This window comes from Chenopodium quinoa, unplaced genomic scaffold (assembly GCF_001683475.1).
Source record: "Chenopodium quinoa cultivar QQ74 unplaced genomic scaffold, ASM168347v1, whole genome shotgun sequence".
In the NCBI taxonomy this organism is placed as follows: Eukaryota; Viridiplantae; Streptophyta; class Magnoliopsida; order Caryophyllales; family Amaranthaceae; genus Chenopodium; species Chenopodium quinoa.
The window spans coordinates 2,461,480-2,599,996 of record NW_018743555.1 but is presented as its reverse complement, the minus strand read 5'-3'; the positions used below and the strand labels follow the sequence as shown (position 1 = coordinate 2,599,996).

Sequence of the window (138,517 nt, the reverse complement as noted above, 5' to 3'; positions counted from 1 at the left end):
CGCCTACAATTTGGTGACTCCATTGGGGAGGATTCTTGATTATTTATCGATTTGAGTGATCGGTATTTAATTAAGATGAGCGGATGAGACTTGAAAGATTCTTGAAAAAATATTCCTATGATTAATTTGGCATTTTTGCATCTGCATAGACGTTTTAACGTCGCATTCAGGTTTGTCCCGTAGGAAAAATTGGATAACTTGGTTGCGCGCGAAGGAAAACAGGGCACCCGTCACATCTTCTGACTGCGTGCCACGACAAAATCAGACGGTGCACTGTACCGTGACACGGGAATTTTTGTCGTGTCACGACAGTCCTAAAATCAGTCCAGTGGCTTATTTTCTCTTCGCACAGTCGACTTCCTTCGATTTTTCTGAAAAAACGTATGTGTTCTACATGCGTCTTAGCCCCGGGGAATTTAAGCTCTATCGACCCAAAAACGCTCATGGCAATAAGGGTTCATCCGAATTATTAAATATCCAAACCATGGAGTCGAGTTCGATTTCATCACGAACTTGCGGAGCCGCCCGTTGGCATACACCCTTAAGGGAGGCTGCCTTGCTAACGCGTCCAAACTCTTAACCATGGTACCCTTTTGACACCCAAAGCTTGACCAATAGTTGAACATAGATCTTGACTCTATGTTACGAACTTTTTTTACATCATCGTGCCTAAATGCTATGTGGTTGTTTGGTGCTAACCTTTCATGTGTTTACTCTTTTGTTTAACCCATGACCGAGGGTTTTTATTCTCACATAGTAGTTAGTACAGACCTAAAATCAGTTAAAATCTGGAAAAACCACAAAACTGACCTGGAACAGCGCACCGTGTCACGGCATGTTCTGCCGCGCCACGGTGAACAATGCCGTGACACGGGGCTCACTACCGTCTGACGGTAGACTGCACCGTGTCAGGACAGTCTGTACCGTGACACGGTGCCCAGGAAAAGTGTCATGTCAGTCTTTTTTTGATTCTTGTGCGTACGTATGTGGATGCTGTATCCGGTTTGGTGTCATGTCTAGCTGTACGGTCAAAACACGCGTCCATAACCTCACCTAATCACTCACATATCGTGTTCACACACTTTTTTCTTTAGTCGTGCACTACTTTTTTACCGTATTTTAGGGTAGTCTTGTTTTTTGTGTCGTTTTTTTTCGGAGTAAGTCGGATGGTATCCTCCCTTTAAAAATAAACAAATAGAATTTCAAAATCATAGATTTTTTTTTAAAAAAAAAAAAATTCCCCGTGCCACGTCAGCATCCACCGTGGCACGGTGGAGTTTCCCGTGGCACGGTAAACATTCCCGTGCCACGGCACAGTCCACTGTGGCGCGGTGGACCTGCAGAAAAAAAAAAAAGTCTGCCGCGCCACGGGAAACTCTACCGTGTCACGGCAACTTTCCACCGTGACACGGTGAATTTCTAATAAAAAAAAGGGGGAAGGGTTGCCGCGACACGGGACTGTCCACCGTGTCACGACACAGTCCACCGTGGCACGGGAATGTTTACCGTGGCACAGGAAAGTTCACCGTGTCACGGCAATTTCCACCGTGACACGGTAGATTTTTCAAAAAAAAAAAAAAAAAAAAAACCCGCGTCAGTCAAGTCTTCCGTGTTAATTTGGTTCTCGCGTCAGTCATTTTGGTTATTGTTCACATGTCTAGCCATGCGATCATACCACGAGTCTTATAACATCACTTAGTCACTCACGAGTCAAGTATAGTCCACACACTTTCTTTATGTTTCGACTCGAGTCGTGCACCAGGTCGTTTATGATCGTATATTAGGTTCATACACCCTTTTTTCGTCATAATAAAAAAATGAGTGGAGTTTTCTCACCTGTTTTCAAATGTCTATTTTTTTCCTTCCTTTCCTATCTTGAGCAATGAGTCAAACAATTAAGTGAATTATTTTATTTCACAGTACTTGGTCAAGGAACAGGGATAGATTAATACGGTTCAAGTCATTACCGCAACAATCTCTCAGATCTAACAGACGTTCAAAGAGAACTTTTCCATCTCCATTACTCATCACCTTACAATGGCCACTATAGAAGATATTGAGAACATCGACAAATCCATCGAGGCACTGTCTTCCATGATGCAAACCTTTACCACTAGGGTCACTACCATGGAACAAAACAAGGTCACTGTTTCCACCATTGACAAACTGAAGGAACAAATGAGTAAGATTTCTGAGGATTTCACTTATGTGGAACGGCCTCCCACTCCTTTGGATGTGAAAGACAGACTCCCTGAAAAGTTCTCCACTGCTGATATTCCAAAGTTCAAGCCTACTGACAATCCAATATTCCATTTGAAGGCGTTCTCTGCAACCATGGATCTTAAGGGATTGGACGTAACACTCTTCCCTACGGTGTTCCCTCTCTCCTTAGAACATGCTTGCCAACAATGGTTCTATTCCCTAGATTCCATACGTACTGCGACGTGACAAGATGTCACCGAAAGTTTCATGAATCGTTACAAGTGTAACATTCAAACTAAAACTTCTGAACGTGAACTCTCCATTCTCAAACAGAAAGAGAATGAAGGCTTCACCGCTTATCTGAACAGGTGGAGGGAAACAAATTCACTCTTGGTAGATCCCCCCAAAGAAAGAGAGATGGTTCGCCTCTTTATTCAAAATCTGACTCATAAATATAGGGAACATCTCAAATTTCTTCCACTGAACACTTTCGAAGCTGTATACGACATCGGCATCAATATCGAGGATGAGCTAATAAAGACTGCTGGTAGTAACAATAATAACACTTGGAAAAACAAGAAGAACGACCATCCTTCTTTTTCGTCTTCTAAGCACGAAAATACTACCAACAATATAAGCCAAGTTGATATCAATGAAGTGTTAGCTCTTGATACTCCATTGCCCAAGAATAAAAGAACTTACACTCCTTTAGGAATGACTTATGATGCGGCCTTTGATCGCCTTTACAGTCAAGGCTTGATCACACCTATTGGGCCATTTCCAGAGCCAAAACCTGAAGAAAGGAGCGCCAAATGGAATCCCAATGCCCATTGGAAGTACCATCAAGGAAGAGGCCACACTACGGAGCAATGTTGGAATTTGAAGGACGTCATTCAAGACTTGGTGGATGCAAACAAACTTCCTGTCCCTCCAGGCGACAAGAAGTAATGAACACAAGGTGCACAACAGATCCTTCGTGCAAGATTTCATGATTTCTTTCTTTATCATTCATCTCCATTCCCCATTCATGTCTAGCATAGGTTTTCCATTTTGAATTTTTATATGTTTCATGTGTTTCGTTCACCTTTTCCATTAATAAAATGAGCAATTTTCCTTTACATCTCGATCACAGAATTTTTCATTCATTCATTCATTCTCAATAAAAAAAAATCAATTACCGAACTAAACCCAAGGTACACCAATGACTTGAGGCACCTTTGCAACCATGTCATTCCTTGTTAACCGTTCAATCACATTCCATTTTTTCATCAACCATTTTGAGCCTCGTCTAATGTTTGGCCTTCATTTCTTCAACCCACATTCACTTAACCCTAGGATTGGAAGATGTGTAATTGTATAACATTCAAAAAGCAAGTAAAAAAAAGCAGCAAAGCAACAATAAAACAATGTCTAAAGGCAAGTGTTCCAATGTCTTTGATATGAACACGTCTCAAATTGCGTCTCTCATCGAGTGCTTGGTACCGTGCCTAAGAAACATGAATGCTAAGTGAGTGATGGACCGCATGATCTGAGATTGTCTACATTGATTCAAAAGAATAAAAAAAAAAGAAAAAAAGAAATTCAAAACAAAAAAAAAGAAGTTGAAAATAAACTTGCAAAATTCAAAATTTTCAAATTCAAAATTACACATCTTGGGGGCTTCTCTCGGGTCTTGAGCCTTTTACCCCTTTCTTCCTTAAACCTTAATCTTAACCACATTACAACCCTTAAAAGACCTCTTTGAGGTGTACACACACTTGTGCAAAGTTCGGTTAGAGCTACGTTCGGCCTGATTCCTAAAGGATACGTAGGCAACCTCACATCGAGGTGCGGCCACATTCATAAGCATGATCGAGTCAAAGAATATCCAATGCTTATCCCTATGACCTTATTCATATAGAGCTAGACTTGGGGGCTTGAACCTACACCATTTAGCCTACTTAGCCTAAAGAGTCATCATCTTTGACTCTTCTCACATCTCTTTCCATCGCCATAACCCTTGCAGCCAGCCTTAGTATCACATTCACACACTTCACTCACACATTCATATCCATATCATCCTTCCCTTTAGGAACCCTTTATCATGATATCTTATTTTCTTACTGCGCATGCTTAATAATCTTTCAAGATAACATTCATTAGAAGAAACGTTGTATACTTGCTTAGCTTCCTGACCTAAGCAATATTCATTGTTTCATGCATCGCATAATGTGCTGAGAAACATTTATATATCAATGATTTTTAATCATACAAAGCATATCGTGCTTAGCTCCTTGACCTAAGCAACGTTCATTATGCAATAATCACTTCATCTGTATACGTTCTTAGCTTCCAGACCTAAGTGACGTTCAAGATCGTTTCTTTACACCATAAATGATGCTTAGCTCCAAGACCTAAGTTAATTCATCTATCGTGTCACATGATGTAATTTTCCTTAGCCTCCTGGCCTAAGGAAATGCATCATGCATACATTACTTTCAAGAAAAGCAATTCAATCCATACGATTCATTTTGTCTTGCTCAACGAGGAAGCTCAAAACTTCTTTCCTTTTTTCGCGTCTTTTCTTTTGGAAGGAAGTTCGAAAATAAAAGTTCAGTTTTCACATCTTTCTTTTTCGGGAGAAAGTCGATACCCTCCACTCATGACAAAAATTGACGGAAAATTTTTGCTTTTGCATCTTCGTTTGCTTGTGTCTACACACACACATATACACACACACACACACACTCACAAGTCATACACATGTCATGTCACATCAAGTCAAACTTGGTCAAGTTAGTGGTCAAGTCAATCACAGTATATACGAGTCTATTGGCAAATTTATTTTTGCAGGTCTTATCTACAGCCCACGTCCGGGGACAAACGGACCATTTACAGCCCACGTCCGGGGACAAGCGGACCATCTACAGCCCACGTCCGGGGAAAAGCGGACCATCTACAGCCCACGTCCGGGGACAAGCGGACCACCATCATTTTATGACGCAAGGTTCTCGATACACAGAGACTTGCAATCTCATCATCTTTCGACTTTCCTCAAGCATGGAAAGTATTATCCGGTGGATTTTTCTTCAAGTATAGAAAACCGCCAAATTAGCTTTCCTCAAGCATGGAAGGCATTATCGGTGGAATTCTTCAAGAATAGAATGACACCATATTCATCAGTCGGCTTTCCTCAGGCTTGGAAAGCGTTATCGGTGGATTTTTCTTCAAGTTTAGAAAACCGCCAAGTCGGCTTTCCTCAAGCTTGGAAAGCGTTATCGGTGGATTTTTCTTCAAGTATAGAAAACCGCCAAGTCGACTTTCCTCAAGCATGGAAAGCATCATCGGTGGATTTCTTCAAGCATAGAATGACACCAAGTTCATACGTCGACTTTCCTCAAGCATGGAAAGTATTATCCGGTAGGTTTCTTCAAGCTTAAAAAACTACCAAACTCCTCAGTCGGCTTTCCTCGGGCATGGAAAGCGTTTCAAAAGACGTCATCCGGTGGATTCCTTCAAGCATAGGAAGCTACCAAGCTCATTTGCCACCAATACACTGGTGTTAGATAAGCATTCTATCCCTTTACTCTTTTATCTGTAGACTAACATTTTTCTGCAGGTATCGGCGTATACAGAATGATTTAGGATTGCAGAACGTCTTTAATCATTCTCTGTCCCTATCGGCTACTTTGACTATCGTTTTCGAAACTGACGTTTCTACAAACTCAGTCAAAGTGGGGGCTTCTGTAGACACCTAAAAATGTCTCCTCAAAACCAAACCCGTTGATGAACAACTTTCACCGCCATTATTGGTCGAGTTGAGTATTTAATCTTTGGAGTGCTTTAATCCATGTTCTATCCAATATATTTCATGAACCAATCCAATTTCTAGCTCATTTCCCCAAACCATAACCTATTTTCCACTTTTCGTGTCCACTGAGAGATACTGATTTTGTGGATATAAAATTTTAATCAAATTATTATTTTTTGGATAGGCCTTTAAATAATATTTCCAATCATATATCATAAGCCCAATTCCGAGCTATAACGAAAAAGATATGATCAAAACACTAAACTCGGCCTAAAACCAAGACCCTTCAACTAAAACGACCATATCTTAAAAAATACATAATATTTTGACTTGATTCTAATTGGGTTAGAAAGTACACTTGATAATATTTCCAATGATATATTATATGCCTAATTCCGAGTTACGGATCAAAAGTTATGATTATTTTAAAAACGGGTAAAAAACTGAAATTACCGCGCAGCAGCAAAAATGTCGCGGACGCGGCAAAAGATGACGTGTCACGGGACTTATTCCCGTGACACGGTGCCCATTTTTGTAATTTTGCTCAATTTTCCCCCGTATCACGGTGTAATTTCCCGTGTCACGATGCCCATTCCGTGACACGAGAATATTCCGTGTAATTTCCGCGTACTTTTTACACCGTGACACGGCATACTGCACTGTGCCACGGTGGACAATGCCATATCACGGTGCACATCCCGTTCCACGGGATTGCTCCGTGTTTTCTTTGCGTAATCCCTAAACGCGTTTTCACTTCCCGTAACCTAAATATTTCCCGTGTCACGCAAATTTGTACCGTGTCACGGGAAAGTTTCCCGCCTGACGGTGGGATTTCTCGTGTCACGGTACACTTTGCCGTGTCGCGGGATACTTTTTTAGGGTTTTTATCATTTTAGGGTTTCGTGTGCTCCCTCAGCACATTTTCTCTATAAATATCCCCTCATTTCTGATGTACGGGGCACCAATAATGATTCTCTCTCACCTTACACCAAAAATCATTCTCTTCTCCCTCTTTAACCTAATTTCTAGCCTCCTTATTCTTTCATAACAATTCCCCTAAGCACTCCAAGGAGTCTTTACTTAACCCGAGGTTCCGTCCTAAAACCAAGGCGTGAAAGGTACAAATAACTCAGGGTTTGGACCAAATCAAATCTAATATTTATTTAATTTAATTTCCATTTACTTTATATTTTTTATTGAAGTTACTAACAGTTTATTCATGATGTAGCAATTTAAAGGAACGCGCGGAATGTGAGTAATTAATTAATTTAATTACTCTTATTTTATTTTCTTATTGCTAGTATCATGATTAGGTTATTTCATATTTAATTTGACTAACGCTATTATTGTTGAATTGCTTCCAATATTAATGTTTATTCTATTATTTATTATTATGATCACCATATTGCATGTTAAAGGGAATATGTAATTGAAAATCACGCCTAATAAGATAATTTGGATAACCGGTTTAGGTTCCTTTTTAATCTTGTTATTAATTGAAGTGATCACAATATTTTAGAATAATGTGTGCATTAATATTAAACCAATTTAGCATAATAATAGTTTGGAGCAAATTGAATATTTTGTTTGTATGCCTTTGAGATCGCAGGAATCATTTTTCACTATAAGAATCGAGTAGAGGCCAATACGGGCGAATGTGACTCCATGACTCACTTCGTACCATCATCCCCGATCCTCCTTTCGTGGTTCCGAACCATATGGAGTTAGTAATCTCATGGATTATGAATGGGGTGTAACCTTCACGGGTCAATCGTTGTTGCCTATCGTTTTCCCTTATTCGTGGTTGCCTTTTATGATCCATGAACGGTTTACAAGTTCCTTAAAAACCTGTTGGCGGCTCCCTACTTTATTTGTCCCTAATCGTTTTCCCTAATCGTAATGTTAATTCCTACTTCCTATGAGTGTCAAGCATATTCACAACATGCTTTTAACGTAGGCGCACTTCAAACGACGCCTACACCCATTATAACCCATAGTGGCGCAAACATCAAAGAACGGATCCTTATTAAGGGTAACACTAGAACCCTTGCATGGCGCAAGCTTGACCCTTTGCTAAGTGGAGTGATCATACACAACACACACATAATTCTTGGATAATTGCATCTCATAAATTCGAGGGGCATTTCAAACCATTAATAATGTTGGATTAATCTGGTTACCAGAAGTGGAGATGGTGTTTATAGAGACAGGAGGCTTATGATTGGGAAGAGGATTATTAGTGATGCTTGGTTGTGCATTTTTAAATTTATTAGAGGATTCCCCAACTGAAAGCCTTCCTCCATCTACTAGATCTTGAATACGGTGCTTGAATGCTGTGCAATTTTCAATGTCATGCCCAGGCCCTTGATGGAATTCACAGTGTTGGTTTAGGTTGTAACTCGGAGGAGGGTTTCTTGGGGGTGGCCTTGGGTTTAAAGTTTGAACAAGTTGGCCTTTTTTAGTTTGGAGAAAACTTGAGCGTAGGTCATGTTCAAGGGAGAAAAATCCCTCTGTGGCCTGAGTTGGAATGCTGGTGCGGCGCCAATATTGTGTATCAAGTTTGTTGGTTTTGATGGTATTGAGTCATTGTTATTGGTTTTCCTGTTTCCCCCAAACTTAGGATTGTAAGAGGTGTTACTGCTGCTCCCTTCATCCTTCTTGATATCTCCCTTTTTTATGAAATCCTCCACTAAGGTTCCTGTTGATATGAGAGCCTTGAATGACGGAAAATACTGGAAATCCATTCATCATTGATAGACGGGAAGAAGATTCTTCACTATCATCTGTAATTGTTCTCCCTCGTTCGGCCTATTCACCATATTTGCAGCCTTATTTCTCCATCTAGTAATGAAGGCAGAAAATGTCTCATTAGGATTTTGCGCAGCTGTTTCCAAATCCCTCCTTATTACATCGATCTCTTCATTACATCTGTATTAGCTAGAAAATTCTCTCACAATATCAGCCCACGAAGTTTTCTTTGAATTTTTCAGATTAAGAAACCAATGAGCGGCATTCCCATCTAAATATTGTTGAAACAATTGTGCCATTAAAGGTTCATCAACACCCCAAGGACTCATAGCCCCTACATACAATTTTAAGAAATTGGTGGGACTTCCTATACCATCAAATCTCGTGAGATTCGGCATCTTAAACCCAGGTGGCAGTTGTGCTTTCGGAAATAAGGTGAGACCATGAATATCCAACCAAGGTTCCGCTTTGGTCATACCCTTCAGTACTTCCTTAATCCTGGGAATATCTTCCTCAATTTTGGTAAGAGCTTCTCTATCACTGTTTCCATCATCTAAATGCAATGGTGAAGCTACCTCTAAATCATTGTGAGGATGAGGAGCACTTGCAATCTGCCTTAACAAACTTTGTATTGTTTGTTTCATAGTATCTTGACGATCAAGGATAACTTGCATCATTCCTCGAAGATCATTAGATGGATCAGGGTTTAGCGAACTTTCATGGCCAGGAATCTCAGACATTTCGCTTGGTGGTGGAGAATGAATTTCCCTTAGAGTTGAATGACCCGGTGAGAAGGCTACTGAATCAGATTATAAACTGTGAGAAGAAGTTTGCCGGACAAGCCTAGATCCCGTGCGGGTCCAGGTAGATTTCCTGGGTAAAAAGGGAACATTACAAAAAACTTCTTTGACAAGATAAAAAAAAGTAAATAAAAGATTTTTTAAACGATATGAACACCCCTTTTTTAAAAAAAATAAAAAAGACTTGAACCCTATTACGAAGATTCCTTGCGTGTTGAACACACCATTGGTCCTCAACTTATAAAAAAACTAAAACTTGAATAAGGATTATTCACCCAAACTTCTTCTTCTCTCTAAAATCTCAAGTGTTTTCTTTTGAGAATTTGCTCACTTTGCTTAAATTTGAGTTATGGATCCTAATCCCTCACGCGTTAGAGATTTAATTCACTTTTATCTGACACTTCGCACTCCTCCCTCCAAGAATTACGAGAAACAGAACGCAACGAGATTCTTAGTTCAATACGGCCAAAAGATCATCCATCTCAATTTTCTAGGGAAAACCTCTCTCTCCCTTATGATCAAAATTCTGCATCTATCCCACCTTCAGTTCCTCTAGTGAAACTTGCACTAGTGACTAGTCCACCCCAGGTATTCGAGATAAATTGCTCTCCAAAATCATTCTCCTTATTTGTGGCAGATACAATGGTACTAGCTATGTCTCTATTCCTACGTTTCTCTGGAGACTCGTTTTACCCTATCATAGCTACTATAAGCCAACAAAACCTCCCTTTTGCTAGCCAACTCGTAAAGAGTCTGAACCTGCCATCACATTTCCCTTTTAATCTTCCTATGTACTCGTCTCTCAGGTTACTGTTTTATGATGCTCACGGGTACTGTACAAGTCAAATATTACATAATATCTCCATATTACACAAAACCTATATTCCTACTTGTTTGGTCCTACTCATCTCTAATTTGTCAATCGGCAAGGAGGTCTCTGAAAACATAGACGTAACAAAGTCTTGTATTCTTGTAGGGCATAATTCTCTCACATCAACTCTATTCCTATGGAGTGACACATGTTTCTTTTCACTCACTCGGTTGTCTGAAGGATCAATAGCCATATCAGCTTACAATACCCCTCGTAGTATTTACTCTGGGACTTCCTCATGCCAAGGGAGAGGCCTGCCCCAAAGATCAGTCAATTATCCTTTGTTGGGTATGTCAGATTTCATAACCTATAATCACTTAACAATAATGATGGGTGGTCCTTCAAACTATCAAGAATCTAAGGAGAATTTTCTTCAAAAACTACCTCCGCGTCATAGGCGTTACGTATCTCGTCTCCCTGAGACTTTTGGTAAATAGGTCAAAGGAGTATCTTCATAATAATAGATAGATTAACTAGGGCATTGTCAACTACTTCTTGGTCACAAGAAGATCCTCATACTCTATCTCTAGCAGCCTTATCGGATGGCTCAGATGGGTGTATAGGTGGGTATATATTGCGAGAACCCGGGCATGTTTGGAAGTTTGGTTTTGGTTCAAGGCTTAGAGAACCTAGCTTTTCCTTTTTCTCGCTTTGTTTACTTCAAAATGGGTTGCAAAAGGCTCGCTCTCTAGAGGTGAAACAATAAGAAGTAGTGATGGACGTTAACTGCTTCATCTCATCTCTGACTAGGCTTGATGTCTACCTAGCAAATATCGAGAAAAAGTAATGTGACATACTACTCCTAATGCGCTCTCGTGGTTGGGAAGTTATTATTCGATATTCCCCTTAAGACATGCTTCGAGGAGTCTTCCTTATGGTTGATCATTGCCAAGGGTTTACCTGGGGTCAAACAGAGGTGTTTGAAGCTCCACCGTCTGCTGAGATTCGGTTAGGACCTTTTTGATCTTTGTATTATGTTTTTTTTAATTTACTGTTATGTTTGTATCACTATATAAATATGAATTAATGTTCTTTTCCGTCTATTTTCCACCTCATGATGAAGGAAAGAAAAATAAATAAATAAATAAGTGAAACCTGTAACAATAACAAACTGTTAGTGGTCGAGCTCGAAGGCTGCCTACGTATTCCTGAGTGCGGAAATGTGATAAGTGTAATGTGATTCAGGAAATTAGGCCTATCATAGTTCGACACAATAAGGAAACCAACTTTTTAATTTTTGCGACTGCACTCAAAGCGATCTGCCTACGTACCCTGTTACAAGATTTTTTTCATATTTTTTTTAATTTCATTTTTTTTTCAAGGGATCAAGTCGCTCGTAGTTCACAAAAAAAAAAAAAAAAAAAAAAAAACTTATACAAATATAACTTTAATGAAGATGTAACTAATGTCACTACCATGCATCTATTTCCCCGGTCAAAAGTCGCTTCTCCCAAGTAGCTTTCCATTTAGCAACATAGAAAGGGTTATCTTCTTTGTCCAAGATCCATGATGCCCATGCTTTACATACTACCATGCACGATTCCATTGTAAAAAGGTCGATGTTGTCGAGGATGATGTAGGGTTCCATGATTTCTCGAAAAGATGCCACTTTATTTGCAGATGTTTCAACCCCCTCACAAGGAACTGCTATATCTTGGTCGTAAAGCCAATTAAACCTTCTTCGGATATCATCGGCCTTTGCCTTATTGGGCATCTAATTTGGATTGTCCTGTTTATTCTCCGGAATAGGACAATATATTGTTCTTTTTACAAAGGGTGGGCGCCTTATTTCAACATCTTCATTATTTTCTATGCAATGGCCCGTTGTGCTTACGGTGTTTATCCAACCACCATACTACGACGAGCTTTCTCCTTCATAGGCTCCCCTACTATAGTCACCACATATAGTGATGATGCCCCATGATGCTCTCATTCTCAATTTTTGATGTAAGCTAGACGAGACTGCTTTACACCCGTGCAACCAAGGTCTCCCTAGTAACAAGTTGCATGAGAGTCGAAAACCCACTACCATAAACTCTATGCTGAACAGAGCATTCTCATGTACCAAAGGTAAGACTATAGAACCCATCACTTCCCTTGGAAATTGGTCAAAACCTCTGAGAAGAATGGAGCGGTAAGTGATATGTAAATCATTATACCCTAGCTTGTACAGGTATTATCGGGAACAGAGATTAACATCAGATCGGTGTCAACCAATATGTGATTAATATAACTTGCACCTTGTCGAAGAGTGATATGAAGTGGTTCATTATGATAGTGATTAGGGGTTAAATCGCTATCTGTAAAGGTGATCCCTGGATCAACATCGTGTTGTTTGACGTTTTTCCCTTTTCGTGAGGAAGAGTGAAAAGTGTCTAAGGTTTTGAATACGTTTTGAAAATACATTGATTCATGGATAGGCACATCATATAATAATTTGGGGCTAGTTTGACGAGAATGGAGGGCAGTGTTTTCTTGGCGAGAGGCCTTGGATCGTTCTATAGTGGAAACCTTTGGATGCGGGCTTTTATCATTTGGAGATTCAGGCCGTAAGGTTAAAATCTTAGAGCCATCATGGAAGGTCAAGGATTCATGAAGTTGTGCCGGTGTTTTTTGGGATTGAACTAACATGAGGGGATGAAATTGGTAAATCCAAGGCTGACCAAGTTTGATATCATATGGAACTGGTATATCACAAATTATGAAACTTGTGGTGAAACTTACACCTTTGTATTTAACAATTGCATCAATTTTACCACATACATTTTCATATACATCGTTGTTACAAAATTCATCTATTGTTACAGGTCTAAGTTCTTCCTCCTCGAATTCCCAATCAACAAATGTATGGTACGGGCACATATTAATGGAAGACTCTTCATCAATGTGAACATGATGATACGTGATGTTATGACATATCATTGCATAGTCCAGTGAGTCATTTATAAAATTCTTTCTAATCAAATCGTCTTTGAACTGGTGCAGATCAAGTTTGAAGATTTCCCGCAAATCTTTAAAAGGGTTTGAGGCGTTTATGATTGTTCTTTTGAGATAATCACTAAAAGCCTCACGATACATTAAGGAATGTGATAGTAAGTCCCATAATGATCTTTCACAATTCTCCTTCTTTGGTCTCGAAGTCGAGCCTTCCCCAAAACCCACCATATTACACACCGTGGTTGCCATGTGCAGTAAGACTGCATCCCCATGAATGGTTATCACACTGCCCGGGGTTGAAAATCTGACTTTTGATGAAGTGCAGAGAAATTGCCCATATATGTTGTAACCATGATTTTCCCAAGGTAAAGGTGAGGCTTTTCGGGCCATCGATTACTTGGAACTCAACATTACAAACCCAATCATGATATCCTAATGGTAAGGTGATTTCCTTAATTGCCCGCATGAGAGTGTGATCGCTTATTCTAACCACCTTTTTTTAGGGTCTTAAAGGAGCGTCTTCACACCCTAATTTCTTGAGAATGGTTTTACTATAGATGTTGAATGTGGACTCTCTATTTACCAAAATTCCTGAGACCTTTTAACAATCCGATACCAAGGTAATGGACAAGGGCCAGTCATTACTGTAGTCATTCGGCAAATCTGCATCGGTAAATCGTGGAGTAGGTGTAGTCCACGATCTTGAAATTGGAATTTTCCCATCATCAATGAGTTGTTGGATTGCATGTCTTAGATCACTACAAACATTTGTATTGTGTCCGTAGTCATGACAATAGTTACAATACTTTCCCATATCAGCCCTAGGAGACGGCATAGTGTAGTTATTATGTTTTGACTTGAGGAAACCCTATATCATTAACCGATGACATATAACACTTAGTGATTCACACCTTCTAGAGTAAATCTGGCGGATGGAACCCCAACGGCTTCCTCCACTACACATTTGTGCTCCTGTATCCATATCTCGGTCTCTAAACAACAAGTGAACTGCAATATTCAAGAACATGGTTAAGAAAACCTTCAAGGTGTTGAGGGGTGTAAGACTTTCCTTTGAAAAGAACATTAATTCACATATTAACTTATTGATAGTGATTAAACCATTCTTTAAGTTGAAAAGGTTTTAAAGGGAGATTTTGGCATTGCTTAAAATGCACCACATGTGGTGTTTGTTAGTCTTAGAAAGTTAAACTCTCTTGGGATCCTATGAAGGAAGGTCTAAGGATAACTCTTAGTTCATTCTTGGGTCCATAGGTAGGCTTTCTAAAAAAACGATTTTATCTTACAAAAAAGAGTTTTTTTGTTTTTTTTTCATGACAACACGAATGAATCATTAACACAAATGACCGTAGACTCCATGTATGTATTGATGCACATGTTTCTTAATCTAAAGGTCAATCTGTTTTGAGGAAATTACTAACCAAGTGGCCTCGTATCACTTCCAACCGTGAAAACCGAGGTGGACATTCCTAACAGAGCCGATTGCAATAGTGCACGGATGTAGGTTTACGCCCTTAATTCATTAATTTGATTATCTAAATTCGACCTTACCAATAGGCAGAGGTGCCGACCTAAAAGGAAAAAAATGCTCATGCTCATGACAATTGATGAATGATGAATGACCCCATAAGTACACCTAAACGAATTAACAACACAAATTCAGGTTTAAACCACTACACATTTTATACAAAAGAAATTCCCCAGTGGAGCCGCCAGACTGTGGTACCTGGTTTTTAGTGGACAAAGATTAGTCTATAAAGGTTCCACTTAAGTGTTTGATAAGACTTATAATTAAAAAAAAAAAAAAAACTTAGAATCCCCCCCTTATTTTTATCCGAATAAGGATGGATTTTAAAGCAGTCAATTTAAATAAAAAAAAATCAACTACTAACTCCATAAAAGAAATAAGGCACAGGGTTTGGGGTTTAGGTTAAGAGAATCGAACGCCTGGAAATCCTCTTCCCTTCCGTTCTAAGGAACGGGCTCTTACTATTGCGTTGTTAAAAATCAAGTTTTAAGACATGTAAACCATATAAAAAAAATATAAGGTAGGTTTGAGCACCAAAGTTGCACTACGTACCAATCATAGTGAGATTTTGAATTCACTTACGGATCAAAACCTTCGTAGTTCGGACAAATGCCATGTTTTAAATAACCAATTCCATTGGGTTTTTAATTTGGGTTGTTGACATAAATGTCATTTTTTGTAAGTGGGATTTTTTTGATCTTTGACGGATTATCTCATAAAAGTAAAATGAACCACCTTGGTTGAAAAATGTCTTTTGAATAAGACAATTCAACAAATGTGTCCCAATTGAAGACTTTTAGTGGATCAAGGTATTTTTGGGAGTGAAACTGTAAGGGTTCACTATATAATCTCACTTTGGGTTTCAAATTTACTCAAAGGTAATTTTTGTAAAGTTTTAAGGGTTATGTGTTTAGGCTTAATGAGATTGACCAAATAAAACACGACACCTGCCAAGGCCTTCCTTCCAAATAAAAGGGAACAATTAACTATTTAATTATATTCGATTGTCAATTAATCCATCGGGCAATTATAATGGGATATAAGCTTATTTTTATGGAGATGGACAATTGTTACAACCATATACAACTAAATAATTAATCATAACCTCGTGTTTGGAAATGAAGACATAACCTTATATTAACTATCATTAATTATTACAAATAAAAAAGCAAAGTTATGATTCATTCTTGCATCACAAAAGGGTTTGAAATAAAAAGGTTCACAAATTATAAAAGAAAACAATTTTTATTAAAACTTTTATTTCTGAAGTCATCTTGAAATAAAATTAAAATCCTTAAGACATCATTTAATAAGATTAAAGATTTTTTAAAACAACGATATTTAGAATTAAAGGCTCTTATTTCTGAAGTCTTCTTTAAAATAAGATTAAAGTTTCTTCAAATAATACTTAGAATTAAAGCTTGTTAAAACTCTTATTTCTAAAGTCATTTTTAAAATAAGATTAAAGACATTTTAATTAAAAATCCATAAGTTAAGAAGTATATATAGTGTAATCTAGGTTTCATACCACCTTTAGTTCCTTAAAAATAAATTAATACAATTTAAAAAAGCAATTAAGAGAAAAACGTGCATATTTCATCTCTTTGATAGCTTAACCTAAAAAAAATCATTAAAAGTCATAGAAAAATAAAAAAAAAATTATTGTGAGATACGGTTGGAAAGCTCTTGAAAAGTTCTATCACTTGAGCTAAAGAAATGGAATTGGTTCTGGTCGTAAGGGTTATTTCACAGGCCATCTTTGGGTCATGGTAAGTAATTCTTTACTCTTGAACAACCTTGGCTTAAACTCTTAATTCCTTAGGTCTTTCACTACAAGAAAAAGGGGAATTAGCGACGGTCAAATTAGTTGCAAATCCGTCGCAAAAATGGATTTGCGACGGATTTGCAACTACTTTGGTTAGTTGATAAAGACCACGTCGCAAATCCATTTTTGCGACTAATTTTGGTATAGTCACAAATTTAGCGACGAATTTGCAACGACTTTGCAACTGCAATTTAGTAACTAATTTTAAAATTTTAGCAACTGAATCATTGTCCATCGCAAAATATTAGCGACTAATTTGCGACTATCATTTAATGACTAACTATAAGATTTTAGCAACGGATTCATTGTCCATCACAAAATATTAGCGATGGATGAACAACTACTTTGACCAAATTTTTAAGACTACCGAGACTAGTATTTTGCGACAGATTAGCGACTACGGAGACCATTATTTTTTTGATTGATTAGCAACTGCCAAGATCAATTTTTTGCTACTAACCAATTAGTTGCTAATATAAATACCTTAATGCTTGGTGTCTTTTATGACGGAAGGCGCTATTTCTTACTTGAAACATAGCCTAATATGTTCCCATTAAAAAAATGGTTTTCTTTCCCTCTAAATTGAAACAGATACACATACATATATTAACTTAAATATTTTCAATAATAATTATTGTAATAAATATTACAATTTTATCCCAACAGAAAGTATTTTAATTGTACAAAGTTGGGATTAGCATTAATAAGAACATTTAACAACAGTAGCAGCAACAACAGCATCAATGGCTTCAACATATCAGCAACAGGTCTGCAAGAATGAAAACCAAATAAGTACCTTGATTAAAATTTGTCAAGAGAATACACAAGAAGACCAGTTTAAAAACCAAGACATGAATGAATAGCATAATATTGTAGATGAAGTATAATAGCGCTATCTAGATGATTAAAATATACATGAAGAGACATGCTTAAACTCATCAAGACCCCCTTGCAAGCTTGGGGAAATTCATAGCAATGCAAGGACTAACAATAATGATCAAACTTCACACGTCTTTTGTAAACAAAACTAAGAAATGTTTTAGATACAAAAGATCCTAAATCCTTCTTATCATAACTAAATTAACCAGAGATAGGAAACTAAGGTAAAGTATATATTTTGCGGCTAACCTTGTCGACGTTCCTAAGGTGCTTCTTTGCTATATAAGCTGATTGGGAGTCAGTAATGAAACTTAGTTATTCACCTAACAAAACTTAGTTATTCACCTAACAAAACTTAGTTATTCACCTAACAGAGAGTTTAACAAAAAATAAAACCCTAACAGAGAGCGAATATTTAATATAGATTACAATATGAAAGAAAAGATGGAATATCAGTTCACATGCATATTGTATATTTTGAAGCTGAACAAGCAATAAAAAAAGATAGAGTAGCAAAGGAGAGCAAAGGTAAAGAAAGACAAAATATGGAAGAATTCAGAATTCTGATCCCATAGAGTAAGTAGCAGAGCATTCAACCTGACAAAGGTATGAACTAGCCCATCTGCACCTTTTAACAGCATAAAACAATATATACAGAAGCATTATATGTACTATATATTTTTCTTAGTCCAATCAAGAACCATGTTAGAAACGGAAAGAAGAGGAAACGAATATTTAAACCAATTTGATCCAAATAGCAGAGCAGAGCAGCGCACGAAAAATGGAGATTAGTCTCCTCTTGTGCTTGAAGAATATGAGCTTGTTGTGCAAATGTAATGATTAATATTGATCACATTTTAGACAATAAGCAATATTTGTTTGTGCTTAAGCTTAATATTAACATATGTACATATCATTTAGTCTCTAAGACTGTAACACTTCAAATTCCAAAACATAACAATAAATCTCCAAAATCCTAACAGCAAATCCTAATATCTTAATGAGAAAGTTATAGCATGAGCATCCTTTCTACATCAGTAAATGACATAGTTCCCACAGTCTAACATTCTCATTCAATTTTAGCTCAATAACAAATCTTCAAAGTTGGAATATGGAACCACTTCAATGATAAAACTAAAAAATAATGAAGCTACATTCATTTGGAGGTGATAACACCATAATAAAGAACCAAAGAGCATAAAATAGTTAGACAAATTACATCTCCAGTTGTTTCTTAGGGTATTATTTAGCCTAAGTATAATGCATATTACATCTTCTTTCGGTTGTTTGTAAGAACATGAGAATAGTAATACTGAAATTGTAATTACAGATACAAATCTCTCAGCAACACTAATAATGCAATGGTGATTACAAACACACACAAAAACCCCAAAATTTCACCAATAATTTCAAATTTCTGTCACTTCAATTGAATTTCAATCAAATTCCTATCATCAAACCCAACCAAAATATATAACAAAAAAATCAACCAAAATCATGTAGATTTATACGAATAATAAAAAAATAAAAACGCAAATTTTGACATTGAATCAATAAATGGGCAAAATTCATCAGCAAAGCCCAAATTAAAAATCAACAAATTGATCCAATATAGCAATAAAACAAGCAATATAGAGGAATCGGTTAACAAGGAATTGATTCTACTGAGAATTGGAATAAGCGAAAATAGTTAAAATATAAAGGACCTTACATGTAGAGGAATCGGCGCCGGAGTTCAATGAATCTGGCGACATGAGCGACGACAACGGTGGCGGAGGTAGAGTGATGGAGATAGTGAGCAGATGAGAGAGGAAGAGAGAGAAATGGGGGTTTTCAGTTGTTGATCGAATTTGTTGGGTTTTGGGAGTCGAATTTATTGGATTGGGGTCGAAAATTGCTGGGGTTTTGGGGTTTTGAACGGGTTTGAAATTTCTGGGGGTTTTGGGTTTGATTTTTGCTCGAGAATGAGGAATTTCTGCTCGGATTGCTCGAGTTAGGGAGGATTTGGCTCAAAATTACTGGGGATTTCGGTTGCTAGTTGAATTTTTTGGGTTCTGAGTTCGAATTGATTGGGGTTTGAATAGTTAATTTTGCTGGGTTTTTGGGGTTTGAACGGCAGCAAGCTAAAGTAGTGCATATTTCAATTTTTTGTCTTACAGACTCTACACTGTAAGCAATGGGCGAATGAAGAGGGTAATTGCATACTCTCGTTGAACTAATTTTACCCTAATTAAGGCAAACAAGCTCCTAGATTATGGCCATGTTTGGTAATTAGAGTTTTGACAACAAATGAGCTTATTTGACCAATTAAGTTAGAGGTTTGACTACAATCACTACATAAATCATCTAATTTGTTTGTTTGGTGAAAGAGCTTTTTAAATAAGCTTATTGAGGCAAATAAGCTAATTTGTAAGAAAAAACTAGGGAAATTCTCTTTGGTAACACCAAAGTATTTGATTTTCTCAGTGGTAAACAGTTAAAAAACTTATTATCGTTGGTAAACTTGTATTATTGTCTACCAAAGATAATTACAATTTTAATTAAAATCTTTAACCATGGTTAGTTTTTGTATTTTTAACAATTAATTTATATAATTTTAGTGATAATATAAATTTAAAAAATACAGCCACCCTTCCCCTCCCTAACCGGTGCCACCCCCACCCCTGCTGGTGCCACCAACGCCCAGCCTCCACCTCCGGACAGCGGCGCAGCCCCCCACAACCGCCGGCAAACCCCTATCCAACGCCCTTCCCATTTGCCCCATCTGACATCCTGTCTTCTTCAAGGCTAAATATCAATTTCATTCACGCCTTTCATGGTTAATTGCTTCATCTCAACTCTCCCCCACCAACAGTAACCAAACATGGAAGCGTCACTACTCCAACCACCAAATCGCCACCATCCTTCGCCATTCCACCACCATTGCCGCTTAAACCTCGCATCACAAGGAAGAAAGCCAAAACTCGCCTTCCTTCGCCGCGACTACGCTAAGCGTCACTACTCAAAGCGGAATTAGGGTTCAAATTAATTCCAATTACATGTAATTCACATAATATCTTGTTCAATTGTGAGAAATTAGGGGTTCGATTACCTGAAATTCGCAAAAAAAATTTATTTATTTATTTTTTGTAATTTTTGATGGTGGTGAGGTGCGATAAAGGAGAGAGGACGGGGAAGGGTGTTCGGCGGGACGGCGGGAGACTGGGTGTACGACGGGGAAGGAGTTGGGCGTTGTCAAGGAGGAATAAGGTGAGGAGGGAGGCTGGGCGTCGCAGGTGGGAGCGTCGCCGGCCGGGGATGGGGGTGTTTGGTGCCGGCAGGGGAGGAGTGTGGCTGGTGGCAGGGGTGTGAGGGAGAAGAAAAAAAATATTTTTTATATTATTTAATTATTTATAAAACTTAAAATCTAACCCATAACCTCTAACTATAGTTAAAAATTAATCATTAATGTTATAAGTAACTCAAGGACAATAATTGGATGTTACCAATGATAATAAGTTTTTTAACTGTTTACCACTGAGAAAATCAAATACTTCGGTGTTACCAAAGAGAATTTCCCAAAAAACTAATAAAAAAAATTATCTTATTGAGTAATGAATGTCAAAAGACAATTTTATCCTAAAAGTTACTCTAATTCACATTCTTGCCCTCCCGATTTCTTACCCTAATCAAGTAAAAAAAATATTATCAATGTCCTAAATTGTCATTTCATATGTTCAACTATCAAGCAACTACAAATAATAAGATAAGTTTACCCAACAACTCTACATAAAAAGCTCTTTATAAATCAGCTAGTCAAAGCAGCTAATGTAACCATTTAGTCAAAACAGCTAATGCAACCAGCTCTTGTCAATCAACTAACCGCTAATTACCAAACAGGACCATAGTAGACTGATAACACTTTCACCGTGGGATACGAAACCATAACTTCGTCATATTTAAGAAAATTATCAAATTACCTATTTTCAAACACCAAATGGAATGTAGAATGATCTGAAATAACAACCATATATTTTTTGAAAAGGATGAACATCACAATTAGTATCGAACGAATGAATATTTCAATCTCTTTCAGCCGCAAATTTTTTTTTGCGACTGAATATTATGGTAGTCGCAAATAGTAGTTGCAATTTTTTTTATTTGCAACTAAAATTAGGGTAGTCGTGAATATGAGTCGTAAATTAGCAACCGCATTGCAACTAATGTAAAATTAGTTGCAAAATTTGCGACTACTAGTCTTTTTCAGTTGCAAAAATATTTTTTTGCGACCGAAAATTAGGGTAGTTTTAAATATGAGTCACAAATTTGCGACCCCATAGCAACTACAACAAAATCAGTCGCAAAATTTGCAACTACCCGTCCTTTTCAGTTGCAAAAATATTTTTTGCGCCTGAATATTAGGATAGTTGCAAATATCAGTCGCTAAATTGGCTTTTTCTTGTAGTGTTTAAGCTCACTTTAAGAAATAAATCAGTCTTTAAAATATACATTAGGCAGTCACATGAATGTATTAACCTTTCATTTTTAAAATGCATTAAAAAAAGATGCAATGCAAAATGCAATTAACCCCCCTCTTTGTAACCTATCACCTCACCAATAGGCTTGGCTTTCTAATGTGGAGTAATGAAAGATTTAGGGCTAATTTAGCACCTAATATCGTCATTACCCCTATTGGTAACATCACATGAAAACAAACACATTAGTTAGCATAATAATAATAATTAAGGAAATTAAGAAAGGAACAAAGATAATACCTTGAGCTAGATGTATCAATTTTTTGGATAACCCTTCTTACTTATCAAGGATGAAAAGATGATCACTCCTTAATTAAAGTGCAATAAAAGAGATTAAGTGATTTTTTTTTCTTTTTTTTTTAGTTTTGAGATATTAAAGGAAATTAATGCAAAAAATAAAGCTAAAGAATTTTTTTTGATTTTTGATTAGAGAAAATAAACTTGAAAAATAAAGCTAAATCTTGAGAAACAAACCTTTTTTTTTTGGTTTTATTTATAGACTAGGAATACTTAAGAAATTAAACTTATATTTTTAACAAGGATAATAAAGAAAAATAATGCTTGAACTTGAAATATTTTTGTGTTTTTGTATAGGAATTAAAGATGATAACAATACTTAAATAAAAATAACAATATCAACTTAATTATAAGATGCTTTTAATAAGCTAAAAACTTAAAAAAATAAAGCTAAATTAGAGAGATTTAACTAAAGTAAAGATTAGAGGAGAAATTTGTAGAGAGAGAAATTGTAGGAAAATTTGGTGTATTTTTAACTTGAAAATTAGGGGGGTATTTATAGGAAAATAAAGGGGTTAATTTGTAAATAGAAAGTAAATAAATTAAAATTCAAGGATTATTTTGGTAAATATTAAGATTTTGGTAATAATGAGAATCTTGATATTAAATTCTTTCGTTTTATATGTAACAAACTACTTAATCTGTTTTACAACACTTAAACTGATAAAATAAAGAAAACCGTAATAAAATCAACTCTAATATTCATATAATAAAAAGGTTCTAAAATGCCATGGTATTACAAAAAAGAAAATATATGACCAAGTCATGTGACAACTCAAAATAATACTCACATGGTATACGATAACAGAGTGCCTAAATTTATTTAGTGACTATTATCTCACCAAGGTACTAAAACAACACTTATAAAATAAACATCAGCTCTGAGATGTCAGCTCTGAAAGTTACACAAAGACATCAGGTTATTATACTAATAGGGTTGGACAAAATATTTTAGAGTTTATAAAAAATTAAAAAATAAGAATAACCCCTGCCCTTATTAGATAGTACATATTTTTTTACCCAGGAACATCTAATCATATGACAAAATCGTATACATATGAGCATTACAAACAATGACCCTTACTAAAAGTTTAAAGTAAAGTAAATCATATCAAGCCATAAAATTGACGTGGTCAAAGTGAAAATACACTATATAAAATCATACAATATTAATTCATACGACATAAATTTAAGGTAGTCAAGAGTAAAATATATTCTCTTAACCGAATGACCCTTAAAAAAAAGGTGAACTCTTATCTTTCCTTAATCTACTAAAACACAAATTTATATTTATCATAGTCGCATTATTTCACAATTGACGATGACAAGAGATACAAAAATTGGATCAAAGCAAACTAAAGAAACGAAGAGAAAAAAAAAAAAAAAAAAAAAAAAAAAAAAAAAAAAGGAACAAGATGCATGAAAAGGGCTTCATCATCATGATGAGCTCGTAACTAACTGCTACTCAGTCACATTACCATTATGGATTCATGCATTCATATCCTAACTAATTTCTAGAAGCTTAAAGTACCACTGTAGATTCATGCATACGTATCCTATCTAATTGCTACAAACATAAAGTTCTACTGTTGATTCATACATTCACATCCTCACGAATTATTCTGCTGCTCCATATCCCTCAATCCGCTTTATACCCTAAATCTTAACAAAAATATATGGTGTTTCCTTATAAATTTCAGCCATTATCAGTCTGTTTTACTCCTGTCCACATACATGCTTCCTATTGATATATGATCATTGATCCGAGTTGATATCTATTGGATCCAATATTAACCGTGGGGGATAAAAAAAAGGTAACGTTATTTCACTATTGTCAATTATTCATCAAAATTGACGAAAGGATACAAAAACTAGACTTAAATAAACAAGTTATACTAAGTAAATAAGGAAAAAAAGGTAAAACAAGAAGAAAATAACAAATTACAAAAAAAAGTCAGTATCCACATTATTAGACATGATTTTAGCAGCAAAAAAAAACAGCTTTCTTTCATCATAATACTCCATGGGACCCTTAGCCATGCTGCTACATTATTGATACTTAATCGAAATGAGAAAATCGATCCTAGTTTAACGCCAGATACTCACCCTGCTAACACTATTCACCTACTATTCAACATAATAATTATACAAGACAATCATACATTCTTGTTAAAAAAAATACATTTTTATCCATACTTATCCCCTTCTTTACTCTCGTCCATACAACATCTAGATAAATATCGACGGTTTTGGTCCGAACTTGTATTTATCGGAACAAGTATTAAATGTGGAATAAAATGACAATGACATTTTAACAAGTGTATATAAAAGGAGGTTCCTTTAGCACTACAACATTTAGTACTCATTTAGGTAGGGAATGTTTGTCACTTCCCTATATTGGTTGGTGAGTCTTTAGAGTGGCGGACTTTATAGGTTAACTGGTCATATTATAGGGTATTGCACAAATCGCAAAAATCACTAGATAAAAAAAAATACTCTAACAATCTAAGTGAACATACTTATATACTTAATATACTCTAAAGGAGTAAATAATGCTTGTTTCCCTACCTTATAAAAAGTGGGAGAATGCTCTTATGAATAGTGCACGGACATTTATATCCCTAACAATGTTCTTTTACATATTTAACCCCCATTGAATTCAAAAGCCTTTATGTCTCTTTTTTTTAACTAGGCCTTTATGTCTCTTGAATCACCAAAATTGATTAATTATTTGTGTTTATTTCAATGTTCAAAGCATTTTTAGACTCTTTATTTTTTAAAATATATATATATATGATGACTTGTTTAATTTATTTAATTCGTCTCATCAATAAGTAGTTAAAAATTAGTATGCAAATAGATATAATAAAATACCATGCAAATATGCATAAGGCATAAAAACCACCCGTAATAATTCTCCTTAAAAGCCTGTCATCTGCGCGCATCGCGCGTAAGAATCCCTAGTATAAAGAAAATGACATACTCCCCTAGCCAAGAAAAAATATTGTACTTTATACTATACGATTATTATACATATACGTATAGAAATATGGTCTAAAATACCTACCTTTTACTATATAAAGAAATTACCCTTATCCAAAATCTCCACTCACCACTTAATTCTTATCTTCTTCCATCTTCCTCCTTACTCGAAAAAACCAAACAAAAATCACCATTAAACTCGGCCACCATGTTTCAAGAAAACCAGGAAGATCAGCCTGTCTTCACCTTTGAGGAAGACATGAAGATGATAAGGGCGTACTTCATGTACATTGTGGGGCTAGTGGTCCTCCTAACGGCTGTATTAATTTACTTGTTAATCCACAAGTAAAGCCCGAAAATTACTTCGGTGGAGCAGGGTAAAAATACATGTAGTGTTAGCTGTACTTCAATATTTTGTAATTTAGTAGTTTAGAAGTACAAATTGTAACATGTATTAATCTACTAATAAGGTTTGTTACTGTTCAATTTTCTATCATATCAATCAACGGTGTGTTTAGTGTTAATATGTCTTCTTACACAAGTTGATCATTTGTTGAAATATAGCTTACATTATGTGATTAGATGTCATTCCTCTTAGTTCAATTATTTATTTGATTTTTTTTAATTTTTTTTCTGTGTGTGTGTATGTGTGTGTTATTTGCAGTATGATTCAACTGGCTTATTTTGGTCGACACATTACGAAGAGATATGACAAGAAAAAAAATGAAATATACTACGTACATTGGACTCTTTATATGGAATAAAAAAAACGATGGTATAGTAGGATAATAGTACAAACGGTATAGTTTCTTAGGACTATAATGGTAATCTACGATTTACAAAAAGAAAAATTATATTCTTGTTGCCGTTGATTATATGTCGAAATGGGTGGAAGCCATTGCTTCACCAACAAACGATCATAAGGTAGCAATGAAGTTGTTCAAGAAGATAATTTTCCCAAGATTTGGCATTCCAAAGGCGGTCATAAGTGATAATGGATATCATTTTCTACATAGTGCCTTCAGCAAGATAATGAAGAAGCATGGAGTTAATCAACGTTTTGGACTCCCCTATTATCCTCAAACTAGTGGACAAGTTGAGGTGTCTAATCGTCAAATCAAGTTGATTCTTGAGAAGACGGTCGCAAGAAATAGGAAAGATTGGTCGGATAAGCTAGATGATGCTTTGTGGGTATATAGAACGACTTTTAAGACTCCTATTGGCACCACTCCTTACCGCTTGGTTTATGGGAAGTCTTGTCATCTTTCGGTCGAACTTGATCATCGTACTCATTGGGCTATTAAGAAAATCAATTTCGACTTGGCAAGTGCGGGTGAGCAACGTTGGCTTGATCTCCATGAGTTGGAAGAGCTTCGTTTGGATGCATATGATTGTGCAAGCATGTATAAAACTCGTACCAAGGAGGTGCGTGATAAGCTTATTGAGAAGAAGGAGTTCAATGTTGGGGATAAGGTGCTCCTATACAATTCTAGGATGAGATTATTTCCCTGGAAGTTAATGTCTCGTTGGAGTGGTCCTTTTGTGGTTCAAGAGGTCTTCCCCAATGGTGCAGTTGAAATCTCTCCTTTGGATTTCTCAAAGTTTTTCAAAGTAAATGGTCATAGGCTCAAGCGTTCCTATGATGGAAATTTTGTCGGAGTTATTCATAATATGACCCTCTATGAACCACCTTGAAGGGTGGAGAACGTCAAGCTAATAATGTTAAACAAGCACTTCTCGGGAGGCAACCCGAATTTTTAACTTTCTTTGATTTTATTTTTCCTTTTTGATGCTTTTTATCTAATTGATTTTTTTCTTAATTTTGTTCTAGGGTGATTTTGATTGGATGGAAGTAAGGTTTCCAACAATTTTGGTACCAAATTTGAGGATGAAGGGTTCAATTTGAGTGCTTGGAGGCATATTTAAGAATTGAAGCTTGGTGGGTTTGAAATGGTGGGTTCATGAAATTGTCGTGTTGAACCCACGATAATGGCGTTTAGAAACTGCCTAGTCTCGTGTTTATCACGATCATGTAGCGTGTGCCCACCAATGTGCGCACAAGAGGGTTTCGGAGGAGCAAAAGACCCAGGAGGGCGCGGGCGCATGCGACCATGGCGCGGCCTGGTGGCGCGGGCGCCCCTGCTGGCCCTTCTTTTAAGCGCACCATCCTTCATTTCTCTCTCTTCCTCTATTTTCTTACTTTATTTCTCTTGTTGTGTTCTAGCATATTCACCTTATTTGCTGCCATATTACCATCATAATATCATTATTTTTCACTTCATTTAGTTGATTAATACTCTAAAATCTCCAATTTTGCACTTTTCTAGTGATTTTCTCTCTCCAAAATTTGGAATTTTTTTTGGGTACTATTTGATTGGGGTTTTAAGTTTGCAATTTTGGATTGAAAGTGTTTGATTATGCTATTTGTTCCATTTCATTGATATTTCTCATAAATTCTAGGTATGATTTCTTCATTTCTTTTGGTTTTCTTGATAAATTTTCTACCTTGGTTTTTCATGAGAAAATTGGTTTGTTTTGGTACTTACATTAATGGTGCTTCCATATTGCTTGTTTCTTACCTCCAATACCTGTATTGATGATATTTATTGATGGTTAATTGAACTTGTAATGCTTGATTTTGCTTGAACATCCACTATTTTGTTATCATCATTGTTGGATATGTTGTTATGATATTTGGTAATAATAATGTTCTAATTGACGGGTTCTAGATGATTGATCGGTGTGTTGTTGCTCTTGGCTCTCATTTGTAGTTCATAAATTCATGCTAGCATTATTGTTCAAGTGCATTTATACACTTGTGGTGTGATGATTTACTCTTTTCATAATAATGTGGCCTCGAATTTGTGTGCTCTTGATTTACACCATCTTTTTACATCATTCCTTTCATGATTTTGAGCCTAGTTCTCGTTTGCTTGTGTGTAGATGGCTCCTCTTCGCCGGGCCAAGAGGGCACGGAATTCTACTTCTAGGGAGGTTGTGCCACCTCCGCCCAATGTCAAAGAGACTTATGGCATCGAATTTACCAAGAAAGAGCATTAGGAAAATTTCATCCGTCTTTCATCTAGAAAGCTTCTATCGACCCAATTCTATGATGCATCGGCAACTACATCTTTGGGAATTGATGTTGATGTGAGACTCTTGGCTTGAAATTTGGGATTGGAAGAATTCATTGGTCTTAATGCTCCAACATATGTCTGCATCACTTTTAAGTTTCTTTCATCTTTGGAGCAACATGAGGAGAAGTTAGATGGTGTGACTACTAAAATGCTTACTTTTCAAGTTTTCAACAATGACCACTCGATTCCTCTCTCCTATTTCTATGAAGCCTTCAATTTTCCTTCGCCAATAGAGGGTACTCCCTACATTTACCCGGCTTTTGAGGGTTTGCAAAGAGATCATGATTATAAAGAACGTCGTTGGTGGAGGCACATATCGGTTGGAGATAGTTATCGTCCCCAATATTCCAAGTCAGCTTCCATCATCCACACGGCCTTGAGATACTTTAGTAGACTCATCTCATATGCATTTTTCTCTAAGGAGCCTCTTGGAGCCATTTCTAGGGAAAAGCTAAGTTGACTTTGGTTAGCGAATATATAAACCTCATGAAGAAGAGGTCGAGGTCATTGATTTTGTAACCCATTTGCTCGATCGTTTCCTCAATATTCGTGATGATATTTTTCTCTCCAAAAAGCATTCAACTAGGAGGAATGATCACTATCTTGATCCTCTCTCTGAATAAAAGATATGGGAAGATGCTTGAATCCCTTGAGCCTATTCGTGATAAACGAGAGAAGACTTAATCCCATCTTCTTAGTATCTATGCCTTGATAAATCAAAGATTTTTAGAGCGCACTTCTCAAGAAGACTTGTTTGTTTGGAAAGTTTTAAGGACAATAGATTGGTGCCCCATCCCTCACCCCAAGGCTACAGCTAGATGCTTAGGCACTACTCTTCCATGGAGGCCAAACAAGTGGCCGTTCAACCAAGCTCTCAAGAAAGCTCATTTGCCAAATCTCCGCCACAATCCATATGTCCCTCTCACTCCCTCTTTGCCCCTGGTTGAACGGGGAGGTACTCATATCTCTTCTTCTACTTCTTCTACTATGCTTGAATTATCTACTTTGCATGCCAAGCTAAATTCTATTGCTAATGTATTGTATTCTATGCCTTTGGGGCGTGATCTATCTCTTGGCTATGATTTCTATGCTAACCAAGTATATGATTTTCATGTGAGGAGGGGGGAGATTGACCCTTACTTGAACTACCCTTACCTCCTGGTCCAACAAGGACCTATCCCTTAATGGGAACCCTTTGACCCATTGGTCGGTCCTAGACCTTGTTATCCCTATTAGGACGAACCCTATGTGCCTCCACATGCCATTAAGGGGACCTCTCTAACCTCTTACGATTATAAGAGGCCGAGAGGATGTGACTTTGCTTATGACCCGGCTAACCCTAACCCATTCCCTACTCCTGAGACTTTTGGTTGATGGGGGCTCTTGGGTGAGCCGGTTCAAGATGATTGGTCCCACTTTTTTTCTAGGGAAAGGGCCATGAGGGAGAGTAGGTTGAAGGGTAAGGGCCCTATGGATGTGGATGATGTCATTAGCCATGTTTCTTCTGGGGTTGGTGAGGGGAGTGCTCATTCTACCCCTTACCACAGTGCCGAGTGATGCCATTTTGGCTACCCTCCCTTTTATGCTCGTTTGCTAGTCTGTTGTTTTTATGCCAGCTTGTTGCTTGGTTTTGGCTTGGGGGGGGGGGGGATAGCTCACTTAGCTTTAAGCTTGGGGGAATATTCTTATGTCTATTGTGCTTCTTTTGTTTCCCCATTGCTTCTATGGTTCAATATGGCTTTGTCTTCGACTTGGTGTCTTTTTTTAATGATGATTTATGTTGATTTCTGTTTACTGCGATTGTTTTCAGCTGATGATTTACGATGATGATCTCTATGTGATGATTTCTGATGATGATGATATGTTGTTGGTCTAGTTCTTGACCATTGTTTTCGTGATGGTTGATTTTTTTATGGATGGATGAGAGTTCTTTCTACTTTATGATTCTCTTTCTCTAATTCTTTGATCACTTTTGCAACATGTAGACACCTAAAAATGTCTCCCCAATACCAAACCCAATGATGAACACCTTTCACCGCCATTATTGGTAGGGTTGATTATTTAATCTTTGGAGTGCTTAAATCCATGTTTTATCCAATACATTTCATAAACCAATCCATTTCCTAGGTCATTTCCCTAAACCATAACTTGTTATCCACTTTCTGTGTCCACATCGCAAAACCGAGAGAAACTGATTTTTTGGTCTTATAATTTTGATCCAATTATTATTTAGTTGAATAGGCCTTTAAATAAGCTTTCCAACCATATATCATAAGCCCAATTCCGAGCTATAACGAAAAAGATATGAGCAAAACACTAAACTCGGCCCAAAACCGACACGCTTAAACTAAAACGGCCATATCATAAAATATACAAACTATTTTGACCTGATTCTAATTGATTTGGAAATTAGACTTGATAAGATTTCCAATGATATATTATATGCATTATTCCGAGTTACGGATCAAAAGTTATGATTATTTTAAAAACGGGTAAAAAAACTGAAATTACCGCGCAGCAGCAAAAACAACGCGACGCGGCAAAAGCTGACGTTTCACGGGGCTTATTGCCGTGACACGGTGCCCTTTTTGTGCAATTATGCACATTTAATCCACCGTGTCACGGTGCAATTTCCCGTGTCACGATGCACATTCCGTGACACGGGGATATTCCGTGTAATTTCCGCGTACTTTTTTACACCATGACACGGCATACTGTAACGTTCCACGGTGGACAATGTCGTGTCACGGTACCTGTGCTGTGACACGGGGCATCTCCATGTCCTTTCCGCGTAAACCCTTCACGCGTTTTCTCTCCCGTACCTTAATTATTTCCCGCGTTGCACTATTTTCCATCGTGTCACGGGAGTGTGCCCCGTCTGACGGTGCCTGGCACCGTGTCACGGTGTTCTCCGCCGTGTCGCGGTTTTTTTTTTTAGGGTTTTTATCTTTTTAGGGTTCCGTGTGTTCCCTCTGCTCATTTTCCCTATAAATAGGACCCCCCCTTTCTGCAATTCGGGGCATCAAATCCTTCTCTCTTCCTCTCTTTTACACCAAAAATCATTCTCTATTCTCTCTCTCTCATATTCTAAGCCTTAAACCTATATTCCTAATTACACCATTCTTCCCTTAAGCACTCCAAGGAGTCTATACTAAACCCGAAGTTCCGTCCTTAAACTAAGGCTTGAAAGATATAAATAACTGAGGGTTTGGACCAAATCAAATCTATATTTATTTAATTTAATTTCCATTTGATTTATATTTTTTATTGAAATTACTAACAATTTATTCATGATGTAGCAATTTAAAGGAACCCGCGGAATGTGAGTAATTAATTTAATTACTTATTTTTATTTTAATATTGCTAATATCATGATTGGGTTTATTATTATTTGATTTGACTAACACTATTATTGTTAAATTGCTTCCAATATTAATGTTTATTCTTCTATTATTATGATCACCATATTGCATGTTTAAAGGGAATATGTAATTGAAAATCACGCCTAATAAGATAATTTGGACAACCGGTTTAGGATCCTTTTTAATCTTGTTGTTAAATCAAGTGATCACAATATTTTAGAATAATGTGTTTCATTAATATTAAACCAATTTAGTATAATAATATTTTGGAGCAAATTGAATCTTTGTTTGCATGCCTTTGAGATCGCAGGAATCACTTTTCACTATAAGAATCGAGTAGAGGCCAATACGGGCGAATGTTACTCCATGACTCACTTCGTACCATCATCTCCGATCCTCCTTTCGTGGTTCCGAACCATATGGAGTTAGTAATATCATGGATTATGAATGGGGTGTAACCTTCACGGGTCAATCGTTGTTGCCTATCGTTGTCCCTTTTTGTGGTTGCCTTATAATGATCCGTGAACGGTTTACAAGTTCCTTAAAAACTTGTTGGCGGCTCCCTACTTTCCTTGTCCCTAATCGTATATGTCAATTCCCACTTCCTATGAGTGCCAAGCATATTCACACATGCTTTTAACGTAGGCGCACTTCGAGCGACGTCTACACCACATTTTGATGTTGTGTATTTTTGTTTGGAAGTTACTATCATTTTCTTTTTGTATATAGATTTCTATTTCTCTCTTGGTATGTTATCCTTGCTTTTGCTTTTGGAGCATCATGAAGGTTTGCGCTTCCTTTCATTTATATTCATTAGCATTGCTTGGAGTACCCGGTGAGATCCTTCTATTTCTTTTCTTTCTTTTTCTTTCTTGATTTTATAGAATAGGTTTAGTTTAGGATGAGCAGATTGCTCAAGGATGTTTGCCTTGTAACACATAGCGTGTTTTGGGTCATTGGCGATGTTGTCGAATGACCGCTTGTTTGACGATTGGGTTTTACTTATTTTGCTTACATTCTTGTGCTTTTCTCTTCTTTTTTTTCTTTTCTTTTGTTTCCTTTTCTTGCATTGATGAACAATAACAAACAAAAGGATTTTGAGGCTATATTTTCTTTTTGCTTGTTTAGCTCATGTATTTGGGCATACTACCATTCGAGATTTTGCCTTTGAATGTGTGCTTTCCTATGTTTTATCGGTGAGCATGCTTTGAGAGTATACATGGTTGACTCTAGGATAAGGTATGATAAGGTAGCGGTTTAGACCTTTTGGGGCCTTGAAGCCGGATTCTTTTGGTTCGTGGTAAGACGGAGTTGCTTCGTTAGGTGAATTTGACGACTTTAGTAAGTTTTTGCTAAAACCGTGTGAAGTTTCATTCTTTTTCATGCCTTCTTCATTTTTTGATTGAGCGGCATGGATCCTTGACTATTGCAAACTTACTCTTGAATCTTGACTCATAATTCTCAAACACGAGACCGAACCATCTAGGGAGGATAAAAGCATCTTTTCGGGGTGCTTATTTTTCTTTTCTAGGATAATCTTCTTTCTTTTTAGTCCTTGTGTTTCCATTTACCTTCTTGCTATCCACTTGCCTTCTTGCTAACCATTTGAGTCTTTCCCTTCTTTTCTAGCCACATCTTTAGAACTTTGAGCCTTTTGTTTCTTTTTGTTCCATTTTTGGTTTTTGTGAAGCAAATGATCATGTTTTTGGAGATTATGGTATACGAGTTTGGATATTGGTTCTTATTTGTAAGCAAGCTTGTGAATTGTATATTTTGTGAATAATGGCAAGTGAATAAATGAAAAGGCCGTCCAAAGTTAACAAAGGCAAGTACATTCAAATGCAAAGTTGAAAAAGCAGTCCATAGTTAAAAGAGGTGAGGACAATGAATAAAGTGAAAAAATGAAAAAATTGAAAAAGTGAAAAAAGCAAAGCAAATTCAAAAAGCTTTAGCAAATAAAAAAATAGATTAATGAAATAGTTCAAAAATATTTTGATGTAAATGTTTCTCCCTATTTTAAGCATTGAGGACAATGTTATTTTCTAGCTTGGGGGGAAGCGTCTTACGCTTTTTGTATATATATGATTGTGGTTATAGCTTTGAATAAGCTTGGGGGTGTTAATTTGTTTTTGTTTGATGACTACTTGGTTTTGGTGTTGAGATTTGGCCAATCTTTGCTTCAAAACTTAGGTGTACCACCAAATTCTAAGTTTTAGGACTACCCCCAACATTTTTCCCTTACGTTACAACTTTTGGGAAAGCCCATTTGACCTAGTGGTTGAGTCATATACCGAGGGAGGGTATTATGAGTTAAAGCCTAAGGAGAGGGGATGTAAAGTCAAGATTTCGGGAACCCTCAAACTTTATTATTTTCCGGTTTCTTCGAGGAACCATAGAGATGGTTACTAAGGGAATATTTGAAGCCATTGGGAGAACGTGGTTAGATTGGTTGGGATGAAAGTGGATTGCGCCTCATTAGTTCTCTACGCTTAGCATACCTTGTGTTTCAATCAACCGTAGATATCTTGGAGCATGCATACCCCTATCATATACAAAAGTGTTCATTCACTTGCATTTGATCGTTTACAAAAGTCCTTGTTAAGAGCTATTTGTTTGAATTTTGATTTACCTTCTTTTCTTTTAATGATTTTGCCTCATTTAACTTCAAAGAGTTATGGCCTTATAGGTAAACCTCTTAGGAAACCCTTACGAGACCATTACTCGTCCTCTAGAGCGATCTAGGGTTTAAAGGGCTTATTGTAGCTTAAAATAGCCGTGATTCCTACGAAAGTGAGTCTTAATGTATATTCTCATATCATGTCTTCCTTTTTCATTTTTGAATAAGTCTTTCATCCTTTTTCTTGCTTGCTTGGTTTTTGCTCGAGGACGAGCAAAAGTTTAGCTTGGGGGAATTTGATGAGTGTCATTTATGGCACTCATTTGTTATCTTTTAGGATGATTTTAAATTGCTTTTATAGTTCTTTTCCTTTCCTTTTCCTTAGTTTTTCTCTTTACTAGTTGTTGGCCCGCGCGCTACGCGAGCGGTCCCCCAATGTGATTTCATTTTCGTGATTAGTGTGTAATTAGTCATAGTTTATGTGTTAATGTAATTTAATTTTTCTAATGATTACTTTAGTTATAGTACATAATGATGCAAACATAGAGGTTAGAGTGGGCAGCGGCAGAAGGCATATGAGCATACTTATAAGGGGAATGATTGTAGAAATATTTAGCATTTTGTTATAACAGAAAGATTGTAAGAAATGAGTTATTAATATAGTTTCAGTATTATAATGGCTTTTATCATCAACTAATCAAATCATTACAGCTTTTCCCTAATATTTTCTTGAATACAATCTTGTTTTTTTGGTGAACATCCTCGAGTATTCCTTTCTTTCTGTAATCATCAGGCTTGATCCTCATCACCTAAATTGCACATAACTAAAGCTTGAACTAAAACTGGAGTCGCGCGGTCTCCCAATTTGGTGATCTATCCTTGGTGATTAATGTGTAATTATGCGATGATATATGATGTGCAGATTATTTATAACATTTTATTTGTAACGAAGTTAGGTATAGATGTTGGCGTTGATCAAAGTTGAAATATGATAGAATAGATTGTGCTGCTAAGGAATTAATGTAATATATGGGTATGTTGATTAAAATAATTTAAAAGTACAAATTACATCGATGTGAGCCTGTGAGTGGGTGATTAAAGGATTGGTGAATTGGGTGTTGTGATTGGAGGATTGGAAAACTTGGTGATGCGATAAAGGAGATTAGAGGATAAGCAAACTGGGTGCTGCGATTAGGGCGATTGGAAGATTGGCAAATTGGGTGGTGCAATCAAGGTGATTGGACTGGGTGGAGCGATCAAGGTGATTGGAGGATTGGCAAAACGGGTGGTGTGATTAAGGAAATTGGAGGTTTGAGTGGAGGATTGGCAAGCTGGGTGGTGTGATCAAAGAGATGGAAGGATTGACAAACTGGGTGGTGCGATCAAGGCGATTGGGGTATTAGTAAAAGGGAAGTTGCTTGCATCAGTTTAATGTGATAATACGAACCCTTTTCCAAATTAAAATGAACATAGACAAGTGTGGTTAGACTCCTAATTTAAGGATAAGTATTTTATATATAATACAAATACTTATTGAGATTAGTATATAAAATAAAATTTGAAAGTTACAAGCAAGAGAAGGAGGTCAAAAGAAAGATGATGATAGACAGAAGTTGGGAGAGATAAAGGGATCAATTTCTTCTTTCTTTTCTCCTAGACCTACTCCCCCTCCCCTCAATTAAGCACGATGTCTTTGTTAAAAGTTCTTATATATAATTCATGTTGACTACGAGATAATCAATAAGTTTATTTCAAATAAATCCATCTCCTCCCAATATCTCCTTTTAGTTTTTATTTAATTTCAAATAAATCAATTAGTTCAGTTCAGCTCAACTCAGCTCATCCAAATTCAGTAAATGTGAACAAACCCTTATTCTCCTCCTAATATCTCCTTTTAGCACTTATTTCAAATAAATCCATCTCTTTCTCCCTCTTGCCTTGAATCTTCTTTTTCTTAAAACCCTTGAACCATAGATTGACATAGTTTTGAAATTCATATTCTATACAAAACTGTACTATTTCATACTGCAAGATATCTTCAAAAAATGCTTTTGATACTTATTGCAAGCTAATAAATCAGTTGATGACGATGCTAAGTAAATAATTATCTCTAAGGATATTCGTTAATTATAACATGAGTAGTTAGTTGAAACTTAAAGCTGATTGATAGCCTATATATGTATTTTTTCTTTAAAATTTTTATATATATTTTTTTAAAAAAAATATCTTCTAATATTAAGAATCTTATCTAAATGTTCAACGAATGAGAAACAGGATTAATTTTTAATAACTTACATAATAAGGTTTTTAAAAAATAAAAATTTATTGAAAATTTAAAGAAAAATTGAAAATTTATGTAAGTTATTTAGATTACTGATGGCATATGTTACTTACAAAATTTCCTCAATTTTTCAAATTGGCTATAAATAAATAACCAAATTTCTACCATTGAAATCTTGTAGTTGCTCAATTAAGTCGGTAGAAGAATGCAGCTGTGTAGAAAAACCTGAAATATTACAAAGACGCAATTAATCTTTAAGTAGCCACAATATACATTAAGAAACTCTAATCGTTTACCTTAAAAATGGCTTAAGACATATTTCAACAACCACTAAGTTGTTACTGAACAATTAAGATATGATGTTAGCTTTTACTACAACTGGATATCCAAAATTATTTGTCGTTATTTATTTCCATAAAGAAGTAAGACATTGCTTTTCCAAATTCTAAAATGAAAGCAAGTTTCGAAAAACAGCATCTACACACATTAACAATATTCAAAATAAAAAAGAAATAAAAAGCTATCGGCTAAAGTAAAAAAAAAAAGCTCTAGATTCTAGAACTTGTGAACCAGTTTATAATTATAAGAGCACTAAAGTTAGTAAGGTATTACCTCTTTTTCTCTCTTTTTTAAAATTTTATTTTATACCCCAAAGCCTGGTTATATCAGCACCACACACAAAATTTAGCCTTTTGATTCTTACATAGAAGACTTGGATCCACCTATACACATTTTTTCAAGCAGACAAGCACTTGATCTCAAGACAACCTTGTACATTTGGCTACTTACGAATTGTGTGTGCTGTTAGAGCAACAATTGGAATGTGAACACTTGTTCCTGATTCAAATATTCGAATCTCTTTCGTTGATTCAAACATCTTCAAGCATACTGTATATTCTTATTAACTATTTTGAATACATTGGATAATCAGTATAATTCAATGAAGTGTATTACTTTACAATCCATTAGATTTAAGTCAAATGGAGGAAAGTTCTGGCTTAGAGTTGAAATTATACTTGCTACTCCTTTTGGTAAGCTAGGGTGATGTTGTGCAACATCCTTCGTCATTTAGAGAGGATTTGAGAGTGTTTACTGCCTGTTTCTTTTTCAAACCTCCCTTTATTTCTTTTTCCTCCGACCTATCTTTCTTTTTATCACTATATCTCTTTCTTTCTCCCTATTAGCCACGCTTTTTCTTTATTGCTCTATATATTTTCTCTTCCGACTCCTATATATATATTTCTCTTTCCCCCCAAGCCCTTTTTCACCCAGCCCCTTCCCCCCCCCCCCCCCCCTCTCTCTCTCTTCTCCTATGGATTAAGTAAAGGATTCCCAATTATTCAAATCGTAAAGGATTCCCAATTATTCAAATCCCAATTGTTGTGATAATGAGTCAATACTAACATGCTAAATCTATATACGGATTACTGACCCCAATTCACACACAGCAGACATAAGAGAAGTTTAAATCTTGATGCAACACTTTACCGAATACGAATGGACTTCTCTAAGTGATTCTGATGAATATAAGAACAATGACAATAAAGAGAAATCTAATGTAGCAGATATGACAAATCATCTAAATTAGAATGATAAGAAAACTACCTATAAAAGATTCATTCATCTCCAAATCTAATATATCATAATTGACTAAATTATTTGAGCACCTTAATATTTGTTTTACCAATAATAACAATGACCAAAGCATAGACTCAAATATATTACATTCTGCCACACTTCCTATTTGCAAAACAAAATTCTGCCAATCCAAAATCCAACAATTAAACTTATTTCTATTTTCTTCTCACAATTAGTAGCTTAATTAGTTTTCCCTCTTTTTTCAAACCTCCCTTTATTTCTTTTTCCTTCGACCTATCTTTCTCTTTATACTGTATCTCTTTCTTTCTCTCTATTAGCCATGCTTTTTCTTTATTGCTCTATATATTTTCTCTTCCGACCCTTATATATCTCTTTCCCCCTAGCCCTTTTTCACCCAGCCCCCCTCTTACTCTCTCAGTCTCTCTCTCTCTCTCTCTTCTCCTACGAATTAAGTAAAGGATTCCTAATTATTCAAATCCTAATTGCTATGGTAATGAGTCAATACTAAAATGCTAAAGCTATATACGGATTAGTGACCTCTATTCACACCTAATCAGCTCTTTAACATAATGGAAGATAAAGAAGTATCAACTGAACAAAGAAAACATCTCTAATTTATGAGCTAAGGGATGTTTTATTTGCTCAAGGTCTAAACGTTTATCTTATTGTTGTCTTGAAATATCATGTAGCACCCAATGCCTTCGCAAACCTCTGATCCAAACAGTTAAATCAAGTACGCAGGAGAAAGGACTGATCACCTGAGATATAGGGACTGACGTCACATCAACCGGTGGAAGGAAAGGAGAGAGAGAGGAATATGACGTCACATCAAACGTCTCAGCAAAACAAATAATCATGACCTATCACTTTTCTCTGTCACATACTGCAAGATATATGAATAGAGGCCTATAATTGCCAACAAGCATCAATCTCGGGTCTGACAGACATAATTAATCAACATGGACATTAATATTGGGATGGCTACAATAATAATCTCAACCTCAATGGCTACAAAAAGGCGAATTATATTTGGATGAGTAACATTACTAAAAACGAGAAACATCCAATACAAAATCACAAGCATTAGCATACCTTACTCCAATGTACTCTGCGTACCAAGAATCGTAGTATTATTTTGCATTTACTTGTTGCATATTCAAACGAATTTGGGATGCTGTAAGAGAACCATTTGATCAATATTTTGATGATTTCAATCCTTCATCCTTGTAACTTAAATCTTTAAACCCATAATATTTATTAAAAAAAATAAAAAATATATAAAAAAAAATTAGGGTATAATATATAATTATTAGTTCAGACTTAAAAAATATTTTCCGGCCAAATTTCATGATTTGACTCATCAATCAGATTGGGCCAAATAATTTCCAAAGTCTAACTGAACCAAACCACAAAATAAAAATAATACATCGTATAAAATAAACCAACAATTGATATTTCTTCCAAGCCAAATGAAAAAAAAACACCCATAACCTCAAAGAATTCTCCATATTAAATTTGACTACTTTGAATGGTGTACACTCATCACAGCCCATAATGGTTGGTGTATTTTGTGGTTAGAAGATCAAGAAGCCTACAGTCAGGCATTCAGCAGAGTTGCACAGTCACAGATCACAGAGACAGATAAAGCAGCTAAGGTTCTAGACAGATTGTTTGAGGACCGTTTTAACAGTGTCCGGATAAATCACCTGCGAAAGATAACCACCGTAAACAATAGTCATCTAAGGAGAGGGGCAAAACGGTCTTTGGGAAACTCCCATGACCTCTCCTTGCCTCATTATTGGTATTAATCAACGTTTAACCCTAGATTATTAATCTATATTCACTAATTAAGAAAAACATCTTACCTCAAAACCTCCTTCAATAGAGGAGAGAAAGCTTACAAAGGCACAAGCCATTTAAACAGAGAAATTAAAGTACGCTTCAATGGAGGAGAATGAGAGATAGGGCACAAAGCATATTCATTCCTCTATTTGATCAACACAACCTCATAATATATGCTTTAATCTGCGCTATTTGATCAACACAACCTCATAATATATGTTTTAAGAAGCATAAGTGATACGATTCTCATCGAATCCTAGCTTTCAAAGAAATTTTAACCTCATACATAACCAATTGTCTTCTCTAGTCTTGTTCATCAAATTCAAACATAAAAAATCTACCTTTGCCATCAAACTTTCAGTAATTCTAAAACAACCTGAACCTAAAATTTCATCATCTCGACATCTTCAAATCATCGAATTCTTTTTTCCATCAAACGATTTTCAGTAAAAATAACAATACAGTCTCCTTGCAAAACACCAATAGCAAGAACAGCTACAATATTCCGAAACCAACCCAATATAATCTTCAGCAATATATGCAAATACAGTAAATGATCACACCAAAATTAATTATATATTCAAATCAATTTAACTTTATAATTAAAATAAATAAATAAAGAGGGATAATAACAGAAATCAAAACTTTCAAAAGTTTATAGCAATAAAATAAAACCAAAAAATTATAAAATTAAATAAAAAAAATGACATCATCTTGAAAGCAGCAAAGAAATGGATAAAAAAAAATCTCTTACTGTAGGGAATAATTTCAAGCATTAATCCCCTAGCTTGAACCCCACTGTGATCATACACTAAAGTACGGTGGCGTCCAAAAGGGAAGAAGATAGAGCAAAAGAGTCGCCAACAAGTTTTAGGAACTTGTAAACCGTTCACAGGGTGAAGGTTACACCCTTTAATGATCCAAGAGATCGTCAACTCCATAAGGTCTTGAACCAAATAAGGGTTCGGGGATAAAGGTACAAATCCAACCTAAAAGAGATTGAACCTGCCCTAATAATATGCTTCTATTTTATTCTGATCGTATTCATGTGCGCTTTTTGACTAACATGCAATCATTAGGATTAACTCTAAACCTGTTTATCTATGTTGGTTGAATTTAATGCACAAAAAAATCTATTATTGGCGATCACTCGAAATTATAATCATAATTAACCCTAAACAAGATTATTAATATCTTATTAAGCGTGATTACAAGTACCAATTCCCTTTAAACATGCATAAAGGCGTGATCAAGCAATAACAATAACTATCAAGCAACATAATAATAATCATAATCATAAAAATAAAAATAAATTATAATCATCACAAATTATAACAATTATTAATCATAAATCATAAAGTATAATCATAATAATAATCATTATAATAACAATCATATTAATAATAATAATCATGTTAAAGCATAGCAAGATCCTAGGCATGATACTAACAAGATTAATAACAAACCCTACCATGTCACTAAGCAATAAAAATCAAAGCTTTAACCCTAACATGATACTAACAAAAATAAATATTAGGAAGAACATAAAAGGCATCATACTTTTAATCATACTTGATATTAAAATTACCCTAGACATGATACTAGGAATCATAAATAACAATCTAAGCATGAACTCTACATCATAACATCAATAAAACAATTAAAGTACTTACTTTGATGCCTCGTACCTCTTTCTAGTAACAAAATACACACGTTAGTAACTTCAAGGAAAATAAAACAAAACAATTAAATTAAATAATTGAAATAGAGATTTGGGACCAAATCCTCATAAATTAAACCTTTCACGTCTAGGGCGAAGGCAACTTCGAATATGGCTAGGTGTTTCTAGATCTAATGAATGCGGAATTTTGTATTTAAAAGCTAGTGTAGAAAAAGGGAGAAAGAAAGATGGTGAATGATTAAAGAGAATGAGAGAATTGAAAACTGGTTGTAGGTGAATGAAAACGGAGTTTTTAATACGTTATTTATAGAGAAAATCAGCCAAAAAGATAAAATATCAAAACAGAGTTTTGGCGCACGTAAAACTGAACTAGCGCCAAAGCTGGCTGTTGGCGCCAGGTGCTACAGCTGGCATTTGGCGCTGATCTGGAAAATTATGCGTTTTCCTAAAATCAGATAAAAATTGTCGTACAGGAGGATAAAATCATATTTCCCTCAAAAATGCTCTTTGATTTTAATTAAAACTCTGAAAAGTCAACAAAAGTCAATTTATCAATGCTAATTGAATTAGGAATGAAAAGAACCTTCTAGAAGAATCTAGAAGAATAAAACCATTCCTAATTGCATTAGAAATGATAAATCTTATTAAGGCCCTCCCTTAGATCATTGGGCCGCATATAAGGCTCAAACCAGACCCAGTTTAGTAAATCGGCCATAACTTCCTCAATATTCATCGGAATTGGGCTTATAATATATCGTTGGAAAGCTCTTGTTAAGCCCCATACAACTACACTATTATTGGACCCATATCATGGACCAACCAAACTGGATTGGCTGTTTTATTAAAATAAGTTTTCAAAAACAGAGAGGAGAGAAATGAGATTAAAACTATCCGCAACACTAAACTTTCCACACTTTCACTTCATTCGATGATGATTCGACGCGAAAGGTACTCATCACTGGGTTTGGTTTTGGGGAGACACAAATGGGTGTCTACACTTACAGTACCTTCCATGGTGTAAAACCCATGAATTTCAAATCCCGCAAGTCTGCCATTAAAACCGATCTCCATGATAATTGAGCCTTATCAGATTATACCCAGGTGATAATTTGCAGAATCATTAACACCCAACTGAAAATAATTGTTAATTTCAGTAGAAATAATCAAATAAATTGAACAATAAAAAACATATATTATATAATCGAAGAATTAAAGAAGGCTAATCAAACGCAATAAAAAAAAGATGAAAAAAAGAATTGTATGTGCTTAAAAAACCCAGATCTTCCAATTGGGGATAAAATCACTATTGTATGTGCTTGAAAAAGTGAGCTTGGGACTTACATTGTCAACTCCAACAATATTCTTCTTCTCTGCAAAGAATTCTACTGGTGATTCTGCCAACCCACAAACATGAAATCAAAATTCATAAACACATGAGCCAAAACTGAACTTAAAAGCCCAAGATTAATCTGCCCTCAAAATATAATCCAGGACATATATTGGAATCTTAAACCCTAAAACTAACAAAAATTGAAAATCAAACATAGTACAGCAAAAATTAGCACAAAAGTAGCAATTAAATACGAAAACACGAACAAATTAACCAGTTCCAAAACAAACAGCGATTTTAAGAGTTTCAGTAAAAATTAGCTCACAAACCTCTTGAAGCATCTGGGTTAGCTTTTGAAGCTCTACAAAAGTAATCGGACATGAAACCACCGCTACCACCACCGTTAGAAATATGAAACAACAGCTGGAAATCTGAAACAACCGCTACCACCACCGCCCTTCACCCACCGTTCAAAAATCCTAGGGCAATCCATGGAAAGAGGGAAAGGGGATGGCAACGGTGATCAATAACAAGTGAATTGAAGAAATTTGGAGATGATGATTCCAGAAGAAAATGAGAGAGAAAGTAAGCTTGAAAGTTTGATTTTAGAGAGAGAAAGAGAAAGATGGAAGCACGATCCTGGGAAAGAGAAAGGGGACAAAGCAACGAAGGAAATCAAAATGACAATCCTACCGCTGGAATTTTGGTGCTCCAGGAAGGGGGGCAAAGGGAAAAGGCGGTATTTCCCTATTCCTAAGGAACAGTAAATTTAGGAGTAAGTTTGGTGCTACAGTAGGGTGCTTGGGGACTTTTTAAAGAGTTGAAGATTTCTTTAGTTTACACTTTACTTAGTTGTTTTTCCATTTTCATGCATTTCTTGGTTTTTTTGTCTTTTTCCCTTTTATTTGTTTGTTTTCTTTAATCTTTCAAGTTAAGTTCGTTATCCAAAGATTCCCAAGACCCCTTCCCAAGTTTGGCATTGATTAGGATACCTAATGTTCTCCATTTGAAGCTCAAGCATGGAGAAGTACAAGTTCCATTTGACCTTAGGCCATGCATTCAAGCCGTGGGGGCACGAATTCTCGTGTTGAACCCACCATCGAGGTGATTTTGGGTCTGCCATGTCCCGTGTTTATCAAGAGCATCGAGTGGAGCGCACGAGGAACATCAAAGTGATGGTGAAGAGGGCTGCCCTGTTCCCAGGCGCGAGCGCGCCACCTGCTCTCCCTGTTCCGTACTCAGTTTTGTGTGACCGCGCATTCTCTTGAAGAGGACCGCGCCTGTATAGGTCTATTTTGGACGATCTAACTAATTTCTCTTTGTTACTTTTACTATATATAGACTTTTCTTCTATTTTGAGAGTAAGAATGAATTTTTTGAGAGAGAAGGAGGAATTAGAGAGCTTAGAATTAGAATTAGGTTTGATTTTCTCAAAGAGATAATTTCTAGATTTTAGATTTTGTAGCAAGAGAAACATTAAAGATTGATGATTGGTGATTGGTGATTGGTGATTGATGAAAGTTGCAATTGGTTTGAATTCAAGTACGTTTCCTTTGATTTAATCAAGTTTGTAACAATCTCCTTTACTTTAATTCAATATGATTTCAATTGTTTTGTTGATTGTCCAAGGTTATTGATTGTTTGATTGAATTAATTTAATTGGAATGATGTTGATGAATTTGATGAATTGCATAACTTTGTTTTTTATTTCTTTAATGGATTGTGAGTAGTTTGCTTGCTAGGGATGTGGTGAAGCATGTATTAGTGATGGATTATTAGCTAATTGGGAGGTTTTTGATTGATTTAGCATTGTGATTTAATTGGTTGATTGATTTTGTGCATGTGTATGGATTGGAAGGAGTGATCAACCTTGTTCTTCATGCTAGATTGCATTGTGTGTCTACATTGATACAGACCATTGATTTGTAGCTCACATTTATCGCTTAAGTTTGGCCTGTGACGTTCCTAGTAGAGTCTTATGTAGTTGGCGCTAGTTTGACCTCTAGGAGATAGCTTGTCGAGCTCTTTTGATTGCATTGTCTATCTTCCCTTGCAATACTCGAATTAATCAATCTCCAGCCCAATTAGTGTGTACTCATTGCAAGTATATGTGGATCCTAATTCCCTAATGTTTGATATATTGATTTACTTTGTGTTTGCTTGTTTGTTTAGTTGATTTAGACAACCTACATTCCTTCTTACGTTTCGAGATATCTTAACTTTAACAATAGTTAACTTCCCTCCATTCTCTTGGGTTCGACCCTTGACTTGCCTCTATACTAGTATTTGGGTTGGTTAAGTGTTTACAAATTTAGTTTTGACCGAGGATTAGTTTCAACGACCTAGTCTTAACCCGCGTTAGTAGTGGAAACAAGTAGAAAGAAGCTTTTCAGGTGATGAAGCATATTCATGATGGACATGAGTGAAGAGCGAATCATGCTAGTTTCCATAAGTTATTGTGTGTTATTGCTTTTATTTATATTATGATATTTCTATTGCGAGACTAGCATAAAGTTTTTAAATTGGATTGTTTGTTAAGGGCCTACAATGGTTCCAAGTTGTAGGTTCGACTTTGTTTTACTTTGGTTTGACTTTACTTTCGTGAATGACTTTTTTAGTTGAGTCTTTTTAAAATATTTTAAAGAAGAGTCTTCCGCTATGTGTCTTTGATAGTTGCTTTACCCGTTTTCACGGTGGCGGTAATATCTTAGATTTTCCTATTTAAAGTTTTAAACAGGGCAAAACACGTATTTTAAAAGAAAGAGATTTCTAGGGTGTTACAACAGGGGAGTTCGGCAGCAAGGACAACCGGAACAGGTGGCGGGGAGGGTGGTTGGGGTTTTTAGTTAATAAATTAATTTTTATTTTTATTTTTTTCTTACAAAAATTAAAACTTTTTAATTATTTTTTTGACCAATCACTGGCCGACACGTATCTAGTAACTTGTTATAACAGGTTACATGACCAATTGGGACCATTATGAATGGATTGGGTACAAAGGTGGGATTATTTTTCGCGGATGCCCCAAAGGTGGGATTATTCCCAACAATTTTTCCAATTTCACATGTAACTAAAAATATTTACATTTAAAAGTAGGAAAAATTGTCCACGTTAATCCCAAGCAACTTTGCCTCGTCCGCCAATAATAATCCCTACTTTCGATCATTTACTATCACTCCCATCTTGTATGGGATTGATTTCTATTGCACCCAAATGACTTGGAACCGGTTGAAAAGTTAAATTTTGTTGACTTGTGATTAGTTGCACACGTGTGACATCATGATAGGTTAAAATTAAAAAAAAATAAAAAAAATAAATTTAAAGATTAAAAAAAAAGAAAACCAAAACAAGCCAGCGACAACCCGTACCTACCCACCCACGGCCAGCCAACATCTTCCCCTAGAGCACTGATAATCGTCCAGACCGGTGTCGGCGCCACGACCACCACCCACCCTCCCCTGCTCCTTCACTCTCCACGACCACTGACAGTGTAAAGTCATATCCCCAAATCAAAAGTAATTCCTAAATCCTCTAACTAATGTAGATAGGGAAGTAGGGTCGAATCCACAGAGAAACGAGTCTTTCTATTCCTAATTAACTAATATAATCTAAATTATGAAGTAACCAATATATAAATTTGAATATGAAACTAAACTACGAAGATTAAGAGTAGGGAGAAAACAATGAATAAAAGGACCTAGGGCATAAGTTCACCAATAAATAATATTCCAGGGTAGAATATAATAATCATTCATCAATGCATACATTAATCAGATCATAACGGGCTTTCGCTACGTATTACAATCACACAATTAATTTACCGGTATTAAATCTTATCTTTCGAATCTCGACTTAACCATTTATAAATTAACCTGCCTATTGAAACTAGACCTAAACATTAATTCTCATCTGTCGAATCTCGAATCAATATTGTTAAACTCATGCATAAAAGATTTGCGCAAATCTAGTCACAGAGCATTAATTCAATTAATAGGAAATTAATCTAGCATTGACAATTAACAACAATAAATTACCCCTTCATATTATTTATGGATCCCCATAAACCATAGAAATAGAACTACTCACACATAATAAAAACTAAATTAATCAAAGCAATAAAACAAGACATGATCAAAAGAATAAAATAAATAACTAATATTAGGAGAAAAGAAATTGTTACCAAACAAATCTGGAATTAAGAATAGATTAAGAACAAAGTATAAGAGAGAGAAAACTAATCTAAAAGCTAAGTAGAGAGAGAAAATCTAAGAAAATAATTAAGAGAGTAAAGAAGAGAGTAAAAAAAAGTTTCTAAACTCGTTTTACGGAGAAGTATTTATACTCCGTAAGAATCCTAAACTAAAACAAACTTAAACGTCAAAAATTAACTCCTAATAATAACACGCGCCCGATCGAGCGCGCCTTTTTGCTCATCAGGTACGCTTCTCGCGCCCGGCCGGGCCCGTCTTCGGGCGCCGACCTTTGCTTCCCTCGCCCGGCCGGACGCGCCTCCGGGCGCCAACCTTTTTGGCTGGGCGACTCTTTTGGGCCACTAATTGGACTACAATTGGGCTCCAATTCTTCGGGCCAATTTGGGTTTCCTCTTCAGGTCTTGAATACTCAGTCGAAATGCCCCGGTATCAGATATACCGAGCCCTTAATCACCGGTTCGATGGCTCTAACCGACCCTGGGCTATAAAAACTGGTCGTGTTTCTCCAGTGCTCGTAATTGCTCCATAATATCTCGGGAAAATTCTCCAAAAGTGCAAATCCCTACAAAAGTCAACCAAATTTACGAAAACACTAGAAAACACCAATTAGTAATAAAAGTGGCTCTAAAGAGCCAAAAACACTACTAATTATGACCAAGGGACGGGGGTAAAATACTATATAAAGTAGATACATCAAACTCCCCCAAGCCAAACCTTTGCTTGTCCCTAAGCAAAGATCTCATCAATGAATAAATAAATATGCTTCACCCCAAAAAGTAAAAATCAAGCACAGACAATTCAGGGTAAATCAAATAAACATGCTTCAAAATCAACCAATCAATTCCATCCAATTACCTTTCTTCCCTAACAATTGTCAAATAGAGCAAACCACAAGAGCATATAGAATTCAAGACTAGTGCTCACACACTCAACTCTCATTTATGTGGCGAGTAAAAGATGTACTCGATCGCTCTCCAACCAACCCCTTTATGTGAACAATGCCCTCCCAACTCACACTCTCGTGTGTATAAAACAATGAACGCTCAACCTACTAGTCGACTCGAAATATGTCATATCATAACTTGCATTGATAAACAACACTTTCACATTCATATAGGGAAGTAAGGTCGATCTCCACAGGGAAACAAGTCTTTCTATTCCTAATTAACTAAAATAATCTAGATTATGAAGTAACCAATATTTATATTTGAATAAGAAACTAAACTACGAAGATTGAGAATAGGGAGAAAACAATATATAAAAGGATATAGGGCATAGGTTCACCAATAAATAATACTCCAGGGTAAAACATAGTAATCAATCATTGACATTGCATAAATAACATGATTAACAGGCTCTCGCAATTTATTAATCAACATAGATCTAACAGGCTCTCGCAATTTACTAAATCTAAGTTCTTATTGAAAATAGCCTTTAATATCAAATTAACATCTGCTCGATTCATCAATTCAATATTGCTATACTTTTACAAGCCGTAATTGTAAAGCGTTAAAACAATTCAATAAGAAATTATCATGCAATACCAAGAACCAATGATAGTCAATCATCAATGCATCAATTAACCAGATTGTAAAGGGCTTTCGCTACGTATTACAATCACAGAATTAATCTAGTGGTATTAAATCTCATCTCTCGATTCTTGACTTAACCATTTATAAATTAATCTGCCTATTGAAACTAGACCTAAACATCAATTCTCATCTCTCGAATCTCGAATCAATATTGTCAAACTCATGCATAAAAGATAGGCCTAATCTAGTCACAGAGCATTAAATCAATCGATAGGAAATTAATCTAGCATTGATAATTAACAACAACAAATTACCCCTTCATATTATTTATGGATCCCCATAAACCCTAGAAATAAAACTACTCACACATGGTAAAAACTAAACTAATCAAAGCAATAAAATAAGACATAATTAAAGGAATGAAATAAACAACTAAGATTAAGAGAAGAGGAATCGTTACCAAAATAAATCTGGAATTAAGAGTAGATTAAGAACAAAGGTTTAAGAGAAAGAAAATCTAAGAGAACAATTAAGAGATTAAAGAAAGAGTAAAAGGAAAGAGAGAGAAAGAGAGATTGGAAGAAGAGTCCTAAAAATGTATTACCGAGGAGTATTTATACTCCGTACAAATCCTAAGTTAAAACAAACTAAAACGACGTTAATCGTCTCCTAATCAATACAAGCGCCCGATCGGGCGCGCCTTTTTACTTCTCCAATAATAATCTCGCGCCCGGCCGGTGATAACTTGTTATTTGGAATGATTTTAGGGTACTTTTGAACCTTTTTTTCGTTATTAATCGACATCAAAGTTCATTTTTTATCCTATTTTTATGCAAAATTTGTACCATCCATGCTTCACCGGTTGTTTGTGTTTTTGATGTAATGTAGCTATTTTTAGCACTATGGACATGATCAAGCATGAGTGAGCAAGGATAAGGGCAAGCTTGGTTGATAGAGCCATGGAGGAAGAAGGAGGAATGCCTTAAAGGGAAATGAAAAGCTTTTGGAGAACCTTGAAAGGTCGTTTGCGTAAGCGTCAACTTCAACCAACCATAACTTTTGATCTTATCAACCTTTTGAAGCGATTCAAATTGGAGATTAAAGTTTATCTCAAGAGCTTTCCAACGACTGGTCACAAGTCCATTTCCGACAAGAAACGTAGAAGTTACAGCTTCCCAAAGTTAAGCAGTCTAGGCAGGGCATCTTGCACGGACGTGCAAGATGATAGCACGTCCGTGCCAAAAGCTGCACGTCCGTGCCAAAAGCTGCACGTCCGTGCAGACCTTGGCAGAAGCTTCTGCCTCCATTTTGGCCCTCCTGCACGTCCGTGCCAAACTTGGCACGGCCGTGCTTAGCCTTGCACGTCCGTGCCAAATCTGGCACGTCCGTGCAGACCTGCAGTCGAACTCCTTCCTTGTTTTCTCCGTCCTTTTTATTTGGGGGTCATATAAATACCCCTTTAGAGCTCATTTGTACGGGGATGCAGTTTTTTTAGAGCTTTCCTCTTAGTTTGTAGTCTTAGAACATTAAATTCTCAAATCATTAGTTAGTTCTTAATTTTTAGCTTGGAAGCATTCAAATTCAATCATTGTAGAAGACAAAATCCACCATTGTTGCTCACTTTGAAGCTTCATAGTAACCATTTCTTACTCATCTTTTCTACTTCTCTTTACTTTGTTGTTGATTACTTGCTTAATTCTTACATGCTTAGATTGTTAATTAGCTTAATCCTTAGTTTGAACTTGTTCATGAATTGCTTGAAACCTCTAATTGCTTTAACCTCCATGGATTGTGAGTAGTCTAAATTCTAGGGTTTGGGTAAAACCCTCAATGTAGTCACTAATTACTTGTTGCATGTGCTAATTTGGTTGTTGTGGGATGATGATTAGTTGAGCTTAAGTGGTTTAATTGCTTAGTTCTTGTATATGACCATTCTAGAACTATTTATCCAAGCTTTCTCAACGAAGGATCGAGAGATGAACTTGAGTTAGCTCCCTTATGCTTAATTGACCCGAAATGCCATGAGAATAGGGATTACCGGTCAAGGGAATGTTTATGTCATCGTGATTATGCTTTAACACTTGTTTTATGCTATGTAACCACGAGAGTAGGTTGTATTCACGATTCAAGTAATCCCTCTAGCTTGAGAGAGTAGTTGGGTGCTTTAGATGACTTCCCCTAATTTGTCCCATTAATTTACCTTGATTGTTGCAGGCTAATTGTGATTTGTGATGAAATTAAGTGGTATAACCCGAGCCCTAGATTCCTCTTAATATTGTTAATCTCCTCTTAGCTTTAGTTGAGTTGAATTAGAAGTTACTCAAAACCAACCCAATTTAGAATTCATTTAGCTTATTTAAACGGTAGTACTCGGTGGTTGATTCAACGCCTCTCTTGGGTTCGACCCTTTCTTACCCTTACTATTGTTCGTGAGACCAAGATAGGAATCATTATCTTTGGTAGGCTCGACGACGGCCTATCAAATTTTGGCGCCGTTGCCGGGGAGGCAAAGTCACATTGAATGTATTATTGTTGAATGAGACTAGATGTGTGTATATGTATAGTAGTTTTCTTACCTTAATTTTTGTTTATGTGTGTTTAACTTGCGATAGTCATTGCTTACGTTTTTCTTAGCTTTGTTTGACTTTGCATGACACGAAAGAGTAAGCAATCACCGCTTATTCCCGTTGATCCAGAGCTAAATAGGACTTTGAGAAACGTGAGGAGACTCTTGCAAGGCACACCCGAGTTTTCCATTGTATATTCGGATTCCGATTCGGAAGAGGTTTTTGGAGCTAACGAAGAAGATAACATGGGAGAGAATCCTCCTCAACCATTGTTAAGAGACTATGACCACTTCAACGCATTCCAACTTCGGAGTGGCATACGTCTTCCCACCACGAATACAAACAACTTTGAGCTTTCACCTCAACTCATCCGCATGATTCAAAGCGATCAATTTGGGGGTAGTCCTTATGAGTGTCCTTTTGCTCATTTGGACAACTTTCTTGAATTGTGTACAACTATCAAGCAAAACAACATTTCGGTAGAGTTTATTCGGATGCACATGTTTCAATTCTCCCTTCGAGACAAAGCAAAGCATTGGTTGAGAACGGTTGAAGAGGGATCGTTGAGTACTTGGGATGAGGTGACTATAGCTTTTCTTGGGAAGTATTGCCCTCCCGAGAAAACCGCTGAATTAAGACGGAAGATCACAAACTTCAACCAAGAGGTTGATGAAACTTTGAGTGAAGCATGGGAGCGGTTCAAAGATTATACTAGAGCATGCCCTCACCACGGTTTCACCTCATGGATCATAGTGCAAAGCTTCTATGATGGTCTTACTCCTACCTCAAGGGCCAACCTTGATTCGGGAGCCGGAGGTAGCCTTAAAAAGCTATCGGTTGACGAGGCCTACAAAATGATTGAGGAAGTGGCTAAGCATTATGCTTATGGAGGTGATAAAAGGCAAGGTCAACCCAAGAAGGGCGGTAAGAATGATCTTGAAGCAATAGATCTTATTGCTTCAAAGGTTGATATGTTAGCTCGAAAGCTAGATCAAGTGAACAATGTGCCCGGTAACACCTCCCCTCAAGTCATGTCTTGTGAGACTTGTGGAGGAAATGACCACTTGGCATCCTATTGCAACACTACAACGGAGCATGTGGCTTCACTTGGTAGGAATGATCCTTACTCCCAAACTTTTAACCAAGGTTGGAAACAACATCCAAATTTTGGGTGGAAACAACCCAATCAAGCTCCCCCTCCTCAAATCAATTACAACCAAGCTCCTCCTTACAATCAACCCCCTCATCAACAACAAGCTCCCTATCGCCACCCCAATCAAAGAGACAATGTCCAACAAAGACCCCAATACAATCAAGCCCCTCCTCCTCCAAAATCCAACATTGAATCCTTTTTGGAAACCTTCATGACCAAACAAATCAAGATCAATGGGGAAGTTAGTAGCTCCATTCAACAACTCCAAGCACACAACAAGATGATTGAAAATCAATTATCTCAAATTGCACAACAAGTTGGGTGCACCTCTAACCCCGGTGGTCAATTTCCAAGCACAACGGTAATGAATCCAAAAGAGCAAGCGAAATCAATCACCTTGATTATGGAAGGGGGGTATGAAACTCCAATTATGAGAGAAAATGTTGCCAAAAAGGGAGATGAGGGAGATAGTTGGGTAGATGAAAATTAGTTTGAAAATTAAGTGAGTGAGGAGGCGAGAGGAAGGTCAAAAATGAGTGATGAGGGTGCCTCAAAGAGAGATGAGGGAGAAGTGAAGAGTCAAGCTCCATTAAGAGCATATGAGCCTCATATTCCATTCCCTCATAGAATGATAGAGAAGAAGCTAAATGAGAAACTTTCTAAGTTCCTTGATGAAATGGAAGGACTTCAATCAAACATTCCACTTCTCCATGCTTTGTCTCAAATGCCTAAATATGCAAAGTTTTTGAAAAATATTCTTTCTAACAAGAGTAGGCTTGAGGAGAGTGATTCTATCTCTCTTCCAACGGAGATAAGTGCTATTCCTCAAAATGAGCTTCCCGAGAAGTTTGGTGACCCCGGTAGTTTTTCTATACCGGTTAAGGTTGGAGATCTTGAATCAACAAATTCTTTGTGTGATCTTGGGGCTAGTGTTAGCCTTATGCCTCTCTCTATGGCAAAAAGATTAAATCTTGGGGAGATTAGCCCCACCAAAATGTCAATCCAACTAGCCGACCGCTCGGTTAAAGTCCCATTGGGAGTCTTGAAGGACATCCCAATTCAAGTGGGGAAGGTTCTTGTGCCTTGTGATTTTGTAATCATGGAGATAGATGAGGATTTCAAAATTCCTCTCATATTAGGTAGGCCCTTTTTGAAATCCGCGGGTGTTAATATTGATATGAAACAAGGGCGCCTTACCTTACATGTTGGGGATGAAAGAATCTCTTTATCGTTTCCGGAAACATTGAATGACCCTATGGTTAAACAAGTTCATCGGGTTGATGTTTTGGTTAATATTTTGAAAGAAGACATGGAGGAGTCACAAGATGAATTGACTCATGCTCCGGAGGTGAAAAAGCAAGAGAGGGCCAAGAAGAAAAAGAAAAACAAGATCAAGTTGATGGACAAGTTGTTTGGTTGCATTTCTAGTGATGATAGCAATGTGATTATTTTGCCTAAGGAAAATGGCAAGTGTGTGGGAACAATGAGATGGGTCAAAAAGGTGTGCCTTGACCCTCCCTAATTTTGGATAGCGCAATGTCGTCAAGCTAGTGACGTTAAAGAAGCGCTGTCGGAAGGCAACCCGAATATTTTTGTAGTGGATTAACTTAAGAAAAAAAGAAAAAAAAAAAGAAAAAAACAAAAGAAGAAAAAAAAAAACAGCACAAAGTGCATGTCTTCCAACAACAACCAACAGAAACAAAGGTACCAAGGAGGTTCAAGCGTCGAAAAAGACTCGATCCTTGAGTTAGTCTTCTTTCTCTTTTTTTTATGAGCTTTTATTGCTTAACATTGAGGACAATGTTTATGATAACTTGGGGGGAGTCATTTGCATGCCTTCTTGACATGTTGGTTTGTTTGGTTGCGTTTGTTTTGGTTGTTTCATTTCCCTAATATCCAAGGCCCTTAATCCAATTTAGCTTCCTTGAAATCCAAACCTCTTGTCATGTGAATATTAGTGTTCCCTCTCTAGTTAGTAATTTGAATATTTTCGCTTTATCTTCAAAAAAAAATGATGAAAAAATTGAAAAATGAAAAAATAAAATAAAATTTGCCCAAGGTTGAGACTCAAATGACAATGCTTATATGTTTTTCTTGCTTGACTCTTGAGCGATGAGTACTAGTTCTCTTAGAAGGGTGTATGCAAGAGATGGGGTCATTTAGAGGTCTATTAATCTTGATTGCATTAGTGTATATGAAATGAAAGCCAATGAATGCTCAATTGCACACCTAGTATAGGATATTGTCTTATTCGCTCAAGTAGGATACGTTTGAATTGAATTGCGGTCCCTTGTGCCCTTAATGTGCCTCATTTCCTCCCCGAAATGAAACTCTATTAGGGAATTGGTTATATTTTTATCATGTGTAATAAGTGGCATAATAAGTCACATGTTCTTAATAAAAGAAAGAGCCGCTCACAGTTAAAAGAGGCGAGAGCATTGAAAGTTGAAAAAAAAAAGAAGAAAAGAAGAGCATAGAACAATGAATAAAAAGGGAAACTCTCGAAAATTATCAAAATTTTCTTCTTTAGAGGTCCACTAGTGGATGCCTCCCACACCTTGTTTACATCATTGTTTCTTATGAAATTCCCGAGTTAGAGTGTAGTTAAGAGGCCTTGGGTGTGCATTTTGGTAAGTGGACTAGCATTTTGAGATTTTATAACCGAAAAAGGGCTTGTTGAAACTTTGGAATATCTAGGTGTGCTCTAATGAACTAGTAAAAGGTCTAAAGAAGTATCCTAGTGCAATCATGCTTAGTCCTCCTCTTTACCCCCAACTCATGTGCACATTTGTATGATTGGTAATTCTTGAAAGTCGCTCATTTGTCTTGCTTGCGATTTATATCTCGATGAGTTGACTTGGGTGATAATAACATCGGAACTTGTGTAGTTTGATAGTTTTGTTGTGGTTTGTGTGAGTTGTGGGTTAAGCTCAATGGAAACCCTCACGAGATAAAAACTCGTCCTCTAAGGCGACTTAGAGGTTTAAATTGCTTCTCACTTGTGCTAAAAGTGATGATGGCTGTCACCATGCGGATTTGTGTATTTATGCTTCCTCCTTGTTGCCTTTCCTTGGATTGATGTTAGCAAGTCGTTTTCCTCCTTTGATTCGACATGTTTGTTTTGCTCGAGGACGAGAAAAAGCTTAGCTTGGGGGGATTTGATAACTTGTTATTTGGCATGATTTTAGGGTACTTTTGAACCTTGTTTTCGTTATTAATCGACATCAAAGTTCATTTTTTATCCTATTTTTATGCAAATTTTGTACCATCCATGCTTCACCGGTTGTTTGTGTTTTTGATGTAATGTAGCTATTTTTAGCACTATGGACATGATCAAGCATGAGTGAGCAAGGATAAGGGCAAGCTTGGTTGATAGAGCCATGGAGGAAGAAGGAGGAATGCCTTAAAGGGAAATGAAAAGCTTTTGGAGAACCTTGAAAGGTCGTTTGCGTAAGCGTCAACTTCAACCAACCACAACTTTTGACTTATCAACCTTTTGAAGCGATTCAAATTGAAGATTAAAGTTCGTCTCAAGAGCTTTCCAACGACTGGTCACAAGTCCATTTCCGACAAGAAACGTAGAAGTTACAGCTTCCCAAAGTTAAGCAGTCTAGGCAGGGCATCTTGCACGGACGTGCAAGATGATAGCACGTCCGTGCAAGTCTGCACGTCCGTGCCAAAAGCTGCACGTCCGTGCCAAAAGCTGCACGTCCGTGCAGACCTTGGCAGAAGCTTCTGCCTCCATTTTGGCCCTCCTGCACGTCCGTGCCAAACTTGGCACGGCCGTGCTTAGCCTTGCACGTCCGTGCCAAATCTGGCACGTCCGTGCAGACCTGCAGTCGAACTCCTTCCTTGTTTTCTCCGTCCTTTTTATTTGGGGGTCATATAAATACCCCTTTAGAGCTCATTTGTACGGGGATGCAGTTTTTTTAGAGCTTTCCTCTTAGTTTGTAGTCTTAGAACATTAAATTCTCAAATCATTAGTTAGTTCTTAATTTTTAGCTTGGAAGCATTCAAATTCAATCATTGTAGAAGACAAAATCCACCATTGTTGCTCACTTTGAAGCTTCATAGTAACCATTTCTTACTCATCTTTTCTACTTCTCTTTACTTTGTTGTTGATTACTTGCTTAATTCTTACATGCTTAGATTGTTAATTAGCTTAATCCTTAGTTTGAACTTGTTCATGAATTGCTTGAAACCTCTAATTGCTTTAACCTCCATGGATTGTGAGTAGTCTAAATTCTAGGGTTTGGGTAAAACCCTCAATGTAGTCACTAATTACTTGTTGCATGTGCTAATTTGGTTGTTGTGGGATGATGATTAGTTGAGCTTAAGTGGTTTAATTGCTTAGTTCTTGTATATGACCATTCTAGAACTATTTATCCAAGCTTTCTCAACGAAGGATCGAGAGATGAACTTGAGTTAGCTCCCTTATGCTTAATTGACCCGAAATGCCATGAGAATAGGGATTACCGGTCAAGGGAATGTTTATGTCATCGTGATTATGCTTTAACACTTGTTTTATGCTATGTAACCACGAGAGTAGGTTGTATTCACGATTCAAGTAATCCCTCTAGCTTGAGAGAGTAGTTGGGTGCTTTAGATGACTTCCCCTAATTTGTCCCATTAATTTACCTTGATTGTTGCAGGCTAATTGTGATTTGTGATGAAATTAAGTGGTATAACCCGAGCCCTAGATTCCTCTTAATATTGTTAATCTCCTCTTAGCTTTAGTTGAGTTGAATTAGAAGAAGTTACTCAAAACCAACCCAATTTAGAATTCATTTAGCTTATTTAAACGGTAGTACTCGGTGGTTGATTCAACGCCTCTCTTGGGTTCGACCCTTTCTTACCCTTACTATTGTTCGTGAGACCAAGATAGGAATCATTATCTTTGGTAGGCTCGACGACGGCCTATCAAATTTTGGCGCCGTTGCCGGGGCGGCTCTCTTGGGCCACTATTTGGACTACGATTGGGCTCCAATTCTTCGGGCCAATCTGGGTTTCCTCTTCCGGTCTTGAATACTCGGTCCAAATGCCCCGGTATCACCTATACGGAGCCCTTAATCACCGGTTCGATGGCTCTAACCGGCCCTGGGCTATAGAATCTAGTCGTGCTTCTCCAATGTTCGTGATTGCTCCAAAATATCTCGGGAAAATACTCCAAAAGCATAAATCCCTGCAAAAGTCAACCAAATCTACGAAAACACTGGAAAACACCAATTAGTAATAAAAGTGGCTCTAAAGAGCCAAAAACACTACTAATTACGACCAAGGGACGAGGGTAAAATACTATATAAAATAGACACATCAAAAACCCATGATCAAAATAAATAATGATCAACATCTCCTACATAACCAACTCTAACACCAACCAAATATACTCCAATCATAATAAACAATCCCAACACTTACAATTTCACTCATAAGATATAATAATAAAGAAGTGGAGTGAATAAACAAACTTTATTTCAAAACTTGAATTTTTCATTGAAGCTGGGCTCTTATTTTTTCCTTTCCTTTGATTAACCTCCAACTAGAACATTTGAACATTGAACACTTTTTTTTCTATTTTTTATTGAAGTTCACTTTTTTTTTTTCTTGAACTTCTCTCTTTTTTTTCATAACATCATACTTTATTTTTTTCTCAAGAAAATAATACTTTCAAACTCATCAAAAAATAAATATGATCAAAAAACAAAATAACTTCTCAAATCCCACCCAAATTGTGCAAATAATAAGCACACTACAAACTCCCTCACCTCACTAACTAATAGCTCCCCCAAGCCAAGCTTGGGACTAGTAACCAATGGGGCAAAATAGGCTTGTAATGTGGCTAATAAACAACAAAAAGTCAAGGCAACAACATGGGTAGCAAGAAGGGAACAAATGTATCTACATTCATCTGGAGGCCACCTAAAAGAATGAATGCCTTCGTCCTCCTCAATGTGCATAATAATGAATCATATAAACACTACTTATAGTTGCAAACCAATACTCAAATTCATTGACATACCAGGAACTAACATACATTCCTAACCAAATCAACTAGTCAAACACTATATTCACAAGTAGTTGGACAAAATTGACGCATGTTAAGGTTTCAAGGCAATCAAACATCAAATCATGATCAACTAATCCACAATGCTCATCATCAATAACCAAGAATCAAAACAAATTTTCTCAAGTAAGGGGAGCATGATTTATAATTCATTGGAACGTATTTTTGGATTTTTTTTAATTTTTCAATTTTTTTGTATTTTTCATAAATAAGAAAGCAGATAAACTAACCTAGAAAGCAATAAATCTAAACTAAGAAAACACACTAAAAATAAAAGAAAAGAGAAAAAAGAAAGATACCTAATCCAAAATCTCCCCCAAGCTAGAATCAGACAATGTCCTCATTGGCTCGGGAACTAGCCCAACATAGCTAGTCATGATCATCCTCATCCATGGAGCCGAACCCTGCACCTCCACTGCCACCTGCACCACCTACACCAGAAGAGCTACCACCAAAATAATCAGCATGAAAAGTCCCCCCCGCCGGTCCCCCGAAAGGAATGTCCTGGTCGTACCCATGGAAGGCAGAATAGTCAGTGTAAACGCCATGGGCAGTGGGATCCTTATCGTATCCCTGGGGTGGAGGCTGAAACCAGTCAGGGTAAATAGCATCATCGGGAATGTTGCCCCGACGAGCATAATCATCGTACATAGGGTAGAGAGCTCTACCCTAGTTCCTCTCCAAGTACCCCTAACCTCTGGTCTATAGAGCCTACCATCCTCTTAAGGTCAGTGTGGGAATGCTCGATAAGGCCTAAAGCCTGACCTATACTCTGAAGGTCCCAAACTGGGTCAGAGTCAACATGGGGGACGGAGTGAGACATGCGAGGTGGAGAAAATGCTACCTCGGGCTGAGGCTGAGGCTGGGTGGTGGAACTGGTGGTGCTTGCCCCCTAGCGTTGGCAACTAAAAGGTCATATGTGTAAGATGCTTGCTCGGGGGGAAAAGCGGTCAAATCAGGACTAGGTAGGGAAAAGATGGGCAAAGGTTGCTCGGTCCCAGTCCTAATACACCAGTGGGGTATCATCTCACTGTCCAGTCGTACCCACCCCAACTCCTCAAAATATATAGCAGTCATATAGGTATCTGGTCCACAGTTGGTCAGTTGGTGGGGTCCACCCTTAACAAAACCGGCCTTTTTTACTACTATTCTAGTGATAAGGCCTCCTATACGAATGGGGGTGCGAGATTGGGTACTGGCTGTGGCATGTCTGCTCAAATGGTGAACAATGTACCTACCTATGTTCAATTTCCCAAACCCATACACATAGTGTCCTATAACAGCTAGTTCGTTAGTTTGGGCGTTATGGGGCTCATTCCTACCTAAAAAACACAAACCCGCAAATCTTTGCCAGATTTTTGGGATAGGGTGATGAATAGGTTTGGTACTAGCATGTTGGGGGTCGGGAGTAGGCAAACCAGTCAGAGCATAATAGATGTCACCCATTTTATATTCAACATGCAATTGGTGTGGTAATTCAGAATTTAGTTCAAACAATTTACAAAATTCCACATAAGTTAAACTAATATTCCTATTGTTCAACCTAAAAATTAAATTCGGTCCATTTCTACTATTTACAACTTTCAAAGAAGAAAAGAATTCACAAGTTAATTCACAAGTTAATTCATGGTATGTAGGATAATGCATATCAACGAATTTTCTCATGCCTATGTCATTTAAAAATCGTTTCATAAAATCATACAATCCATAAGATTCTAAAGTAGGGCGGTGTAGCCACCGTGAAGGAATTACCTCGCGCCCGACTAGGTGTTCTAGCCGCTCCTTTTGCTCCTGGCTAGCAATACGAATCGTTGGCCAGTACGGGAGTTGTAAATCCGGGTCGTACTCCTCCCTCGAGCTAGAACTCCTACCGAAAATAGATCGAGCCCTCTTAGAAACCATGGTAAAAATGGGTATGAAAATTAATTTGAATGAAATTCGAAAATTTTGATATAGAAATGTAGAGGATGAAGACAGGATTAATAATATGTAAAAAGTTTTAGATTTGGATGAGAAAAGGAGAAGAAAACTTAGAGAGAAGTAGAGGATTTAAGTTTTTTATAGAGAGAAAGTTATGGAGGAAAGAGATTGAAATGAGAAAAAACAAAGAAAGAAGAAGAAGAAGTAGGCTGGGTGTGTCGCGCCCGGTCGAGCGGGTGCTCGCCCGGTCGGGCGGAACTCGCCCGATCGGGCGATCTAAATTACCCGATTTCATATACTCTCGCGCCCGGTCGGGCGCCCTTTGCCCTATCGGACGATCTGATGATGCAATTTTGGTCTCTTCTCGCGCCTGGTCGGGCGAGATTTGCCCGTTCGGGCGGACGAATATGTCCGTATACGACGATTTTCGGGCCCGGTCGGGCGAAAAGACCTGATTTTTTAACCCAGCTCTCGCACCCAGTCGGGCCCGAGGCTAATTGTCGAATTTTGTTGCTTTCTTCTTTTCTTCAAATTTTGCCTAACTCTTTTCCTTTAAAACTATACAAAAACTCATAGAACTCATTAAATTCCCTCATCTCTCCTCTCATAAGAAAAAGAAAGAAAAAACTAGTCTAAAAAGCATTAAAAATACGGGTTGCCTCCCGCAAAGCGCTGGTTTATCTAGGTCCTGCACGACCTTCTTACCAAGTACAAGAACTAGAACCCTTGGCCTAACGCTTGATCGGGCGGTTTCTCACCCGGCCGAGCGGTGTTTTGGCTACGACGCGGCTTCCTGACATGCCCTGTGGGACGCCAATTCACCTTATCTGGTGGATCCTCCTTGACTTGCATTGGGGGTTCTTCAATGCTACGCACCAAAGATCCTTCTTTGATCGAGGGTTGCTTCAAATTGTCATTGCATTTAATACTTGCAACTCGATCTGGCGAAACACTTGCCGTAGGCTCAATTTGCACAACTTGCTTGATTGATTCCACCTTTTCGTCCTCAAAACCAAGACCGACAGTGTAGAGGGCTCTTTCTATTGCATCAACTTCCTTCTGCCATTTGTCTATCTCATCTGAAAGGGATGCAACACAAGATACCGCCTCCAAGGGATCTTTTTCAAGAGCTTGGGGCTTGTTAGAATAATTCTGAACCACATTAACACTAAAGCATTTCTCCTCTGTCATGGGGCTTTTAGGGGTATTATTAATATTAAAACCAATTTTATCGTCCCCTACTGATAGTGTTAATTTACCACTTCTCACATCTATAATTGCTCCTGCAGTGTTAAGGAATGGTCTACCCAAAATGATCGGGGTTTGCATATCCTCAGCCATATCAAGAACAACAAAATCAACAGGTATATAAAATTTACCTACTCTGACGGGGACATCCTCTAAAACACCTAAGGGGTATTTGAAAGAACGGTCGACCATTTGTAGAGTAATATTAGTAGCTTTTAATTTACCCATATTCAACTTGGAACACACAGATAATGGCATAATACTAACGCTAGCACCCAAATCACACAATGCATTATCAATCATTAGATTGCCAATATGACAAGGGATAGAAAAGCTACCCGGATCTTTTAATTTAGGTGGAGATTTATTTTGAAGTACGACACTACACTATGCAGTGAAAGCTACTGTCTCTACCTCACTAATAGACCTTTTTCTTGTCAATATTTCTTTCATAAATTTTGCATATGCAGGAATTTGTGTGATTAATTCAGTGAAGGGAATTGTTACCTTCAAATCTTTTACCACCTCCAGGAACTTACCAAACTGCTTATCCAAATTTGTTTTCAATTGACAATTGGGGAATGGAAGTTTGATAATCGGCTTTGGAGCATTATTGCTCTTATCTGGAGTGGCCACCTTCTCTGGAGTCGTACCCTGCAATTTAGAATTAGATATGTTAGTACTATGCTTTAGCCCTGCAGGGCTATTAGCTACATTGTCTGGTTTAACGGAATCAAGATTAGCATTATTTAATAAAACAGGTTCATCAACTCTGGGCATAGGGGGCCCTTCATAGTTTGAACCACTCCTTAGAGTAATTTCATAGGCTTGATCCGTAGGCCTGGTCGGCTGTGCCGACAGAGCTCCCTGTTGGCGGGCTTGTAGAGTAGCAAAACGTTGCGCAATTTGATTATCTACAATTTTATTATGTGCTAGAATTGAATCAATTTGCGCATCTCTACTCTCCATGTGCTTCTGCATATTAACCAACATCGCTCTAATTTCTACCAAAGCGGGGTCGGAAGATGAGGAGGATTGTTGTGGTTGGTTCTTCTGGCCAGCGTTGGGATGGTAATATTTCTGCTGCTGTTGTTGTGGCGCCTGTGGTTCTTGTGGTGGTGGATTTTGAACATTAGTACTCCGGTAGGAAAGGTACGGATGATTCCGATACCCAGGATTGTAGGTGTTGGAGTATGGGTTATTCTGCCTATAAGCTTGAAAGGCATTAACTTGCTCCACGGAACTCCTACAATCTTGTTCCCAATGACCTATAATTCCACAATTTTCACAGAAAGCCTCATTAGCATTATTATTAATTGCAGAATCATTAGCTATATTAGCAGTGCTAAGATTATCTAATTTTTGGCAGATAGCGGTCAATTGAGCTTGCAAAAAGGATACAGAGTCAACACTATGCTTCCCCTTGTTAGCAAAGCCTCTAGGATTCCCATATTGGGAATTATGTATCGTCATATCTTCAATAACCTGACCTGCATCATCAACATTAAGATTCATAAATCTCCCATTAGCTGCGGAATCTAAAATTATTCTAGATGAATTTCCAATGCCATTGTAAAAGGCTTGGATTAACTGTCATTGTGCCAAATTATGGTGCGGGCATTCTCTTTGTAGGTCCTTGAACCTCTCTCAAGCCTCATATAGAGTTTCATCGGCTTCTTGGGCAAAGTTATGAATCGCACTCCGTAGTACGACTGTTCTCTCTGCAGGATAATACTTGTTATAAAAATTCAAAACAAGAGTTTCCCAGTCAGTTATACCAAGTGAAGTTCTATTTAAACCATTAAACCATAATTTAGCTTTTCCAGTTAAAGAGAAAGGAAAGAGAATCTCCCTGATTTGGTCTTGTGTGACCCCGGCTTGCCTGATGGTATTACAATACTGACAATAGTCTGCAATGTGAAGATTTGGGTCTTCACCCTTAGCTCCACTAAATTGCTTCCTTTCTATCATCGTTATACATTGGGGTTTAATCTCAAATTGTACCCCATCAAGAGCCGGAGTGGGAGTGAGATGTGGAAAATCTGTAAGCTTTGGTTGTGAGTAATCACTAAGCTTCTTTGGAGCCGTCATCTCTGATTCTGGATCTGATGATACCTCTGAATCGCTAGAACCAGTTGGAGGATCTCGGTGATTATTATTATCACCAGAATCCGCCAGAATTTGCTTGTAGAAGTTCTTCTGTCTATGAAAGGATCGTTTGATCTCAGGATCGAATGGGATATACCCTGATCTGGAACACCTGGGCATAAACAAAAAAAACTAAAAGAAAATATGAGATTTGCCTCAGAGAACTAACGTTCTCTGAGACAAAAAGAAATAACCTAGACTACAAAAATAATCAGAAATAAAAATAAAATCGTTCCCACGGCAACGGCGCCAAATTTTGACAGGGTAAAGTCATATCCCCAAATCAAAAGTAATTCCTAAATCCTCTAACTAATGTAGATAGGGAAGTAGGGTCGAATCCACAGAGAAACGAGTCTTTCTATTCCTAATTAACTAATATAATCTAGACTATGAAGTAACCAATATATAAATTTGAATATGAAACTAAACTACGAGATTAAGAGTAGAGAGAAAACAATGAATAAAAGGACTTAGGGCATAGGTTCACCAATAAATAATATTTCAGGGTAGAATATAATAATCATTCATCAATGCATACATTAATCAGATCATAAAGGGCTTTCGCTACGTATTACAATCACACAATTAATTTACCGGTATTAAATCTCATCTTTCGAATCTCGACTTAACCATTTATAAATTAACCTGCCTATTCAAACTAGACCTAAACATTAATTCTCATCTGTCGAATCTCGAATCAATATTGTTAAACTCATGCATAAAAGATCTGCGCAAATCTAGTCACAGAGCATCAATTCAATCAATAGGAAATTAATCTAGCATTGACAATTAACAACAATAAATTACCCCTTCATATTATTTATGGATCCCCATAAACCCTAGAAATAGAACTACTCACACATAATAAAAACTAAACTAATCAAAGCAATAAAACAAGACATGATCAAAAGAATAAAATAAATAACTAAGATTAAGAGAAAAGAAATCTTTACCAAACAAATCTGGAATTAAGAATAGATTAAGAACAAAGTATAAGAGAGAGAAAACTAATCTAAAATCTAAGTAGAGAGAGAAAATCTAAGAAAATAATTAAGAGAGTAAAGAAGAGAGCAAAAAAAAGTTTCTAAACTCGTTTTACGGAGAAGTATTTATACTCCGTAAGAATCCTAAACTAAAACAAACTTAAACGTCAAAAATTAACTCCTAATAATAACACGCGCCCGATCGGGCGAGGCACCACCCGATCGGGCGCGCCTTTTTGCTCATCAGGTACGCTCCTCGCGCCCGGCCGGGCGCGTCTTCGGGCGCCGACCTTTACTTCCCTCGCCCGGCCGGACGCGCCTCCGGGCGCCAGCCTTTTTGGCCGGGCGGCTCTCTTGGGCCACTAATTGGACTACGATTGGGCTCCAATTCTTCTGGCCAATCTGGGTTTCCTCTTCAGGTCTTAAATACTCGGTCCAAATGCCCCGGTATCAGATATACCGAGCCCTTAATCACCGGTTTGATGGCTCTAACCGGCCCTAGGCTATAAAAACTGGTCATGTTTCTCCAGTGCTCGTAATTGCTCCATAATATCTCGGGAAAATGCTCCAAAAGTGCAAATCCCTACAAAAGTCAACCAAATTTACGAAAACACTAGAAAACACCAATTAGTAATAAAAGTGGCTCTAAAGAGCCAAAAACACTACTAATTATGACCAAGGAACGGGGGTAAAATACTATATAAAATAGATACATCAACCACAATCACAACCCCATCGTCCCTCCTATCGCGCACCCAAACTGGGGAAAGGAGATCAGGGAATGGAAAGGGGGAGAAATTCGACGGGGAAAGGGGCAGAATTCGATGGGGAAAAGGATGGGTAGGCGGAATCCGGCAGGGAAGGGGCGATAACGGTGGTAAAGGGGGAGAAAACGGCGGGGGAACTGGGGAAGGGAGAAGGTCGATGGTCGCCGATTAGGATTCGCAGCGGCTGCCGCGTGGACGATAAGCCAAGGGATTTATTTCTCCCTGCCGGCGCGGCTGTCGCTTGCCAAAAACGACAGGGGCGCCGTTGCTGGAGGTGTCAGATTGCCACGTCCTGTTGGTCAAGGGGTTGGGGTTTTTAATTTATTTTTTGTTATTTTTATGTAATTTTGTTTTTGTTTTGGTTCTGTTTTTTTTTTTAATTTTGTTTAGACCTATCACGTGTGGACACGTGTCTAGGAAACCTGCTACATCAAGTTAGATGACCGGTTGGGTGTAATAGAAATTAATAGGGTACAAAGTTGGGAGTGATAGTGAATAAACAAAAGTTGGGATTAATGTTGGCGGATGAGGCAAAGTTGAGATTAATGGTGGAAATTTTTCCTTAAAAGTATGTGTTGGCAAACATGCCTAGCTAAATGGAACATGTCAACTTATAAAAAACAGATGAAGTATTTTTTTAAGGAAAATCGGTCGAGATTTTACAGAGGAAGCATTAAACATTACTAAATGTTGATCTAACACTTTTTTAATCATAAATTCTTAATATTTTACAACTCAATATTGTTAATGTTTATAGCCACAATGGCTATTTGTATTATAAATTTTTTTTTTTAAAATCCATTGTTGTAATTTATTACTCATTTTAAATGACCGATTATTACATCATTCTTTTTAGAAAATTCAGGTTTCATGTTAGAAGGGATGACAAAATTGTATTCAACTGACTTACAAGAATAGTGTCATTCAATAACAAACTAGTGTGTGGCCCGCGTGTTGCCCTGAATTGCTAGTTTGTACTTTTTTAATTTGATAATTATGTTCAATTGTCTGTATAGTTAGTATATGATCCGGACATTACCTCGGGTGTTATTTTTTTTTTAACCTCATATGCATGTATTTATTTTCTTATCTTGTGAAAAATAAATAAATTATACAACCTTTAATTTACTTAATTAAATAAAAGGAATATATAATGTTATGTGAAATTTAAATAAATTAATAAAAGTTGGTTGAGATGATAAACGTATGACCTTTATGTGTTGGAGGAACATGCTTGAATTTAACTCAAAGTATAATTTTTTACGCGGTGCATATACTTTAGATAATGACGTCACTGACGTGCCATTGTGATATACGTAGTATACTTTAAAAAGTGCATGTGGCACCGTTTCTTTAAAAGAAATACATTTATTCTTTTAATAGATAATAATAATAATTATAATAAATAAATATAGATAGATACTATAGATATAGTTAAACCATAATCCTCATTACTCCATATGTTCTTATGTGTAATTTTATTTTTTAAATACGATTAATATACACACCTACGTTCATTTTAATACATTCTATTACTCGTTTCATTTACCTACTTATTTTGACTTGCTCGGCCATAGCCATAAGCAGCGGGGTCACTATAAAAATAATCTACTATTCAAGCAAATTTTATACTATTAAAAATTAAAAATTCCACAAAAAAAAATTATAAGTCATATAAAATCCTTGAAAAAAAGTCATGTAAAGTACAATACATAAATAATTCTAAGGTAGTTTCCCTCGACGAGGTTTCATATTTTGAAAGTGGTACATAACAATTTCATTGGAAATAGTCTCACAAATATCCCTTTCAATGTATGCCACCAAACAATTATTCAAAAATTGATCACCTATCTTATTACGCAATTCGGACTTCACATATTTCATGGCAGAAAAGGCTCTTTCCACACTTGCAGTCGCAACTGGTAAAAGCAATGCTAGCTTTATGAGAATATGTACCAATGGATATATCACATATTTCCCTGTTTCAACCATCACTTTACAAAGATCACCAATTCCAACAAGACCTTGAAACTCATCACGTTGTCGCACATCAATGATAAAGTTTCTCAACTCAGAAGAAAGTCCCCTAATATCATTTGAATCAAAATCATAGGGATATAGTTCTGCCATTTTTACCAATTTCACCACATCAAAATTATGGAATGAGTTCTTAGGACACAAGCAAGCCACACAACGGAGCAACTCCGTATTGGTTTCATTGAAACGATTGTTAAGCTCTTGAAGTTGTAAATCAATAGTAGCATAAAACACCTCTACGCGATAGTGATGTTCATAAGTGATTTTTGGAGCATTTCTCTTTGGTCTTCCTGGAGTCATATAAAAATCATTCATGTTAGGAACATCAATATCATGACCATAACAAAACTGATTTACCTTTTCTAACAAATCCTCAAACTCATCATCTCTCATCAATTGGAGGCGTTGCTTGGATGCTCCGACCAAATCCATTGCATTGATAATATCTTGATCCTCCCTTTGCAATGCTAATGATAACTCATTTGTGATACCCAAAATATCAAACATGAGGTGCAGTATGAATGCAAAATCAAATGAGTGTAATGAAACCATAAGACCACGTGCATTCTTTCTATGTCCCGAAAAAGAAGCATCACTATAAATGAAATCCAATACATCAATCACATCTGGGTACAACTCAATCAAATTCAACAATGATTTATAATGAGATCCCCACCTTGTTTCCCCCGGTCTTTTTAGACCAAGTTCTTGGTTTAACCCCTTTCCAGTTTCAATCTCACCATTATTTATTTGCTCTGCAACTCTCATGGCACGTTTTTCTCGAAGAATATCTTGCCTCTTACAAGAAGATCCAACAACATTGAGTATATCAGAAACGACATCAAAGAACCAAATTACATCAACATGATTCTTAGAAGTTCCTACAAGTGTTAATTGTAACTGATGGGCAAAACAATGAACATAATAAGCTGACCTATTTTCATTCAAAACCAATGTTTTAAGTCCACCAAATTCACCACGCATATTACTTGCCCCATCATAACCCTGTCCTCGTACACTTGTCATACTTAACCCATTTTCCAACAATAAAGATTCAATGGCAGATTTGAGAGATATGGCACAAGTATTAGGAACATGCATAAGTCCAAGAAAACGTTCCACAACCAAACCCGACTTATTAACAAAACGCAACACAACAGCCAATTGCACTTTGACAGAAACATCACTAGATTCATCAACTAGTATGCCAAACAAATCACCTCCAAGTTCTTCAATAATAGCTTTAGTTGTTTCTTTAGCACATGCATGCACAATATCTTTTTGAATACTAGGAGCAGTCATTTGTAGATTTTTGGGAGCATTGTTTAACACAACTTTATCAATTTCACCATTCAAAACAGCAGCAGCTTTTACAAGTTCAATGAAATTTCCCCGATTACTTGACTCATCAGATTCATCATGACCACGAAATGCCAATCCCATCCGCAACAAATATCTAACACATACAATAGATGTATTTAAACGAGTCTTATAATCATTTTTCATTTGAGGTGTTTGCAATGGATTGAATGCTGTTTCAATGGAAGCATGGGCATTTTTCAGATTTAAATATTTTTCAACAGCTTTACTGTGTGAGCTTTCAATATCACCAACATGCAAATCTAACCTATCCTTTTTATTCCAAGATGAAAATCCATCAACAACAAAAGCATCACCCCCACCTTTATACCCCTCAGGTTTGAACAAGTAGCAAGGCAAACAAAACAATGCATCTTTTTTAATGCTATATTCTAACCAATTGCTATAATCATCATACCAACTAGAGTTAAATCTTCTCAACTTATTGCCAATCAATTTTTGGGGAAAGATATGAATGCGAGGTTGGATAGGACCAATGGTAATATATTTTTGTCTTACCGCCTCTTGGAATTTAGAAGGATAGTCTGAAATTCGTGTTCTTTCTGCTGGATCAATTGGAAGATTTTCTAAATCAACTTGCTCATCACAATTAGGAACGGGTTTAGACGATTTTGGGGTACTCCCACTTGTACCTTCATCCGCTCTAGCCTTTTTCCTTATTACAAATTTGTCCATAACTGAAAAAAAAATATGAAATATACATATATTAATTAGAGTCTAGACAATAACAGTAAAAAAAAATCTTGTCACTTTCGAACATTCAAGAAGGTATATTAACATGTTGTATAGGTTAATACTTAAAAGGTATAAATCTAATCTAACTATTAACAAATATTAATAATTTGATACTTAAATAATTCATATAAACTAAAATTAAAATTAAAGAACATAAAAAATTAAAAACCAAAAAAAATATAATAATAATTTACCGTCAGACTCGCATGCAAGTCGCAGCCGCACAACCAAAGCGTGAATATTGTCTATTGATTGTATTCTTCTTGGATGATTGGATTAAAAAAAAATAGATTTTGCTTTTGAAGGTTTGACTTTTGATTGTTGGGTGAATTTAAAAAGTGTAGTTTTATAATGATATTAACAAGAAAAAGAGTAAAGAAGTGGAAGAACAAAGAAACAAACTGTAGAAAAAGTCTACATTCACTTACAAAAATAATAAAGAAAAATAAAAATAAAATAGGAGTCATAATAGGAAGTCTTGGAAACGAAAATTAGGAATATAAAATTTATCTTTATTTTTTTTTTACCTTTTTTTTCTAAGAATATGGAAAGTCTGTTAAAAGTGGTCAAATAGGGGTCACTTTTTAGCTATAAGTGAGGTCATCTTTGTATATATAATATTTTTTTCTGTACTAGCTTTTTTATTTATAGAAATTTTTTTCACCAAGTGGGTTCCAGTGCCCCCCTTATTTCCACATACATCCGCCACTGGCCATAGCCCAATCCCAATCGGTCTCAAACCACCTAGTCGTGGGTCAACATCCAATCGACTCGATAACCCGAATCAACACCTCTTAGTCCTGGAGCAGCTGAAAGGGGAGCGAAAAAGTCGGCCTTTTTTCATAGAGGTGCGCACATTGTAGGCGTCGCCTGTAACTGTCAAATTGTCATTCCCTTATTACAAGAACCTATCCGTTTTTAGTTTTTACTCTTTCTTTACTATCTTCAGTGTCTCAACAAAACCCTAATCTACTGCAAACCCTCACCTCCTTCTCTTTTTCTCTCTCTCTCCAACCCCACATCAGTCACCACCCCTCTTTCATTTCTGTCTCCTTTCAAGAATCTATCCTTACTGTGTTATTCTTGGTGGGTGTTTGACTATGATCACAACCTACCCATTTTATATAAGCCACAATTCCATTTATCCCCTTTCTTGATCGAACAAATTTGGGTTTTAATGGGGTTTTTTTGCTTTATTCTAGCTTTATCAGCATTGAATTGAAGTGGGTTGCTGTTTAATTGTCAGAAAAAAAAAGTTCATTTTTTTTTGTTTGAGTAATTGAGTTCTTGGGTTTTAGGTTGAATTGATGGAATGAATTTGTTTTTCTTGAGGTTTTGTTGGTTTATTCTAGCTTAAGAATCCTTGAATTGAAATGGGTTTGTGTCAAATTGTGTAATTTTCAAAAAAAAAAAAAAAAAAAAAAAAATAAAAAGTTCAAATTTTTTTTTTGGTTTGAGGTTTTTGAAGTGAGGGTTTTAGGTTAATTTGATTGAATAAAAGGATTGATTGGTTACGATTCGAGTAATGACAATGGCGGAGAATGACAGTGTTGATGATCGTAAGGAGGTGAACGAGAGTGTAGGTGATGGAGGTGGCCCAAAGTCACCATGGAAAAGACCAGTTGATAAGGTGGCTGATTCACCTGTTATGGGAGCTGATGCTTGGCCTCCCCTTGCTGATGCTCAGCGCTCTAAGGTCCTTGAAGCTCCTCCTAAATTGCCGGTTTCCGAGGGCGGTAATTCCGGTGGAAATCACATTGCTAGTAATGCACAGGTAAAAGAAGTTCATTGATGTTGTTTTAGTCGATTAATTTTTGAATAGTGTGAGTTCTATTTTCAAATATTTGATGATTTATTATATTTATTTGAATCTTGGTTATGTTAAAAGTTTGAGGTGGCCAAATAAGCATGAGTAAATTGTAATGTTGTTCGGAGCAAATTTGATTCAATGTAATGGTAATGTATTTCTCACTCTACATTTTTTATAATCAAATTCATGTGTACAATCAATTAATTAAAATGAACCTATTTCATCCCGGATTCACGTCAGTCTATTCGTTGTCCTTCCCTTCTCTCTCACTCTTTCTTCTGAATTCCCGATGCAAGGTCTGTGGAAGGTAAGGAAAGCTTTGAATTTGCCCAAATTAAACCCATGATTCAATGTTTCACTTCTCATCCTAGCTCTAATTAATTGAATTTTCCGCTGTTTTCCTTTTCTCTAACAAAGTTTATTGTTCCCCATCGCCATCTTCAATGCAAAATTGTTCTCATTGCTATTTTGTTCTACATTGTAATCTTTTGGTCTGGTTTAATCCTTTATTTGGTCACTAAGTTTTCGCTATTTGACTATATATTTTGAAAACATAATGCTATGTGCTACTTGTATGTATTTGGTAATCAACTCTCTAATGAGTAAGAGGAATATTGCGAAACCACATGTAATCAGAATTACATAGCAGATTTCATGTTGAGTCTTCAATGTGAGAAGATTATGGCTTGCCTCTATTTAATCTCATTGAAAGTGATCTTTGAGGTAATATAATCTATTCTAACATACAGGATATGAGATATCTGCCAAAATAACCAATTTTGGTAATATCAAAATAATACTTCATTCTGTTACTTTATATTCATTATACAATACATTATTGGAAAAGCGGAAAAAGAAATATAGTATCTGCATTTTTTGGTAGCCGTTGAAAAGTCTTCCTTTAATAATGTACTTGATATAAAATTTAATTAGATAAGAGTCATTATTTACCAACATATATGAAAAAAGATTTAAATCCTTTTTTTATATAAATTTAATTTTTTCCCATTAATTTGTACCACTCTCTATCCCATTAAATCTTATAAGCCTACCTCATCACTTTTAGGGCCCGTTCACATTTACTTAATTTCATTCCATTTTAGTTCAGTTCAGCTAATTTTCCTCTCATAAAATATTCATTTCAGCTCAGCTCCAATCAGTTCAGTAAATGTGAACAGACCCTTAATTATTTGTAATTATTAAATATTAACAAATTGAGTTGCCTAAATGAAAACCTCATTTCTCTGCCTTCCCCTTTGTCATTTACAGTACCATTGGCCATGACAACCACTAGTCCACAACCCTATTGCTTCTTCTTTCCTTTCCTTTCCTTATAACCTTCATGGATGACCATTGCAATTTTGCGCAATCAAGCCACAATTTATACTCAGAAATTAGCCATCGTCAACTCATTTTGACTGTCAATTTTTTCGTTCTCATTCTTTCTATTGCTTGATTTCTATATTTGCTTGAATACTTATGTAAATTGCTGATTATATTATGGTGGTTGCTGGTTTTCATGGGAGGCGACATTCCAAGAAGATGGAAGATTACAGGGAAGTTGTATTTGAGTTTTAGGGAGTATGCTTTTATCCCAAATAAAACAAATATTAAAATGAAAATGGTAAAATGGAATAGTGGTACACTGCATTTACTGTAGAATTTTTTCCTTCACAAGATAATCGAGGAGTCATATGGCTGAAATTACAAATTTAGTATTGGTGCACACAAGTAATAAATGACAAAGTTTCATTCTACTTTCACCTTAAGTGGTCTTACCATCAAATTTTGGGTAAATGTAGTTATTTGATTTCTGATTTGGCTCTCATTGTAATATTTTTAGCTTTCTCAATCAATTAATATAATTGAAAGCTAAGTAGAATCAAGTATTAAGCTTCTCATTCAAGAAAAACTCTGCCATGCTGCCGGTTTAGATAAGTGCTTCAGTCAAAATAATGAAGGCAAGATTGTAGTGAATTTTATTTGAATAGATGCTTTCACTTCAATAGGCACAAAAACTTAGGAAGAATAAAGGGCAAACCAAAAGTATATTTTGCATTGACTAGAGTGATTTGGCAATTACTTTGCCCTGCTCAATGCATTTTGTGCTTAAATCTTCTGTTTACTTTATTTATTCTCCATATCAAAAGAATACCTAATCTTTTGCACTCCCTCTATCCCATAATATTGTGCTTCTTTTTTTGACACTTAGGTTTAGATGATAGGTTGTAGTGTGGTTATCAATTTTTATTTTAATAAAACAAAGATGTGATGGGAGATATTAAGTATTATTTTTATTGAAGAAAGAAGACCCTAACTTGTGGTAGTGGAAGGAGGGGTAATTATGTTATAGTTGGTTATTGCCTTTTACTGAAGGGGGCAAACTAAATTGCAATAAATGAAAAGGGCACACTATTTGTGATCGAGGGAGTATGTAGGGTATAAAGTAGCGAGAGATAGAGGGACCATGTTATCAAATAAGGAAATGAGATCTTTGGGGACAAACGAAAATGGATCATGGGGCAATTGTTTAGGAACGAAGTACCATTTATGTCACCAATGTCTGATAATGGAATGATATCTAGTAGCATAATAGCTTTATTAATATCTTGTTGTAATGTTTATCTATGTGATGTCGCTTGCTCATTATGTCACTTCTGTTACAATAAATGAAAGTATGTCAATTATTACTATTATAGTATATGTTGAAGCTCATGATGGGTCTATCACTTCACTACATTTGGTATGAATTTGACACCGAGATATAATAAGATGTTAAATGTTCCCTTTACGGTCATAATTTGTATTATGCTTTTCTGTTTTGTAGGGCTCTTCTGGGCAACATAAATCTTCAAATGCTAGACATGGGCACAACCGTAATCACAGAAATGGATCAAGGCGTAATCCAAATAGCGTGCCTCCTTTCCCTGTTCCTCATGTGCCATATTACCAGCCAGTACTGCCACATGTGTACCCTCCCATGGTTCCTTCTCCTGTTCCGCTTCCTGGATATGGCTACCAGTCATGTCCACCCCCTTTCCCAGGGGCTGAGGCTGGCAGTGAAACTCTCATGCAAAATTTTATTCCATCCAGTCATGGTGTTGATGCCAATAGAAATGTACAATCTCCACGAGGAGATACAAATGTAAGTGGTCCTAACCCCTCCAGCAGAAGACCCAATGCTCCTGAAGGTGGTGCTCAACCATATCCTTTGTGGCATCATCCCCGAGCATTTGGTCCTAGAGATGGTCTGATGCAGCAAGCCATGGCAAGGGCTTATCCAAGACCATTTTTTGGGCCAGCTCCTCCATTTGTTGGTGGACCAGGCTTCCCTGGTAAACTTTAGAATTTCTGTTATTATTTTTTGATTTGTTAAACATGTGATGTCTGCATAAGTTACTTTTAATAATGTTTGGATTTTTTCTTTTTTATCTGCCTAATGGTTATCCTCTATTGAAATTAACATGATTAATTTAATCAATATTCTATTTATAACCAAATGCTTGACATGATGTTTTGAGGTTGTGATGACTTGTTATTTGAACCTTCCTGTTGGATATTTTGTTCTCCTTGCTACTTGACATGCTTAGTCATTAATTGATGACATATTAATGCATTCGATGGGTTGCAGGTGCTGCCCCAGTTTATTATATGCCTCCTGCTCCTCCAGGTTCAGTTAGAGCACCATTCCCACCACAATTTGCTTCACATCCTATGGTTTCTATGGCACCCATGCTGCCTCCAGAGACACTAGCATTGAGGGATAGCATAGTAAAGCAAATCGAGTACTATTTCAGGTGTTTATGCTGGTTAATTATTTGGAAACGTCATCTTATATATGACTGTTCTTGTGATAAAAAAATCTTTGGATGTTTGAGTTTCAAATCTTTTTTTGATGGTGTTTGTTATTTAGCAATGGAAATTTTGTGGCAGCTGTAAAAAGATTCTTCTTTTGTTTTATATGTTATTTGCAAACAGAGGTTTACTTGTTATTTGCTACAGTTATTTCTATATTTTCAGCTAATTTCAGTCACTTCTTCTGTCATGTGTTATTGTAATGTTAGCAGTTATGCTGTTTCACTTTCTGACAGTGTTTCTTAAGCAAAGGGAAGCTTTTTCTTAACCCTTAATCTTTTGTGTTTTTGGCAGTGATGAAAATTTGCAGACTGACCATTATTTGATTTCTCGAATGGATGACCAAGGATGGATTTCGATTTCTATAATTGCTGATTTTAAAAGGGTAATGTGTATTGAGTTGTATATCCTGTACTTAACCTGCTGCATGTCTTGTTCCTGTTGTTTCCATAATGTTTATACCTCTTCCGCTTATGATTTTAATTATTTATGCTAGTATCCAATTGCATATCTAGAATATGTGTATTTTACTGAATTAAATTATACCAAATACTGACCTCTGCTACTATATTTTGCTGTATCTTTTAGGTCAAAAGAATGAGTTCAGACATATCATTTATTCTAGATGCACTTCAGAGTTCTTGGGCTGTGGAAGTGCAGGTCATGTACTTTCCTTTTTTCTTGAATTTATTATTAAAATCCAAACAGATATTGTTGGGTGCATGTGAATATTCTAATTTGACTTGATTTCTCATGTTAATGTATTCTCTTTTTCCATTCTTGTAAATTGCTTTAAACAGGGCGACAAGGTAAGAAAACGTGACAATTGGTCAAAGTACGTTGCTTCTGTCGAGCATGCATCTCCAGTAAAAGCTCAGATTACCAAGGATCAAACTACAGGCATAGTTAATAGCAATGTAGAGAATGGTATCAATGAAGCTAGAAAGGATGGTGCAACTGAAGAATCTGTCATTTGTGCACCAAGTAGTGACAGTGTAGCAAAGGTATCTAAGAATGATGGTAAACTTGAAGATGAAGATAGTAGCAGTGCTTATCAGAGCAGTGAGAAGGTTGTACATGATAGTGATAAACAAGCACTGGCTCATAAACCGCCGTACTCAAATGAGAAGCTTGGATCCCAAGTGAGCGTCAAATATGAAGCGCCAGATGTGGGAAATAGCTTCATCAATTACAAGCAATTAAAAGCCTCCAAGCCTACAAGGGGTGTTTCTCATGAAATGGACATTGAAGAGCAATGTGAATTTTCAAATGTTGATGATCTATCTTCTGACTTTTCTGGTACTTTTATGCTTGATGAAGAGCTAGAGATTGAGCAGAAAATGCAAAAACAGGGTGTACATCGTTCATGTAGAAGGTATTATCATTTCTGTCTACCTAAGGTTTCTTGATATTTCTTAATTAATCATTTGACGTTCTACTCTTCAAGCTCTAAGTGCTAGTATAAGTTACCAGATTTAAGTCTTATTAGTTACAATGGTTATTTGCCTTTGAATTTTGAATGGGAGAATGCCTCTTTTTCTATAATCAATATATGTAATTGGATGTGCGTTTTGAATTAGGGAATACATCTTTTGTCAGGGCACTAAGCCCATTGCCATCCCTAGTAAGGTCCTTACCCTTGCAATGATAGTGTCACTCACAGAAACCTACAAATTATGTTATTTTTTGGCTCATTTTGCTTCCAGTGACCACACTATTGTACTATAGTACTATACTACCTAAAGTTTAGACACCTGGCCCAAACAGGGTGGGCATTTTGCTAACTACAAAAATAAGATGCCCCACTAGTATTCTTTCTCACTAGCCCTAATTCTAAGTCTTTGACTGAAGAATGAATATCGAGACAACTGGTTCCCTTCTCCTTCTTGTTGAATCATCACATTGGGCCATTGGAGTGAAGCAACTAGAAACTATAGACCTTAAGCTCATAATTTATATTTATGCCTTAATGTGAGTAAATTAATTTTCAGTATAGCAATTTTCATTAGCTCTTTTTGATGGTTATATCTGATTTTTGACTAGTGTTTTTGCTTTTTTTTCTATGTGTCTATTGCTTGAAAGGATTGAGGATGAAGATGAAGATTTAGTGATCAATGATCAGGATGTTGAGAGACTTGTCATTGTCACTCGGGTATGTTTACATAGCCATCTTTCATTTAAAAACACCGTGAAATGCTGTAGTGCTTGTTAGATTTATCTCTTGAAATCATGCAACACATGCTTTCGTTGTTGAACTTTTTTGATTCTATTGTGTTAAGTTACAAATAATTCAATAAAAACCAAGCTTGGTAAATATAATTAATTAAAAGATCCCCCCCCCCCCACACACACACACGAATTCCCCAAATATCCTTGTGTTTTGGGTAGACATAATAAAAAGGAATCACTTACCTCTTTCCCTCTGCATTCTATATTTTTCCAGTAGCATATCCACTGTCCCGCTCTCAACTTGCACTCACTCTCCACCACCGTACACACTCTCTCTCATCATTATTTATTCTTCCATCATCATCCAGATCTTCACTGCCATCATAACTACACTATCGTTGGACGGCTGCTGATTTTTCCACCACCAACTTGCTCAATTGAGATTTTGATTTAAAAATTTTTGACTTTAAATTTCCAAAATTTGACTTTTCAAGGTCAAATCAGACTATAAAAGTCTAAATTCAACGGTTGTATCTCTTTAGGTATCTCTCTTTCTCTTATCATATATTCCTCTTCCTTTTGTGATTGAATGCTGATGGGGTGAATTAGCTATTGGTTGGGTGGTGGGTTATTTCGGAAGATGAATGGATTCTGTGTGGCGGTAGCTAATGGTTTCTTAGAGAGGTAGGGTGGGTCGTCTGGGTTGATGTTGAGCTGATTTAGGTTGTTTAGGGGGTGGGTGGAGTTGGAGGTGGGGTGGCTGAGGTTGGGCAGTGACGTGGGGTCGGTGGTGGGGTCGCATGGGGTGGTACCCAGCAGTGTGCTCTTAGGTGGGGTTGTATTGGTGGTTTGGGCAGCTAATATGTAACAGAATCAAGAGTTTATATTCCCTTACCTTTTCTTGAATACTTCATACCAAACTTGCCCTAATTATTCCCAACTTTCTTATGTAAGTTTAGTCAGCATTTAACTTTTCTACCGCCACATATATGTCCCCTCTCTACCTCAGCTCCCTAGTCTCATCCCTCACAGTCACTGCACTGATTTCTCAATTCCACTGCTGACTCCTTTCTCTCCGTCTCTAATCTGCTGCTATTTCCTTGATTTAAAAGATATTTGTGGCAATGTTTTTTCCGGCTTCCATAGTGAGACAAGTGGTGTGTAAAAGTATTTATTTATTGATTCTGACCATTCTGTCTTATTCTTTGTTTCCTTTTTTATTTTATTTTATTTATTTATTTTATATATCTACTATCCTTTTCAAGTGATTCTTATGTTTAGTGTTGCAATCTCTCAAATACAGTGCTTCAGCAATCTACTATGTGGTTATATTAAAAACCACACATTTTGGTCTTCCTTCATCTCCAATTTTTCTTCGTTCAAATTATTTTGACGGCATATAGGAAATATTTGGTGACAAGGAAGATAAATTTTCTCCATTTATTTTTTTCCTAATAATTTTGGATGCATGATGATAGATGATGTGGTTAAAGGATAGATTACCACTGAAATGTTTTCACAGTTTTTTTGTGAGAAATTAATTTCGCAATCTTTCCTGATACATTATGCTCTACTAAAATTCCCTTCTTTTAATTGTTTGGTTAGGCTTTTTAGCCATGAAACCTCATATGAAAAGGGTTCTTACTCTACTTTGTCCTCTAAAGTCATAGAGCCACCCTCTTAGCTTCTTACAAGCTTAAGCAGTTGGGGTTTTGCAAATTATTATCTATAGGAGATTCAAAGACATTAGGCTAATATGTAATCTCCTCTCCATGAAATATAGGTTGTGCTCCAATTGGATATCTTTGTGGTGCCTTTTGATTTTTAGTTTAATGTTGAATATGCTTTTTTATAGAAGGCCTAGTCTGAGCCCTTTTTTGCTCCAATAAGGCCCTGTTCTCTTCACCTAAATTTTGTTGAACTGAAATTATTTTTACTGAACTGAAATTATTTTTGCTGAACTTAAATTATTTTTACTGAACTTAAATTAATTTTACTGAAATTAAATTATTTTTGCTAACTGAAATTATTTTTACTGATTTTCTATTATAATTCTTCTTTAAGAAAACTGAATTTTACTGAACTGAACTTATTTTTACTGAAATGAAATTATTTTTACTGAACTGAAATTAATTTTACTAAACTAAACTTATTTTTACTGAACTTAAATTATTTTTACTTAATATTATATTTTTTTAAGGTGAATAGAACAGGGCCTAAGCCAAACCAAGATATTTTCTAGTTGCGAATTGGGTGTAAAAATAAAAGGGTTATTTGGTTACACCTTTGACTTTATTATTTTTTCTTGCTCTAAAATATTGTTGTTTTGATGTTGAAAGGGTTTCTCTTTACCATAGGTAATGCATTTTGATTTTTGAGGTGCATTTGGGCTTAAAAAAGTTTTAATTGTAGGTTCAATTCTTGCATGTCAAGAGGGTATTGTAAATAGAAATTTGGTTTAACAGGAAAGAGAAATATGAAAAAGGGTTAAATAATCTCCTGCTCTCCCTAGCTACATGCGTAGGTACTACTCTACTTATGGTCAATGGTGGACCATTTCAATGGCTTTCCACCTCTACCACTTGACAAAGTGACTTACCCTCCCACGTCATATTATAAATCTCTTCCACTCCTTAAACTCATTTTTTTTAGTACTTGTGCTGCACTGCCTCTCTGCGTTGCTTTCCTATTCAAATATTAGTAGATATCTTATGCGACACTACTTTCCCTTTATATCTGTGATCCAATAGGTTTTACCTCTGCCCCTCCTCTTTTTTCTCCCTGTTCGAGTGTATGACTATGTCTGGGATTTTGCTCTATCTTCCTTTTGCTTTGTTATGGGAAAGAAAAGAGGAAATATAGAAGTTGACAAGCATGGGATGTAGTGGTGGTATTGATCTGTTCAGCTTTTGGTGGTAGTAGGGAGATTTTGTTTTAAAATTCTTCTCTCTATATGAATTATAGTTATAAGAAAGTTTGTCCAAACCATTGACATGTTTTTTATGATTATTTTTTATTATCGCCTTGCCACTTTTGTTGGACTAAGGCGTAATTGACAGTTGAGGATACCAAATACAATTTCGCCTTATGTGGCTCTGATGCATGTTGGACTGAATTTTTTTCCTTATGGAAGGATTTACAATTGTTGTTAATCTTGTCATGGAGTTACTCATTTAATATTTAAGGCATCATTCCTCTGCTTAGATGAAAAGTATTCTATGCTGAGAAAGATTCTTATCTTTAGTATTGGTTGTATAAAATGATCAACAAGGAGCCAGCAGTCTGGTTAGGGTTTTAGGGGTCATTTTGGCCATCCAAATCGAGTATGGAAATGTAAAAAAAAGCAACAAAAATGCATCGTTTTACATGCTATAAAACAAAAACTATTTTGTGGTGGTAAAAGCTACTCCCTCCATCCCCTTTTGATAGTCCCTTATAGGCATTTTTCACGGGAATTAATAAACACAAATAAGAATACTTAAAGTACATTGAAAAAGTAAATTGAGATTGGGAATGCAAAAAAGTAGAGAGAGAAAGTAATAAAAGTACATGGGAAAACAAAATTTACATGGGAAATTTAAGTATTGTTGCAAATTGGAGGGAATTTTGGTAAAAAATTAATATTAATGATTGTTGGAAAAAGCAAATGGGGTGAACATTTTGGGACTAAAATTTGTCCATAAGGGACTATCCAAAGGGGACGGAGGGATTATAATTTTTTAAAGGTGATTAAATATAAAAAAAAAGATTAAGGTGTTTATTTACAAATATTGGTTATTTTTAAATTTTCTTTCCTTGAATTGTAACGGAATTTTAAGATGGCCCATGTTTCCATTTAGTTTGCTTACTGCTATCCTCTTTGTGCACTACATTTTATTTAAGCAGCATGCGTAGAAAATTCTGAGGCTATTTGTCGGTTGTAGAAATTGAATAGTTGTTTTTATATTACTTGGTATTGGAATCAAAAGGAGTTCAGGAAAGTAATGTTTTAATCTGATGGAGACTGCAACATCTTTTTTTTGAATTTAAAATAATAGAATTCTGCTATTTTAAAACATTCTACTACTGTAGATTGGTTTATAAGTAGGATGGGGGAACACCGGAACATTTGGGCATCCACTATGTCAGATCAAACCAATGGTACAATTCTCTAGATGTGGTTGTAATATATAGTAGCTTCACTTATCATGTGCCTGCACTTTTAGGCTTTAGCAATGAAGTTAGTAGGAGTAATCTTCATATTAGTCTTGTTTTATAATAGATAAGAGTTAAAGATGCATGCATTGGCATATGTACAGTTTTATATTCTCAGTATTTTGTCAAATCTAACAAATAATTTACTTTGAGTATTGCTGTGGAGTAAGTATGAATGTTGATAACTTTGCAGAATAGCAGTCTGCTTGGAGCTGGAAATGAAGTTCAGAAATCTAATAGAATATCCAATGAGCTTGCATCTGAAATCAACGATGGTCTTTATGACTATGAGCAGGTTCTATACAGCAAATAATTTGCAATGTTCTATGAAATTTATGAATAATTCTACTGCCTGTATTGCATATTGGGGTAACGAAAGGTGAAGTCAAGATTTTTTTGAACAACTTTGCAACATGCCTCCACACATTGCTTTTTCTCTCTTCATAAAGACTAATTAATAGAATTATTTTGTTTACACCAAATCTCATGGTACCCTGTTGATCTTTTTCTGATTTTGAGATGAGGAGTTTTAATCATATTGCAGTAGTTTATGCTTTCTCTGTCATTATCAGGAACTCAGAACAAAAAGGTCTAATCGCAAAAAGATGAATATTAATAAGGAGGACAAAGATGAGAGCTCTAAGTCGCCTAATATTCGAACTGGTGTAGTGAACATCAGGTCTGTTGAAAAATCTTCTGGTGGTCAAGGTTGTGATGAGATTGGAAGTCATGTTAACAGAAGTAAGCAAAGCAAAGGGTCTGCTAAACAGCAATCAAGCCACAGACAAAGATTTTTCTCAAATAATCCCAAGAACCATGGAGGAGGTCGCAACTCCTTTGGAGTTGTATCAGAAAGTCCTCCAAGTAATTCGGTCGGATTTTTTTTCAGTTCTACTCCACCTGAAGCTCATAGGTATGTTTAGGGCATTGAGTGGTATGTACAAGCTTTATGGGTTTGGTTGATATTCTGTCTGTACCAACCGTCGGCTAATGTTTTTAACTCTTATCCGCTCATAAAAGCTATATGACTAAGTTTTTGGATCTGTATTTTTTGCCAGTCTCAGATCTTCAAAATTGAGTGGCTCGCCACATGGAAATTTCGCAGCAAGTAGCCCTCCGGTTGGCTCCTTGCCAAAATCCATTCCTCAGTTTCAGCATCGAAGTCACCAGTTATTACAGGAAAATGGCTTTGAACAGCAGAAGTAAGCTATGCTCTGTATTTCGTCCATGCATTATAACCTAATTTCTTTGTTATATTCATTTTATTTTGGTCGGATCAAATTCCTGTTTAAATTTTCTGGGCATGTGTAGCATCTAGCTGTATCTGTTTCCATAGGAATGTGAAGGCATTGCAAAAAACTTGCTGATTGTTGTGAAGTTTTGGCTGATGAATTTGTGTATTTACTTCATACTCTGCTGGTTCACCTAGGTACCGGAAGTATCAAAAGCGGTGCTTAAATGACCGAAAGAAGTTAGGAATTGGGTGCAGCGAGGTGAGGCTTCTATAATTCACTAAACATATCTTTCCCCTCTTTTGCATTGCATTTATTATTTACTGTTGAATGCACTATAATTTTATATGGACAAGTTCTAGAATTTAAATGCTTGCTCATGATGTCTTTTTTAGGTTATTGCCTCATATATCTTGCAATATATCATCGTTGCCAAGTCACATATATCATATTATCAACATATGGAATATAAGTTTTCAAAATTTTATTGTTGTGGGCTTGTGGCAATCTGTATGCACATATATATGCATGTCTAACATTCTTTTCTGCAGGAAATGAATACTCTGTATAGATTTTGGTCATATTTCCTCAGAGATACATTTGTTCCCTCAATGTACAATGACTTCCGGAAATTTGCTCTGGAGGATGCGGCTGCTAATTACAATTATGGACTGGAATGTTTGTTCAGGTTCTATAGGTATGCTGAACTATCATCTCCCATTCCCAAATGCAGGAATTCAATTCTACTTAAAATATGATTGATAATAATAATCTATTAGCAGCAGTTTACTTGCCAATATGCATCCTTGATCATGTGTGTTTCCAACTTTACATAGTGTTCTTGATGGTATAAAAAAGGAACCGGTTTGGACTACATAATGTGTGTTTTGACCTTTTTTCTAATTCCAGTTATGGGTTGGAGAAGAAATTCAGCGAAGAACTTTATGGGGATTTTGAGCAGCTTACTCTGAATTTTTACAAGAAAGGCAATCTTTATGGTCTTGAAAAATACTGGTATGTTTAGTTATTTTGCTACTTAACTTTAATGTTTATCGTCGGATATAGAGGCTGTGATTGGTGTTTTTTGTTCCAAGCACAGTATGGTGAAGAAGATCCGTGCTTGTACATTTTTACTTGACGGCCCTTGTTCAAGAATAGTACTTCCTCCGTTTTTTTAGTTGACACATTTTGACATTCACACACTTTCCTTTGACCGTGTTTTGTGATTTATACATAATGAAAATATAGTCATGTGAGATCTTATTAGATCTGTCACGGTATTTATTTTCAAAATATCAACTTCTTATAATTTGTGCGTATCGGTAATTAAAGATATAAATAGTTGAATTTGTGCATTGACAAACGTGACTAAAGAACGTGTTAACTTAAAAAACGGAGTTAAAATAAAAAAAATTTCACTAGGGAACTAATCCTTGAGAATTTCATTAGTATTGGTAGCTTTTGGTGTCACTAGGTTTATATCTTTTGTTCTTTGTGGATTTTTGTTAACTATTATTGATACTGTTTTATTTAGGGATGTAAAAGTGCTGCAATGAAAATGAATTTAGATATCCAGTTGTTTTCCAATAATAACATGCATGAAGCATTGATTGAATCTTCATACAACCCACTGCATGTTTTAGTTGTACAATTTTTTATTATTAATCTAAAGTTAAGACTAAATGGGAGCCTTAAGAACCTGATCAAACTTGTTAATGTGTTACCTTGTTTTGCCATGTGTCAGGGCATTCCACCATTACCGGGAAGTCCGTGATGGCAAAGAACCCTATAAAAAGAATCCGGAGTTGGAGAGGCTGCTTAGAGAGGAGTTTCGTAGCTTAGATGACTTTAACCGTGCCAAAGAGAAGCCTGAAGTGAAGGATGACAATCTGCCATTGGCATCAACGACGGCTGCCCCTATAGCGGCTTAAGTGCAAGTGCCAATCCAATTTTGAGAAGCAATGTCTAACATCATAGCTGAAAAGAGGCTGAGCTCGCTGCCAATTTGTTTCTCCTGAGAGTTGCCCGTGGATTTTTGCTGATTTGAGGGTGTGTCACACCTGTTGATGGATTCTTTTCAGGCTAGTATACCTCCAATCATCTCCTTTCTTCAATCCATTGGTAGTCTTTCAATGTTTGACCCCTTACTGTTGTCCTGAGGTATTTTAAAGCTTGGAGAGGCATCTGTGCATTGGATTTGACTTTTTTTTGGGAGTAATTTGTACATATAGAGAATTGTTGGACCCAATTGAGGAAAACTTTGAAAAAAAAAAAATAGATAACCAATTGACTACAGAAAATGTTTTCCAGTCCTTTTCAAGTGTTTGTCGTGTTTCAATTATTTCTTTTCTGCTGTACAAATGTCACAGGCGCGTTTATACTTACTCGATCTGATTTGCATGAGGTTGTTGTGTACTTGCGTGATTGTGACAAATTACCACACCGTTCGTGAAATGAAGTAATATATTGTGCAAGTGTAGTACGGAGAATAACATGCTGAAAATGACTGGGAAAACTCTTTAATCAAGGAAAATGAAAGTGGGTTGAGATGGGTGGTGTGGGTTTTGATAGTAGATACTAGGGTTGCAAAAAATCTGCTGAGTTTAGTTTGTTTGATGTAAGTTTGACAAGAATTATTACTGTGTAGATTAGATTGACCTCCAACAAGTTTTTAAAAATCTTGTTTGAGTTTTGAATTGTATGAGACCTTTGAACAGAATCTGGCCATTGAACAAAATATTCCAGCGCTGTTTGTCATGTGCCACGCACGTGACATTAAAAACCTTTTTTTCTCTCTCCTCCTTCCCGACGACCATGGCACTATTGTTCTCTCTCCTCCTCTTTCCCTCGTCATCCCCTCCATTGTAAGATTTGTAACCACCCAAATGTTATCCCACCACTGCCTCGTCAGCCACCCCCTCTCTGAGCTCCTAAAGAAAACCCCACCCTAGTGTGACCCACCCACCTATGAACCCCTAAAAAAACCATCACCCCACCCTTAATATTGGTTGTTGTCGCTAGTAGATGGCTAGGAATCTAGGATGGTTTTGTTTTGGGGTTTTTAGATGGGTGGGAGGGTTTTCGAGGGTGGTGAAGCTTTTGTTGGTGGTGTCGTATGGAGATGACTAGGTAGTTCGTGGTTTAACTTTTAGGTGGTAGTGTTTTAATTTAGGGTTTCGATGGTTGTTGTGATGGACGGGGTCGGGTGATGAGGGGAAAGAGCAGAGAGAATGACGGTGCCATGGTGAAGGGAAAGGAGGAGAGACACGAAGGTTTTTTTACTGCCATGTGTGGTACGTGATAGTCAACGGTGGAAAAATTTGGTTAAGAGTCGAATTTTGTCAAGGTCCCATCTCACATTTTTTATAAATATTGTCCCATTTTGCCACCTTTTTATCTTTTCTCATAATTAAGCCACTAAAAAAATAAGAAAGGTTTTTTCTCACAAATTTTCCGTATACTGTTTGTTATTTTGCTCATAAGAAAACCAGAGTCTTGCTAAAATATTACTAGCGTAAATAAGCTACTTTAATTGACCAATTCATATACTTAATAGAAATATTATGAGCGCTCACACAAATAAAATTAAGTTGTTCACTCTAAATCACCATTAAAAGCCGACCTAACAACCTTTTGGCATACATTAATTACTCTGTAATAGTAATTGTGTACTATATATCAGCCTATCAAAACTATAAGGATTAGACTTATAAGTTTAAACAGTCATAATAATTAAATAAATAGCAAAATTTGTAATTAGAATAACTCATTGTTTATTGATCATTGAAAAGTTAATGTATCAATTTTGTTTAGCTAAGTGGAAAACCATTTACCAAACATTTGTTTTCTTCATTATTTGATCACACTATCAAAAGATATAAACAAATGAAAATTTCGATCAAAAGACAATTACCAAACATAGCCATGTCAAATCGTGTTAAAAATAAAAAAAGTCCAATTTCAAATATACAATTTTTTTGTCAAGTAGAGTCTATTTGCTAGGTGTACATGTTGAATTCGTTGAAACTAGAGATTGACTTACCACCCTCAAAGTTTACATTAAAACATTAAATTAAGCTAAATCATGATTTAGTATACTCCCTTTATCCAAATTATTTGCAACGTTTTGACTTTTTTCCCTATTCACATTCTCACTTTGATTATCTTTTTTACCTATTATATAAAAGTCAATGTAATCATGTAAAATGTTGTTGGATCTATTTTAATGTATAGTTTTTTAATATAAATTTTTTTATAACTTTTATAAATATAAAATAAAAGACATCGACGGTGAAACATGCACATCGACAAGCGTGTTCAATCAAAATGTTGCAAGTAAATTGGGATAGAGGAAGTATTATATATTTATAAATTAACCTTTTTATTTATTTATTTATTTATTTTTATTTTTTTATAAATTATCACCAACTTAAAAAAAACAACCTCTTGTCCTCTATAAATATATCCCCACATCACAAGCAACTTCCTACTCCAAAACAAAGGCAATATTAAACCTCTTTCTATTTGAAGAAACCACCAAATCAAAACAGGGCATCTTACTAAAAATAAAAACTACCAATGAGGCTTTCTGCTTCACTCTTCTTACTTCTCCTCATCCTCCTATTTACACTGAACGAACAACCTACTTTTGCTAAGAAGGTAATTAAACCCATAATTACAAACTATTTCCTTAATTAATGTCTAAAAATCTCTTGTTTTTTGTTCAACTTTACTAACCAATTCAGCATACTTTTCTTTGTACATCATTATTTAGTCCTATGTAGTGTACATGGGAGCTCATTCACATGGACAAGAAGTTTCTGAATTTGATTTGCATCAAGTCAAAGAATCACATTATGAGCTCTTGGGATCTTACCTTGGAAGGTACTAAATCCGATTTTGGTAGTCGTTAATCTCGTTATAACACATTACTCGTTAATTTCATGTATATATAATGTCTGTCAGTTAAAATATCCATGTATAATTACTTGTCAGTTAATACCGATGCAATAACTAACACCCCACGAATTTTTTTTACTAACACAGTCGCAGTGACGCCGAGGATGCAATATTCTACTCCTACACAAAACATATCAATGGCTTTGCAGCTGTTCTCGAGGAAGAACGAGCATTAGAAATTGCAAGTATGTAACAACACACTTGCACTTTTTTTGTAATACTTTTTTTATTTTTTATTTTTTATTTTTATTATTTTATTATGAAAATGCAAAATAATAATTTGTTAATATAATAAAAAATGGGATTAAGAGCATCCAAATGTGATCTCTGTATTTCCAAATGAGGGAAGAAAATTGCACACAACTCGATCATGGGATTTCTTAGGGCTCGAAGATGATGGAGAAGTGCCCCCTTTTTCAATCTGGGAGAAGGCAAGATTTGGTGAAGACACTATTATTGCCAACTTTGATACTGGTTAGTTATTTTGTTTTTTTGCTCAATATTAAATGAAGTATATATCAAATAATTTAATAGTATATATTCCGACCTCGATCTTGTTATTATTGTGAAGTATCGGACCTATAATGCAATTTTTTTTTAAAAAATATGTTATTATGATATTTAGAGTTGCTTATAAGCATTGAATATATTTTCTAATAATTGCATAAATTTAGAAATTTATGACATAATCACGACGTTGTCGTTGTTAATTAATAAGTGTTAATAGTTTCTTTTCAAAATTCTTATAACCGCCCTTAACCAAGGTATAACATGATATATAATCTTTACGTTGAGACTAAAATCTGATAATTGGCATTATGGCTTAGGAGTCTAGGACAAAGCTTAGCTTTAGCTAATCAACGCCTTGTTAATTGACTAAAAAAAATACTTAAACTAAAGATAAGTTTATTTTATATCAAATTGTATTCTTACATTTATTTCACACGTTGAAAATTCAGTGCAATTGATATGGCAGGCTGCTATCGATTTTTTTTTTTAAAAAAAAGAGATATGGTGAAGTGTCAATTGTCTATATCGTCTTTTAACTTCAAATGATCAATTTAGGGTATGTTCACATTTATTGAACCGAGTTGAACTGAAGTGATTGGAGTTGAAGTGAAGTGAAGTGAACTGAATATTTTACGAGAGAGGGAAATTAGGAGCTAAACTGAACTGATTGGAGCTGACTGAACTGATTGAAGCTGGACTAAAATTAAGTAAATGTGAACATGCCCTTAGTACATAACTATATATCATCACGTTCTTCATTAAAAATAATGATAGAGAAATCAAAGATGTCATTATTTGTAGAATGCAAATAATTTTGCAAATGTACAATTTTATCATACATAATTAAGGAAAAGTAAAAAGTAAACAACTCGATCTTAATTTTATTTAATTTAATTGTGCTAGAAAGAAACTATTTGAACTTTCAATTTTCGTATCAGTGTTTGTATAGAGTTACTTAGACCGTCTTAGATTAAACCGACATAATTAAAATTGAAGGCATATGTTTTGAGACATACACGGTTGTTGTCCTAGAATATATATGAGCTTTGTGTCATGATAATTTTTATCTTCTCTTACATAAATGGTGAATAAAAACCAATTTGAAAAGGATAAACTTAAAAAAAAAAGTCCCTTTAATTCGAGTGTTAAATAAAATACGAAAAAAAACTCTCGATTTCTACATTTCTACTAGATAAATGGATTTATGGACCCAAATGGTTGACCTATAAAACTACTAATCAGTATAGATCCATGTTGATATTAAAATGTTTATATATAATGTATTACTACGTACTAATGGTTATTAAAAGCTCCAATATAATGTACTCATATAACCTTGTCTTGTTTCCTAATTTGTCCTCATCATTAACATATCGTTATCATGGTATAACGGGTCAATTTAAACTAATTGTCAGAGTGATAAACCTATTATTAATTTTTGAATTTGACTATCCTAGTTCAAATGTGGAAAGATGCTTATGGATTTTGACTCTTCCATGATTAAGAATAATAATTAAATTGTATATAAAAAAAAAGAATAATAATTAAATATACAAAATATATATATATATATATATATATATATATATATATATATATTCTTGTTAAATTTATGTAAATTTTTGTTCAACGTGAGAAAAAGTAGGATGCAAACCATTTAGCAGCCCACACATTTTACCCGATTTTCCTAAATCTATTGAACTTCCTAATGTTACAATGAAGGGATGTGTGTCAATTAAAATGTGTCCAGGACTATGATGATTTAAAAGGCTAGAAAAATGTTTAGCTTGACAATATTATCATGTTACCAAAATAATAATTGTAATTTTACTATTTATGTTCCATTCAATTACTTTTCATAGAGTTAAACTTAAAAAATTTGAATGTGTATTTTACTCACATACAAATATAAAAAAATATTATGTAAGATCTTATTCGATGATTTTAATGTGTAATAATCAAATATCAAAATTTTATAATTTACGCAATTTCAGATATAACTAGTCAAAAATGTGTTGGATATAGTGTAAAATATTATTGATAAATGGAAATTTTGTGAAAAACTACCTATTATAGTCCAGAATTTGCGAGAAACTACCTATTAAAAAAAATGTTGTAATTGACTACCTAATTTTCGAAAAATGTTGTAATTTACTACCTTACGTCGGATTATGAAGGCATTTGACCAAAGTTCTCCGGTGTTGACTTGGTCACGTGACAATCACGTGATGCTTAATGACCCTTTTCTTTCACCAAGTGTCACGTGACCAAGTCAACGCCTGAGAATTTTGGTCAAACTCATTCATAATCCGGCATAAAGGTAGTAAATTACAACATTTTTAAAAAATTAGGTAGTCAATTACAATATTTTTTTTAATAAGTAGTTTCTCGTAAATTCTGAATTATAATAGGTAGTTTTTCACAAAATTTCCTTGATAAATTAAGAAAAAGGAAATACCATAGTAAACGTAAAATGTGTTTTGCGTTAGTATGTAGCTGCCATGCAGAAAGGTTTGATCACACAAGTAGGGCTGTAGGGTAATCATGGTTTATGAAACCCATAATCAACAAAGTACTGTAATTAGAAAATTTTAGTCATGCAAGATTGGATTGATGACCAATGAATAGTCTTATTTTGTTTGAGAATGAAGGCATCAAAGCACATGTGTGTCGTCAATATTGGCGTGCATGCAAAGAGCCACTCCTCTACATTTTGTCGCCATAATATGACCATTTGAAAAGGAGAGAGGATCATAATTTTTTTTTTTTTTAATATTAATTAAAAGGAGGGGCTGAAGAGGACCATATATATTGCTTAGGTCCCTAAAGAAGAGATACCAAAGGGTTAAAACTTAAAAATAACATTTTTTTGGGTATGTCAATCTCAATGAAGTACTTTATTGTTGAAGGTTAATGAATGGATCATATAGTGTGAACCAAAACATGCACTTGTCACTGTTCTCAAACTTTGCCTTGACAATTGTTTTAAAAATTATAATCATGTACTCACATTTGATCTTATTATATTGTCTCAATTTATGTATTAATTTTTTTTTTCTTATAATTGCAAATTCCCTCTATATAAAACAATTTTCATATATTCAATTTTTTCGAAGGAAATGTATTCACTTTTATGACAATTCATCACATTAAAGATTAAACATTAATGTTACTTAAAATTGAAATTTTATCCACTTGACCCATACAGTATGGGCCTTTTCATTAACTTTATTAATCTCACACTCTTTCTTCATATTCTATGACATGTGGATTTTAAAATATAGGCAAATGAGTCAATTGATGTCCCCCATATGATCTCCTTACACCTCCTTACATATCAAACAAGCCATGCATTAAGTGTCATTAAAATAAAATAAAAAAATTATTAGATACATAGTATATTATATTAATATGATAGGAAGATATTACAAATATTACTCGTATTATTCTATAATTTTTTAGATTAGACGTGGCTATTGAGCATTTGCATTAGGGTCGGGTGGATTTAAAGCGGGTATGTAATTTTGGGGAGTTCTACTCAGGTTATGATAATAAGTTAAATGGAGGAAATTAAAATTTATACGTGTAATTGAATTTAAATAAATAAATTAATTCAGTAAAATCATAAAAAGTAATATTCATTTAGTAGATATATATAAAAAAGGCTCTCTAAAAACAAAATATCAACATCCAACTCCAATATATATATTTTCATTTGTTAGTTTGTTACTTGTACTTTTCTAAACCTTAATTAATATAAATGTATGTCACAATCAGGGGTGTGGCCAGAATCAAAGAGTTTTGGAGATGAAGGAATTGGACCTATTCCGGCGCGGTGGAAAGGAATATGCCAAAGTCACAACAATCTTGGTGGAGTCCATTGCAATAGGTCCATTTTTATCTCCCCATCTACAAACTAGCATTCTGTTTTTAAAATTATTTGCCATAACTATCTAACTGTTACTTTCTCGAGTATACATAGTATAATACCTCCAACTAATTTGCTGACTAAGTAATCTCAAGTAGTCTCATTTACTCACATAGATTTTAGATAATTTGAAAACATTCAATTTATTTTCCGTTTCAAAATAAATGTTATGCTTTAAAAACTTACGGAGTACTCCCTCCATCCCTAAATTACATTCCTGTTTCTAGCATTTATTCCTCTATTAATGTTAGAAACAAGAATGTAATTTAGGGACGGAGGGAATACTTTATATATATATATATATATATATATACTTTTTTATTATGATATATGAATTATTATACTCGTAATTCAAAAGATTCTATCAACTTAACAGTAGTACCAAAGAATTAAAAAAAAAATTGTCTTGTGTGTGTGGCTGATCACACTATGTGACTATTTATAAAAGAACTAAGTAACCACTATAACACTGAATGACAAGTAACCCCTGTAATACTAACCGAGTAAACCCTGTAACACTGACGAAATAACCCCTATGACAATTATGAAGTAATCCCTATAATGGCTGGCCACACGGTGTGGTTAGCCACATATAATAATGTGTGAAGAAAAAAGAATCGGAGGAAATAGTTTGCTTTAATTTCTATGCATAAAAAATTTTATGCGTTAAATTATATGTAGCCTCAATTTAAATTTCTAAATACGGAATATTAATTATATTAATATTCACATATCAAATTATCAATTGTAATAATGTCATAGTTCCAACTTCCAACAATGTTGGCAAATGGCAATTATCTATTAATGGACCAAGTAAACCTAGTAATGAATTTGACGATAAATAATGAATGTAATTATCTAACCTATGTCGTAAGTCCTATCTCTCAAACTCTCAAAGGTGGAAAACAAAAGGGAAAAGTATGTAACAAGGAATAGTATTGGTTTGAAAGTTAGGTAGATGATTAGAATGGCATCAAAATGATTCTTTTACGTGGTCACACCATTGGTAATATGATCGAATATCATCGATTTTATTTCAAGTGTCAACCAACCCGCACGCCCACATCGTACCATGCCAAAGTAAAGTAAGGTGCAGATAATAATGGAGGCTTTGGTCCAGCCCACTAGACCTAGTGGTCAGAACACCTTTATAGTGGCTACCACGCTTGCGTGTTCCGGTGTTCGAGGTATAGTAGTAGTGTTTTGCTGTATAACGCCTATAATAAGCTCTTGTAAGAAGAGTCTGACTACATACAAGTTTAGTAAATTTTTATTCTAAAGTCAATTGCCCATCAATATTATGCATTATCTAGTGGTCAGAACATCTTCACAGTGGCTACCACGCTTGTGTGTTTGAGGTAGTAGTGTTTTGATGTGTAATGCCTATAAGCTTTTGCAAGAAGAGTCTGACCACATATAAGTTTAGTAGACTTTTATTCTAAAATCAATTGCCCATCAATATTATACATTTCTTATTAGTCATATTTGATATCTTAATTCTTCAATGTGGGATGGGCAACGTTAACTAATCCTTACTTCACACGCGGTTGTCAAAGTTAATTTTTTTAAATATTGGTTGTGCAAATAAAAAGATAAAAAACAAATTCTAGGTGAGGTTATTAACTTATTATAATGTTTCTTTAGCGTTGAGTTAGCTTTGGGTTTCATAATTAACAACCTTAAAGATCGAGTAATGAAAATGAGTTTTGGGTAGTGCATCAATTCATATTGGAACAATAAGCTTAGGGCATGTTCTGATACGATTATTTTCAGTTCAGTTCATTTCAGCTCTAATTATAAGTTCAGTTCAGTTCAGCAGTTCAGCTCTAATAAGTTTAGTTCAGTTCAGCTCAACTCTAATAAGTCCAGTTCAGTTCACTTTATTTTAGTTCAGTTAAGCTCCTAATTTCCTTCTCTTATAAAATATTCAGTTCAGTTCATCTCTAATAAGTTCAGTTCAATTCAGTTCAGTTTAGCTCTAATAAGTTCAGTTCAGTTCAGTTCAGCTCTAATAAGTTCAGTTCAATTCAGCTCAGCTCAGTTCAATTCAGCTCAGTTCAGTCAATGAAAACATACTCTTAGTCATTTAGGAAATGCATTACCATTTTATATATCTAGATGAAGCTTAGAATATAGTGTATTTAAGACCACAAAAATGCACAAAACATACAATGATTATGCAAGTATAAATGAGATAATAACTTAAATTAATGACTTAATACAGGAAGTTAATTGGAGCAAGATACTACAACAAAGGGTACTTAACAGCTTTATCAACAAGCAACACCACCAACACAACAGAAATCAACAGTCCACGAGACTACGATGGACATGGCACCCACACCCTATCCACGGCCGGAGGATCATTCGTAAAAGATGCCAGTGTATTCGGGTTCGGAAAGGGAGTAGCCAAAGGCGGCTCCCCTCGAGCTCGAGTGGCGGCCTACAAAGTTTGTTGGCCGCCAATTAATGGCAGTGAGTGTTATGATGCGGATATCTTGGCTGCCTTTGATGCAGCCATAGCCGATGGCGTCGATGTTATCTCTGCATCACTTGGAGGGACTCCTACTCCTTATTTCAATGACAGTTTGTCCATTGGTTCGTTTCATGCTGTCAAGAAGAACATTGATGTAGTGTGTTCTGCTGGAAATTCTGGGCCAACTGATGGTACTGTTGTGAATGTTTCTCCTTGGATTTTCACAGTTGGGGCTAGTACTATGGATCGAGAGTTCTCTAATTGGATATTACTCGGCAATGGTCGACATTTCGAGGTTAAATTTCTATCTTTATTCTTTTGCGTAGTATTTGAAGTAGGGGGGCTAATGAGAATAGATGGTTTGTGAACTATGAGATTATTTATTCTGCTTGATTCAATGTCGATATTATACAAAGTATTCTCTAATTTAAATTAATACAGAGTAAAATAAACAATATTGGTGACAAGCTAATTTAATGTTTGAAAAAATTAGCACAAATATAAGTTGTAACTTGTGAAATCAAGTTGTGTTTTAAGTTATGATATTTTGAAAGGGGGCTGCCCAGTTAATCCTCATGATTAACAAACTTTATCAATCTTTCCTGCCATGTCAGAATCTGGAGTATGCTCATAACGAGTAAGCATCCTAGTCACAAGTTAATAGCTACACCTGGGCAAACTATCATGAAACGACGCTAGCATCGTAGCCGTTAGTGCTTAGTGGGCTTTTAGTTTACAATGGAAGATGAATACAAAGTATTAATTTAGCATTTATTGTAGTTAGGTGGTTGTTTATACTTTATAGACCATTCAAAGATAGCTTTGACTCTTATTTTTTTTTTTCCTACCAAGTCTGATATTTTATCTACCTCAATCAAAATTTATTACTTTTTTTTTTTTTTAAAACCAATCAAAATTACTTTCAAAAGTCTAATATTTTATACTTTGTAGTAGTTTATCCTTTAATTTTGTGGAAGAGAAGATAATTTTAGTTTCTTTAGTTCCAACTTCCAAGATATAGTGTAAGTGAGTCGACTTGTGTATGGTTGGACAATTTCCCTCAAAGTTTCATAACTTTGGCGAAATTTGATTTGATTTAGTTTTAATAATAATGCCTAGCTGACATTGTTTCAAAAAAAAGGGGAGGGGAGGGGAGGGGAAGGGGGGGGGGGGGTGGGGAGTAGGATAGCTAGAGTACTAAAAAATTGTATATAAAAAAAATCGGATAATAATTTGTAGAAAATAATTGAATGTGAGAGAGACGAATCAGTTTAAAATGTATTAGTTGGTATTGGTGAAGACCATGAGAGGATATTGATATATAACATTAAAATATAGTTTTTTGAAAAAAATAAAATAAAATAAAATTTGTAAATCTTATTAAAACACATACGCATTTGGTAAGTAAGGGTGTCAATCGGTTTTATGGTTTAGTTTTGGTTTCGGTTTATCGGTTTTCAGTTTGTAACGGATCGGATTATAACGGGTTGGAATTATTATCGGGTTAGTTTGGGTCGGTTTTAAATAAATCTGGATCGATTCGGTTTGGTATATTTTTTACTACTGTTTCTTTTCGGGTTGGATTCTAATCGGGTTGGGTTGTAATTGGTTTGGGTCATAATCGGTTCGGGTTGAACTCGATAGGTTTAAAAACAAGTTTTGTCAGTTTAAGGCGGGTTTTGGGTCAAAACATAGCGGGTCCTAATCGGGTCGGGTTGTAATCGGTTCAAATCGTAATCAGTCTGAGTGGAACTCAATCAGTTTGAAAACGGGTTTTGCCAGTTTATAAGTTATAACTAGTTTTAGGTTAAAATACATCAGATCCTAACAGGGTTGGGTTGTAATCGGTTCAAATCATAATCGATTCCGATAGAACTCGGTCGATTTTAAAACGAATTTGGTTCAAAAAAAATTGGGCAAAATCAGTTCATGTCATAAATATAAAAGCTTAAGCAAGTTACATTGATCAAGTAATCAATTAGAACGAGTCGAGTTGTAAACTTGTAATTGGTCAGGTCACAAACACGTTATAGTAATAATTATCACTTTATTAGTTGTTTACTTAAATTTATATTTTGTTTTAACTAGCAAATTACCAATAAATTGTAATTACTTAGTTATGATTTCTTTATTACAAGTTGTTTATAAATTATAATTTGACTATTAATTATTAACTATTAAGCTATAATTTTCTTTGGTCGCTCAGTTAAAACACGGATCACAATCTAAACCCCTCAAGAAAATACTCTCACAAACGTTGATTAAACCTATCTTTAATCCATTGCCTCTCATTCATCTCCCTAAATCCACTAAAACCTAATCAAAATTGGCCCAATAATCCAAATTCAAGCCCTACAGTCTTCATATCTCATTCCTTACACTCATCCGTACCGCTTTAGTCAAAACACTTTCTCTCTCATACTTTTCACTCATAAAGGGTTACGGACTTACGGATTAATTATAAACGGTTCGGTCATAGCCGGTTACGGGTTGTAAGCCGTTCGTTCATAACTAATTACGAGTTATAAACGGTTCGATCCTAACCAGTTACGGGTTGTAAATGAATTGGATTTATCGGGTTTTTGTCGGGTTTAAACGGTTTTGGTTTACAATGAGTCGGGTTGCTATCGGTTTCAAAAGTACTTCGGTTCAGGTTGTTCTCATTTCGGGTTGTATCGTTTGGCTTGATAACGGGTACGATTTAGTGACGGTTCTCAAACATTCGGATTGGTTCCGTTTTAGGTTTAAAAAATCAGGTCGGGTCGGTTTACGGTTTTAAAATAACAGGTTCTTAGCAATTCGGTTCCTTTTTGGAATAGTTCGGAACGACTCAGATTCACCAGTTCGGGTCGGTTTTTTGATAGCTATAAAATGGTAAGTGTAACCTTCATTAAAATACGGCGAAAGTAACACTTATTAACATATGGTACCAACTGATTTTTTTATTAATATACGGACTGGATTCCTGAATCCGCATTAGCCCAAATGGTGAACCGGATGATACACCAAAAAAAAAAAAACAAGGCCTACTAAATTATATTCTAAAAAACCTCTCATCCCATTTTAAAGTGTATTACACTATGTGAACCCCACTTTTCATGTGTTACAACTATTAAAAAACGAAGGAAGTAGCTTTTATAATGTTCGTTAAAAAAAAAATCACAAAGACTATGGCCTTGTTTGGAAAATGGCTGTTGGCGGTTGGCTGGTTCACTTGGCTTGTTTGACCAGCTGGAATGTTTGGCTGTTTATAATGGCTTTTGAAATTGGTTGTTTAAGTTGGCTGTTTATAAAAGTGTTTGGTAAATTAATTGGTGGTTGTTGGCTGTTTATTAGATAATTTGTGGGCCAACAAGCCAAAAGCCAACAAAAAAGCTACTCAAAGCAGTTTTTTCATTTTGGCTTAAAAGCCAGCTTTTTCGCTGACTAAAAAGCCAATTACCAAACACATTTTTTGGCTGTTTGACCACCTTAAAAAGCCAAAAGCTAACCAAAAAGCCATTGAAAAGCCAATTACCAAACATGGCCTATATCTATACTAATATTTTAAAAAAAAAGGAACTTTTGCAAATCATATTAAGTGGCATGTGGCATTTCCCTAATGTCCATTTTTAGTTACATATTTTTATATTACTTTGAATGAAACATTTTCATTCATGCTTTCATCATACACTTTCCTATTCCCTTGGATAAATGTACTCTTACAACGCTTATTATGAATCTTGATAGAGCCTCCCATAATAGTTACTGAAAATTTCAGTTTCCAACTCTCATCCCAAATGATAATCATTATAATTTATAAATTAGAAATTATCTTCCTATTCCCCATTTTTTATGTCTAAAATTTATTTTGATTCCAAATTTTCTAATTTATTTGAATTATACATCCTTAATTACACAGTTACACCGCAATTGAGTTGATTTCCTTCCTATCTACAAAGTATTTCTCTATTTGAATTACACCGCAATTGAGTTGATTTCATGATTTTATAAGACAATTTGGCCAAATTTTGTATTGTTCAGTTTCATACTTTCATTGAATTTGTCACAAAAAGGTTTATTTTCTCTATGTTTAACTCCATCTTTTTTTTTTTTTTTTTCAATTTTGCAATTTACAATTTTAATCTCAATTATGAATATTGTGATAAATTAAATTATTTGTGTAGAACAAACGCTGACTTCACTTTTCCGGCATTGACCATCATGTAATATGCGCGTGATGTTTTAAAAATGTCTTTTCCTTCTTTTTTTCTCTTGATTTTAAGGAAAGAGAAGAGATTTCGAGAGAAAATTTGGGGATAGTAAGACAAAAAATTTGAAAACATGGGGAAAAAATGAACAAAAATGGCCTTTTCAAAACATCACGTGTCACGTAAGTGATGATCAACACCGAAAAAGTAAAAGTCAATGGCTATATTCCGATGTCAAGGTCCCTCCTCACAACAAAAGTGACTTATAAGGCCTTTGTTCACCACTTTGAACATATAAAGTCCTTCTTCACAAAAAAAGTGAACATATAAGTACTTTTCTAACAAATTTATCAACAAAGTAATATTACAATTTTACTTAATAGTTTTTTTCATTAAATCAGATGCCTCATTTGTCCCAAATCAAATTCTGCCATATGTGTGCCCAATACTGAAACAATATTGCAACATGTAATTTTTTCAAACTATCGTTGACTAATGCCATTTAACGGATGTTATAACCCATGAAGTCCAAATATGCGAGCCTTTGATTACGTGTATGCTTAGTCAAGGGAAGTAATCCAACTGAGCATGCGGATTTTACAATCATATCCTCAACTTAATCGGTTGAAATACCATAAATGCCCTTAGATTGACAAAGTTTGTCAATCATGAAGATTAACTTGGAATTCCCCATTTTGAAAACTTATAAGCTTGATAATAACATGTGACTCGAGTTTGAATAATATTTAACAAGATGAATACATGTGCTACTCAGCTTAGTCTTAACTCGCTCAATTATCATTAAATCAGGAATGCTGGTCATGTATGAACTCCAATTAGGCACTCCAAACTCCAATAGAAAATTTTCTTTGCTCATAAATTTGTGAAAACAAAAAAGTTCTTTCTAAAGCAAGAAAATAAATTTATTAGAAATTACAATTTTAGTGTTAAGTTTATATTTCATATAGTATTGTTTATATAATATATTACATATATAATAATATAAAAACTTGATTAATTAAATTTGAATCTTTGTACTAAAGGGACAAAGCTTGGCACCAAAATCATTACAAGTTGGCAAGTACTATCCCCTAGTGAGTGCAGCTCAAGTCAAAGCAGCAAATGCATCTATTGAAGAAGCGTAAGAACCATAAACATGTTACATCCATTTTCCTCTAGGTTTTTTTTTTTATTCAATTCTACTATACTTATTTTCTTCTTTCAAAAAAAAAAAAAAAAACTATACTTATTTTCTTAATGAAAACTTTACGGTCTTTATGATGTAGACAATTATGCAAATACGGAACCATGGATCCTAACAAGGCAAGAGGTAAAATCGTCGTTTGCCTAAGAGGAGATAACGCAAGAGTAGACAAAGGGCAACAAGTCGCATTAGTTGGGGGCGTTGGTATGGTCCTTGCTAATGATCAGGATACTGCTAATGAAATAATTGTTGATCCTCACGTTCTTCCTGCTTCTCATATCAATTATAGAGACGGTGTCCATGTTTACGACTATATCAAATCAACAAAGTAAGGGCTCAGTTGGCTATATATACTATTCATGTTATTAATATACATACACTAATCATTTTATTTTTGAACAAACAACATGAACATGTCCTAAGAAAATATTGAAGACTTTTGTTTCATTGAAATTAACTTTTGTTATTTTTTCATTGATAGGTCTGCGAAGGCTTCCATTACACAAACATCAACAAGGTTAGGAATAAAACCGTCACCATTTATGGCAGCATTTTCATCAAAAGGACCAAATACAGTTACACCGGAGATTCTTAAGGTTCATTATAATAACATTTCATTTCATAACCAACAAATAATTAAATTTCCAACTTTGGAGTGTATCTATATACTTCAATATAATGATCATGTTTTTTTTTACACTTGCTTTTTCAGCCTGATATAACAGCACCAGGAGTCAGTGTGATAGCAGCCTATACTGAAGCACAAGGACCAACAAATCAAGTGTTTGACAAACGTCGAGTTCAGTTTAACTCCATATCAGGCACTTCTATGTCATGCCCACATATTTCAGGTGTTGTTGGTCTTCTTAAAACCATTTATCCACATTGGAGCCCTGCAACAATTAAATCAGCTATCATGACCACAGGTAAACTACTACATGTCGCTTTTCCAAAACTCGACCTTACTTGATTAATTTAATAACTTTACACTCTTTCAAGACCAGGGTATACTGTTATACTTCCTCCGTTCCAAAATAATTGCAATAGTAACCTTTGCATAGAAAATGTTGCAATTATTATGTGCTGCGATTATTTTGAAAATTAAGGTTAGCGAATTGATACATTCTACATCCAAATTACTTAAATGGTTTGTTTCATTTGTTGTAATTGCAGCTAGCATAATAGACAATGTGTACGAACCCATAACAAACGCGTCCAAGTTACAAGCAAGCCCGCTACACTATGGAGCCGGGCATGTTCAACCTAATCCAGCTATGGATCCAGGATTGGTTTACGACATGAACATCAATGACTACCTGAATTTTCTGTGTGCAATTGGTTATAATGAGACATCCATTTCATTATTTAATGCAAGCCCTTATGTTTGCCCTAAAAATTTTAGTATTCTTAATCTGAACTACCCTTCAATCACAATTCCTAATCTCAGAAAATCAACCACTGTGACTAGAACCTTGAAGAATGTTGGTTCTCCAGGGAAGTACATAGCTCATGTTCAAAGCCCGAGAGAGATCGCGATTTCAGTCCATCCTTCTGTCTTGGAGTTCACTAGCATAGGTCAAGAGAAAAGCTTCCAAATTAACATTAAGGCGAAGAAGGGGAAGGCATCCAAGGATTATGTATTTGGAAGATTAACTTGGTTAGATGGTATGCATTATGTAAGTAGTCCAATAACTGTAAAGTCAGTATAGTATTGGCACTACCTATTATATAATTGCTTTTAATTAGCAATCTACTATAGAAATCCCTAAATGTAACCAAGATATTACTCCGGTTATTAAAAACTAATATTAATATTGCATGGTCATTGATTGCATTATATATAGGATTATTTGTAAATAACTACCTTTTATAATCCATTTTTTGCGAGAAACTAGCACGAAAACGAAATGTTGTAATTAACTACCTTATAAAACACAAAATATTGTAATTGACTACCACCCACCGGAAAGTCAAATTTGACTTTATTTTTCCGGCGTTGATATAGTCACGTGACGGTCAAATGACCCTTAATGACAAAAATTTTCCCCCTTTTCCCCCAAATTCTCCCTCCTGTTCCTTCGAAAACTTATTGTTCTTCATTTATTCTTCTCTCTCCTCATTACAAATTGCCCAACTACACTGATTAGACCTAAATTGCAGAAGCTCTGAGAAAAATTAACGGTGAATTCAACTAACCTGTTTCGGTAAGTTTGAACTTTGTTTTTTCATTTCAAGTAAAAAATACGCACTGTTCATCTCTTTCAAGATCTAACAAATTTTGTACCTTTCTTTCGTTTTCAATGGTTAATTATTGGTAAACGCGAACGTGGAGGTGGTTTTGACTTTCTTTCGTTTTCAATGGTTAATTACTGGTAAACTAGCACGAAAACGAAATGTTGTAATTAACTACCTTATAAAACACAAAATATTGTAATTGACTACCACCCACCGGAAAGTCAAATTTGACTTTATTTTTCCGGCGTTGATATAGTCACGTGACGGTCAAATGACCCTTAATGACAAAAATTTTCCCCCTTTTCCCCCAAATTCTCCCTCCTGTTCCTTCGAAAACTTATTGTTCTTCATTTATTCTTCTCTCTCCTCATTACAAATTGCCCAACTACACTGATTAGACCTAAATTGCAGAAGCTCTGAGAAAAATTAACGGTGAATTCAACTAACCTGTTTCGGTAAGTTTGAACTTTGTTTTTTCATTTCAAGTAAAAAATACGCACTGTTCATCTCTTTCAAGATCTAACAAATTTTGTACCTTTCTTTCGTTTTCAATGGTTAATTACTGGTAAACGCGAACGTGGAGGTGGTTTTGACTTTCTTTCGTTTTCAATGGTTAATTACTGGTAAACTAGCACGAAAACGAAATGTTGTAATTAACTACCTTATAAAACACAAAATATTGTAATTGACTACCACCCACCGGAAAGTCAAATTTGACTTTATTTTTCCGGCGTTGATATAGTCACGTGACGGTCAAATGACCCTTAATGACAAAAATTTTCCCCCTTTTCCCCCAAATTCTCCCTCCTGTTCCTTCGAAAACTTATTGTTCTTCATTTATTCTTCTCTCTCCTCATTACAAATTGCCCAACTACACTGATTAGACCTAAATTGCAGAAGCTCTGAGAAAAATTAACGGTGAATTCAACTAACCTGTTTCGGTAAGTTTGAACTTTGTTTTTTCATTTCAAGTAAAAAATACGCACTGTTCATCTCTTTCAAGATCTAACAAATTTTGTACCTTTCTTTCGTTTTCAATGGTTAATTACTGGTAAACGCAAACGTGAGGGGACCAGATGGCAATTAATTCAAAAACCCAGGTATGGTTTTGACTTTATTTTGAATTTGATCATGTATTTAATTGGAAATAGGGCTGGTGCAATTTTTATACTTGTTTAATGTTGGGGGTTTGTGTAGCATTAGTTTAATGTTATGTATGGTTGTCTAATTAACTATTTAGTTGCATGGGGAAGATGACTTATAGTGTGGTTGTATGTCAATTTTTTTTGCTGAAATCTGGTTTAAAGTAGGAATATTTCTTTAATTGCAACAGGTTTAACGGTTGAGATAATATATTCTATCCTTGCTATAGACTGATGGAAGGTCCAATTAACATTAGGTTGTATTATGGGGGTGTGTTTGTCACTAAGAAAAGGAGTAAGAAAACTAGTTATGAAAAGGGGGAGGACAATTACTATGTCTTGCTTTGCATCCTCATGTTTATGAAGTTTGTTATTTTGAATTTGCTTATTGGATTAAAAACAAGCTGAAGTATGCAACTGTAGGATAATTGTGGTTTAGAATGAGAGGGTGTACTTTGTACAATAGGAGGAATGAGATAAAAAGTGATAGAGATATCCCTGACTTTTTGGATTCCTCTGAGCCTGATGGTTGGTATAATTTATATGCTACCCATACTAACAATTCTGAGGGGGCTGATGAGGTAAGGATTGACAGTGAGATGGATGACTTAGGAGTGCAGGGTGAGGTGGAAAGTGGGGACATGGGAATCTCATGCATAACATTGACTCACCAAATATGGGGGCCCACCAAATAGTCCTGAAAATCCTAGATCTGAACTAGATAACCACAATACCCCTTCTAAGCTGCCTCTTTCTTATACTTCAATTTTAACACTATCCAAAAAAGACACCAAGCTTAACTAAAACAAGAGCCAGATCTAAAACCTCTTGCAGTTCAAAAAAATGGGGGGAACTATCTGTTGTGCACACCATACAAAAGAGGATGTAGTGCTTGAGGATACTGATGAGGATGATTCTGATGTGCTATTAAGTGAGGCAGATTATGATGATGATATATTTGCTGATAATGTTAATGAGGGCTTAGATGAGTTGGTAAACACGAGTTTAGGAGGGACATTGGTGAAGATTTCAGGTCAGGCAGAACAAGAAAGTGAGGCTGATAGGAAAGATATTTTGTTAGGTAGTGAGCTACATGTCTGATAGACAAAAGGTAGTTCTTTTCTCTTTTAATGTTTTTTTAAAGTTTTGCTTTTAGTAAGTGAACTTTGACCTTCTAAACTAACTTCTTAATTAATTGTATAAATACCATGCTTAGGGTTTACTTGATGCTTTCAACAAGGTGGTGCCAAATGCAAAGATTAGATTCTGCTGCAGGCACATCTGGGCAAACTTTAATAAGAAATTTCCTGGAGAATTGTTCAAAGAATGCTTCTGGAAAGCAGCCAGATCATCTACAAAGGTATACCAGTTGCTTGCATTAAAGTTGCATGTTTTGAACTATGTATTTAGTTATGATGTGATGTTTATGTTGTTGTGGTTGCTTTTTCAGTGGCATTTTGATTTTCAAATGGAATCAATTAAGCTCCTATCACATGACGCATTTAAGTATTTGAATGAAATACCTGCACATACATGGTCTAGACATGCTTTCAGTTCTAGGTCAAAGTCTGGGATGCTATTGAATAATTGCTGTGAGAGTTTTAATAGTGTCATTAGGGAGGCAAGATCAAAACCTATCTTAACTATGTTGGAATGGATAAGAAGGTATGTGATGATAAGAAGGTGTTCTATGAAAAGAGAGGGGTTGCAGCAATTACATGGTAAGATTATGCCTAGTGTTATGAAGATGCTAGATATAACGAGTGAGGAAGTGAAGAACTGTGATGTGAGTCAGGTTGATGTTTGGGAGTTTGAAGTTGATCACTTCACAACTGGTGAAACTTATGTTGTGAACTTGGCTGAGAGAAAGTGTGGTTGTTATAGGTGGGAATTGTTAGGTATACCTTGTTATCATGCATATGCATGCATTTATAGGCAGAGATAGAATGTAGAAGATTATGTGCATGAAGCATATCATGTGTCTACCTATGCAAGGACTTATGCACCTGCATTCCATGCTATGCCTTGGAAACATTAGTGGCCTATTGTCAATCTACCTCAACCATTTCCTCCAGCCCTCAGTAGACCTAAATTGAAGAACTGGGTAAAAGAGCAAGGAGAGGTACAAGAACAGGACCTTGTTATGAGAGATAGAAAGAAGAATAAGTGTAGCAAATGTGGTCAGGAAGAGCACTATGCAAACAAATGTAAGAATCCACCCAAGCCACCAACAATTTTGCCCAAGGGTGGTAGGCCAAGAAAGAATCCACCACCTGCCACAGTTCATTCCCAGCCTCAAGCTACTGCTGGTCAAGATTCTGCATCTACTTCTGGTACTTTCACAACTCTGACCAATTCTGTTGCTCAAGTACAACCCACTGCAACTTAAAAGAGAAAGTCTATAGCTACTACAACTATTGTTATAGCTGCACCATCTACATCAGTTGCATCAAGGAAGTCAGTGCCTCCAAGATCAGCAACTACTGCAACAACTACATCAACTGCACCAAGAAATTCAGCTGCACCAAAAGGGATTCCAAAGCCAAAGAAGCATAAGAGTATGGTTGAAGTGCTTTCATACCAAACAAGCACAAAAGCAAAACCATGATGCATTATGTATTACTTAGATTCTGTAATTGGCACCAAGTCTTGCAAAACATTTTCTTTTGGAACATGTCATGTCTTTTGTTCAAATTTGGATTACATGTAAGATCCAATATTTTGTTCAAACTTGGATGATTATTTTGGAGTGTTCATCAATGGTTTAAATCTCATGATTTACTTTCTAAATTTCCAGTGTGATGATATATTTACCACAACACAGATATCTAATTTGGAATTAATCATTAGAAGAAAACATTCCAACATAAAGTGCATAATGCAACCCTAAACACTCTAGCTAACATCTTAGGCTGCTCAATACCATAACACCAAGAAAACAGAGGCCGGAACAACCTAACTTAAGAGTTTCACCATAAGGAAACTCACTACAACATATACAAAAACAATCAAAGACAAATTTCCTACAACACTAAATTGACCAGTTTCACCATAAGGAAACTCACTACAACATATACAAAAACAATCAAAGACAAATTTCCTACAACACTAAATTGACCAGTATTCTTCTTCTTCCACTTCAGTTTCATGTGCTCTGCTTCATCCATTTCCTCTTCTTCTCAGCTTCAAGGAAGCATACTCTGTTCTTCAATACATCAACCTCACCCTTAAGATATGATTTTAAGAAATGAGTTGATTAGTAATATCCTGTTGCCAGTCAACTATTCCTTCATCCACCCAATGAAACTATTTACAACCCCTTTGATTAGTTTCGGGATTATAAAACTTACAAGCTTCAAACTTCCTTTCGGGATTATCATGCGTCCACGATGTCACCCTCGCAATGGGTATTCCACACTTTCACTTGTCGTTGGATGGTGAAGCTATTCGTAATTGCATTCATAAATACCAACAACGATTAGAGTAAACCCTAAAACAAAGAACACAAAATTTATAGGATAATCAATTCAAAAGGGAATTCCAGCAAACACAATCAAAAGCACAGAAGTAGAACATTCTGGTTTAATTACCCAATTTGAAGAGGAAATTGTTAAAAAGAAGGGAGATTAAAATTAAAATTAGGGATTTGGGGATGAAATGAGGTGAATTGGTGAACATGAGGGAGAATTTGGGGAATAAAGGGGGAAAATTTATGCACGTCAAATTTGGTTCAAAATTTTTTTTCACATTTAGTTCAAAAAAATATACACATTCAGTACAAAAAATTATGCACAAAAAATCCTTCTCATTTTAAGAAACTTCTCATTTGACCCTAAATAAATTTAAAAATTAAAAATTTGACTTTTCTAGACTTTTCCTTGACTTTGACTCAATTGATTGAGTTAAATAAACTATTAGAGTTTGTAAAAGGCTTTGGGTCGGGTGACAGGCTAAAGTCGTCTCACCCAATAAAAAATAATACCTAAATCCACTAACTATGTAGATAGGTGTAGACACCCATTTGTGTCTCCCCAAAACCAAACCCAGCGATGAGTACCTTTCACGTCGAATCGTAATCGAATGAAGTGAAAGTGTGGAAAGTCTAGTGTTGCGGATAGTTTTAATTTCTTTTCTCTTCTATCTATTTTTGAAAACCTATTTTAAGAAAACAACCAATCCAGTTTGGTTGGTCCATGATATGGGTCCAATAGTAGTGTAGTTGGATAGGGCTTGAAAAGAGCTTTCCAAAGATATATTATAAGCCCAATCCCGATGAATATTGAGGAAGTTATGACCAATTTACTAAACTGGGCCCGGTTTGAGCCTTATATGCGGCCCAATGATCTAGAGGAGGGCCTAGTATAGATTTATATCGATAAGCGTTGGTCTTCGGAAATTTTCTTCGGAATATTATCGCAATAAACATTTAACCTCTTTTGTTCAGAGACGCGTGGACATTTCTTTCAAGCTCTTTTGTTCAGAGACGCGTGGACATTTCTTTCAAGCTCTTTTGTTCAGAGACGCGTGGAAATTTCTTTCAAGCTCTATTGTTCAGAGGCGCGTGGACATATCATTCAAAAGCTCTTTGTTCAGAGACGCGTGGACATATCATTTAAAAGCTCTTTGTTCAGAGACGCGTGGACATATTAAAAAGAAGCTCTTTGTTCAGAGGTGCGTGGACATATCAAAAAAGCTCCATTGTTCAGAGATGAGTGGACATTAAAACAGCGAGATAGAATTCCATAGATTATGGATGGTTGTCACAACAACACCAATGCAGCAACAAATCGGTTACCCTCAGAGACGTGTGCTCGACGGTGCAAGATACGCGTTTCTTAACTCTCTTATCTGTATAACTAATGCTAGTTTTACAGGTATCGGCGTTACAAGAATGATTTAGGATCGCAGAACGTTCTGAATCTTTCTCCGTCCCTATCGCTACTTTGACTTTTGTTTTCGAAAACTTGCGTTTCTCCAAACTCAGTCAAATTGGGGGCTTCTGTAGACACCCATTTGTGTCTCCCCAAAACTAAACCCAGTGATGAGTACCTTTCACGTCGAATCGTAATCGAATGAAGTGAAAGTGTGGAAAGTCTAGTGTTGCGGATAGTTTTAATTTCTTTTCTCTTCTCTCTGTTTTTGAAAACTTATTTTAAGAAAACAGCCAATACAGTTTGGTTGGTCCATGATATGGGTCCAATAGTAGTGTATTTGGATGGGGTTTGCAAAGACCTTTCCAACGATATATTATAAGCCCAATTCCGATGAATATTGAGGAAGTTATGGCCAATTTACTAAACTGGGCCCGATTTGAGCTTTATATGCGGCCCAATGATCTAGAGGAGGGCCTAATATAGATTTATCAATCCTAATGTAATTAAGAATGGTTTTAGTCTTCTAGATTCTTCTAGAAGGTTCTTTTCATTCCTAATTCAATTAGTATTGATAAATTGACTTTTGTTGACTTTTAGAGTTTTAATCAGAACAAAAGAATGTTTTGAGGAAAATACGATTTTATCCTCATGTACGGAAATTTCTGTCTGATTTTAGAAAACGCTTCAATAATTAAGTTAGTGCCAAACGCCAGCATTAGCGCCTGGCGCTAATGTCAGCGTCAGGCGTTAATCTCGTTTTACGCGTCAAAACTCTGTTTTGATTTTTTTATCTTTTTGGATGATTTTTTCTATAAATAGCTTCCTAAAAACTCAGTTTTCATTCACCAATTCTCATCAACTCTCATCAATAAATTCTTGGTTCTCTCTCTCTTTCTAAGCCTAGCTTTTTACAAACACAATTTCTCATACATTAGCACTAGACATACCTAGCATTGTTCGAAGTTTCCTTCGCCCTAGACGTGAAATGTTTTAATTTCCGAGGGTTTGGTCCCAAATCTCTCTTTCAATTATTTAATTTAATTGTGGTTTTATTATTTTCCTTGAAGTTACTAACGCGTGAATTTTGTTATTAGAAAGAGATACGAGGCATCCAAGTAAGTGCTTTAATTGATATTATGATGTAGAAATCATGCTTAGATTGTTATTATGATTCCTAGTATCATGTTAGGATGGTTTTCTTAATTTGATGTTTAGGGTGATAACAATAAATTCTTAGTATCATGTTTAGGGTAAAGAATAAGTTCCTTAGGTCAATTATGATTCTATGATGCTTCCTATTCTCTTCCTAATATTTTTGTTAGTATCATGTTAGGGCTATATATTTGATTTTTATTTCTTAGTGACATGCTAGGGTTTGTTATTAATCTTGTTAGTATCATGCCTAGGATCTTGCTATTTTTATTATGCTTTAACATGATCATGAATATTATGATTATTTTTATTATTGTATGATGATTATTATTATGTTGCTTGATATTTATTGTTATTGCTTGATCACACATTTTATGCATGTTTAAAGGGAATTGGTACTTGTAATCACGCTTAATGAGTTAATTAATAATCTTGTTTAGGGTTAATTTGATTATAATTCAAGTGATCGCCAATAATAGTTTTATTTGTGCATTAATATTCAACCAACATAGATAAACAGGTTTAGGGTAAACCTAATGATTGTATGTTAGTCAGAAAGCGCACATGAATACGATCAGAATAAAGTAGAGGCCTATTATTAGGGCATGTTCAATCTCTTTTAGGTTGGATTTGTACCTTCATCCCCGAACTACCAGTCATGGTTCAAGACCTATTGGAGTTGACGATCTCCTGGATCGTTAAGGGGTGTAACCTTCACCTCGTGAACGGTTTACAAGTTCCTAAAACTTGTTGGAGACTCTTTCGCTCTATCTTCTTTCCCTTTGGACGCCACCGTACTTTAGTGTATGATCACAGTGGGGTTCAAGTTAGGGGTAATGCTTGAAATATTTCCCACAATAGGGAAGAAGGTTCAAACCATAGGGAAACGAGTTAATTTATTCCTAATAAATGAAGAGTAATCTAAATTATCAAGTTGCCAATTTGTTATTGTAAAAAGTAACTAAACTATGGAGATCACGTTTAAGGAGAAATTCAATAATAAAAGGCCTAGGGTCGCAGGTTCACCAATAATTAATAATCCGGGATAACACATAACAACCAATAATTAACATTGCACAAATAACATGATTAACAGGCTCTCGCAATTTATTAATCAACATAGATCTAACAGGCTCTCGCAATTTACTAGACTAAGCTCCTATTGAAAATAGCCTTTAATATTAAATTAACATCTGCTCGATTCATCAATTCAATATTGCTAAACTTTTACAAGCAAATCACATCTGCTCGATTCATAATTCGATTGTAAAGCGTTAAAACAATTCAATAAGAAATTATCATGCAATATCAATAATCAATAATAACAAATTATCCATTCATATTAATTATGGATTCCCCAAAACCCTAAAATTAAACTACTCACACATAATTGAATCTAAACTAAATAAAGCAATTAAAGGAGACATGATGAATTAAAGAAATAGAAATAATGAAATTAATAAAGAAGAAAATGTTACCAAAGTTATCGCAAACAAGGAGTTGAATAAGAACACAGTATGGAGTTTGTAGAGAGAGAGAAATAAACTAAGTAGAGAGAGAAAGTCTAAGAGAAGAAACCTAAGAAAAAGCATTAAAATCGTACTTAAACCATAATCTAAAATTACTCCTAATTAGAAACTAAGAAATCGCCGAAGATGCCTCCCTAGAAACACGCGCCCGATCGGGCCCGCCTTTTTCTTCGCCCTCTTATTCTGGGCATCCGCCCGATCATGCCTAGTACTTGCTCGATCGGGCCCGGCTTCACCTTGGAGCTTTGAACTTCGTTTGGGCCTTAATTATTACTTAGCCCAATCTAGATATCCTAGCCCAATCTAGATATCCACTTAGGGGCTTTAACCACTCGGTCCAATGCTCGTATTTCACATGTTAAGCCCTTAATCACCGGCTTGATGACTCTAACCAGCCTTGGGCTACAAAAAGCGGCTGTGCTCCTCCAATGTCCGTAGTTGCTCCGTGAAAACCCGGGAAAATGCTCCAAAAGTGCAATTCCCTACAAAACTCAACCAAAACTACGAAAACACTAGAAAACACCAATTAGTAATAAAAGTGGCTCTAACGAGCAAAAACACTACCAATTATGACCAAGGAACGGGGGTAAAACACCATATAAAATAGACATATCAAACGCCCCCAAGCAGAATCTTTGCTTGTCCCTAAGCAAAGAGCTCATCAATGAATACATAAAACATGCTTCACCCTAAATAATCAAAATCAAGAACCAACAATTCAAGGCAAATCTAATAAACATGCTTCAATGTCAATCAAACTCATTCATCTAATCACTCTTCCTCACCAACAATTGTCAAGTAGAGCAAACCACATGAGCATATAGAATTCAAGACTAGTGCTCATACACTTAACTCTCATTTATATGGCGAGTAAAAGATGTACTCGATCGCTCTCCATCCCAGCCCCTTTAATGTGAACAATGCCCTCCCAACTCACACTCTCGTGTGTTTAAAAGATATACACTCAACCTACTAGTCGACTCGAAATATGTCAAATCATAACTTGCATTGATAAACAACACTTTCACATTCATACAACTTTATGCACAACGGTCAAAAGGTCTTTAAAGCTTGTAATGTAAGGCTAGGGTAAAGGGTAGGAAACATTTAGGAAAATGTGGGAGAAAGCCATGCTTAAGGGAGCCATATCCTAACAAAACCCAAGGTCAAAAATAAACAATGACCAAATCATCTCCAATCATAACTTAACTCAACAAAAGTTCACCAAACAATCCCATACATAACAACAATCCCAACACTTACAAATTCACTCACAAAAATACGATAATAAAGAATTAGAGTGAAATAAAACAAACTTTGAACTCTTTTTTTTTTTTCAAACTTGAACTTCTTTTTTTTTTTCTTTTGAATTCTTTTCTCTTTTTTTTTTCTTGAGCAACCTTCACATAGAACATTTGAATATTTGAAACAATTTTTTTTTTTTTTTTTGCTCTTTTTTTTTTCTTTTTATCTCACATCAGAAATTTTTTCATTCTTGAACAACAAACCATCAACAATTTTTCCAACCACAAAATCAAAAGAACAATCACTCTTCTTTTATTCCCACATTGTGCAAACAATATGCACACCACAACTCCTTCACCTCACCAACTAATAGCTCCCCTAAGCCAAGCTTGGGACTAGTAACCAATGGGGCTCATATAGGCTTGTAATGTGGCTAAATAATCAATAAAAGGGCACAAGCAACAACATGATGGGAAGCAAGACGTTAACAAATGTATCTAATATCATCTGAAGGCTACCTAAAAGCACAAATGCCTTCGTCCTCCTCAATGTGCATAATATTGAGCCATACAAACATTACTCATAGTTGCAAACCAATACTCAAATTCATTGACATACCAGGAACTATCACACAATTCCTAACCAAATCAACTAGTCAAGCACTATATTCACAGATAGTTGGGCAAAATTGACGCATGTTTAGGCATCTGAACAATCAAACTTCAAATCATGATCAACAAATTCACAATGCTCATTATCATATACCAAGAATCAAAACAATATTTTTCAAGTATGGGGCATAGGGAAGCATGATTTACAATTCATTGGAACGTATTTTTGGATTTTTTTTACTTTCAATTTTTTTTGTATTTTTCATATAGGAAAGCAATAAAACTAATCTAGAAAGCAAATAAAACTATACTAGAAAGTATTAAATACAGAAGAGAGAGAGTTACCATATTTACAAGATCATCTCCCCCAAGCCAAATCAAGCAATGCCCTCATTGACTTGGGGGTGTAGCTAGGAGTAGCTACTCCGCATCCTCATCCCCATCCATGGTAGAATAGCCACCTCCATGGCTAGAGCCGACACCTTCATGGCTTGAACAATGCCACCATAACTCGAACCACCTGCAAAGTAGTTAAGGTCCACATTCCCCCCAACTCTTCCTTGTCCCCTCTCAATCCTATCGAGTTGGCTCTTAAAAGCCGAAAAGTCATATGGGGCATGAGGGTCAATGTTATAATCAACGGAAGAGGTAGGGATGTCATGTGTGTAGGGTTTGGGTGGTGGTTGGAATTAAGGTTGTGGGTGGGGTGGTGTGTGGTGAGCTGCTTGAGCCTCCCCTTGACCATCTAACTCAAATTTATAGGAAGGCTTACCCTTCTCAAACCTAGTCAAGGTGGGGTTGGGTAACTTAAAGGCTTGGTCTCTCCTACCCGACTCTCGGTGGATTATCCACCACGTCTCACCACCCATGGGTTGGATCCAATTAAGGCCTCTTAAGTAAGCAAGGTCCATAAAGGTAGAACCTTCTACTTTCCTATGGTCGGTAGGGGTGAAACCTAGATGTTTGACTGCAATGTGGGTAACCAACCCACCAAAATAAATAGGTGCCCTAGACCTACCCTCCTCGGCCGCATTGGCCGCCCTTTGGAAGTGTTGGGCTATCCTATGCGGGATGTTCAATTTCTCGCCTCTAGGGATCACATTGAAGGCCAACAACTCTAGCTCATCCCTCCTTACATTAGCCGTTTCATGCATCCCAAAGATGTTGAATCCAAGTTCCCTTGGCATGTAGGAGGTTAGTTAAACCCTCCCCTGCGAGTTTTTTATAGACCACGGCAATATGGTCTTGGGATGGTTCAATGGGTTTATCCGATTTTAACTCAAACAATTTACCAAATTCATTCAAAGTCATTCTCACATCATTGTTAAGCAATCGGAATTGAACAAGAGTAATCAAAGCATTAGATTTAATCACATTAAAACTAGAAATAAATTCCAAAGTCAAATAATCATAAGTATCATAATGCATTTGAAAGAAACCACACATTCCAATGCCCTTAAACAATTTTTCCATTTGTTTATCAATTCCTAGTCTAGCTAGAGTGGGATGATGAACAAAAAGGGTAGAAATTACTTGCCTCGTAACGATATTGAGCATCCTAGCCTTTTGTTCCGCGGAAGTGACCACCACTTCGCTCCACCCTGGAATTTGGAGTTCCGGGTCAACCATAGGTGGTTGTTGCAGCCTTGAACTCTCACCCCTTTGTGTTCTTGATCGCTTGAGAGCCATTAGAGATGAATTGACAACTTTTGAAGCTTTATCTCTCGTAGGGTTTTCAAAAATGTTGAGAGAAAGTGGAAAAATTTGTATGGAGAATGTAGAGGAAGGTAAGAGGATGAAGATTATGTGAAAATTTATGAGTTTTGATGGGAGAATTTGAGAAGATCTTGAAGAGAAGGTGAGTTTGAAGGTATGAAAATGAAGTTTAGAGAGAGAAAGAGTGAATGAAGAAGATGAAGTAAGGAGGAAAAGAAGAGAAGGGAGGAGAAAAGGAGGTTAAGTAACACGGCCTAATTTAGGCGCGCCCGATCGGGCAAATTACTTGATTCTCAAAGCTGCATTTGCGCGCCCAATCGGGCGCGAACTCGAAGTATTTTTCTCCATCCAATTCGCCCGATCGGGCGAGATTCGCCCGACATATCTTTTTGTCTTCACTTGATTTCTCCAAAATTGCACCCGATCGGGCGCCTTTGCCCGATCGGGCGAATTTCCCTTGAATTTATATCCTCAATTGCGCGCTCGATCGGGCGAGTTAAAGCTCTAAAATTTCTACACTTGGGCGCCCGATCGGGTGATTTTTTGCTCGATTTCGTGGTTTACTTGCGCGCCCGATCGGGCCCCTGCCCAGCTCGGAGTACACAAACTTCTTCTACTTTTTCTCTTTAAATCTCCTTACTTGTTGATTCAATACCTGTACAAAAACACTTTGGAAAGGTAAAATTGCACTTTCCTCACCTCTCTAAAAAAAATAAAAAATAAAAAATAATAAGGGAAAGGAAAAACTAGTTTAGAAAGCAAGAAATACGGGTTGCCTCCCGCAGAGTGTTGGTTTATCTAGGTCTCGCACGACCTTCTTACCACCATGTAGCTCAAGATGGAAGTGGAATTAGGAGGGTTTCCTCCACATATCTAACAGTAGCGCCCTCATGATACACCATCAATCGTTGGCCATTCACCTTGAACTCTTCACCTTTATCATTCACTAGCTCAACCGAACCAAACTTGTTCACCTTAGTAACAGTGAAGGGGCCTGACCACCTAGACTTTAGTTTTCCTGGAAAAATCATCAATCTAGAGTTAAAGAGTAGAACCTTGTCGCCCGGTAAGAACTCTTTTGGTAGGATCCTCTTGTCATGCCACTTCTTAGTCTTTTCCTTGTAGATTCGTGCACTATCATACGCCGACAATCTATACTCATCCAACTCATTGAGTTGGAGATGTCTTTTCTTACCCGCAACCTTAGAATCCATGTTAAACTCCTTGATCGCCCAAAAAGCTTTGTATTCCAACTCCACGGGAAGATGCCATGCCTTACCATATACTAGTCTATAAGGTGAAGTACCAATTGGTGTCTTAAATGCGGTTTGATACGCCCAAAGTGTGTCATCTAGCTTCATACTCCAATCTTTCCTTAACTTGGCCATTACCTTCTCTAGAATCGCCTTGATTTCCCTATTAGAGACCTCAACTTGACCACTAGTTTGAGGGTGGTAACTAAGTCCGGTTCTATGATATACTCCATACTTCTTTAGGAGGTTGTCCAATTGTCTTTCATGGAAGTGAGTACCTCCATCACTAGTGATAGCTCGTGGGACACCAAACCTTGGAAATATGGTTTTCTTGAAGAGCTTAATGACTACCTTGGCATCATTTGTTGGTGAAGCTATGGCCTCGACCCACTTGGACACATAGTCAACGGCTACAAGTATGTAACAATTCCCATTGGAAGATGGAAATGGTCCCATATAGTCAATACCCCAAACATCAAATATTTCAACTTCAAGGATCCTATTTTGGGGCATCTCATGCTGCCGCAAAATGTTGCCTGTCCTCTGGCAAGAGTCACAAGCCTACACAAAAGTGTTAGCATCCTTGAACATGGTGGGCCAACAGAAACCTGACTCATTAATCTTGGCCACCGTTTTGGTAGGGCCATGATGTCCTCCATAAGGTGAGGTGTGGCAGCTAGTAAGAATGTCGTGGACTTCCCATTCGGGAACACACCTACGAAATAATCCATCTGCACACTCACGAAACAAAAAAGGATCATCCCAAAAATAATACTTAACATCATAAAGGAAATTCTTTTTCTTTTGGTAGGATACGTCAGGGGGTAGAGTACCACCCACTAAATAATTAGCAAAATCGGCATACCATGGGTGTTGCTCTACAACTGCATACAAGTGATCATCAGGGAAAGAGTCATCTATAGGAAGAGAATTCTTACCCTCATCATACCTGATACGTGACAAGTGATCTGCCACAACGTTCTTTGCACCTTTCTTGTCTTTTATTTCAACATCTAAGTCCTGGAGCATGAGAACCCAACGGAGTAGCCTAGGCTTTGATTCTGCCTTGGCTATTAGATACTTCAAAGTTGCATGGTCAGTAAAAACAATAACTTTAGAACCAAATAGATATGATCTAAATTTTTCTAAAGCATAAATAACAGCAAGAAACTCCTTCTCCATAGTGGCATAGTTGACTTGTGCTTCATCCAAAGTTTTACTTGCATAATAAATAGCATGTAAAACTTTGTTCTTTCTCTGTTCTAGCACGACACCTAATGCAAAATCACTTTAATCACACATGATTTCGAAAGGAAGAGTTCAATCTGGTGCACATATGATGGGTGTCGATATCAATGCCTGCTTTAACTTGTGAAAAGCTTCAAGACACTCGTCGGTAAAATCAAAAGGGGCTTCAGTAAAATCTGAGTCAGTGGTTTAGCAATTTTAGAAAAATCTTTGATAAAGCGACGATAAAACCCGGCATGACCTAAGAAACTTCTAACCCCCTTAACATTAACAGGAGGAGGCAATTGCTCAAGCACAGAAATCTTAGCTTCATCTACCTGTATAACCTTATCAGATAGAATGTGACTAAGAACTACTCCCTCTGTCACCATCAAGTGACACTTCTCCCAATTTAGAACCAAATTGCATTCTTCGCATCTTTTCAAGATTTTAGCGAGATTTTCTAACATGCATCGAATGAAGACCCATACACACTAAAATCATCCATAAATACTTCCATAATAGACTCTATGAAATCAGAAAAAAAAAATACTCATCATGCAGCGTTGAAAAGTAGCAGGCGCATTACATAAACCAAAGGGCATTCTATGATATGCAAAAGTATCATAAGGGCATGTAAATGTAGTCTTTTCTTGATCTTTAGGGTGAATCAGAATTTGGAAAAATCCCGAGTATCCATCCAAGTAACAAAGGAACTTATGATTAGCTAACCTCTCAAGCATTTGATCAATAAAGGGGAGAGGGAAGTGGTCCTTTTTAGTGGCGATATTTAATCTACGATAGTCAATGCACATACGCCACTCTATAACAGTTCTATTGGGAATTAATTCATTTTTATCATTTTCAATTACAGTCATCCCACCTTTCTTAGGAACCACCTGAACAGGACTTACCCACTTTGAGTCAAAAATAGGATAGATAATACCTGCATCAAGTAATTTCATAACCTCTTTCTTGACTACTTCCTGCATATTAGGATTCAACCTTCTCTGGGTTGAATACAGGGCTTATAGTTGTCCTCTAAATGTATCCTGTGCATACAAAAATCAGGGCTAATACCCTTAAGGTCATCAATAATGTACCCAATTCCTCTTTTATGGGTTCGAAGAACCTCTAGAAGTTGGGAAGTTTGTGGGTCATCAAGTGCAGTACTGATGATCACAGGGTATAGTTTCTGCTCAACAAGAAAAACATATTTTAAATGAGAAGGGAGAGGTTTTAGTTCAGGTTTCTTAACCTCTGCAGGTTTTGATTCCTGAACTAAATTCACTACCTTCATGGTCTCTTTGGGGTCTATCTCTTCTAGGGAAAGAGAATTTTCAATGGCATCCACCTCATTACCCCAGACGCTTGCATTATCTGCACATAAATCTCCACAAAGAATTTCCTTCAAGGGATCCCTTGCAAGAACCTGTGGTAAGCTTTCATCACAAATATCATCCATTATATCAATCACATTAATTAAACAACAGTTTTCCTCTAGCATATGTCCTTTCAAAACTTTCCCTAAATTAAATGTAACATTATCATCACCAACAGAAAGGGTTAGTTTACCATTTTTAACATCAATAATGGCTCCTGCAGTGTGGAGAAAAGGCCTACATAATATAATGGAAATTTGTGTGTCCTCATCCATGTCTAAAACAACAAAATCAACAAAAAAATTTATCAACTCTGACAGGGAAATCCTCTAAAATACCTAAAGGGTACTTAACAGAACGATCTGCCATTTGCAAAGTTATATTAGTAACTTTTAAATCACCCATATTAAGTTTAGAACATACATACGATGGCATAACACTGACACTAGCACCAAATCACACAATGCTTTATCAATGAAGACATTACCTATATGACAAGGGATAGAAAAATTACCAGGATCCTTTAACTTAGGAGGGGATTTATTTTGCAATAAAGAACTACATTCCTCTATAAAAGCTACAGTTTTTACCTCATCAAAGGCCCATTTCCTAGTCAAAATATCTTTCATAAATTTAGCATATGCAGGAACCTGAGTGATTAAATCAGTGAAAGGAACTGTTACCTGCAGGTAACAAAAAGATTTCCCAACGAATGGTCATTCAATTCAATATCCCCCGTTGCCTTAGCCTTTAGTAGTGGTTTTCAATATCGCTGGGGTTGTCCTCAATAATCGATACGAAAAACTACATCGAATTGTGGTGATTATTGTAGCGATTACAATCGCTATAAATGTTTAACTCATTTTCTTCAAGAAAAAAAAAACATGCATATGATCTTTACAAGATTCGAACATGCAACCTCAAACTCTTATATTAAATGTTTCACCAATAAGCTATGACATATTTTATGTATTCTTTGTCAAACAATATTTATATATCTAGTGTTGAAAAGGCTTTTCGTATCGATTTTTAGGATTTAGTGGCGATTGTAAATGTTACGATTTCTCAAAATTATATAAATGTGTAAAAATAATGTTGATATGTATTATTATGTTTTCCGTATCGATTTTATATGGGAAAACCATAGCGTTTGTAAAAATGATACAACATCCTTAATTATTTCACAAACATACTTGCATATTGTAGCGAATGTACAATCGCTACGAAATAATCGCTACGAAAAGAGATTTTTCTTGTAGTGAAAGGAATCAGGATCAGGAACAGGTCCATCTTCCTTTGGCATAAGGGGTCCATCATAATGTGAACCACTCCTTAGAGTGATTGCATTGGCATGATCTGTGGGATGAATTGGTTGTGATGGTAGAGCTCCCTGCTGACAAGTTTGTAGGGTAGATGTGAATTTGCGCAATTTGATTATCCATGATTTTATTGTGGGCTATGATTGAATCAATTTGTGCATCCCTACTCTCCATGTGCTTTTGCATGCTAGAAAGCATTGCTCTAATTTCTGTCATAGCAGGGTCAAAAGATGAGGAGGATTGTGGTTGGTTTTTCTAGCCAGAATTAGGATGGTAATATTTTTTCTATGGTGGGGGTTGTTGTTGTGTTTGTTTTGGAGGTGGAGGGTTTTGTACATTGGTACTCCAGTAGGAAAGATATGGGTGGTTCCGGAGGCCAGGATTAAAAGAGTTAGAGTATGGGTTATTTTGCCTATAGGTTTGAAAGGCATTAACTTGCTCCATGGAACTCCTACAATCTTGCTCCCAATGCCCTACAATTCCACAATTTTCACAGAAAGCTTCATTGTTAGCAACAGCAGAAACATTAGCTACAGAGTTAGGAACAATAGTAAGATTATCTAGTTTCTGACAAATAGATGTTAACTGAGCTTGCAAAAAGGATACAGAATCGACATTATGTTTTCCTTTGTTAGCAAACCCTCTAGGATTCCCGTATTGGGAATTGTGTATTGCCATATCTTCGATAACCTGTCCAGCATCTTCCACATTAAGATTCATGAATCTCCCACTAGCTATAGAATCTAGAATTGATATAGATGAATTTCCAAGTCCATTGTAAAAGGCTTGGATAAAATGCCATTGTGCCAAATTATGGTGGGGGAATTCTCTCTGTAGATCCTTGAACCTCTCCCAAGCCTCATATAGAGTTTCATCGGCCTCTTGGGCAAAGTTTTGAATGGCACTCCTTAGTACAACTGTTCTCTCTGCAGGGTAATATTTATTATAAAAATTCAAGGCAAGAGTTTCCCATTCAGTAATACCAAGTGCAGTTCTATTCAAACCATTAAACCATAATTTAGCTTTTCCACATAATGAAAAGGGAAAAAGAATCTCCCTGATTTGGTCTTGCGTGACCCCAGCTTGTCTAATGGTGTTGCAATAATGGCAGAAATCTGCAATGTGAAGATTAGGATCTTCACCCTTAGCTCCACTGAATTGCTTCCTCTCTATCATTGTGATAAATTGGGGTTTGATTTCAAATTGCACTCCATCAAGGGCCGGAGTCGGAGTAAGGTGTGGAAAATCTGTCAGGGTTGGTTGCGAATAATCGCTGAGCTTCTTAGGTGCTGCCATCTCAGACTCTAGGTTTGAAGGGATTTCTTAATCACTGGAATCAGTTGGAGGGTCTCTTCGATTATTGTTTTCCTCAGAGCCCGCCAGTATTTTTTTGTAGAGATTCTTTTGTCTATGAAAAGAGCGCTCGATCTCAGGATCGAATGGAATGTAACCTGATCTGGAACACCTGGGCATAAACAAAGAACTAAAAGACAAATATGAGAATCGCCTCAAAGAACTAACGTTCTCTGAGACAATAGGGGATAATCTAGACTACAAAAATAATCAGAAAATATAAATAAAACCGTTTCCCCGGCAACGACGCCAAATTTTGACAGGCTAAAGTCGTAATCACCCAATAAAAAATAATACCTAAATCCACTAACTATGTAGATAAGGAAGAAGGGTCGAACCACAGGGAAACGAGTTAATTTATTCCTAATAAATCAAGAGTAATCTAAATTATCAAGTTGCCAATTTTTTTATTGTAAAAAGGAATTAAACTACGGAGATCAAGTTTAAGTAGAAATTCAATGATAAAAGCCTTAGGGTAACAGGTTCACCAATAATTAATATTCCGGGATAAAACCTAACAACCAATAATTAACATTGCACAAATAACATGATTAACAGGCTCTCGCAATTTATTAATCAACATAGATCTAACAGGCTCTCGCAATTTACTAGATCTAAGCTCCTATTGAAAATAGCCTTTAATATTAAATTAACATCTGCTCGATTCATCAATTCAATATTGCTAAACTTTTACAAGCAAATCACATCTGCTCGATTCATAATTCGATTGTAAAGCGTTAAAATAATTCAATAATAAATTATCATGCAATATCAATAATCAATAATAAAAAATTATCCCTTCATATTAATTATGGATTCCCCAAAATCTTAAAATTAAACTACTCACACATAATTGAATCTAAACTAAATAAAGAAATTAAAGGAGACATGATGAATTAAAGAAATAGAAATACTGAAATTAATAAAGAGGAAAATGTTACCAAAGTTATCGCAAACAAGGAGTTGAATAAGAACAAAGTATGGAATTTGTAGAGAGAGAGAAATAAACTAAGTAGAGAGAGAAAGTCTAAGAGAAGAAGTCCTAAGCAAAAGCATTACAATCTTACTTAAACCATAATCTAAAAATTAATCCTAATTAGAAACTAAGAAATCGCCGAAGATGCCTCCCTAGAAACACGCGCCCGATCGGGTGAAGGGTCGCCCGATTAGGCCCGCCTTTTTCTTCGCCCTCTTATTCTGGGCATCCGCCCGATCGGGCTCGGCTTCACCTTGGAGCTTTGAACTTCGTTTGGGCCTTAATTATTACTTATCCCAATCTAGATATCCACTTAGGGGCTTTAACCACTCGGTCCAATGCTCGTATTTCACATGTTGAGCCCTTAATCATCGGCTCGATGACTCTAATCGGCCTTGGGCTACAAAAAGCGGTCTTGCTCCTCCATTGTCCGTAGTTGCTCCGTGAAGACCCGGGAAAATGCTCCAAAAGTGCAATTCCCTACAAAACTCAACCAAAACTACGAAATCACTAGAAAACACCAATTAGTAATAAAAGTGGCTCTAACGAGCCAAAAACACTACCAATTATGACCAAGGGACGGGGGTAAAACACCATATAAAATAGACATATCACCGGGTCAGTCGATGGTTGGAATTAAAGATGGGCTGGACTTAACCAAAGGCCCAATATGAAGAAAGGATTGGTTTGGAGGCAAAAGTAGACATTATGATTTTCAAAGATAGTTGGTGCCAAGAAGTAACTACAAAATAGTTATTGGAGTCAGCCACAACCTCTCTAATTATTCTATAAATATAAGCAAGAGGAGCGTATGAAGAGGATGAGCAAATCCTAGCATACGCAAAACTAGTCATACGATATAATAAACCTTGTTATCGGGTCGTTCGAGCCGGGTACAAGTTGGGTCATTTTGGGTTTGAGGTTTGTTCGGGTATAGATAATCAGGTTTAGGTAGAGATGGAAATAGATCGGTTTCAGGGAGAGTGGATCATAACCTGCATCCATCCACCCCACCCCACCCGATCCATCAATCATCCAGGGGTGAAATGGACGATTCAGGTGATAATAAGATGTACAATATGAGCATTTAAAATTAAAATAAGAATTACATAACATTTAGTGCATTAACAGTGTCATCGTCTCATGGAATACCTTAAGAATGGAGGCTGTTGTCGTTTTCCATGCTGTAGTGGCGCCACCGTGACTCTATGTGAGATAGTAGTGATAGCAGTGTTTTTTTGAAATATTATAGTTTAGGAATTAGGAGATTAGCTTAGGAATTACAATATTGAAATATTCGGTTGGGCCTAGCCTAGTATAAATTAAATTCAGAAATAAAAAAAAATTTGTTTTTTTTTTAAATGTTCAGGTGATGGGTCGGGTGAACGAGTTGAGTGATGGGTGAAAATTAACAACCCGAATATGATCCATCATCCGCATCCGTTAATCCGTCACCCACCTAACACCCGTTTAAACCGCGCTTTTCACCCGTCCAATAAGGTGACTGGATATGTCCATCAGTAGGTTTGGGTTGGGTATCATGTTTAGGCTTGGTCACTTCAGGTTCGGGTCGAGTGAAGTTTGGGTAAAGTCATCTCGGGCTGGGGTTCTCGATCAAGCTCGAATCGGGATATTAACAATTGTTATTGTTATAATTGTTAGGATTAATATAATTTTTAAAGGAGTTATAGGATTTAATTAATTCATGGAAAGATTTTCCAAAAGGAAATTGGACGAAAATTCAGTAAGAGCATGGTTTTCTCAACATTATTGTTTGACATCAAACAACCCTAACAACCTAGCAAGATGGTTAGCTACAAAATTACCATCTCACTTTTCATGAGTGATGAGACCAAACAATAGACGAAAAAAGCTACTAGACAATACATTGTCTTGTAGAACACAATCAACATTAGTGCAAGAAATATGCCTTTAATCTGATTTCCGGTCTTAGAGTGAGCGATATAGCTCGCGACGTAGCTCAGTAGTTTGTAGGCAATTTATAGGTTGCGACGAAATTGGAGCTATATCTCCTATACGAGCGAGCTATAGCTCGCGGAGATCAATAGATGTGGATATATGGGTCGAGGGAGATCTCGGTCACGTGCAAAACAAGAAGTCGCGTTCAAGTTTTGAAGTTGCGAGCGGCGTTTAATGCTGAGGCGGTAAGCACTTTTCTACGTGTCTATTTATCTTTTATATATCGAGTGGTTATTCTAAAACCTGAGTCTTTTGTGTATTTCTCTTCTATGATTTTTCAAAGAGATAACAATAGAAATATGAGAGACAATCAATTTATTTTCTATTATTGCTCTCAACTGTTCTGAACCTGTATTATGTTTTCTCCAAGATCAATAAAACTATTATTCTCGCCGGCACGTGGGCGTAACAAATATACTTCATCAGCATTATTCGTGAAAATAGAAAATGAAGCAGAAAATTTAGATTTTCAAATGTTACAATAGATATATTAGGAGATCGGAATTGATTCTTTTTTAAGATCATTTTGTGCTTTTTGTCGATCATTTGATTCATTTTCTTCAATCGAGCTTCCATAATTTTTCATGGTTACTGTAGATAAATTTGGGGAAATTGATTCATTTTGTCGAATTTTTATTGCATTTTGTTCATAATTTGATTCATTTTGTTGATCATTCGCCGAGTTTTGTTCTATCCAACTTCGAATTTTCTAGTTGATTTTTTGGACAAAAATCTCGCTGTTAAAGCCTAGGTTTTTCATTTAATGTTATATAAGACCGCGTGTTCGTTTAGCGCTTTTTTAAGTTAAGCATTAAATGTTAAATTTATTCAATGACTCGCGAAGCTGTACACAATTTGAAAAAAAATATGTTAGAGCATACTTCCTCTGTTCTTTTTTACTTGACCTGTTTCTTTTATTACGCTTGCCAATGCAAAACTTTAACGGTCAATAACTTTAATTCTCCATAATTAAAAAAATACTAAAGTTACATATTATGATAGTACTTATTGAGACGAATTCAAAATGATCCAATATGAATATGTTTTTCCTTACATATTATTCACAAAACACGGTCAAAGGAGGGGTGGTGAATAGTGTAAAAGTCAAAGCGGGTCAAGTAAAAAAGAACAGAGGAAGTATGTTATAATTTTTTTTAAAAATAAGAGACGATAGTATGTGAGAAAAACTCAAGAGAATTTGGATGAAAATAAAACGCAGAGAGAAATGACATCCTTATTGGCCGACTGGCCGCTCATTATATATTGTCCGAGGGACTTTTAAAACATTATTTCTGTTTTTTTTCTTTTTCTTTGTATTATACAAATCTAGCATCTTTTATAAGTGGGATAAATTATTATTAAAAGGAAAATTTTTTATTAATAATATAACCTTTGGCCCTTTTTTAAATAAAACAATCTTTGGACACTACAAGAATAAGGTTAAATAGCGACGGAAATTTTCCCTTGCAAAAAGGCCAAATTTCGTCGCAAATAGCATTTCCGACAGAATTCCGTCGTAACTGTCCGTCGCAAAATGTTTCGTAGGAAAAAAAAGAATTTCCGAGGGAAATTCCGTCGCAAATGTCTTTTGCGACGGAAATACCGACGGAATAACATCCGTCGCAAGAAAATCTGACTTTCAAGTATTATCCATCGCAGATTTACGACGGAAAAATCCGTCGTTGAATAATATTTTACGACGGAAAAATCCCTCGCTGAAGGTCAATATTTGCGACGGAATTGTTTTCGTCGGTAATTTGCGACGGAAAATTCCCTTGCTAAAATATTATTTGCGACGGAACAATCCCTTGCTGAAATATTATTTGCGACGGAAAATTCCCTTGCTAAAATATTAATTGCGACGGAAAATTCCCTTGCAAAAATATTAACTACGACGGAAAATTCCCTCGTTATTATATTAATTGCGACGGAAGTTAAATCCCTCGCAAACTTTTAACTTTTGCGAGGGAATTTTCCGTCGTTAAGGATTGTGTCAGCAACGGAATATTCTTCATTTTTCCGTCGCAAATCAATTTCGACAAACTAAATATTAATTATTTCCGTCACATAATATATTTCACAAAGCCAAAATTCTAGTTGTCCAGCATTAATAACCTATGTTCCTGCAACTAATACCTGTGAAAATTAAAATCATAAACCAATTTTGGAAATATAAATATATATATTTCCACCAAAAGCTATTATGAAGTTAAACATATCTAAAAGCTACATAATGTATAGTAATTCTACAAAAGCGGGAAAATCATCAAATGCTACATAAATTCTAATTAACTACTTGTCCGTACTACATAAACCTAAGCTAGGCTAAAAAACTGCAGGGGTACCCTGGCTTGCTCCTCCACTACCCGGGTCATCCCTAGGGTCTCGTCGCTGAGGCTGAATGGTGGAACAGGTGTCGTTGCCAAATCGTCTGATGAAGTCATTCCACCTCTCCTCAGCTCTCCTTTCCATTTGGGCTACTTCAGCTTGAATTTGAGCTTGCATCTCAACTTCCATTTCACTCCGAAGTTCACTTCGTATTTCACTTCGGAGTTCATTGCGTATCTCACTACGAAGAGCCTCCACCCTATGGTCCATCTGGTCTTGCATCTGACTAACAACAAACGGTGTGTACTGTTGTGAAGGCCTAGAACCTCGACCCGTCCGGTTTCCAAAGTACAGCTCTGCACTTTGGCCAAGTCCCCTCACTCGACCCTTCTTGTTGCAACCACCCACACTCTCCCAAAACAACTCATTAGGACTCTTTTTAATCCCTTGAGTGGTGGCTTCTTCAACATTCTTCTGGTAGTTCTCCTACAAGAAAGACATTACACAATAATATATAGTTTAAACAATTACCCAACAACATAAGTTACAAGTAAAGCAAATAAACATATAAGTGAAGACTTGAAATCACATAAAAGTAGCAAATTTATAAGTTTTTGGGTCCATATCCTCAAAATGAAGCCATTTCAGGCCAAAATGGGTACTTACATGCCTATTTTCTTTATTTCTTAACTTTTGAACTCATTCTTTCTTAAACCATCCCATATTTACATATTTATAAGAGTTTATGACTTGAAATCACATAAAAGTAGCAAATTTATAAGTTTTTGGGTCCATATCCTCAAAATGAAGCCATTTCAAGCCAAAATGGGTACTTACATGCCTATTTTCTTTATGTCCTAACTTTTAAACTCATTCTTTCTCAAACCATCCCAAATTTACATATTTATAAGAGTTTATGACTTGAAATCACATAAAAGAAGCAATTTTACTAAGTTTATGGTTCCATATCCTCAAAATCAAGTCATTTCAAGCCAAAATGGGTTCTTACATGCCTATTTTCTTTATTTCTTAACTTTTGAACTCATTCTTTCTCAAACCATCCCATATTTACATATTTATAAGAGTTTATGACTTGAAATCACATAAAAGTAGCAAATTTATAAGTTTTTGGGTCCATATCCTCAAAATCAACCCATTTCAAGCCAAAATGGGTACTTACACGCCTATTTTATTTATTTCTTAAATTTTAAACTCAATCTTTCTCAAACCATCCCATATTTACATATTTATAAGAGTTTATGACTTGAAATCACATAAAAGAAGCAATTTTACTAAGTATATGGTTCCATATCCTCAAAATCAAGTCATTTCAAGCCGAATTAATGTCCTCAAAATCACATAAGCAAGCAAATGTACTAAGTTTAATGGTCTATATCTTTAAAGTGAAGCCATTTCAAGCCGAATTAATATGTTTAAAGCCAAAATTATATTAAAGTTGTTACCGCAATGTTCTTGACTTTGGCATTTGCTGGCACCTTTCCTTTCCCAGGGATCTCCTTGAAGTGTGTCTTCATGAAAAGATCATGTGCAGTTGGTAACTGGCCATTGTTTTTCGCCGCCTTTGAACGTACATGCACCAAACCAAATTAAGCTTATCATTTCAATGTAACCATAATTGTTGTGTTTTTCAATTGCCTAAAAAACAAACTCACCATCCTTTTAGCATGTTGTGCAGATGAAATTGAACCCTGGTAATGGGTTGGCTCAACCACATTGTCCATCGATCCGCCTCTTCTTTTCTTCTTGTTTTGTGCGGACCTCTTCTTGTAGTCTTCATCATTTTCCAAAACGTCCATCATATCCTTGTGGACTTCATCGATCATCCATCTTGGCTTCTTACCGTTCATCCTGTGTGTGACTGCGTGAAACATGTCCTTCAGCCGATCTGCGAACTTGACTTCGAAGGTTCGCTTCACGTGGTCGTTTAAATCAGGTGCCCATGTGCATTTTTTCTGCATATAAAAAACATTTAAAATTATCAAACACAACTCCATCAATACATTTAGTAATACATAGCTATAAGTATAAAATGTCATACGCAAAACAAGTTCCACCAATGATCCTTCGTCTTCTTATCAACCTCTCCGTAATTCCTCCAAGCAGCTCGATAGTAACCTGTTAGGGTGTTAGAAACGACGTTTCTCACAGGTTTATCGTCAAACCTATTTTAATGTGAATCATGAACAAATAATAAATAAATAGTTTATGTTAGAGTAATACATAGGTCAGTGATAAGAAATATGGGTAGAAAGGGAATGAAATTACAACTACATACATACCAGCAAGTGGCAGGGTCTAATACCACCAACTTAGAAGACTGTGAGGCTTGTTGCCCCTGAAGCTGTTTCTCATGATGATGTATCTGCATTTGTGTTTGAGGATCCTCATTGTCACCCAAATCTACCGCGTCCTCCACGTCCACCATTTCCTTGTCGTCATCATAAATGACAACTTGCCTTTTCTCCTTTCCCTAATTTTTCTTTGATGATTCTCCTTTTTTCCCTCCCACCATTTCCACCTGAAAAAGATGTCAGTCACATGCCATGATATTATTAACATTATAAAAATTACAAGTATAATGAGATGTAACAAGATTAACAATAAAACTACAAACTCTTTAATTGATTTTACAATGACAATCAAATTCAACCGACAATTACACAACTACAAGCAAATTTAAGTATTCATTTTACAGTAACAAATTAAATTCGATCTCCTAGTCATGACTTTCATCGCTACTATCACTACTGGCATCATCACTACTATCATCTAAAACCACATCGATCTCATCATCCTCGTCACTATCACTAGAGTCGACACTTGATTCATCATCTTCATCGCTTGAGATTATTAAGCCGCCATCATCATCTTCGTCATCATCCTCAACTAGGTCATAGTCAGGAATGTCATTCGGTGGACAAAGCGTTGCATGGACTTGTGGAGACGGTGCCTGCATAAAATCAAGGTCCACTGGAGCATCAACCACTGACCTTGCTTGTGTTTTAAACACAGCCCACCATTGAACTCGATCTCTTTTTAGGCTTGGGTAGGATGTGTAGTACACTTGGCTCACTTGATAAGATAATACGAAGGGATCATACTTGGGGTATTTCTTAGTATGATTCACTTCGACTAGCTTGTATTGTTCATGTATGTTCATACCCCTACCACAATCCATCCAACTACACTTAAACAAAATAGTCTTGTACTCTTTTTTTGGACCAGTGTAGACAAGTTCAATTATATCATCTAGAATGCCAAAGTACTCTCCACCGTCATCACTAGACACACATACACCATAATTCATCGTGGACTTGTGTTTGCCATGGGAATGTGTATGGAAATTAAATCCACCAACAAAAATCTGCCTCCAATTTCGAACACGCTTGAAAGGAAGCATGCACAATGCTTTCAGGACATCTGAATTTGGTTTCTCTTCAACCACCTATTTACGTCACAATTCAATAATTAATTAAAGTGAATTGCAAGATCTAAAAAGCATATGTAAAGAGCTAGAACATTTCTATCACCTTATGGTGAAACCAATCAGAGAATTCGGTGTCACATTTCTCCATAACTTCTTCTCTACGCAAAAACGGTCGGGAACTAAGAACGTAGTCCTCAAACTTCCTATTAGGTCAATGATACAAGAGAAATAAGTAATTCAACCATTTTAATTCTTCAGAACTATGAATAAAATTCATTCTTTAACACATATACCTTTCGTATTCACCAAGAATGCCGCAGTTTCGTAAAACAAACAAATGAGCACACTCGAGTTCTTTTTCATCTAAATACCGAGTTTTACCCTCAGTTGAGACACGACCGGTATCCACCGAGAACAACTCTGGTAAGTCAGCGTTGTCCATTGTTGATTCCACGTCTACATTTACATTTCGACCGAGATCCCGAGTTTTTGTGTCAACTGACGGCTGAAAGTAATTTGAGCAAAAGTTTGCTATCTCTTCGGTGAGATAAGCATTACATATGGAACCTTCAACTCGAGCCTTGTTCCCAATTTTACGTTTCAAGTGATTAAGGAACCTGGCATTAAATTAGTATAAATAATTGTGTAAATAGGTCATGACTATGAAGGTTTTTTATGAAAGAGAAAGTGAAGGGGACTTTGATTTACCTTTCGAAGGGATACATCCATCTGTATTGAACAGGACCACATAATTTTCCCTCATATGGCAAATGAGTAGGTAAATTCTCCATGGAGTTGAAGAATGCCGGAGGGAACACCTTCTCAAGCTTGCAAAGGATTTCAGCTATGTTTTTCTCTAATCGCTCCATGTCACCAACGGTGATTGTGTAACAACACAAATCACGGAAGAATTGACTGATCTCTGTAACTGCATTCCAAATATGGGTAGGGAGTAATTCCCTCAAAGCAGTAGGCAACAACCTCTCCATGAACACATGGCAGTCGTGGCTTTTCATACCATGAAGCTTACAACCTTGTAAATCTACGCATCTGCTCAAATTAGAGGCATATCCATCTGTAAAACGCAACTGTTTAACCCAGTCACACAACACTTTTCTTTGAGCCTTATCAAGAGCAAATGGGGCTTTTGGCATGTACTCTTTTCCCCTACCGTCCTCTTGCAGATGAAGTTGTGGCCTTTTACAATATTTAGCTATGTCCTTTCGAGCCGATGGCGTGTCACATGTCTGTTTTTTCACATCCATAATGGTGTGGATTAACTGATCAAAGAATTTCTTTTCAATGTGCATGACATCCAATTTGTGATGGATGAGCAGATGCTTCCAATAAGGAAGCTCCCACAACGAGGATTGCTTGAACCACCCTTTTTTTGCTCTTTTGAGATGTTTCAATGCCTCCAGCCCATCAGTTGCCCTTGGAAGGAAGGTGTCTCACACATTCCCACAATTCCTCACCTGACATGATGTGTGGCGGTGAACCTTTTTCGACTTTGTTTTTACAAAACGCAGTTTTACTATTTCGAAAAGGGTGATCTGTTGGAAGGAATTGGCGATGGCAATCAAACCAAGAAACTTTGCCACCGTGTTCAAGCCAGAATGTTTTGCTTTTATCCATACAATAAGGAGAAGCGTTCTTACCCGCTGTGGTCCAACCAGACAACATACCGTAAGCTGGGAAGTCACTAACAGTCCAAAGGATGGCTGCTCGAAGATTGAAATTTTGTTTCCTCGAAATGTCATAAGTATTTGCGCCTACTTCCCATAATTGTTTCAACTCTTGTACCAACGGTTGCATATACACATCCAAATTGCCCTTAGGGTTCTTAGGACCAGGAACGAGCAACGAAAGGAACATGAATTGTCTTTTCATACACATTGAAGGAGGCAAGTTATAAGGGGTCAAAATGACAGGCCAACAGGAATATTGTCCCCCAAACTTACCATGCGGAGCAAAACCATCTGTACACAAGCCAAGTCGAACATTACGAGGCTCATTGGAAAATTCTGGAAAGCATCTATCGAGGTGTTTCCAAGCTTCACTATCACTAGGGTGCGCCATTGTGCCTTGAACTCGAGGATTTTTTGAATGCCATGTCATTTCCTCCGATATGTTCTTGGTTGCATAGAGCCTTTGTAATCTCGGTGTGATCGGAAAATAAATTAAAACATTCAAAGGCACTAAACTACCTTTAGAAGTCTTTTTGTATCGGTCGCTACCACACACCCTACATGTAGATAGCTGAACATCATCCTTCCAAAACAGCATACATCCTTTCAGACATGCATGAATCTTTTCATGAGGCAACTCCAACCCCTTCACAATATTCTTCACCTCATAGAATGTGTTGGCCATATTGTTATTGTTAGGAATCGCCTCATTGACCAAAGAAGCAAACCCGTCAACACATCTATGGGGTAAATTATACTCACACTTAAGACTAGTAATTCGAGCAGCCATCTGTAACACAGACAATGAACTTCCTTCGTATAATGGTCTTTCGGAAGCCTTTAACAAATCTAGGAAATGCTTAGCTTGTGCATTAGGCTCCTCCTCTGCCTCTTCTGAATGCCCTTGATCTTCATTATGACCAAAAGCATCGAAAACCATTTCACGGTATTCATTTAACGGTCCTTCAGGAGCTCCCGGAAAGCCTTCCCCATGACACATCCACTCATAGTAATTAGGTATGAAACCCTTGCGCTACAAATGAATTTTAACAGTTTCCGCATCCCAAAGTCGTTTGTTCTTACATTTAAAACATGGACACCTAACTTCATTCGGGTTGCTACTCTCGGGATGGTCTTCCACGTATTTAAGGAATTCATCAACCCCTTTCACAAATTCCGGATTAATAGAATGCCCAACCTTCCTTTCATACATCCAACTACGTTCTGTTCGTTTCATGATTACAACTTCTACACAAACTCATGAATATGTATAATCACATTAGTCACAACGCGTATTGAATATTCATTAACCATCTAAATGTTAAAAATATGATAATAAGATTGTACATGATGTCCAAAGGTCCTTATCACTCCAACCTAACCCATCCTTGGACATTTAATCTCACTAGCGAATGTATGCCAGGTTATCAATTCTATGGAAAATCCGGCAGCATTTCCCTTATGTTCTCCAAGTACACGATGTAGGCTATTAGATAACCCGTCATATGTACCCAGAGAACATTGTAGAGAAATGATTAGCCAGGATATTCCCTAGAATCAATAACAAGGCATACATTCACCACCTAAGTGAGAATAAACGTCCAAGGACAGTTCCAACCGGGGACTATCCAAGACATACTCCTAATGAGTATGCCTTGAACGGGTATCTAGGAAAATGATGATGCAAATGATTCATTCATAAATATATCAAGTAAATATAACACGCTCATTTAAAAATATGCCAAGCAAATTACATAACACAATCATTATAAGTAAACCAAATATATCATAATCATAATTAAATTTATATAAACAATTATATAGTAATCATTACATTTAAAATTATATAAAACAAATATTTTTTACTAAATTAACTAACATGCATTAAATTAAACTAACATACATTATATTAAACTAAACAAAACTAACATACATTATTAAATAATAATAAATTAAACTAAACTAACATACATTATTATAATAAACTAAATCAATGTAAACTAACATATCATGCGGTACATTTTTATAATAAAATATCAACCTAAACTAACATATCATGTCATACATTATTATACTAAACCAAACAAAATTTACATGTCATGTCTTACATTATTATAAAACTGCCAAACCAAATTAAACTTAACTAACATATCAACCATTATTATTTATTATAATAAACCAAATCAAACCAAACTAACATTTATCTAAGTCACTAACATGCCAAGTATAAACTAAAATAACAATTTTAGAAATTAGAATGTCACGAACCTATAGATCTGCACTTTTTATTGAGATTCAAAGCAAGGCAAAGATACAAATCCTACAAATATTAACAATTAAACATTAATTAAGGTGTAAAATGTCAATATTTATTTTAAAAAAATGAAAAAATAAGTCAAATTATGTTCAGAGTTCTTACCAGCGGGAGGATGAAGGTGGTGGTGGTTCTGGTAGGAGGCGGAACGGTGGAGCCACCTGAAACAAAAGGGGTGTTAGGGTTAAATAAAAAAAATTAAAATTAAAACATAAAAATAAATAAATAATAATAAAAATACCTCACCGGCGCTGCAGCCGGAATTCTCGGAATGCCGCCGGCCGGGTAGGTGTGACGGCGGCTGCTACAAGCCGGTGGTGGCTGTTCACAAGCCCCGGTGGTTAGTGCGAATTTAAAAAAAAAAACAAAAACCTAACACCGGAGGTTACCGTCGGGGAGAACGGCGGCAGCGGGATCCGGTGGTCAGGCGGAGGCGCGCTCAGGCTGAGGCGACGGCGGCGGTCAGGCGGAGGCGCGTCTTCTTCTCTTTCTCTTTCTTTCTCTCTCTTTCTCCCTTTCTTTCTTTCTTTCTTTCTCTCTCTTCCCCCGTGTTTTTTCCCTGGTTCTTTCTGGTTTGAAACCTAATTTCTAGTTCAAGTATTTGCGACAGAATTTATTTCGTCGGTAATTATTTTCCGACGGAAAATTCCGTCGCAATAAATTTTGCTACGGAATTTTCCGTCGTAAAATTAATTTTTCGACAGAAATAAATTCCGTCGTAAATTTTGCGAGGGAATTTCCGTCGCAATTCACATTTTCCGACGCATTTTAGCAACACACTTAATTCCGTCGCTGAAATTAAAGTTTGCGACGGAAAAATAGGTCCGTCGTAAAAAATCCGTCGGTATTAAGCCATTTTCTAGTAGTGGGATCTGAATATTACAACCTTTTGGGGTCTCTACTTTAAGCAAGACAAAACCGGATGTAACCTGATAAACAGGTTAATATATCCACGGGTCGCTATATGATTGGTTTAAATAATTTTTTTTCCTGTTCTCTTTCCTTTCCCCAAACATCACCGTTGCTCCATCTCCGATAACCCGTCTTCCTCCCAAACCACCGACAAATGTGTCGTCAATCTAGCCCTTTAACCGTCGTTCCCCATTGCGACCACCACCTGTCTGAAACCTTACCCCAAAAAACCGCCCCTCCCTAAACCCAGCCCCAAAAACCAGAAACCCAGCCTCAAAAAGCCGCCTCTCCCTGAAACCCAACCTTGAAAACCAGAAACCTGGCCCCGAAAACCCAGCCTCGAACCGCAGCCTTTCCCAGCCACTACTTGCTCACCCCAAAATTCACAAGCCTCGACCCCCTACCCCTCCACGAGCCCAAAACGACCACCATTATCAAACCCCCTTAAAACAGATCGAGGTCAAGGTCGGGGATAGCAGGTTAGCAATAGGGTTGTTGGTTAGGGGTAGGTGGTTAGGGAGATGGTATTGAGAGTGGTGGATGGTCATAAGGTCGGTTGATTGATGACAGCGAGGGAGGAGGATGGTTGGCAGTGGGATGATATTTTTTTTTTAAAAAAAAAAAAAATTTGTTAAATCCAATAATTTTTTTTAAGAAATTTTTTTTAATAATTTAAACCAATTATATGACGACACACGTTATGGGTAACCTGCTACACAGGTTATAAGTTTTTCCGCCTTATTAAAATTGAAACCCCCTAAAGGTTGTAATATTCATGTATAACCCAAAAGTTGTATTATTTATAAAAAAAAAAAGGCCTAAAGGTTGTATTATTTTTGGCAATTTTTCCTTATTAAAATTAACTTTGAATCAACTAAAATAAATTTATTGATATAATCATGAAAAAAATTTAAATGTATTTTTCTAATAACTTACAAAACAAATACTTGGAGGGAACTTGATTTTGAAAAGTTGATTGATATAATCATTAATTTTTGAAAAGCTGATTGATATAATCATTAATTTGAATGTAATTTTATTTTGGAGGGAACTTGAAATTTTTTAAAAGCTGATTGAAGGTGTGTAATAAAAATTTGAAATCCATTTAAAATATTTGGAATGGAGGGAAATCTAAAAAAGTTGACAGATTTCCCACTTGTAGCGTACTGTTTGACAATTAAGTGCAAGTGGGAAGGTCAACCCCATGTGCTTAACTTATTAATTTAAAGTTAATAAATTAAAGTACCCACTATATTCTCTATCTTCTTTCTTAAAATGTGTGCCAAGAGTTATGAGACATTTATTTAGAAACGGAGGAAGTATAATTCAGTGAGAAATAACAATGTATTTTGCTATGAAAATAATTATGAGTATAATTTTTATTTGGTAAGTCATTAATTTAGTGTATATAGAGCTGTCAGTTTCTAACCCGAACCGTTAAACCCGACTATTTCGAACCGATCCGAAAGGAAACTGAACTGTTAAAAGTTCTTTTTTGAAAATCGAAAACCGATCCGATCCGATTGTTTCAAACCCATAACTGAATTGAATCGAATAGTTGCAAACCGTTATTACCCAAACCTGTTATCAAATCGAACCGTTATAACTCGAAACCGAGAGCAACCTGAACCGATTACGTCCGAACCCGATAGTAACCCAACCAAATTTAAACCGAAACTGGCTAAACCCGACTAAAAAATATTATGACTGAACCGCTTATAACGCGTTACCCGTTGTGACCGAACTGTTTACAACCCGAAACCCATTGTGACCGAACTGTTTACAACCCGAAACCCGTTGTGACCGAAGTTTTTACAACCCGTAACCCATTCTGACCAAACTGTTTACAACCCGTAACCCGTTCTGACCGAACTGTTTACAACCTGTAACCCGTTCTGACCAAACTTGTACCACTCACAACGCATTACCCGTAATAATCGAACCGTTATAATCTACAACCCGTTACGACCGAATCGTTTACAGTCCGTAATTCATTATGACTGAACTATTTACAACATGTAAATCATTTTGTCCAAACCTTTTACCACCCGCAACTTGAATTACCAAACAACTTCATCCAATAGCCCATTACATCAAAATTCTTTACCAGTCACAACGTCACAAGGCCATATATCATATATAATATCATATCATATTATACATAGACATGCTTAATGTATTGAATGTAATAGTGTTACTCTTCCCACACCTTTTATTTTATGTTTTTATTAAAAAAAAACAAAAAAACAAAAAATCAAAGATAGTGTACTTGGGTTATTATTTATTAATGTATTGTATAAAGTATCAACTAAAACATTTTTGGGATTAGAAGGCAATTAAAGTTGCTATGTGAAACAATCTATGTAATGGCCATCATTAGGAGGGTTTCACTATATATATATATAAATATATTGACAATAACAAGTTTAATAAATAGACACAAAACTAAGTATTTACATACTACAATTTTTCGAAATTAAAATCGCATTGGATAAAGAAATGGATAATACATTAATACCTAAAAAACACTTATATCATAACTAGGAGAAAATCAGATCATTTCATACAAGTACATATACAACCAAAAGCATCTTTTATGATGCATAAATTAAGTTTAAATTGCAACCATAGAGGAAATAGCTCAATATCAATTACAAAAGCCACCAGTAAGGGTAGACAGAAACCAAAGATCAATTAGTTTTTAGTTATTTACTATTTAGTAATTAGTTAGTCACCATACAAAATTCTCTATAATACTTTTGAGCTTAACAACAAAAGGTGAACATAGCCTAAGCCTAAAATATACGGCTTTTTAATAAATACAAAATGTGACCATAATGCCATGTTGAAGTAGCAGCAATGAACATTTGATTGCGCCCCCTTTACTTGTAAAGAACTGAAAGCAAGAGCATAAAAACGATAAGAAATGAAAAAACAGCAGTTAAATATTAATAAGAACTGAAAGCAAGAACATAATAACGATAAGAAATGAAAAAAACAGCAAGTAAATATTAGAAGAAATTTGGGAAAAAAAAAAAGAGAAAAATTGTCTAAAAGACTACCTCAAGTAGATGATGTACAACTTTCAGTTACTTCTTCCTTACTGATTAAAATACATCTTCATCAATTTCGGTATCATAACCGACTAACCGAGATACCAGTTCTGAGTGGTAACTAACATCTTAACGTTTTTAGGAAGAAGAGCACCCCTATACTTAGTCAAAATACAACCACCCATGCTAAATGATGATTCAGAGGCAACATATGTTCATAGAATAGCCAAAACATCCCTAGCAACTCCAGCTAATGTGGGATACCTCT

The 138,517-nt window shown here is 36.0% G+C and overlaps 6 protein-coding genes and 3 long non-coding RNA genes across 9 annotated transcripts in view; 3 read left to right on the top strand and 6 right to left on the bottom strand.

The window, feature by feature from the left end:
• Positions 1 to 17,319: 17,319 nt before the first annotated feature.
• Positions 17,320 to 19,821, bottom strand: LOC110740322. Its single transcript, XR_002515030.1, has 2 exons — positions 19,310 to 19,821; positions 17,320 to 17,488 (listed from the first exon to the last, which is right to left on the bottom strand). It is a non-coding gene; the product is annotated as an uncharacterized LOC110740322 (long non-coding RNA).
• A 17,048-nt stretch (positions 19,822 to 36,869) lies between these two features.
• Positions 36,870 to 44,138, bottom strand: LOC110740321. The gene is made up of 6 exons (XR_002515029.1): positions 43,570 to 44,138; positions 43,252 to 43,304; positions 42,918 to 43,041; positions 41,903 to 41,923; positions 39,146 to 40,755; positions 36,870 to 37,013 (listed from the first exon to the last, which is right to left on the bottom strand). It is a non-coding gene; the product is annotated as an uncharacterized LOC110740321 (long non-coding RNA).
• A 7,657-nt stretch (positions 44,139 to 51,795) lies between these two features.
• LOC110681618 lies at positions 51,796 to 53,193 on the top strand. Its single transcript, XM_021857772.1, has one exon. It carries the CDS (start codon positions 51,796 to 51,798, stop codon positions 53,191 to 53,193), a length of 1,398 nt encoding a protein of 465 aa, XP_021713464.1.
• Positions 53,194 to 67,555: 14,362 nt separating this feature from the next.
• Positions 67,556 to 69,925, bottom strand: LOC110681617 (zinc finger MYM-type protein 1-like). The gene has a single exon (XM_021857771.1). The coding sequence runs from the start codon at positions 69,923 to 69,925 to the stop codon at positions 67,556 to 67,558; it is 2,370 nt and encodes a 789-aa protein (XP_021713463.1).
• Positions 69,926 to 70,899: 974 nt separating this feature from the next.
• On the top strand, positions 70,900 to 85,586 carry LOC110740320 (la-related protein 1A-like). Its single transcript, XM_021920806.1, has 14 exons — positions 70,900 to 71,759; positions 74,623 to 75,130; positions 75,427 to 75,592; positions 75,945 to 76,035; positions 76,239 to 76,310; positions 76,451 to 77,025; positions 77,733 to 77,802; positions 82,207 to 82,308; positions 82,586 to 82,926; positions 83,072 to 83,215; positions 83,443 to 83,506; positions 83,797 to 83,942; positions 84,155 to 84,259; positions 84,990 to 85,586. The coding sequence occupies exons 1-14, from the start codon at positions 71,511 to 71,513 to the stop codon at positions 85,174 to 85,176; spliced, it is 2,820 nt and encodes a 939-aa protein (XP_021776498.1). The 5' UTR covers positions 70,900 to 71,510; the 3' UTR covers positions 85,177 to 85,586.
• A 2,076-nt stretch (positions 85,587 to 87,662) lies between these two features.
• LOC110740319 (subtilisin-like protease SBT5.3) lies at positions 87,663 to 102,351 on the top strand. Its single transcript, XM_021920805.1, has 11 exons — positions 87,663 to 87,904; positions 88,020 to 88,129; positions 88,292 to 88,389; positions 88,514 to 88,678; positions 92,492 to 92,603; positions 94,867 to 95,413; positions 100,352 to 100,449; positions 100,595 to 100,840; positions 100,994 to 101,108; positions 101,225 to 101,438; positions 101,686 to 102,351. The coding sequence occupies exons 1-11, from the start codon at positions 87,824 to 87,826 to the stop codon at positions 102,219 to 102,221; spliced, it is 2,322 nt and encodes a 773-aa protein (XP_021776497.1). The 5' UTR covers positions 87,663 to 87,823; the 3' UTR covers positions 102,222 to 102,351.
• Positions 102,352 to 126,744: 24,393 nt separating this feature from the next.
• LOC110740262 lies at positions 126,745 to 128,441 on the bottom strand. The gene is made up of 2 exons (XM_021920745.1): positions 128,298 to 128,441; positions 126,745 to 127,320 (listed from the first exon to the last, which is right to left on the bottom strand). Exons 1-2 carry the CDS (start codon positions 128,367 to 128,369, stop codon positions 126,832 to 126,834), a joined length of 561 nt encoding a protein of 186 aa, XP_021776437.1. The 5' UTR covers positions 128,370 to 128,441; the 3' UTR covers positions 126,745 to 126,831.
• A 3,266-nt stretch (positions 128,442 to 131,707) lies between these two features.
• On the bottom strand, positions 131,708 to 132,970 carry LOC110681616. The gene is made up of 2 exons (XM_021857770.1): positions 132,244 to 132,970; positions 131,708 to 131,943 (listed from the first exon to the last, which is right to left on the bottom strand). The coding sequence occupies exons 1-2, from the start codon at positions 132,968 to 132,970 to the stop codon at positions 131,708 to 131,710; spliced, it is 963 nt and encodes a 320-aa protein (XP_021713462.1).
• A 4,741-nt stretch (positions 132,971 to 137,711) lies between these two features.
• Positions 137,712 to 138,517, bottom strand: part of LOC110740318 — a 4,086-nt gene continuing 3,280 nt past the window's right edge. The window contains exons 3-4 of the long non-coding RNA XR_002515028.1: positions 138,259 to 138,517; positions 137,712 to 138,092 (exon numbers count right to left, since the gene is read on the bottom strand). The exon at positions 138,259 to 138,517 is cut by the window's right edge and continues 90 nt beyond it. This is a non-coding gene — a long non-coding RNA (uncharacterized LOC110740318). The remainder of the gene's footprint in view (positions 138,093 to 138,258) is intronic.

Bases quoted from the DNA above. Each gene is read 5' to 3' on its own strand.
- LOC110681617 (XM_021857771.1), bottom strand. From the start codon at position 69,925: ATGGACAAATTTGTAATAAGGAAAAAGGCTAGAGCGGATGAAGGTACA.
- LOC110740262 (XM_021920745.1), bottom strand. From the start codon at position 128,369: ATGAAGACACACTTCAAGGAGATCCCTGGGAAAGGAAAGGTGCCAGCA. The intron at 127,321-128,297 runs GTAACAACTTTA...TCTTTCTTGTAG, and splicing joins CCAAAGTCAAGAACATTGCG to GAGAACTACCAGAAGAATGT.
- LOC110681618 (XM_021857772.1), top strand. From the start codon at position 51,796: ATGGGAGAGAATCCTCCTCAACCATTGTTAAGAGACTATGACCACTTC.
- LOC110740319 (XM_021920805.1), top strand. From the start codon at position 87,824: ATGAGGCTTTCTGCTTCACTCTTCTTACTTCTCCTCATCCTCCTATTT. The intron at 100,841-100,993 runs GTAAGGGCTCAG...TTTCATTGATAG, and splicing joins GACTATATCAAATCAACAAA to GTCTGCGAAGGCTTCCATTA. The intron at 101,109-101,224 runs GTTCATTATAAT...TTGCTTTTTCAG, and splicing joins TTACACCGGAGATTCTTAAG to CCTGATATAACAGCACCAGG.
- LOC110681616 (XM_021857770.1), bottom strand. From the start codon at position 132,970: ATGTGTCATGGGGAAGGCTTTCCGGGAGCTCCTGAAGGACCGTTAAAT. The intron at 131,944-132,243 runs GTAAGTTTGGGG...GTTGGACCACAG, and splicing joins AGATGGTTTTGCTCCGCATG to CGGGTAAGAACGCTTCTCCT.
- LOC110740320 (XM_021920806.1), top strand. From the start codon at position 71,511: ATGACAATGGCGGAGAATGACAGTGTTGATGATCGTAAGGAGGTGAAC. The intron at 71,760-74,622 runs GTAAAAGAAGTT...TCTGTTTTGTAG, and splicing joins ACATTGCTAGTAATGCACAG to GGCTCTTCTGGGCAACATAA. The intron at 76,311-76,450 runs GTCATGTACTTT...TGCTTTAAACAG, and splicing joins CTTGGGCTGTGGAAGTGCAG to GGCGACAAGGTAAGAAAACG.